The sequence below is a fragment of the Pistacia vera genome, unplaced genomic scaffold, assembly GCF_008641045.1.
Source record: "Pistacia vera cultivar Batoury unplaced genomic scaffold, PisVer_v2 Contig341, whole genome shotgun sequence".
Taxonomy (NCBI): domain Eukaryota; kingdom Viridiplantae; phylum Streptophyta; class Magnoliopsida; order Sapindales; family Anacardiaceae; genus Pistacia; species Pistacia vera.
The window spans coordinates 915,736-1,059,914 of NW_022196159.1; the positions used below are offsets into that span (position 1 = coordinate 915,736).

The 144,179-nt window shown below is 37.8% G+C and overlaps 8 protein-coding genes and 2 pseudogenes across 17 annotated transcripts; 8 read left to right on the plus strand and 2 right to left on the minus strand.

Annotated features, from left to right (window-relative positions):
- The first annotated feature begins 3,942 nt into the window (after positions 1–3,942).
- Positions 3,943–7,662, plus strand: LOC116138441 (transcription factor bHLH145). 2 transcript variants are annotated; one of them, XM_031424154.1, is made up of 4 exons: positions 3,944–4,110; positions 4,807–5,440; positions 5,523–5,672; positions 5,773–7,662. In XM_031424154.1, exon 4 carries the CDS (start codon positions 5,790–5,792, stop codon positions 6,873–6,875), a length of 1,086 nt encoding a protein of 361 aa, XP_031280014.1. In that variant the 5' UTR covers positions 3,944–4,110; positions 4,807–5,440; positions 5,523–5,672; positions 5,773–5,789; the 3' UTR covers positions 6,876–7,662. The 2 variants fall into 2 exon arrangements, with proteins under 2 accessions (XP_031280015.1, XP_031280014.1); XM_031424155.1 differs by lacking the exon at positions 5,523–5,672 and having other exon boundaries at positions 3,943–4,110; positions 5,733–7,662.
- A 32,289-nt stretch (positions 7,663–39,951) lies between these two features.
- LOC116138511 (WD and tetratricopeptide repeats protein 1) lies at positions 39,952–50,154 on the plus strand. Of its 4 annotated transcripts, XR_004129297.1 has the most exons (21): positions 39,952–40,168; positions 41,603–41,671; positions 42,273–42,350; positions 42,540–42,674; positions 42,799–42,906; positions 42,987–43,115; positions 43,206–43,321; positions 43,425–43,542; positions 44,341–44,446; positions 45,048–45,175; positions 45,318–45,488; positions 45,583–45,693; positions 46,273–46,384; positions 47,171–47,520; positions 47,987–48,077; positions 48,160–48,255; positions 48,347–48,417; positions 48,483–48,610; positions 49,128–49,240; positions 49,314–49,361; positions 49,977–50,154. XR_004129297.1 is itself a non-coding variant. In XM_031424220.1 (20 exons), the coding sequence occupies exons 1-19, from the start codon at positions 40,097–40,099 to the stop codon at positions 49,207–49,209; spliced, it is 2,271 nt and encodes a 756-aa protein (XP_031280080.1). In that variant the 5' UTR covers positions 39,952–40,096; the 3' UTR covers positions 49,210–49,240; positions 49,977–50,154. The 4 variants fall into 4 exon arrangements, 2 of the variants coding, with proteins under 2 accessions (XP_031280080.1, XP_031280081.1); XR_004129296.1 differs by having other exon boundaries at positions 49,128–49,361; XM_031424220.1 differs by lacking the exon at positions 49,314–49,361.
- Positions 50,155–52,378: 2,224 nt separating this feature from the next.
- LOC116138500 lies at positions 52,379–53,601 on the plus strand. The gene is made up of 2 exons (XM_031424206.1): positions 52,379–52,804; positions 52,950–53,601. Exons 1-2 carry the CDS (start codon positions 52,665–52,667, stop codon positions 53,356–53,358), a joined length of 549 nt encoding a protein of 182 aa, XP_031280066.1. The 5' UTR covers positions 52,379–52,664; the 3' UTR covers positions 53,359–53,601.
- A 6,238-nt stretch (positions 53,602–59,839) lies between these two features.
- Positions 59,840–72,624, plus strand: LOC116138533 (serine/threonine-protein kinase-like protein At1g28390). Of its 4 annotated transcripts, XM_031424243.1 has the most exons (3): positions 59,840–61,626; positions 64,954–64,956; positions 72,491–72,624. In XM_031424243.1, the coding sequence occupies exon 1, from the start codon at positions 60,121–60,123 to the stop codon at positions 61,606–61,608; it is 1,488 nt and encodes a 495-aa protein (XP_031280103.1). In that variant the 5' UTR covers positions 59,840–60,120; the 3' UTR covers positions 61,609–61,626; positions 64,954–64,956; positions 72,491–72,624. The 4 variants fall into 4 exon arrangements, 3 of the variants coding, with proteins under 3 accessions (XP_031280103.1, XP_031280101.1, XP_031280102.1); XR_004129308.1 differs by lacking the exons at positions 64,954–64,956; positions 72,491–72,624 and adding an exon at positions 61,832–62,175 and having other exon boundaries at positions 59,840–61,718; XM_031424241.1 differs by lacking the exons at positions 64,954–64,956; positions 72,491–72,624 and adding an exon at positions 61,752–62,175.
- Positions 66,358–71,846, plus strand: LOC116138494 (annotated as a pseudogene).
- An 8,781-nt stretch (positions 72,625–81,405) lies between the features above and the next one.
- On the plus strand, positions 81,406–83,865 carry LOC116138535 (serine/threonine-protein kinase-like protein At1g28390). 3 transcript variants are annotated; one of them, XM_031424245.1, is made up of 2 exons: positions 81,406–83,316; positions 83,442–83,865. In XM_031424245.1, exon 1 carries the CDS (start codon positions 81,811–81,813, stop codon positions 83,296–83,298), a length of 1,488 nt encoding a protein of 495 aa, XP_031280105.1. In that variant the 5' UTR covers positions 81,406–81,810; the 3' UTR covers positions 83,299–83,316; positions 83,442–83,865. The 3 variants fall into 3 exon arrangements, 2 of the variants coding, with proteins under 2 accessions (XP_031280105.1, XP_031280106.1); XM_031424246.1 differs by having other exon boundaries at positions 83,522–83,865; XR_004129309.1 differs by having other exon boundaries at positions 81,407–83,408; positions 83,522–83,865.
- A 4,090-nt stretch (positions 83,866–87,955) lies between these two features.
- Positions 87,956–91,316, plus strand: LOC116138504 (zinc-finger homeodomain protein 2). Its single transcript, XM_031424209.1, has 2 exons — positions 87,956–88,226; positions 89,727–91,316. Exon 2 carries the CDS (start codon positions 89,754–89,756, stop codon positions 90,465–90,467), a length of 714 nt encoding a protein of 237 aa, XP_031280069.1. The 5' UTR covers positions 87,956–88,226; positions 89,727–89,753; the 3' UTR covers positions 90,468–91,316.
- A 2,867-nt stretch (positions 91,317–94,183) lies between these two features.
- On the minus strand, positions 94,184–97,687 carry LOC116138534 (GEM-like protein 1). Its single transcript, XM_031424244.1, has 4 exons — positions 97,286–97,687; positions 97,100–97,201; positions 96,344–96,615; positions 94,184–94,603 (listed from the first exon to the last, which is right to left on the minus strand). Exons 1-4 carry the CDS (start codon positions 97,527–97,529, stop codon positions 94,427–94,429), a joined length of 795 nt encoding a protein of 264 aa, XP_031280104.1. The 5' UTR covers positions 97,530–97,687; the 3' UTR covers positions 94,184–94,426.
- A 1,511-nt stretch (positions 97,688–99,198) lies between these two features.
- On the plus strand, positions 99,199–103,035 carry LOC116138440 (transport inhibitor response 1-like protein). Its single transcript, XM_031424153.1, has 3 exons — positions 99,199–100,121; positions 100,810–101,299; positions 101,382–103,035. Exons 1-3 carry the CDS (start codon positions 99,463–99,465, stop codon positions 102,150–102,152), a joined length of 1,920 nt encoding a protein of 639 aa, XP_031280013.1. The 5' UTR covers positions 99,199–99,462; the 3' UTR covers positions 102,153–103,035.
- A 4,762-nt stretch (positions 103,036–107,797) lies between these two features.
- LOC116138520 lies at positions 107,798–114,041 on the minus strand (annotated as a pseudogene).
- Between the last annotated feature and the right edge of the window lie 30,138 nt (positions 114,042–144,179).

Sequence of the window (144,179 nt, forward strand, 5' to 3'; positions counted from 1 at the left end):
CGATTCAAATATGTCAAAAACCATATTATTCTGTTTCAACTTAAAAAAAAAAGGGAACTCCTCCTCGCGCCATTTTACTATTTCATGGTGGGGAGAATTTAGGTGCCAAGTACTTAAACTTCAACATCACATCACACCTACACTACAAGATTATGATGATAAGAGATTCTGTTTTCTTCTCAATAAAGGGACATAAACGTGCAACAAGCTATCCAAATTCATCTCCCATCACTCCTAACATCATGCTTATTTAGACATTCCTTTAATTAATGTCTGAAAATTAGTCTTAATTAAAAACACCCATGAAAAATAATTATATGGAGATTGGAAATCTTTTAAATAAAGAAAAGAGAGTCTTTTTTTTTTTTTTTTTTTTACAGGAGCAATCCGTATAATCCCTTAAAACCTGCCCATCCATGATGGTAGGATGAAGATGAGCCTGAGGGTGGCATGGAAATGATAAGAGTAGAGGCAATGCACGTGTTTGATGATGGTACAAGAAATTGAAAGCTAATTACCCTACTCAAATCTTGCAATCTTGAGCCACTAAACTAACTTCCAAACATTGAGAGTTGACACTTTTGAATGGGTGAATTCTTTTGGATAAAAATAAGAGTAGAGTGATATAAAAGTCTTTAACAAAGTTTGTGGTATGCAGCATTTAATAGTTTTGTTGTGGATGGGCATGGATTCCTTCCTTTTCTTTTCTTTTGGTTTGTGTATTTTCTTTTTAAAAAAACAAAAGCAAATACATATGATCTCTTTGAGTGCGGCCTGGAGTGGTGGAGACGAAAGGGTATTGTTTTTATAGCTTTACAAGCGTGGATGTTTTTGTTGGAGAATCCACAACCAAATGGCTCCATGGTTTCATATCCCACGCCCCTCCACCATAACTCTTATTTATATTTCTTAAACCCTTTTATACTTTCTATTTTCCTTTTTATCTCCATATTATCTTATCATATCTTCACACGTGTTCCAATTCGCTGGATCAGCGTTATGCGCCCTTCTCTATGTTTTATTTGGAACCTTTTTTTTTTTTTTTTTTTTTTTTCTTAACGCAATAAATAATTCTTTTAGTGGCATAAAACATGGACTAATGTTTATTATTATTCCACAAGTTGACTTATTTCTTCCCTTTGCAGTTTAATAATGTGATTTAAAAAAACCTGCAGTCCTTTTTAATTAATTGTTTTGGTTTTATTTATATGCTAAACAGTGTTTTTTTATTTATACACATTTTCCCAAATCAAATTTATCATACATTCGTATCTTTAGCTTTATAATATTTGACGCATACGACATCCAAATTAACTACACTGCATCAATAAAAAGACAAGAGAAAAAAGAATCACGTATGTACATGACTAGATCCATAGAATATGGACGGTCCACTACAAAAATGAACGTGCAAGTGCAACTCTAATAGTGAATATCATGTGCTGGTGCGTTACACAGAATCATCCATTTTTTCTCCTTTGGTGTGGTGGGCTACTAAACCTCAAATTCGAATACATGTAAAATAAAAATAAATAAAGTAGTAGTCAAGCGGTCATGTCATTTGTCAAGGTTTATTGGATCATTTGACACCACAATTAAAGATAAAGGCATTAAAAGTTAAAACAAGTAATAAAATGAAGGGAGGTTTGGCCACACAACATTTTCCCACCCTTTCAAAATGGCGCTTTTCAACCTTTGATAAGTTCGGTTATATTTTATGTTAATATTTTATTAAAAAACGAAAATATTTTTTAATATTTAACTTTATAAAAATTTTATTATTTTTAATTAGCAAAAAATTCAAATATTGAAAAGTAAAAAAATAAAATAAAAAATTAACTCCACCTCAAAAGTTAGGATTAATATTATGAAATTGCTTAAAATTAAATGACATTAATATTTATTTATTTATAATGTCATCAATATCCCATCACTATTATTCAATAATTTTTATAATATAATGATTTTCATTTTTACTAATTAACATAGAAAATCAATATTTCTAATTAATTAAATAAATAAAGGAAAAAATATTTGTACACTTGAATTAATAAATAATTGAGTAAAGACTTTGACTTAACTAAATTTTAATTTTAATAAACTATTTAAGGATATTTTCATCGTTTCCGTTAAATATTAACAAAAAATACTATTAGAATCTGACGAATGGTGGGAAAGTGTCATTTTGAAACTTGATGGGTGGAAAAGTGTCGTTTCGCCAAATCTTGGGTGGGAAAAGTCGCTCTCCCTAAAATGAAATAATAAAGTAAAAACAATGGGTTAAGTAAAGTGAGGATATGTATGATGATTAAAATACAAATAATAATAAAAGAGGGTGTGTGGAGGAATCGTTTGCTTTACATCTCATATTTGTATATGAAGAGTAGTTTTTAGTGCTACCAAAAGTGTAGACCCAATGGGATTGGAAAGACTCAATTGGGCGTGGCTATTGTTCCCTCCACTCCAAACAAGAGGGCATGAAAGTATGCTTATTATTATCATTTCTTTATTACTCTTAAATTCATTTATAATTTTACCAATAGATCTTCTTACCTGTGCATAAGATCTCTTTCAGGTGATTAAATCATGGGTTTCCTTTTATATTATTCTTTCTTTAGAGTGGAGCCATACCCTCACTCTGCTTTTTTTTTTTTTATTTTTTTTTTTAAGGTTCTGTTTGGTCTGCTTGTTTTAAGACACTAATACTATACAAAAACCCTTTAGATTCTAATCTTACTCTTATGCTTAATTAATTATCGTCTACTCCAGTATTATTTTTTTATTCGGTACTACAAGTATGGAGAATAATAATACCATTACTTCCAAGTTTGACAATGCTTAATTAATTATAAAATGTGTAATATTTATGGTAACACATCCACAATGATTTAAGATTAATGAATGATAAATAAGTAAAGTAATTGAGATGAAAAATGGAAGTTTATTATGTATGGAAGAAATGGGGCATCCAGTTCATTGATGATTTAGGCACATCCATATATCACATCAATGAAAAGTATTATTGTACCTCTATGAAGTGTAGGGACCTGGTGGTTGCCTATATCTATTGCTTTTTTAATCATTTTTACTATTTAGGCCATAGATGGAGATAATAACAGGAACAGGATATATACTTTGTTTCAGGTGGGGAGTGTGAGAGCTTAAATGATGTATCCAATGGTGATCAGTGGGGCCACTTTCGTCTTTGTATAATTCTTTCTTCCTTTGAATGGTCAATCAACAAATTATTGGTATTCATGTATAACATTGGATGCCTTCTCCCCCCCCCCTTTTTTTTTTTTAATCTAATGATTTTTAATTTTATTTATTAAACTCTCATTCTTCCATCCCGAAACTACATCTTCAACCAATTATATATTTTGAGATGACATGTATAAAAATAACGACTCATTGTTGTTAATTTAAAGATGATTTAAATTTTAGATAATTGAATACACCCATCAAAAGATGAGACTGCTTTGGTATAATTTCTAAAGCAATGTGATGAATCATGATGACAATTGACACATCACAAAGAGATAAACTGAAGAAGAAGATTCTCCCGTGGAAAAATAACATTGCATAAGTGAACTCGGTAGCACTGGATACTATCTCAGTCCAGGACATTTTGCACCCAAACCTTAACCACAGACTCTGGTTTAGTTAGGACCAAAATCAACAGTTAACAATCAACATGACATTGACCCAACCCGACTCCAACTCCAACTCCAACTCCAGGTCATTATACAACCACCCCACACGGAGAGAGAAATGTTCCTGTGTTTCATCATTTTACACTTATACCTTGCGTGCACTCTTCACACGCGCACATATCAAACTCCTCACTTTTTTTTTTTTTTTTGGGTTCTGTTTGTTTGATCCCACCAGCACAAGCAGGGACATTTCTGTCAATTTGTTCTTTATATAATCTCAGCTTCCGTGCACTCCCCAAATTTCGACTTTGACTGCACTCTTTTTATCTCTCTGTAACCTTTTCGAGTTCTTTGTGTGTCTGTGTTTTCGATCTGGGTCTTGAGTTTGAGGATTGAGCAGTTTGAGGTTGTCTTGTTTCATTGCTGGAACTGGGTTCTTTTCTCCTTTAATATCTCTGTAAGTTTTAAAGTTATTTCTTGGTTATTTATCTGTTTAGTGGTTAGTATTGTTTGATCTTTTAGCTCTTTGAATTTGATATGGTTTTGTGACTCTTTTCTGGTTACTTCTCTTGGTCTACTTGTGGTTTCTGAGGCTCTGAAGATTTGTTTGCTGCTTGTTTTGTCTCAGCTAAAATATTTTTCATTTCAGTTACTGAAAAGCTTTATGTGTTCCTTGTTTTTGGCAACTGCAATTACTACCTATTTATCTTGAAATTCACAGAATTAACAACTCTATTTCATAAGCCATGGCTAGGCCCTTGATTATTCCTTTGATATCTACTAATTTATCTGATTAAATTTAGGTTCTTTATATGTTAACTTTGATTGGTTGGTGTAAAATCTATGTTTAACAGTGCGTAGTGTTAAGGTTGCATACATCCAATTTTTCGGTATGTGATCTGGTTCCGAATTACATTTTACATAATAATATGAGCTCTCCGTATCTGAAGCCGGAAAGCTATGATAGTCAAAGTTAAGCTGAATATTTTAATAGGTCCCCTAATACTATTGTGGAAAAACAGTCTTTAAGTTTGTTTTGTATTTTATTTTATTTTGTTGAGCTTAGCTTTTATATTTACAGAGCAATAATTGCATTACTCTAAATCACCCTATACATACAAGATTTTGTTTCTAATATAATAATACGTTGCAGGATTGTTGAATTGATTGCGGTGTGTGTAACAGCCGTGGCGATCGGATTGTGGTCAAGAGAACAGCATGCGGTGGTGGCTGACTCTTTCTGTTGATGTGTTTCGAAAAGTCATCTCTTTGAACCTCTATTGTAGAGTTATTCTGTAACTTCATCTTCAAATCCAGACCCTTGATTTTCTCAGTTTTGTTTCTTCTCTAGTTTCCATGGGATCCTCTTTTTTTGTCATCGTCCCCTGTTATGTACGCCAGATTAGCTGAATATTAGCAAAACCGCTTCCTAAAATTATTTTCGTTTAGCTCTTATTTCCTTCGCTTGTAGTGTTGTATTTGGTGCCGGGTTGTGTTTTATTGGTCTATTGATCTCTCTAGTTAGATATTTTCAGTATTCCTGTATCGGTGGATAATTTTGCTTACTTTTCTTTGGGAATCATCGTGGTTTGCCGATTACTGTTGTTGAAGTTTTTCCTGTGGAAGATTGTATTTATTGTATATTGAAGGGTTGGGAAGTAGTTATGGTGTGCCAAGCAGCTAGCCAAACAAGATTTCGGGCATTGAAATACGAACATGGGATTGCAGGGAGGGCCACTATAATAGTTAGAATCATAGCATGCTTTCAACCACTCAAGTTTTGCCAGGTTAGTAACAACATATTTGTTCTTCAAACAACTTATTATTAGGATGCTTTTTATTAATGTTGTTTTCTTGCGTGTTTTCCAGGCTGAATATTTCCGTCATTTGCTTAAACCTGTCACGTAGATTAGTTTTGCACTTTTCGTTTTCAAGTTAAGCTGGAATTTTTATTTTTTCGATTATTATTGAGAGACACAGCAAGTAACAGCAATTCCTAATACGGACATCCTTCTTTTGGTAAGTTCGCAATATCTGGTTTTGTTAAGATTTGATTTTATTATTGGAATTATTTTGAAGTTATTAATTTCATTGTGGTTTTTCTATCTTAAAAATTCAGGTGATTGTTTTGGTTGGATGGGAGAAGACTGTGGATCCTGGTTTCCTCAGCAGCAATTTGGTTGGCGATTGCCCGATTTGACTTATTCGAGTGCTCCAGTTGGTTTGGGGCTACAAAGTTCCATTCCTACAATCATGAACCATGGCTCTAATATGGTTTTGACAAATGGAACAATGCCTATTAACATGTATCCTGAGCTACCTCACTCGCAGGTTGTCCAAGCTAATGAACCTCATGGTTGGTTTTATTGTTTGCCCCACGTTCGACAGGCCTGTATGCCTGCTTCAAACCCTGTTTTGAAAGAGCAACTACCTGCTTGCCCTCATGAGAATAGTGGGGAGGCTATCAAACCGAAGGCAGGGTTTGGGTGTTCGCACAAGAGATTTCTTGTTTTTGATCAATCGGGGGACCGAACAACCATGATACTGAGTTCTGGGATTGGGACTCCTGTTCAGTGCCTGACTTCTTGGGGTCCAAGACAAGTTGATGCTTATAATGTGAGTGGGGATGATCCCAGAGGGAAAGGAGATGCAAATCTTCAAGCTGGACCAAATTCATTTGATGAATTGGATGAGACTAAGGGGACTGATATGCATAGTGAAATGCATGAGGACACTGAAGAACTCAATGCATTGCTGTACTCTGATGATGATAGTGATCAAAGTGATGATGATGAAGTCACTAGCACAGATCATTCTCCTAGTACAATGACAGCTCACGAGAAGCAAGATTGGTTTGAGGGAAGCACAGAAGAGGTTGCTAGCTCGGCTGGACCTACCAAAAAGCGGAAACTTTTTTGTGGAGATTATTATGATGTACCCTGGCCAATGGTCACTGGCAATTCTATGAAATTTAGCTCACACCTTGAGACCGAGGATGATGCGGAATCCAGTTCTGGCAAGAATCCATGGTCTGGTGAAGTGGGCTCTTTATCAGGCGACCATAGGATTAGAAAGGATAAAATACGAGAGACAGTCAGTGTTCTCCGAAGCATACTTCCTGATGGAACGGGCAAGGATGCAATGGTAGTTCTCGATGAAGCCATTGATTACTTGAAATCCTTGAAGCTCAAAGCCAAAGCTTTTGGACTGGACAATCTATGAATTGTTAAGTTTTGCTGTTAGGTTTAGTATAGTACTTGTCATTATCAATTCTCTTAGATTAGAAGTTGCTATTGGAGTGTCCAGAATAAGGTAATGGTACATATTAGATGAGCTTTGATTTGCCGAGGATGTGGAATTTTCAGCAAAGGAGGAATTTGGAAGTAATGGTAATTAAAGCTTGAATTTTACCTCTTGATGAAGTCGGAAATTAGATGGTAATATTTCTGTCTCTAGTCTCTGGAGAGCGGTTATATTACCTTGAACTTGAAATAAAGGGAAATGAATGATTAGACTGTGTCTTAGGGTTCAGAGAAAGTAACTCTCACACCTGGCTTGAGCGTGGGGGTTGGCTAGCTGTGTGAATGAGAAGACTAGTTATTGCAGCGGGACCCCAAGAAAGAGGACGAGTGCACGCCCCTTAAGTGTTTTGGGGCCCAACTTTCACTTTCTCCTGCCTTTTGTGTTTAATAGCCCTTGATGTAAATTCTTTGAAAGAGCCAAGGGCCGGCCGGCCAGCCTTCTCTATTTTTATCATGCAACTTGTGAAAAGGGACCCAAATCACCATTAAACACATGTTCAATTGGTCCAGCCATTGTTGTCGCGTGCCACTCTTAAAACTGTAACAAAACTCTTGTTTGGTATGATGGGCTAGGGCTAAATTTCCCTTTTTGTGCATGTTATTGTAATTTGATGGAGGAAAGACTTATATGTACGTTTGCTTGCTGTTATCATGTTTTTATTTTATTTATTATTAGTAGTTGTGCGTGATGATATATTTTGGTTGGACGTGAAGGTGATTTAATATTTCGTTGGTGTTATTGTTGTCTGTATGCCTATGTATTTACGTCGCATGCACGCATTTATGATATAAGATAGCGATGTGTTAGTATGATTCCATTGCCCTTTCCAGTGCTGCAAAATTACCTTCTCTAAGAAGATGGTGGTGTGGAGGGACCACTGGCTTGCATTATTTGACGCACACAATACATGTCCATGTGCATGAGGCTGAGGCACGGGTGTCTTCCTCGTTATTATTGGTACAGAGAACTGGGGATGGAAAAGAAATTTGTAGTGTCCAACTCCTTTTTGACTAATCACACAAAAATAATAATAACAATAATCAAATAGACTTAACTGGATGGTTTCTTCATTCTTATTTGTAATTGTACTACATACGTAGTCGGTGTTGAGGGTTGCGTGCTTCAACCCACTTGATCGTTGGGACGTGGCTTTCTTCTTTCAATCAATGCAAATAGCTTCATCCATGCATCTGAAACACGAACAATCTTTAAGAGGGTTTCAAAAAGGTTTTATTTTAATGAAATTTCATAGGAAGGTTTCATTTTACCATGTCCAAGTATCTATGGATCTAGCAGCACTTTACTTTGATCATGCCACTCTTTTGAACTTGAGCTAGATTCATCACATTATTTGGATGCAGATCTTTACCAGACTGTCAACAGAAAAAAAAAATATATATATATTAGAGCGCGAGCACTCATTCATTTGTTTCATCAGCATCAACTCTTTTATCATAAAAAGTTGTTGTGGGGGGAATATATTCCCTGTTACATCCGTTGGGCCGGACCATCTTCAAAATCCCAATTCACACCATGTTTTTCACGTTCTACTCTTAAAAGCGAATTGTTTTTTTAATCCTAATTTCTAAATTTATTGCGAAGAAGAAGACAGTACGCTTTCACATGAACAGATTCCATATTGTTTTAATCACATCTTCAGCTATAATTGCTCCTCCAAATAAACTCGCTTATTTGAGGATAAGTACCAAATTTTGTAGATTGATGTTATTCAAGTCTCATTTTTAATAAATAAATCTTTAAATTGAAACAACTGAAAAATATGATTCTTTTTTCTCTAGTTATTGAATTATACTTTTGTGGGGTTGATATTAGATGGTTCGTATGACAATACCATAAAAACTCCTAAACCTAACTCATATATACATATATAATAATAATAATATAATAATGGTGTTTTCCTTTAAAAAATGTTTCTACCTTCTAATTGATTATTTATAAAGTTTTGAAAATGACAATCTCCAGGCACTTCAAATTCTTGATCTATTTTAGTAATCTTATTTTATAATGTAATTTTAATTTTAAATATTTGATTATGTGGGATTCAAATAACAAATTAATCAGTGTAATGGATTGTCATTTTGGATCCAATGTATGGGCCGCTGGTTCTGTTCTCCTCTTTACTCAAAGGCAGTGTCCTTCTGAGCCCAGACACGTATAAAATTTGTTTAAATTTAAATAATAAAACTAATGACCACATAGAAATAAAGAATGAAATTAAGGATTAAATTGAAATAAAGTATAAGATCAAATTGAAATAAATCAAGCATAGTGATAATTTGATAAAACAATTCTTCATTCACGGTTAGATCCCGGCTAAATTTTGCATCTATCGCAAAAAAATAAAATCTATATATAGATAAAACATTTAGAGAGGATCATTTTGATACTAACATTTTTACCTAATTTTGCCAAATTTTTTTTCCAGCCAATGGAATTCGACGGCCAGGAAGTTGTTTAATTAATTAACTTAATTTAGTTTAAAATTATTTTAAATAAAATAAATTATAAGTTTACCTTTTATTTAAATTTAAATTTATTATGTTTAGGAATATTTTATACAATTAAATTTATGTGTTTATAATTTTTTTCTCTCAGATTTTAGATTTAAGTAATGAATTTTTATTTTTTCTAATGGTAAGTGACAATTTAAAATAAAAAAACAACCTATATGAATCTAATTAGATTCAAGATAAAAGTGCTCAAATCAAACACACCATGAGTGAATGTTTGTTGCATGAATCAATAATACCGAGGGAAAATGATAAGTTTTAGTTTGGTTAGAATTATGAATAATACTACACATACAACATTATGCGGTAAAAGATGATTGGGTGTAAGTTTAATTTTAATTTAAAATGAACTAATCATATTTTACCACATAATGTTGTGCGAGAAATATTGTATAAAAATATTGTATGTGTAGAATTACTCTAAAATTATTGATTTATCACTTTTAACTCTGGAATGAATAGTTTAATACTTTTGAGTCTTTGACAGATGTCTTTCTATTATTATTTTGTGGCCACAGGATAATGTAGTTTTTCTCCTACAAGACACTCTTACGGGTGGCAACCGAGTCGGGTCGCGAGCGAGCGGCTCAAGCTCGGCTTGACAAATGCTTGGAATTAGCTCGAATTTTGTTGAGCCGAGTCGAGCTCGAGTCAACTTGACTACAGGGTTGAGCCGAGTTTGAACAGAAGATTGCTTGGCTCGTGAGAGCTCCACGAGCTTGGGGTTCCATGTGATATTTTTGAAACTAAAGGGGGTTGTAAAATTTTACAGTAGTCAGAATTGACAAATCCTCTCATATGGGAAAATCATAAAAATCAGATTGGGGATTAAGTAAAAATCAAATTGAAACCTCTTTAAACATCACTTTTAATCAAAAAGCAAAATTGGGTTCCACACCAAAATTATTGTTAATTATAATTAAAAATCAATAATCACCACTAATCATTCCACGTGCCATGCAATTAGCAATACTTGATTATTTATTAGTATCACAAAGTAATGAATTACATTTAATACATGATTATTTATTAGTATCACAATTTTAAGTAAAAAAAAAAAAAAAAAACGATATTAAATTTAAACGTATTTATTGTATTTTATAAATAGTATTGCTAACACATGACTTGACTAAGTGGTTTATTCAATGCAAGAATATCAATCTCATATTTTCATTTCTCAAATTTCTACGCATTGAATTAATGTTGGTAATATCAACTTGGTATTATAAAGTTTGGTTTAGACCTATATAATCATAATTAATTTTCAATATAATTTAATAAGAAAATTAATTTTCTTCGAGCTTGAGCTCGATTAGCGTTTGACAGTTGCACTTATCTAGCATCGACCAAGCTCGAGGAATAAATTTAATTTGATGAGAAAATTAATTTTCTTCAAGCTCCAACTCGATTAGCGTTTGATAGTTGCACTTATTGAGCATCGACTGAGCTTGAGCTCAATTAGACGAGAGCTCGAGCTCGAGTACCCGTTTATAGTCTTGAGCTCAAGCTCGGTATTATAACTGTTGAGCCGAGCTGGAGTAGCCAGATATTTGGCCCGACTTGGCTCGATTGCACCCTAGGAAGCATATTTATGTATTACAAGTTTACAACCATATTACTATTCGGAAAAAAAAAAAAAAATCAAAATTCATCATATAACAATCACACAATAAAATATAGTATATAACTATATATTATAATTCGAAATGCATGTGAACGAGAAGAATATAATTATACGAATCGTGTATCGAAATTTTCATGCACCAACTAGCAAACTCACACATGGGCTTGAGAAAATGAGTGCAACTAGGATGCCATCACTATCGTCTATCAGTTTTGTGTCCGGTGCTCTCCTTTCTACTAGGAACCGTTGATGATCCTCAATGTGGAAGGCAAGCTAATGGTAAACCATGTCCAAACCAGCTATGTTGGTTTTGACCAAGGGTATTGTGGTGATACAGAACCATATTGTTGCATAGGTTGCCGTAAGCACAAGATCATTAAATCTGTGTCGCAATTTGAATTTGTTGATGAGATTAAGAAATACTTGACCTCTAGGAAAGTTGAGAAAAAGGCCATTCACATTAAACCTGTGTTGCAATTAGAAGCTTTATGAAGCTTATCATGAGACTCATAATTGAAGTCATATATGCTGTTACAGTTAATTGGTGCATCGAGATTGTATTGTTAAGAATTAGGATGAAATTCTATGATTCTATTTCTTAATGATATTTAATGTTTTAACTATATATATATATATATATATAGAGTAGATCATAAATTTAATAACTAGCGCCCCAAATATTATAAACTATATATCAAGAAAAATGACATAACAATTGTTTTACTTATAATAGAGATTATATTAATGAATAAAGAGCAACAAGTTAATATTGACACAAAGCTTATACATGTAAGATTTGATAAAAATATAAAAATAAAACCTATGGATTCTTCAACTTTGTTTTTACCATATACAACACATTTGAAAATCTGGTAAATGCTTGAAACTTGGGAAAGTGCACAATATTTTTTTATCTTTAAAGTTAAAAATACCCGATTCGCGAGAGGGGTGTGATTCACAAAATAGAAGATCTTCTTCCGGATCATAATCTTCATTGTGAACATGACTGTTCTCATCCAAAAAGAAAATGCAATTCTCTTCCAAGTTGTTGAGATTTCTGTCTAGAATGTATGAACTGTGTTGAGACAAATAATATTTGGTCATCCAAGCTATTTAACCTAGTTGTCTCGATGGATGCGATAGTAGGATAACCAATCTTCAACATATAAAATCCACAAGTTGAGTTATACATAAATAGACAACTACTATTAAGATTGTAGTCTATTTGAGTAATTGTATGTTCAAACATCTTTTGAACAAGCAAAATTTCACCTTTGGACTCCACCAAATATGACACAAGCCCTCCACTAACCTATGTCAATCCTAGTTTAAATTCATCAATTTCATTATATTGTTGGCTATCAGGACAAGGGATTGATAATATTTTTGAGAATGACATCCCCATACCCTCAATGGATGTGTTTCAAGAAAAGGTAATTCTGTGCAGATCAAAGCATGCAATATTCCATTAGAAAATAGGATGTCTCGTAAATAAGTATCATAATCCTAGATGGTCTAACTCTTGTCTTTTGGCCTGCAAATTGCCAACTTATCATATGGAAAAATAATTCCAGCAACTATAAGGTTTGTAAAATCTATCAATGATAATTCGATTTTAATAAAAAAGTGATTAATATCTAGTGAAACTTTCAATTCAGATTAGTGAGTTAGGTAAGTTTGAAAAGATGGAATTGTCATGAAAGGAGGTAGTTGAATTTGGACACCTGAGATTGGATTGAAGAGAATACTTCGGGGATTGTGTTGAGGGTCATTAGCAATTATAAGCGAACCTTTGGAAGATCCACAAAACCAATTGACTCTTCCTAATTTCTTGGGGAGGTTGAATTTATAAAGAAAGCCTCCACACAAATCAAAGAATCTCACACAATTGGTTTCCCTTTCATAAGGTAACATCATCCACGGGAAGATAACGATGTTTTGTAGTTTTGATCTTTCGGACATGCAAGTCCTACTCATACTAAGAACCTCACATAAACTTAATTTGCGGATAATTTTGCCTAATATATCTTCTGAAAGTGACTCCCAAATCCTCTTCTCCTCCTCATCATCTCTATGGTTTTTTTCCTCCCCTTTTTCAAATTTGCTCTATAACAAAGTTAACATCTTTTTCAAAAGGTTTGCCATGGAATTGAATGGGAAATTACAAGAAAATTGATACATGGAGGGAATTATGGTTTCTTGTGTTGTGTCAAAGAAGCATACTCGTATATATATAACAAGTTTGTGATATGCCTTTACGAGTAGGAATAGAAATTTGAATAAGAGTTAATTTATTAATTTCCAATACCAGTAGGATATTGATTCTACTGATTTAAGATATTTTACAACTTCACTCAAGAGTAGGAGTAAGAATTTGAATAAGAATTAATGTATTGATTTTTTAAAATACAAAATTACCCTTTTAATTTTTTTTTATTTAAATTTATGAATTCATAATTGTTCTAAAACTAGTGTTTCACAATACTACTATATATATAATTAGAAATTATTGTGGGTCTTTTTTTATTTGTTTTTGGCAAGGATTTAAATAGGTTTAAGTATAAACAAAGAAAATCCATTAACTTTGTTATGCCTGAGAAAGTAGGGCTGACACCGAGCCTTGTCAGCATGGGTGGTTGGAGCTTAAGAAGGTCCTACATCCACTCAGATGCAGCCACATCATGTGATGACGTGAGTAGCATGCTCATGCCAGTACAGTGGGTATGCGCCAGGTTGGCGAAAGGCTAGAAAAGGTCCACGTGTCCAATATCTGCATAAGTCGAGGAAATCACTCAGGCATGTGAGTAATGAGACGCAGATAAGGATTTGCACGGCATCTGCCCTACTTACATATTTAGTAATCATTACCTTTATTCATCCCACTATAAATAGAAGGCTCCTCTCCCGTTTGTGGGATTAGCTAATTTTTCTCTGAAATAGAATACACACTCTCTCTCTTCCCTATTGTATTTCTTAAGCTATAAATCAGCTCGTTGAACGTGACCTAACTTCACTCATTAATACAATATTAGTGGACATAGGATTCGCTTGTGCGAGCATCCGAACCACTTTAAACGTTGTTCTTCATCCCTTAATCAAACACCCCAATAACCACGTGTGACTTCTGAGTCAGCTCCGCATTTCCCACGTGTGAATAGCTGGTGTCAAAATCACTCATCAACAGTTTGGTGCTAAAAGGAGGGCTTGATTTAGTACTTGTTCTTCATCAGGAGAATCTCTAACTAATTGGTCCCACTACAGCAAATGGTTTGCAGATTTGAGTATGAGCGAACCAATTATGGTGACGAAGAGATCCCCCAGGTGCAAGAGGACACTTCTCTAGAGGTGCCCTCAGCCCCGCAAAATATCATGGGGGATATCCCTTCGAGCTCACGGCTTGATCCAACCATCATAAGTTACCTGGAGAGGTTCAACAATACTCTTCAAACGGTCAACTAAAGGCTGGACTGGGTTGTACCACCCGAATCAAATAAGGCGGTACCACCGCAAAAAAGCCTGCAAGTCGCATAAAAGCACGGAAAAGGGCAAAGGCTCATAATGCGTGCACTGCAACGCGTCAAAGAAAGGGAAAGCAAGTGGCACACAGCAGACCTAGAGGCTTCGAAGGACCAGCAAACACCGATCGTACCCCAGGTAGAATACCCGTTGCATTGAGACTCGGTGACATGTTGCGGCCCAAGTCATCCCGTGCCACGTCGCATGAGCGCTCCTACAAAAGTTCAAGGTGGGGAGATTCCCCTTATCGCCAAAATGACGACTTCGATTGTTGTCGCGTGGGAAGTTCCCACCATTCGCGGGTCGGTTCGTACCACCGTGGAGGTCAGGAAGGTTCCCTGGACCATTCAGAGCCATCACACGACTCTAGCCAGCGTGTGTCAAGATTGGTCGGGACTGCCGACCGAGGCGAGGAGGAATCCGGCCTACGATCTTTCCTCAACCGCAGCCATGAGGGTCGAACCCACGTTGAGGAAAGAGATCCTCAGATGGCTCCGCTGCCTCAGATTGAGGAACTACAGCGAGCCCTGGATCAGTTAAAGACTCATCAAAATAAGCAAGGGCAGGTTCGGCAGTGTTAGCTGCCCCTCTCCCGTCAAGATTCAGAATGTCTGACATGCGAGCATTCGATGGGAATTTCGATCTGTAGGATCATTTGTACGAGTTCAATGACCCCATAGAACTCCACAAAGTCTCTGACTTGACAAAATGTCGTTGCTTGGCAGTAACTCTTACTTCTCATGCCAAGCGATGATTCAAGTCACTCCCAGCAGGATCAGTCAGCTCGTGGCCTCAGATGAGCTCGACATTTCTGAGACACTTCCAGGGAAACAGGAAGTTCTCGATGCCTCTAAGCTATCTCAGCAACATAAGGAAAGAGAGGGACGAGCCCCTCCAATCTTATATTGACAGATTCCATAGAGATCTCCATAAGGTAGCTCACACTCCTAAAGAGTCCGTTCGGACTCTCATCATAGCGGGAGTTCGTCCACAGACAGATCTGTGGAAAGAGCTGTAATCTGAGGATGATATTTTCCTCACCTGCTTCTACAGTCTTACGGAGAAGTGCCTCCTTATTGAAAACTTTGTGGTAGCACTCAACCGCCACAACCCCAGTCCTTTGGGCAGTGTGCCTGGTCGGGGGGAAAGTAGAAGGGCTGATCACATATAGGCTAATGACGATCAGCAAAAAGGAAAGAAGCAGCAGTATGAGCCCAAGAAATCTTACGCCCCAGTTCCTCGTCACGATCGTGACAAGAGTCAGTACACTCCTTTGAATGTATCGGTTTCTGCTATTCTTGATAAGTCAGAAGAAACCGGCCTGCTCGGGGAGCCTGAGCTTATGAAAAATCCCCCTTCAGCCAGAAACACTAGGAAGTACTGTCGTTATCATAGGGATAACGGGCATCACATCGATGAGCGTCGAGCCCTTAAGTAAGCAATTGAAGACCTCATCAAGCAGGGACACTTAAAAGAGTACGTTGATGACTCTACTCCCGTAAGGGAGAAAAATTAGGAGGAACTAGGCAAGAAGCGTCGTGGTCGCAAGGGTATCTACAGCGTAGGAGTCATCTTTGGGGGACCACACCTCGCAGGAAATTCGCGAGGTGCCCAAGAAAGGTATGCTCGCGTAACTCATTACGACCCCATCAGTGTAATGAACACGACGCCGCGACCATCTAAGGTTCGCAGAAATGAGGAAATCACCTCCTCCGAAAAAGACACAGTTCGATTACATCATCCCGATAACGATGCTCTCGTCATCACGCTCCAAATAGGGCGTTGCAACGTCCATCGAATGCTAGTGGACAATGGAAGCACCGTGAACATCTTGTTCCTGCGAGCTTTCGAAAGAATGAATCTAGATGAGGCCGATTTGAAGCTTGCCTCCATTCTGCTATATGGTTTCACCGGGAATCATTTGATCCCCAAAGGGACGATCTCGCTCCCGGTCACATTGGGTGACTCCAACGAGGTGACCAAAATTACTGAGTTCCTAGTAGTGGACTGTTTGTCCACTTTTAATGGCATCTTGGGACGACCTCTACTAAGAAACTTCAAAGCAGTCACTTCGATCTACCATCTGAGATGAAGTTCCCCAGCCCGATGGGGATAGGGGAAGTTAGCGGATCTTAACGCGCATCTCACGACTGCTATGTAAGGGCAGTGCAGATGGTGTGCAAGGGAAAAGGCAATCCACTGGGCATTCCTGAACAGGTAATAGCGATCAACCGGATCAAACCGCAGCCTGGTCCAGTTGAAGATAACATGGATCCTCGTATTCATGAATGCCCTTCCAGTGGGCTGGTTGAGGACCTGTCTGAAGTGTCAGTCGATCAGTGCGAGTTGAGCCGGTGCTAAGAATTGGAAGTAATCTCAATCCCTAGCTCGCCCATGACCTAACCAACTTCCTTAGGGAATATATCGAAGTGCTTGCATTGACTCATGCCGACATGGTCGGGATTAACTCGAATATCATTTGCCATGCCCTGAACATCGATAGTGAGGCCAGGCCGGTCCACCAGAAGAGATGAGCAATGGATCCGGAGCAATATGCTACCTTGAAACTTGAGGTAGATAATCTCCTTTTGAATGGATCAATCCGGGAGGCGCTCTACCCAAGCTGGGTTGCCAACCCAGTTTTGGTAAAGAAGCCCAACGACAAGTGGCGGACCTGCGTAGATTTCACTGACCTCAACAAAGCCTGTCCGAAAGTCAGCTTTCCCTTGCCAAGAATTGATCAGCTCGTTGATGCCACCTTCAGGCACGAGCTGCTGATTTTTATGGATGCCTACTCGAGATACAATCAAATTTTGATGTACGAGCCGGATGAAGAGCATACCTTATTTGTTACAGATCGGGGGCTGTATTGTTACAGGGTTATGCCCTTTGGCCTGAAAAATGCGGGAGCAACTTACTAGCGGCTGGTTAACCGGATGTTTTCCGAACAAATCGAAAAGTCGATGGAAGTCTATGTCGATGACATGCTGGTGAAATCGCATGTCGCTTCTAATCACATAACACATCTCACTGAGATGTTTGGCATACTCCGGAGATATAGAATGAAACTCGGTCCTCTCAAATGTTCGTTTGGAGTTTCCTCGGGAAAATTCCTAGGGTACATGGTTAACCAGAGAGGAATAGAGATCAACCCCGAAAAAATCCAAGCTCTCCTCGATATGAAAAGCCCGACCAACTGAAAATAGGTTTAAAGTCTGAATGGGTGAATAGCGGCACTTAGTCACTTCATATCGAAGGTAACATATCGTTGCTTGCCATTATTTAATATACTGAGGGCCAACAAGAAATTTAAATGGACTCCTGAGTGCGAACAAGTATTCCAGAGCATTAAAGAGCATCTCGGAAAGCCACCTCTCCTGTCTAAGCCTCTCTCGGAAGAAATTCTTCTTCTGTATCTGTCCGTCTCTTAGTACGCGGTCAGTGTAGCTTTAGTCCGAGAGGATAATAGAGTCCAATAGCCAGTATATTATGCAAGCAAGCATCTGTTGGACGCCGAGATGCGGTATCTGAAAATGGAGCGATTGGCTTATGCCCTGCTGATCACTTCTAGAAAGTTGCGACCTTACTTCCGTGCCCACACAATCCATGTATTGACCAATTACCCACTTAAGCAAGTCCTTCAGAAACTAGAGGCTTTGGGTAAGTTGCTCAAATGGGCCATGGAACTAATTCAGTTCGATTTGCAGTACATACCAAAAGCAACCATCAAAAGGCAGGCTGTTGTCGATTTCATCTCGAGGTTCTCATATCAATCGGTTAAGGAATCCAAGCAATAGGCCAGCGAAGTCACCTAGGAAACCGTCCAAAATCTATCGACCTAGAGCCTTTACGTCGATGGATCGTCGAACAGGAAAAGGGTCAGAGCATGCCTCCTTCTCCTCAGTCCCGAGGGGATTTGTATTCACGGCATTCTTCGGTTTAGGTTCAAAGCAATCAATAACGAAGCTGAGTATGAAGCTCTGCTCATTGGACTGCGGTTGGCAAAAGAAATGGGATCAATCGCGATCAGTATCCATAGTGACTCCATGCTGGTTGTCAACCAGATTTTGGGGGAGTATCAGGCCAAGGAAGAAAACATGATCGGCTATCTAAAGAAAGCTAAGGCTGCACTCGAGCCATTTAAGCACTTCACGATCATGCATATTCCCAGAGATAGTAATTTTGTCGCGAATGCCTTGGCAAAGATAGCCTCGTCGCTAGACTCAGATACACCAAAGAGTATTCCTGTTCGGTTCATAGAGGCCCCCAGGCCGTGAATGTGATCGAGTCAGTTTCCTAGATAACCCCGATTATCTAGTATCTCTGAGACGGGACCTTTCCCAATGACAACATCGAGGCAAGAACCTTGCGAACCAAAGCTACTCGTTACACACTTATAGGAGATCAATTGTACAAGCGAGGGTTTGACGCCCCTCTCCTCCAATGTGTAATCGATGAGGAAGTAGACTATATCATAAGGGAGATACATGAAGAGATCTGTGGTAACCACACGACCGCACGATCTCTCTCCAACAAAGTTGTTCGTCAAGGGTACTACTGACCCTTGCTCTAAGAAAACACCTATAGCTTTGTTAAAAAAATGTGACAAGTGCCAGCGGTTTGCGAACATACCGCAAGCTTCTTCCCATCAGCTGATAACTATGTCCAGTCGCTGGCCATTCTCCATGTGGGGAATCGATCTCATCGGACCTATGCTAGTTAGTAAATGAGGAGTCAAGTATGCGGTGGTCGCGGTAGACTACTTCACTAAGTGGGTCGAAACCGAACCTTTGGCCGCGATCACCACAAAAAACTCAAGGATTTCGTCTTCAAGAACATTGTGTGTCGCTACGGAATTCCTCATACCCTTATCTCTAACAATGGAAAGCAGTTCAATAACAAAGAATTCAAACAGTTCTGCGATAAGCTGGGTATCCACAAAAAGTTTGCCTCGATCGCGAGACCGCAAGAAAATGGTCAGGTTGAAGCTGTCAGCAAGACCAACAAGCACACTCTTAAAACCAAACTTGGCACTGCCAAGGGTAATTGGGCTGACGACCTCTCTGAAGTCTTGTGGGCATATAGGACAACTCCGAGAACCTCTTCCTCAGAAACACCCTTCTCGCTAGCCTATGGCTGCGAGGCAATGATCCCTGTGGAGGTAGGAACTGGTTCACTACGGAGAGACCTGTTCGACAAAGCAGACAATGAAGCGCTTATTCGTGCAAGTCTGGATTTAGTTGAAGAACATCGCAGCAAGGCTCAGCTAAGGATAGCAGCCTACCAGTAGCGCACGAAAAGGTTCTTCAACTCTAAAGTTAGAAAAAGAGACTTCCAGGTCGGTGACCTTGTTCTAAAGGAAGTCCTTCTCGGTACGCGGGAACCGAGTGCGAGAGTATTAGGGCCGAATTGGGAAGGCACATACTGCATCACCAAAGTAATAAGACCGGGGACTTGTCACCTCAAAAGGCTGAACGGTTCCGAAATACCACGAGCTTAGAATGCCGAACATCTCCGCCTATATTATCAGTAATTTCGAACTCACCTTTATTCTCTTTTAAAGACTTTACTTTTCTCGAGACTTGTAAATAACATAAGTTCTTTTGTAATATCTTTTCCCACAAGTATATAGTTTTGTTCGCAAAAATGTTATTCGTACAAATAATATTGTAAACAGTTAGAAAGCGACCTTGTGTCCACATGTGTAATGTTTATGGGGTACGAAAAGTTATAAGTACTCACAGATGATTAAGGAAACGATCTCTTTATTTATTAAAATGAAAAATAAATAAGTACATATTAAGCGAGCACAGGAAAAGCAGTACAATCACTGGCTGTCATCCCCAGCGCCGAGAGGTGCGACTCAACATCCCCAGGCTGGTCGCCAACCACCTGGGCTGCTGCAAGCTCCTCTGGGACATACTACTCTGGATGCTCCTCTTCTGGATCAGGTCCCTGAGCTGCTTCCTCATCCTTGGCCCATGCCATGTAGTTGAGGATATCCTGGTAATCTTTCGGGAGGTCGGTCAGATCGATGGTGGGATTCTCCGGCCGAAGGGCATAGATGAACTAAATCATCCAGTCAGCAGCCCTACTCTCAATCTCCAATTCTTGTCGCTGCATCTCTTTGGTCAACGAAGCGACACGACCCTGGGCGAATTGGAGTTCGGCCTCAAGCGCCCACCTTTGCTTCTATATGGTCTCCCATAGCTGCGCCCTTTCCTGTTCTGCTCGGAAGGCCCGCTCGGAGGTCGTTCATAGCTCCAACTCTTTCTCGCCAACCTCTTTGGTAAGCCTGGCCACTGTCCTTTGGAGCTCTTTAACTTCCTCTCCTCGCTTCTCCAGCTCAGCCTTTTGAAAATCCATCGAGCGAAGTGTAGCACTCCTCTCAGACAGGTATTGATTCGCCTGAGCGGTAGATAGGTCTTTCTCAGCTTGTGCAGCTTCTAAGTCTTGTTTAAGTCGTGCGTTCTCTTCTCTTAACTTGACCAGCCCCCTAACAACCCCTAACTGAATCTTCTGTAGAGACAAATGCATGGTGAGCAAGGCCTGCGTAACGAAGAGAGTAAAGAGTTAATTTCTTTTCTATCGAAAAAAGCAAGGAAATATAAAAAAGTCCTCGCTGGGGACGGTTCGTTTTACCTGGTTTAGGTGTTGAAGGACGTGGATATCAGATCCATGGGGTTGGAGGTCACGAACTGCTCAGACGCTTCCACGAGCTGGCACTCCAGCAGGGTAAACACCACCGGTTGTAAATGTTCTGGAAGTTGCCCCATAGAGTTCAGCACGGGCGTGCCCGTACTCTCGACGGGTAGCGTCTCGCCCGCTGGTTCCTTGCCTGGCTTTCTCCTAGGATCCGTGGCCTCCCTTTGCCTTGTTTGCAGACTCTCTGGGGTAATGGTAATACCAGTCGCACCCCCAGGAGGCCATCCTGAGCGGAATGCCTGATAAGGCTGCGACCTCTCGAGCTGAACGCCTAGATCCTCCAGCTCAGATTCAGACCCCTCGGCCCGAAGCTGCTTCCTCTTTTTAGACTTTTAGGCCAGTGTCTTCTGCTTGGGGCGACTAGCCGTAGGTTGAGAAGCACCTGTAGGTCGAATCGGTGCACCCGCCGGAGTCCCTTCGATGGGGGGACCGCTGGAAGCCGTCCCGATTGGTCTGGTGACGCGAACTCAGTGGAAGTTAAACTTCCTTGGTTGCGGTTACCTAGGCACTTTAGGATGCATGGTCGCTACATGTGAACATCGTTAGTTAAACAGGTCGATGCATGCAAATAACAAAACTGGCTAAGGTTGTGACACTTACTCGGTAAGGTTTCTAAGGTCGATTCGGGATTGAAGAAACCGTATTTCTGCAAGTTCGCGGTTGTCACGAGCAGCCTCACGTCGCGACTTTGTTCAAGCAAAAGGTCGAAAGCAGTGATTCTATCATGATCAACAAGAGCCAATAACCTGGTCGTTTTGTTGACTGCGAAGAAACAAAAAATTCATTAGCGAAGATTAAACGAAAATTCGCCAAGTCAAAAAAAGGAAAACCTACTCTGCTCCCTAAACTGGCAAATGCCATCATAGTGAAGAAAGAAAAACTTCGTCTTGTACGCCCTGACGTTGCTGGGGTAACCGTGTATTCCTTCCTCGATCGTAGATCGCTTCGAGAGGTAGAAAGAGTCCTTGTCTTTATTCTTCTTCAGATAATACGAGCAACCGAGCTCTAACGTAGTTAGCTTGCCTAAACCATTCTTGCCGCATGCGATATACATAGCCACGACTATCATATACGCATTTGACATAAACTGCAATGGTGCGACCCCGAAATGATCAAGGGCCGATGTAATAAAAGGGTGGAAAAGGATTAACGCTCCATTCTTAAAAATGTTCTTGGAGATCGCAACCATTCTTTCTGGCAGATTTCGAGTTGTGTATGTCCTATGTTGGTAGACCTCTATGCTGAGAGCGTATTGGTCTACCACTTTCTGAATATCTCTGCGGTGGCTACTGCTAGAATCTCCTGAGAGGGACCCACTGAGGCATCCTGCACCGGTGAGCTCGCTCCCTCATCTGTCCTAGTCGCTGAGGGGTCTATTTCTCCTACAGTATGAAAAAAGCGATATGCAGGAATTACTCAGTCGTCGTACACTATTTCGTACGATGACGTGGAGGAAAAAGTGAACACTATCTTCCTCAAACCCTAGAAAAACCCTAAAGAGTCCTTGGGGGCCACCTCCAAAGACTCAAACCTTAGGAGAAAGCTTATTCTCCAATCAACCACCAGCAGCAAACATTCACCATTTTCGCATAACCATCTCCAAAAAATAGAAAAAGGAAAGTGATAAGAGAATCATCCTTACCTCTTGAGTATGAAGATTGATCCTCTTGCTCTGAACATCAAGTGCGCACCTGTAATGACTCCATTCTACTCATATTGTTTTAAAATATACATAGTAAAAATACATGTAAAATAACATAAAAAGTTGGGCCCAAATTTTTCTTTCATTAAACATATACATTCTTTATACAAATTTCGTATCATGTACAAAAACTATTAAAAACAAGGTGGATAGTGTAGCCATTTCCCTTCGCTTGCCGACGCCCATCTGACCGTATCGTCACCTAGATCCTGCAAAACATAGGAAACAACGGGGTGAGTACTAAAATAATGCTCAGTAAGCAAATCCTCTATTCATCTAACCCCGTAACTCTCTCTCTAATTCTTTTCTTGCAATGCTCATTTACTCTTTCTCTTATACTTCTCTCTATTTTCTCTTTCTCATAACCCAAGTCACGGCCTCATCTTACCGGAGGCACAGCCTGGACTCGCTCCCGCTCTACGTGACTTCTACTCATTCTAGCCAATCGGACTCGGTTATGCATGGATTCAGAACCCTTGGCCATGTGAGTATATAATCTCTCTCTCTCAGGTACTCTCGGGTATAGCCTCATTTGCATGCACTCTCACGGGCTACACCACTTCTCTCTCTCATACTCATGCTGCTCTCTCAATGCGGCGTACATGCGGGAATACTCTACCCATTACATCATTTCCTGTTTTGCCCTCGCTTTTCCTTGTAAATTTCATCTACATTCTTTGAGTCATTACACTCACACCCACACACTAACCTATTCTCCATGAAATTTTTTTACATTTCACTCCCCACTTTCCTGCTAATTAGGGGTAGAATGGTCATTTTGCCCCTATGGAGAATTCTCTAGAAACCTCACTAAACTTTTCAACTGACCCTTCACCCCGGCAAAAAGTTACAGAGTCGACACCGCCTTACTCAAAGCCAACGTTGCCTAAGACTGTTCTTCCAAAATTTCTCAAATCTCAACCAAATTCAAGGCAAACACTCAACCAACTCAACATACAAACTCAATTAAAGCTGAATCAAAGAACATTTAAACAATACAGCAAATCTTAAGTACGTACCTCAAGTGGGGCGTTACAGCAGCCGTCTGAAGGATGGAAAACCAGGGCTCACAAAAGTTTCTTGTTCTTTTTGAAGAGGTGAGTATTGTGACATTGCTTGAAGTGAGCGAGGGGTTTTATAGTGAAGGAAGCAGCGTTTGGTTTCCCCGAAGTCAAACGACATTTGAACGGAAATCATCTCTCACTGTTGAATGCGTTCACATCTGCATTTAATGTTCTGATAGGGAATGTCGTTTCAGCATGGCTGTCACTTATTGTGCATAGGACACGTTTTTCAGAGCAAAAGGTGTTTCATTAATGTATTCGCTGCCAAAGCGCAACGAATAACATCTGAAGAGGTCGTTAGATAAAACACTCTTCATCGCGTGTCAGTTGCGGAGTGATGTGACTCTTTGCCTTCAACGAAAAATACGCCAAGTATAATCAGGTCGTGAAACTCGGTCAAGACCGGAATCATCGCTGTGGCACTGAACAAGGTCTAGTATAGGTCGCAGACCTTATGAAAAAAAAAAGACCATTTCAGGTTGCCTATATGGAAATATTTTGCGACCTCCGCACAACCAGGTCAGATTGACCAGCGGTCACTCAGCACATCAAATCAATGCATGATTGTGTAGTTTTCAAGGTTTGATCCTCAAACCTTAAAAACTAGAGGACTTCTGTTTTGCCTAAGAAAGTAGGGCTAACGCCGAGCCTTGTCTGCATGGGTGGTTGGAGCTTAAAAAGGTCCTACATCTACTCAGATGCAGCCACGTCGCATGATGACGTGAGCAGCATGCTCCTACCAGTGCAGTGGGTATACGCCAGATTGGAAAAAGGCTAGAAAAGGTCCACGTGTCCAATCCTTGTATAAGTCGAGGAAATCACTCGAGCAAGTGAGTAATGGGACGCAAAGAAGGATTTGCACGGCATCTGCCCTACTCACAAATTTAGTAATCATTACCTTTATTCATCCCACTATAAATAGAGGGCTCCTCTCCCGTTTGTGGGATTAGCTAATTTTTCTCTGAAATAGAATACATACTCTCTCTCTCCCTATTGTATTTCTTAAACTATAAATCAGCTCGCTGAATGCGACCTGACTTCACTCATTAATACAATATCAGTGGACGTAGGATTCACTTGTGCGAGCATTCGAACCACTTTAAACGTTGTTCTTCATCCCTTAATCAAACACTCCCATAACCGCGTGTGACTTCCGAGTCCGCTCAGCATTTCCCACGTGTGAATAGTTTGTGTCAGATTCACGCATCAACAAACTTCAACAAAGAAAAGGAAAAAAAAAAAAAAAAAAAACCTTACAATTGCAGTTTATAAATGAAGGATAAACTTAAGGAATAAGCATGCTATAATAGAGAATTGCTAACAGGGACAACACTGATCAAATTACACTGGAATTGAAACCATGGCTAACACAAAGAGATCTAGTATTCTTAATTAAGTAAAACAAGTTGATTCTATGTCCCCCTTCTACTATCAATTATATTAAGCATAATGAATTATTTAAGAGGGATGAGACAAAACTGCAATGCTAAAATGGCAACAATAGAGAATTGCAAAGCTGCTCGTGGTACCATTTTAATATGTCATTCATATCAAGAATAGGTAGAGTAGATCCCACATTCATGTTGGGCAAGACAGTACGATAGACAAAACTATAGGGCCACTCGTGCAAACTTTGTATTTGGCAAATAAAAATTGAAAAACATAATTAATTATCTTAAAATAACTTAATTAACACATTATTTCATGAAATAATACTTGTGCATGCTGCAAAATTAATAAAGAGGACTACTTGATCTATGTCCAATATAAAAATGATCATAAATGAAGCTTACTGTTGATTGATTATTTGGTGGTTCCGAAATGATGCTGCATGTCAAAGCTAGGATAGGCCTTTTAAGGCAGACAAAATTTCATAACCAAAATGACAACATTAGAAAATTGCAGAACCATTCATGCAAGGAGTGGGATAATCCAATTAACCGAACCAGATGAGATAAACATGAAACTGAACCGGTTATTTGGTTTAGACAAAAAGGTAAACCAAACTGGACCAGCTTATGGGATAAACCGAATTTAAACCAAACTGAATATTTGGTTCGGTTATCCGGTTTTCGAATTCAATCCTAAATTCTACATTTTTTACATTTAAGTCCCTAAATTCAGATATTTATTATTTTATATATAATTTCATGTTGTATTTTTATTTTATTTTGGTATTGTTGTTGTATTCTTTGTGTGAAAAACACATTAAATTACCTATTTGCAAATGTTGAATCCAGAATATGAAATAAAAACATAAAGTATTCAATTATACATTACTCAATACTCATCAATAAAAACATTGGCATAATTAAAAAGTGAAAACAATTGCAAATAAAAAAAGTCTTCTTCAACCATCTTAAAAGTTAAAACACCTTGCTTCAAAATTTAGATCTCCAATCCAAAGTCCAAACTTCTTCAATCTGCTACAGTGCTACCAAATAAGCATAACAATTTAGGCATGCATCTGCATCTGCATGTGCAATAAACTTGTAGTTAGCAACTCTCCAAAAAATAGAAATTCAAAGCAAAAGATGGTCCACCGAAAAATATCAATGTTGTGGAAAATTGAAATTTAGCATGGTGCTGCAAAATAGGTGGAGCTTGTCTCCCTTCTAAATTCCCTTTTAACTACATACAGTAGTTCAAAAAATTTAAAACGATAATCATTTCCCCTGCCTATATGTTTGTACTTAGACCAAATATTAACCTTAACATAGGCAAATGCAATATATCTTAATTGAAAATCAGTTCACAACAAATAAACATAACAATAGTTCAAAAAATTTAATAAACATAACCAAGTAAACCCTAAACCATTTAATCATCAATGACAATGTAACTCATATATTGGAAATTTGGAATACCCTGCAATCATCAAGGTGAGTTAGACTACTTTCCAATCCCAAAGACGAAAACTCTACACAAAGTGGGACAAACAAGTTAGCTAAAATCATAAATAATGATGGAAAAGATATAATTATAATTGAAAGTTAACAAAAAAAGTTACCCGACTCAATTTTAGATAATTCCTCTAAGCTTTCCTCAATGGTCAATAGTCCACACGTATTCCTAATCCAATTTTGTATACAAATAAGAGCCTCCACCATCTTAATAGTAAGGGAGCTACGAAATGGATCTAAGACATGAGCCTTCGTACTAAAAGCCGACTCAAATGCAATCGTTGAAAAAACCATAGCCAATACATCTCGTGCTATCATAGACAAAACAACATATTTTGTTGAAAATTAGCCTTCCACCATTTCAAGATATCAAAAGTTTTGTCTTTGTCATCCTCACAATCGTCTGCTAAATACGTATCCAACTTTGTTTTATGCTTAACAGCTTTGCAGCCTTTTTCTCATTATACATAACCCTCATGAAGTCCTCATTATCAACAGTTGCACCATGCACATCAATATCAATTGGAACTTGCAATTTCTCACTTGACTGCTCATTGTCATCCACCATAAGCAAATTGTATTGCTCAAATAAAGACAACAAAGCTTGTTTCACTTTTCTCATCAACTTATCAGTTACAACAACATCATAGGACTCATTAATTACCCAGTCCACTTATTCTAACTTGTGCCTAGGATCCAGTACCTCTGCAATGAATAACATCAACATTTGACCAATATCATATTTTACTTTCATCCGTGCATCCATATTATGTGAGCCAAGATCATGACTTTTACACCATGTTGAAATCTTCAACCCAACACCGAAAATCTCTCGCATGTATGCATTACCAGTAACATAAAGAGACTCAGAGACACTTAGAGTATCATCATAAAATACTTTTAAGAAAGGTAACAAGTAGCGAGCATACTCCCAATCAGTACTCAAAGGCAAACCCCATGACCTATCACCACTAGTAAGCTCATCTGCATACTTACTATCTTCCATTGCCAACAACTCAAAAGCTTTCTGAAATTTTAATGCCACTTCCAACATCGAGTATGTAGAGTTCCATATCCTTTAACCCTTCTTTCATAATTAAACTCAAAATATATGCACAACATCTCATGTGTAATCACCATCCAATACACTTCCCTTCCAACTTGCTAGTCGAGTCTTGAGATAGCTTATCCCAACATCATTAGAATTAGCATTATCTACTATGATTGTGAATACCTTATAAATACCCTAATCAAGGAAACACCTCTCAATTGCCTGCCAATCATTATTCCTTTATGATTAGTGATTGGACAAAAATTTAAAATTCTTTTCTGTAGCTGCCAATGATCATCGATGAAATGTATAGTAAGACATATATAATTAAGGTTCTGACAACTTGTCCATTTATTAGTGATGAGACAAACTCTGTGTGAAAACTTATTGAAAAACTTCTTCAACTTTTGGCATTCTCCAATTTTGAAGCAATCTTTAGTCACAGTTTTCTGGCAAGGTACTTGAAACCTAGGTTATGTGACATTCATCACGTTGCGGAACCCCTCACGCTCCAAAGCACTAAAAGGTAACTCATCAACAATGACCATTTTTGCTATAGCCTCTCTAATCAGATATGGATCATATTTCCATAACACCAATGAAGATTGTGTGGAGAGGGCAGTGCCATTTGAGAGATCACATGATCCTTGTAGAAAAATTAGGGTCTTCTGTCTCTTGTCCGCCACATTTGAAAGATACTTTTTGCATCTATTTAAGTGGTTACATAGACAAATCATACCACTCTTACTCGGACACGCTAGAACACTCCCATAATAACTCCATGTCGCAGTCAAATCATCCTTATTCTCACAATTGTTGTTAAGAAAGTGATCTCACATTTGAGAAGTATTCTTCCTATTACTTGTATCCCTTGCACGTTTGAGGGCTAAAAGTGCTAGTGGTGGCATGGAATTTGGAGTTACAGTTGGAGTTGAACTTGTCGGTGTCAAACAGAGAGTTCGCATGTCACTTAAAGTCTCATGAGTATTGTTAGCAGTCGAGGACATTTACAATTCCGTCAAATAAAAATATGCATTAAGTAAGACATCCATATAAATCATATTCTTTTATTTATTAACAACGACTACAAATAAAAAAGAAAATTTTGTTATGTAAATTATAAAGACGTTGCTTAAAATTTCATAAATGGAAGAATATGAATATATATATATAATCTTCAAATTAAAGAGACCAATTATAGTAAAACCTCTCTATAGTGATACTCTATATAAGAATAAACTCTACATAGTCATAAAAAATTCTAGTCCCAATTTGGGATAGTTATAAATAAGAATAAACTCCACATTATAATAAGTTATAATTTTGTTAATTCTCACCTTAATGAAAGTTGCCTCCACATAGTAATAATTATATGTATATTACAAAAATATATATTTTATGTTACATTAAAGGTTTAAGATGAAATAAAATATTTATCTAAAGTTGTTTGAGATAATGATTTATGATTTAGAGTTGTTACCATATCTTTTAATTTGTGAGTATGTAATAACTTGCTAGCATGGACACCTGCTTATTGAAGCCAAAATATTTTTAGCTTCTCAAGCATGTTTAGAGCTTCATGACACGAAACTTTTTATATTTCTATACTATCATCTTTAAGATTATTTCCTTTCTCTTCTTAGTAAATTGCAGCAATGATTTCTTCTTTAGTTAAAACATACATGATTTGTTGCTCCTTTGGATGATCGAGGAAGACATGAATATTCATTCGATTAGTGTAATAAAGTTGTCGAATCTGATGACTCAATCCTGCAATGACTCTTTTATTCTCCTCATCCACTTCATTTGTAACTTGCAATTCATCGACATCAGAGGTCCTAATTTTGCAGTGCTTAAAACCATTGACAATTGTCTGTGGCTTCACATCAATTGACCATGCATCAACTGCATTTACAGTTCTATCAATGACACTTATTTTTGCTAGTTCCAAGACACGATCTTCTATCAGTTTCAAAAGTAAACAATTGAAGCGCTGAATTGAAATCCTAATACTACTAAAACATGAATTGAAATCCTAATATTGTAATACTAAAACATGAATTATAAAATAAGAAATCAAAACAATAATTTTTGCAACTACACCTCCATTAAGTTATAACCTCCTCATAGTAATAAAATTAGTTCATCCCACCATTATGACTATAAAGAGGTTTTACTATAATAATAAAACCAAACCCTGATGCAAAATGGATTTATTTGCAGCAGAGTTAATGGAATTACTTCACTTTCAAGACATGATAACTAATTCTATTCATTGTTTAAGAAGAAATAAATTAACATCTACACTAAACAAGTTTTGGTAGGAAAACTATACAATAAAGCCATCTAAAAGGTTGATTTTGTAAAAGCCAATTTTTTATGCTCATTTCATTGGTTTTCCTTTTCCTCGGTTCAACAATGCCCAGAAACACCAAATAAGTAAACATCATTAACACTAAATGCATATATCCAATTACTGATTTAAGAACTCGGATCACAAAAATCCAATTAACAATTCAGAACCCATATTGAAGGGGACTTGTTAACACCAAATCATATTGAAGGGGACCTTTAACACCAAATGCATATATCCAAGCTTTGTATAAACATAAGCAAGAAATTTCTCAGGCACAAGCGTAAAACTCGAACATAAAGCTTAGAGCTCTTCTATTAACAATAAGTCTATGTAGATTTGTGCTTATATATGTATGTATGTAAAGACAAATCAACAAAATTAGAAGATGCATTACCTTGCTGAATTGGCGGTGGACTATTAGTCATGGAGTAGGCGAGCAACTAAGGATTGAAGATATGAATTGGCGGTGGAAACTGGAGTCGCGCTACCGTGGTCGACTGTCGTCATTGTTTGTGGTTCAAGGAATTGTAGTTGTGGTCGTCGTTGGGTGGTTGTGGTGGTCACTGGAGGTTGTTGCTGTCAGTGATGAGAAATGTGATGAGACAGATGGATGGGTTTGCAGTTTGCGTTTGGTGGTGGGTGGCGCTAACAAAGATGGAGTCTGGAGAGTGGAGGGGGAGATATTGCAAAAAGGCCAAAAAATTAAAACAAATTTTCTTTATATACCTATTATAATTAGTATTACATAGGGTAAAACCCGTTTGGGAAACCTCTCAAACCGAAAATCACACCGATTTTCTGGTTTTTAAATTTTCACAAACTGAAAACCGAACCTGTTTGCAAAAAAATCAAAATTTCGGTTCGGTTTCAATTCGATTTTCGGACCCCCCTAATTTGTGTTGCCATTTTTATACGTTAGTCATATCAAAAACTGATATAGTAGATCTCAAGTTTTCACCAAAGAGAAAGAAGATAAGACTAGTCTTTGATTATTTGTTGTTCTCAACTCAATGTATTTACATGCACATCTAAAAGCCTATAAAAATCATCCAGCGGAAAAATGTCACATGCACTACAAGTGTCTCTCACTACATGTCACTTTTAGTTGAGAAGATAGTTATAGTTTCCACCTCAGACGTTATACAAACTTGGGGAAGCCTCAACATGGTGGGTAATGGTGTGTTGACTTATTATGGTAACTGAAGAAAATAAAGAATGAAAGTATGAAAGAACACAAACTCAGTTTCTTCTGTAATTTCTCTTTATTATTGAATAAATAAGATAAAAATAAATAGGTTACAATGGTGAGACAATTCCATAAATGAATATTTCTTAAAGGAAATTATAAAAATAAATCAAGATGATTTGGCAATTAAGAATTCAATTTTCTTGTAAAAGGAAAAGAATAATTAAGAAATAAAAAACTCCTAAAATAACAAAAACTCTTAAAAAACAAGATACACGAGCTAATACATAACAAGGAAACAAAACAACCAAATAAACACAATCAACAACTTGATTTTCAACACTCCTTCTCAAGCCGATGTATAGATGTTGCTCATATTAAGTTTCTCTACAAAGTCTTCAAAGTTGGCTCGAGCAAGAGCTTTTATGAGAATATCTGCAGTTTGACTGGTTGTCGGAGTGTAGCTAACCTTAAAAATTCTTGTTTTTTTTCAATCATTTCTTTGATAAAATGTCAGTCTATCTCCACATGCTTAGTTCGATCATGATGAACTAGATTCTTGACTATACTGATGGTGGCTTGATTGTCACAATATAATTCCATAGGATGCTCCAAGGGAACCTTTAATTTTGACAATAATATTTGTAATCAAATTCCTTCACAAATTCCTTGTGCCATGGCTCGAAATTCTGCTTTTACACTATTACGGGCTACAATAGATTGCTTCTTGCTTCTCCAAGTCACCAAGTTTCCCCACACATAGGAACAATATCCTAATGTTGATCTACAATCTATCATTAAACCTGCCTAGTCTGCATATGAAAATATCTCAATATTCCTCTTGATCGTTCTTTGGAAGTAAAGACCCTTACTTGTCATTTTGAGGTATTTCAATATTCTATAGACAACTATCATGTGACTCTCAGTAGGATTGTTCATGAATTTACTTACCATACTTACAGAGAAACCTATGTCTGGCCTTGTATGAGATAGATATATGAGCTTCCCTACAAGGTGTTGATACCTTCCTTTATCAACTGGTGCATTATTATCATTGTTAACAAGTTTGACAGTTGAGTCCATAAGAGTTTCTGCAGGCTTGCATCCTAGCATTCCCATTTTATTTAGTAAATCCAGAACATATTTACGTTGTGAGATTGCTATACCTTTCTTTGACCGTGCAATCTCCATTCCGATAATATATTTGAGGTTCCCGAGATCCTTGATTTCAAACTCTTTTGCAAGGAATTGTTTAATCTTATAGAGTTCCTCCTCATGATCACATGTTAAAATAATATCGTCCACATATACAATGATAACAATCAATTTCCTATCAGAGGAGTGTTTCACAAATAATGCGTGGTCTGACTGACACTGAGAGTACCCATACATTTTTTTGTTTCTTTTCCTTTGGTGCAACTCCTTCATTCAACATGTCAGTGACATCCGTGTGCATGTTCAATTTGGCAATTATAACTGACTGCATGTAGAAGGTTGTTGGCCAATTTGGATAAACACATTGTGCTTCCATTGCATCTAAAAGGACAGCATCTGGTTGATAAAAAAAAAAAAAAGATACCATAGAATATGTTGTGCATAAACAGTTAGGGAGACCATGGTTCCTACATCTATAAACTGCAAAGAAACAAGGGGACATGAATGATGATGGTGAATTACAACATAAGTAGTTGATGATAGCCCACTTCTAGATTTTATTTGTGTTTAAAAAAAAAAATCACATACAAGGAAAGCTTATGAGAACCAAATGTTCAACATTAAATATATGCCATGATTATTGCCATCATATCAAATATCACTTCAACCAAAAAGTGGCTACTTAGTACAAAACAGAACAGAGAAAGTAGAACAGGATGAATTAGAACAAAATATTTGCAACAATTATATAAACTTTCAGTAAAAAGAATACTTCAAAAAGAAAAGAAAATGTGCATAAGAAATAAGACAGGACAAATGTGAAACAACGATTAATAGTTGCTAAGCAAAAAAATCCAATTTTTATAACCTTTTGTTTTGAAAGTCTGTTAATAAATCTTGTTCATATGAAAATCATTTCATAATCCATACTTGGACCAAGAACATATGAATGAGAAATTCAAGATTATACCCGAGAGTAAAAGTCAATGGCAATTTTAAAATCTTTTCTCGGTTTTAATATCGTGTTCATGAAACTATAGTGAATTTCTCTCATTTGTGGATGTAGACGGGTTATTTCGAACCACGCAAATATCGTGTTTCTTCGTCTGATGTGATTTTATTCTTATGTTATTAATCTCGAATGTATGTTTTTCATTGTGTGATCTCTTAACAAGTGGTTTCAGAGCAAGGTTCTTGAAGCCAAAATGTCAGCATAAAATTTGATGTAGATAAATTCAATGGGAGAATCAACTTTGGCTTGTGGCAAGTACAAGTCAAGGATGTAATGATTCAATCTAGGTTACACAAAGCGTTGAAGGGGCAACCAACCTCAGATACTAGCAAAGAAGGTTAAAAATATAGTATGAGCGATGACAATTGTGAAGAATTTGATTTGAAAGCTATAAGTGTGATCTGCTTGTCTTTATCAAAGAAAGTTCTTGCTAATGTGCAAGGAATTTCAACCGCCAAGGAACTTTGGGAGAAGCTTGAAGGAATGTACCAAGCAAAAGGTGTCTCTAATCGGGTGTATCTCAAGGAATAGTTTCATACTCTACGTATGAATGAAGACACAACCATCTCTAACCATCTGAGTGTCTTAAATGGTATCGTCCCATTGGAGTGAAGATAAATGACAAGGTTATAGCATTAAGGCTTATCTGGTCTCTTCCACCTTCTTACGAACACATGAAACGCATTTTGATTCATGGGAAGGGGAAGATTGCGTTCTCGAAAGTCACCGGCAAACTTTTCTCTAAAGAAAAGAGGCTAAGTGGTGGATATAGTGTTCCACCTGAAAACTCGACATTGGTGGTAGCCAAAAATTGGAAGAAGAAGAACTTCATGAACAAGAAAAACTTCATGAACAAGAAATTGGTTTGCTGGGGATGTGGACAATCAGGACACCTTAAAAGAAATATTTCAAAAGGTGAAGCTAATTCGGCAAGCAACTCAAGGTCGAAAACTGATGGTGAAGCTAATAGTGTGTCTGCCTTTAGTGAGGTAGACAACTTTCTCTAAAAAACATATACATCCTCATGGCATGCCACTAGTCTCCAAAGTTGCCATGGAAGAGGATGTGTCAGTACTAGAGGGTTTTGCACATGGGCATTGGTTGGCATTGATGCAAGGTGTGTGGTGAAATTGGTGTCAATGGCTAATGAACTTTTCCTGGAAAGCCAACATGGAAGTTGCACCATAATTTTTTAACAAGTTTGTTCGGCATGTGCCAAGGTAAAATCTTAGATTGGTTGATTCTAAGTGTGTGTACTTTTTTATGGTGGAGTATGATAATTTTTTACAATGAGAATTATGACTATTTGTGAAGACGATGTTGTGTAGCGAAAACTATGACAATTAGTTTTGTTTAGCCAAGGTGGAGATTGTTGTGCAAATTGCACATGTTGGGTAATTAAAATATTGTTGGATTAGAGCCATTATCAAAGCCCAAGTATGGCCCAAGAAGTGAGTTGACCCAAATACTTTAAATAAGTGGTGAAAATTTAATCAAGTGAAATGTATGGCTATAATAGAGAATTTGTGTGAGAAATTCTCTTGCGTGTAATTATTTTTTTGTGTGAAATTATTCTTTTTGTCTTTGGGTGAGAGAAAGTTTACTGAGAGTATAAGTAATTGTAATCTTTCTCACATAGTGAATTTTCTCGGGTTGTCTTTGGCAACGAGAGTGGTTTTTCTCCAATTTTAGAATTTTCACTTAATTCTTGTGTTGTAAGATTGTGTTCTTAATTCTCTAATTTCTATTTCTCTATATTGTGTGACATTTTTTTTCCTAACATTAATATCCCTACGCAAAACACTTTGATCCCTTTCTTCGTGTAGACACAGCAATGATGAAGCCAAAACCTTGTATAATTTTGTATCTCTTCGTCCATGTCAATAAGCTTTTCCCTTTGAAAAGATGCGAATCCAGGCTTCCATTAGACATGAACTTATAAACCAGTATTAGTTCTTTCTTGTAGGACCAACCGATAAGCTTGACTGTATTTTTGGGCCTCAATCTACCAAAGATTTTAGTTTCTGTTGCATATTCCTCTGTTCCTTGTTTAGAGCGCCTTGAAATCTTCTTCACCACAACATAGATATTCAAGTTTCTCAAGAAGCCTATATAAACTGCTCCAAATCCACTCTCGTCAAGCTTTTCTTCCTCCCCAAAGTTATTTGTTGCACTAGCCAATTCACCATAAGAAAACTTTCTTGGTCCGATTTCATTTTAGGATAATTCATTTCGAAATAACTCATCAAGAACATGATCGTTCTCATACTTTTGCTTCTTCTTCCATCTTAAAATGAACCAAATAAAACATAAGACCACGATAATCACAATGAATGCTCCAATAATTAGACCTACCGTTAGTCCTATCTTCTTTCTTCTGTCCTTTAAGAAAGTAGGAGAAATAAGTGGAGATATACCAAAGTTAATGAAATTTTACACAGCATTCTCTCTTCTTTAGAAAGAAGAAGAAGCATTTCCCCCTAACTAATACAATCCGTCTGGAGCGACAGAGGAGACTACGAAAAGTTGGTCTAGACTATAGCCTCACTCTTGAAAATATAAAGTTTCTTTTTACTTTGTAAATACTGTGTCGATGCTAATAGTCAAAGTTGGAAGAAGTTAATGAAATAAATAAAACGGTTAATTTAATATTTCCCAATTGAACAAATTGAGTGTGCAATAGCCTACTATCAATAGCCATGAAATTAATAACCTGTCTCCTCGCGTTTTAGCTGCACATAAGATCTAAACAAAACAGTTTTAGCTTTTCTAAGCATTTGAATAAAATGATTATGAAGTTTATTAACCACTACAAACAAAATGTATTTAAATAATAATAAAAGATTTAAACAATTGATACTGTTTTTATAATTGGAGTACGAAAAATCTCTTAAACAAAATATTTTGGTATTTTTATACAATTGAAATGCATTTAACTAATAAATTTTATAAAAACTGTATGAAATAAACTCGTCCGACCAGACAAGAGCTTACTTGTCAACATGACAACTGTAATTCATACAAGGGCAAACGAAATGTTTCCACCCAAAGATTAGCGAATGACAAGTTTTTACCACTCGTTTTATTTATTCTAGATTCTCGCTTTTAAATTAATATTGTTGGTGAATCTTAGCTTGGTTTTATTTATTCCAGATTTACACTTTGAATTAATACTGTTAATGAATTTTAGCTTCTAACACAAATGCATAGGGTGTTATCACAATAATGTCATTGACTCTTGATCTCATCGCCACCAAGCCACTATCATCGTCACCATCCAGCCACCGCCACCTTTCAACACCATCCAGCTGCTTCAGAGTCTATTCCGAGAAGGGAGAAGAGGGAAGAAGAAAGGAAAGAGGAAAAGAGGAGGACAAGAAGAAGAATGGGTAGAAGAAAAAGAAGAGGCAACAGTGGTAGGAGGAAGAGGGAAGAAGAACGAAAGGAGTAAAAAAAGAAGAAAAAGAAGAATGAGATGGGACGGTTGTGGTGGTGGTTTGGGATTGGGATTGGTGGGTTCAACGATTATTTTACCTTTTTTACTATAATATAAATAATTTTTTGTTAATTTAAGCGTGATAATTTAGAATAAATGAAACAAGTGCCACTTCACTAATCTTTGGGTGAAAACATGTCGCTCTTTATATAAAGGGAGAACGATTTACACATACCCAAGGTTTGTCGTAACGATAAATTGATATTTAAAAGGTTTTAAAACGATAAATAGGTACCTTCCGTCATGTTCTGTTAGTGATTTCTATTTATTAATAGTAAAAAGATTAAAATACCCTTAAAAGTTTGAATTTTAGTTTTTTATAAATTTAAAAATTTCTAAAAAACCCCCTAGGTTTACAAATTTAACTAAATACCCCAATATATAAAATTTTTGTAAAATAACAAAAACACCCCCACCACCCGCAGTGTCAAATTCTGGCCACCACCGCCGGAATCTGGCCGAAAAGTTTCGTTACGACACAGACCCGTCGGATCTGTGTCATAACGCGTCGATCTGGCTTTTTTCGGCCAGATCCGTGGCTACGGCTAGATCTGGCCGTCGACGTCGCAAAACTCCATCTGCGGTGTCGACGGCTAGATCTGGCCGTAGATCTGACCTTTTCCGGTCAAATCAGCCACGGATCTGGCCGGAAAAGGCTAGATCTGGCTGCTGCTTTAACGACCAGATCTGGCCTTTTCTTGTCAGATCCGTGGCAGATCTGGTCGGAAAAGGCAAGATCGGCACGTTACGACACAAATCCGACGGGTCTGTGTCGTAACGCAACTTTCTGGCCAGATTCCGGCGGTGGTGGCCAGAATCTGGCACTGCGGGTGGCGGGAGTGTTTTTATTATTTTATAAAAATTTTATATATTAGGGTATTTAGTTAAATTTGTAAACTTATAGGGTTTTTAAGAAATTTTTAAATCTATAAAAAATTAAAATTCAAACTTTCAAGGGTATTTTAGTTTTTTCACTATTAATAAACAAAAATCACTAACATGATCGAAGTTATCTATTTATCATTTCAAAACCTTTTGGGTACTATCTTATCGCTATAAGAAACCTCGGTAAAGAAAAGGACGGTTGCGCTAATGAAGCTGCTTAGTCCTATGATACTCTATTTTGCAAAGACGTCGTGACTCGTGATAGTCAAAGGCCGTCAATAAATAAATTGGAAAAATCAATTTGATAGTCAAAGATTGTCAATAAATAAACTGCTTAGTGCATTTAGGAATGTTGTAGTTTAAGACTTAATCACTTAATTTTTAAGCCACTGTAACAAAATTGTTTGATAAACATCTTTTAAAACTGATTACGTTTCAAGCTGTTTAGAAAATAATTAGTTTTATAAAAGGATTTCAAAAGCTAAAATGAGTAACTTTTAAAAATCTAATTATTTCTAAAACTGATTTTGCATGATTTTATTAGTCAAAATAAATGTTAAAATCTAATGGAATCACCAGATTCCAGTAGATTGATAGTTTCCAGTCACTATGGAACTGATTGTGGCTTCAATACGTACTATTGATCGGTGTTGATCACTAGTCAATCACCCCTACCAAATGCATATAAANACGACTTTATTAGTCAAAATAAATGTCAAAATCCAATGGAATCACCAGATTCCAGTAGATCGATAGTTTCCAGTCGCTATGGAACCGGCTGTGGCTTCAATGCATACTATTGACCAGTGTTGATCACTAGTCAACCACCCCTACCAAATATATATATATATATATATATATATTAGTCATTGTACATATAACAATAATTTCAAAATCTAATTTAGCAAACGCATAATTATAAAATTTCAAAAGTCACAACAATTATAAAAGTATCATTTACCAAACACATTCAAAATTATTTTCCAAATTGGGGAAAAAATAATTAAAACTTAAATCTATAGTAATCCTAACTAGCCCTCAAGTCTCATTAGCTTAAATGGGTGATTATGAGTACGAGTATGAGAAAGAGTCATGTTAATATGCCCCTATAATTCTCGAAAAGAGTAATTCACTCCTACAAATTTGTAAACAAAGTTGAATATATAAAGTGACGTAATATTACTTTTAAAGCTTTAATTGATATATAATTTTTCTTTATTTAATGAATAATTTTATATTTTCACTTTTTCAATCATAGTGTGTCACGTCACTTTTATATTAGATTTTGTATATAAATTTTATAAGACTAGTCTTACACAATAGGAATAAGGTTGTAGAAATATAATGATTTTTGAATTTAGTCAATACAGTGGGAATGGATCGATTTCTATTTTTTGTTTTGTTGAATTAATAACGGATTACAAATTTTGATGTTGGGCTAAAGCCGCACCTCTCTATTCATTTGTGGCCCGGTTTGGTCCAAAGCTATCAAACTGCACCTGGTGCTCCACAGAGTCACGGACCACCGTAATAAATAATCACGCCGCAGGAATACCCGTATGTTGGACTGTCGGTACTCCATTGAACTCATCAAAAACCGCATGTCATCAAATCAAGCGGTGCTTAAATCTGACGCAACATGCAAACACCTACACGTCAATCGACAAAGTTACAACTCCCATTTATTTTAAAATTGTTGTGGACATATATCGCGTAGAGAAGTGTAGAAATTGAGGACTAGAGCACACGAGGCAAGCAACATAGCACATCATTGCGTCGTCGTATCAATATAAAGGGTAACACAGCTGTTTCCTTTACCGTGGCATCGAAAGTGCCAAGCGGAGCGACTACGCGTATCATTCAGAGGCATTCTCAGCAAGTTAGCATCACTCCAGTTTAGTTTTGGTGCCTTTTGATTTGACGTGGTGCCTTTTGATCTGAGGTCATTTCAACAATGGAGAGTTTTCCGTTTCACGATGGCAATATCTATAATTCTCTCGATAGCAGACTCACTGACACTCGCCACGTAATTTTTTTCCGCTCTGATCATTTTGATTGTAGTAGTTTCAATCGTTGAATAATTTGGCTCTTTCTTTAATATTTTTTCTGAGTGTGTGTAAGCTTTGATTTAATTTGCACTGTTTTTTATGTTGTTTGGTTTTGTTTGTGCTAAATTTGGATAGTTATTATTATTATTATTTGTGCTGTTCAATCAATTTTTATTTTAGTTAATCGATTGTTTAGATGACGATTTGCTGGAATTATGGTGAAAATGCGTGTGGTTTTGGGTGCTTGAGTTGAACACCTGTTAATTAGCATATATTGATTGTCTCGAAGTGTGAATTGAACATGGACATTCTATTAGGAGTCTAAATTTTGTTGAATTCAGAACCAGAGATTAGGTCATTACACAAAGAAGAAATCGTCTGCGACAATTTTATGTAAATGAAATTGAAAATCGGGTATGGTATGCTATTTGTGAGTTGGCCTGTGATGGCTGTGCTCGAACAAGTGTCTAAACACTTGCAAATGCGTCTAGTACAGTGATTCCATGGTGAGAAGCTCGCTTGGTGTCTTGGTGCCACAGGTACAGATTAATGCCTCCAGCAGCCTCTGTGGTTTTCTCCTTCCTTTTGTTGTGGTACCTTGTAAAGAACTGGTACTTCTCTAGGTGATTAGGTATCTGATTAAGATTTGAGTATTTTGTTATAAATAGAATCATGTATCTCCTTTTAAAATTAGTCTAATAAATAGATCAATGAATTAGGTAAATGTTAAGCACGAACGAGGCCATAATTTGCTATGGTTATCCTGTTTAACTTTCTTGGTATATGAACCTTTAAAATATGGCGTGAAATTAGATAATGATAAACTGTTTTCTATTATGAATATAATTATGCAATTCATTTTGAGTCATAATGGACCTGATAGAGATTCATTTGATGATATTAGAGAGCCTAAGGACAATTTTGTTGATATAATAGTAGGTCTATTAAGTGAATCAGAAGACATTACAGTACTTATTAGTAGAATAGATAAGCTATGAAGAGAATGAAACATAAAAAGAAAAATGATGAATTCATACTTTTTAAAAGTTTTTCGGATAAGCTCTAATGATAAAATTTACCCTTCAACAACTTTACTTTGTTCAGATACTTTTAGACTGAATGTAAGCTCACCCTTCTTTTATCTGCTTCCATATTATTCTCTGTTGCCTTCAATAATGCTTACAATCTTCACTTGTTCGAATAATGGTGAAATTCTTGGCGTTAAACTTATATTTTTATCCGAATTTATTTACTTTTGGCTAGGCTCAAATTAGATTTGTCCAACATATTACTTGTATGGATGAGTGTTTTCCATTCTCATATATCTCTAATGTGTTTCATTGGAGGTTATATTTCACTTTATGCTAGATCTAATAGATTTTTGTTAATTTTTTTTTTTTTTTTTTATGTAGGATGTTAATCATAGTATGCAAATGCACTCGTCAATGCTACGGAGGCTTTCGCAGGAAAGAGAATTGGAGGTTATTCCAGTTATAGTTGTTTAAAATTATCATCTGATGATGGAAAGTTTTTGTTAAATGTATCCATTTTTTGCATTCTTTATTTCCTCCGTTTTCAATAGTCCTTTCCTGTATGTCATCCATGTCATGTTTTGTCGATCATCTTTTCTTTCCCCATCTAGTTATCCAAATTTATAGATATGGGAGGTCCATTAAATCTGGGGATAGCTCTTTATGTAAATTCATCCATATGTGATTATTCTTATAGTTAGTCGTCTTTGAGAATCTATGGCAATCACAACTAGTGGGAGTTAAATTATTCCTATAGTTATTCATCTTTTTGTGCTGAAGAATCACATGATATCTTCTCAAATTTTAGTCTGTATTTAGTAGCTAACTTTGTGACTGCTTATATTTTGTGCCGTTGCTACACATGACAATACTATCTATCCTAGTGAATAATCTTTCATATGCCTCTGGCATCCGTGTCTGGATTATATGGAATGCCTTGTTTAAGAGAGTTTCTTGATCCAGTAACAGTCCTCTTTTTTTACTTCCTACTTCTTGTTTTTCATTTGTTTCAATTAATGACTTAAGTTTATTTTCCCTCCTCTCTGAACAGGGGCATCAGGGTTGTGTGAATGCCATTTCTTGGAATTCCACAGGTTCACTTCTGATATCTGGGTCAGATGACACACGGGTAAGGATGTCCTCTTTTGGCCTTTTTGATTTAATGTCAAATGACATAATGTTGGTAGCATGAAAAGAGCTGAAGTGTAGGTATAAATATAGTTTTACTTTTTTATTACATATTCCACACACAAGGGCACAAGCACATGCATAATTCATATGTTTTGGCATTTAATTATTGATGCTTCAATTTCCTCAGATCAACATTTGGAGCTATTCTAGTCGAAAGCTTTTGCATTCCATAGAGACTGGGCATTCTGCAAACATATTCTGTACAAAATTTGTCCCTGAAACTTCTGATGAACTTGTGGTTTCTGGGGCTGGAGATGCAGAAGTAATGTGTTGATTTATAAAACTTTGTGGTGGTTGCAACTAGTGCTTTTGTTAGGGGAGGGAGAAAAAGAAAGAAAAAAAAAAAGAAAAATGTTGTTAAGTTGCACTTACTGATATTCTTGCAGGTTCGGCTGTTCAATCTTTCTCGATTTAGTGGGAGAGGCCCTGATGAAAATGCTATTCCTCCATCAGCTCTGTATCATTGTCACACCAGAAGAGTAAAAAAAATAGCAGTAAGATACAAAATATGTATATAGATCAGTATGTCTTCTTTCTTTTGCTTCTCTCAAATTCTACATGCCTTTCGTTGCAGGTTGAAGTTGGAAACCCACATGTGGTTTGGAGTGCAAGTGAAGATGGGACTTTGAGACAGCATGATTTTCGGGAGGGTGCTTCTTGTCCTCCTGCTGGATCTTCTCATCAAGAATGTCGTAATGTTCTGGTTCGTACTATATTATGGTTGTAATTTTTCATGCATGTTCATTATGTTTTTCTCAACATGTTTGTAAAATCTTGAACATCTTTTTGCCAGCTTGATTTACGTTGTGGGGCAAAGAGGTCTCTAGTTGATCCCCCTAAACAAACTCTCGCTTTGAAGTCTTGTGATATTAGTTCCACTAGGCCTCATTTACTCCTGGTTGGTGGGAGGTATGTGGCTGGTAACCCGTGTTCCTTGATTTAGTTTTTATTTTTTAGAAAGATTGATAACAACTTCTTTTCACAACTAACTTCTTACCTGTGAATGTTGCAGCGATGCATTTGCTCGTTTATATGATAGAAGGATGCTTACTCCATTGACTTCTTGTCGAAAAAGAATGTCACCACCACCTTGCATTAACTATTTCTGCCCAATGCATCTTTCTGAACATGTTAGTTCATAACTTCTTGTTACCTTCATTATTGTTTATTGTTTTTTAATCAGTCATTATCTTTTATGCAGTTTTTTGTTGAAAATTTAAAAGCGGGATGCATGTTTTGAGATTTTCCATTGAAGCAGTACGATATATATTTTTGAACTTTTGTAATTTTATGTACATATGCTATAAGAGAGTACTGGATATGCACAGCAGCTGATAATCTCTTCTATTTCACTGTTGCTGCTTCTTTTTCTAAACTTTGCTTCATTCTGTCATGCTCATCATCAGCTTATGTATATTTTAGATTTTCCTTAAAACTGTCTTTGCCATCAACTGGAAGAAATGATTGTCCAACTTGATCATTGGATGTTTATAACTGTGTTCTGGATGTATTAGTTGCCACAGACAAGTTAGGTGTTTTATTTCTTTATTTAAATTTATGATTTATAAATATCTTGTTAATAGCCTAGTTCTATTAATTATAATTTGTCATTATTATTTTTCATGAGTTTTAGATGAAAATTATAGACACCGTTGGATGAAAATGTTGTCAGAAGTTTAAACATTGCATCCTTTCATGCTTATGACATTTGAAGCTCCACCCTAAGTCATGTTACATTCATTACCATAGAGAAAACATTTTTGCAAGTATATTTAGTAACTTAAAGAAAACAATTGGTTAGATTTTTTGTCGTTATTGTTTGCTTTGTAAACAAGAATGTTCCTGTCTTTTTGTGGTTTGGTTTTCTTAGACTATCTTCTAATGATATTTTTATTATATTGGTCCCAATGTTGTTTCTTCTTTTTCAGGGTCGTTCTAACTTGCACCTGACACATGTTACTTTTAGTCCAAATGGAGAAGAGGTTCTCCTCAGTTATAGCGGAGAGCATGTATATCTTATGGATGTAAACCAGGGTATGTTTAATCTTGCTGGGACATTGCTTTTCAGGACAAAAATGATCCAATTCAGATGCTCATTCCTTTTATCTTCTTTTAAGAGATACTTAACTTGGCTTTATGTTATGCAATTTGAAATTCTTTCATTGTGTATGAGTTGAAACATTGCAATGGTGGGGGAACAGAAGTAGAAATTTGATAAACAGTTCTCGATGCTACTCCACTTCATTGCAGGAGTGTAACATAGGTGTTAGGCTGAGAGCCTGAAATCATTTGATAAGTCAATTCTGGCTTTTCTATTAGAGCATATCTATGATTTTTACAAAAGCATTTATAAATCTATAATTCTTTTGGAGAAGCTTCGAAAAACATAAACGCGATTTAGGATGGTAGGATCGGAAAGGATTCTCTGTTGTTATTATTCTGTAGGTTGAGAATGCGATCCTATATTATAATTTTACATAAGCATGATGCTTGTAAAGATTACCATTAATGAACCTTTTTGCCGAGAAGGTTTCCTTTTTTTTTTTTTTTTTTAAGTTTACATGCTTGGGCGATTTCTTGATTCGGTGAAAGCTTCATCAGATGATAGTCTTTAACTTTCTATATAACATCACAGCTTGTGGGAGTGCTATGCGATATACTGCAGGAGATGCTTCAAAAATGATGAGTTTCATGCCTGTACTTGACAGGGTTGAATTGCATCCATCAGTATCTGATGTTCCCTGCAATGGTCTTGCTGCCAGGGTATACTTCTGTGCTTATCCTGTTATTTCTTTAATATCATTGTTTCTCAGATTTGAGTAATTTGATAACTAATGGGAATAAATCATGGATGTTATTATTTCTTTGTGTGTATGCGTTGGCTAGTCTAATGCAGTTGTTACAGCTTGAAAAGTGCAGGATGTTAATTGAAATTGCTGGAAATTACTTAGAGGAAGGGGCTAATCCTTTCTATGGAGTTGAGGCATGCAATGAAGTTTTGGAAGGGCATGGTAGTGAAATTGGATCCATACTGAGGCATGAATGTCTTTGCACGCGTGCTGCCTTATTGCTTAAGGTCCTTTAAATATTGTTTTTAAGTTAAATGTATGTAATCTCTTTCTTTTGATTGAAATGTGTTTTTTAACAAGTCATTAGCTACTTCTTTGCAGCGAAAGTGGAAAAATGATGCCTATATTGCCATAAGAGATTGCTACAACGCTCGAAGAATTGATAATGCTTCCTTTGGAGCTCATTACTATATGTCTGAAGCTCTAGAGCAGGTAATCCATAGTTCTAATTGCTGTTGAGTTTATATCTGTTATTGACCTGCAATGCTATTTGTTACCTTGATGAATCTGACTGATTGAGTTGCCACGTGCCTAAGATGTGGTCTCGGCATTCCAGATTACCCACAGCATATTAAGTTGTCATTATGGACCACAGTTCCTGTAATTGCTTTTTTACCGGTTATATAAGCTATAACTTTTAAGGTTGATTGTCTGGTTAAATACCATGGTGCACTTAGTGTATCAAGAATGGGGTATGGACCAAACAGTCAATTGGTTTTACTTAGATTTGGATCACTGATTGACATTGCATGTGCATTTTTTTTTCCTGGAGAAACATTATGTATTAGGAGTATTGTGGATTTAATATGTCAGTTGCGGTTTGAGTTAAGCTCAGCAAAACACTCATCCAATGATCAAATGTTTCAGATATCACTCACAAAACCCTTTCATTTTTATGAAGGTGTAATAATATCTTGTTATCTTGTATTGGAATTTGATGCAATTGAAGCTGTCACTGTCTTTCTTTTACTTATGTTGCCGCTTCCTAATTGTTAGTTTAGTTTTTTGCAGTTGTCCAAATATAAACAAGCTTTAGAATTTGCTCTTGCCGCCCAATGTCTGGATCCATCCAATTCCAGTGTGGCAGAAAAGGTGGAGAACTTAAAGAAGCAAATTGCTGCAGGTATGTGGCCATTCAATGTCATGTTAATTCTTGTTTTGTCCAATCTATTAATTTATAGCCTATCTTGTTACATAAGATAGTCTCATTCAATTTTCCAGAGAGAAACATAAAAATAAAGGGAACAGCTTATCAATATTCTTGTGTTGCTTCATCCTCCTCTTTCTTCGGTGGCATGAATAGAATATAATGCGAATGGCTTAATATTCAAGTAATCTGTTGCGAACCTACCCAGATTTCTTACTCAATCACACACACAAACACTAACACTAGATGTATTCCACAGTTCAATATAATCACCCAGTAACATTCAGAATCACAGAGTATGTATTGTATTGAGAAGTTCAGAATTACACTCAACTATGGACTATATCTCAACCTCAGATCTACAAGAATTCAAATAACAAAACAATGGAAACAATGGAAACTGATATGCTGGACTTCGAGGGCCAGCTACCTCCCCTTTTACTAACTTCTTTCTCGATTCCCTTTTTCATCCTCTGCTGCTCCTTTTATTCATTTCTTCCCTTAACAGAATTTAACCCTCCACCACTTATCTTTTGCCACCTGTCCACTCTACCTTTTTCTTCACTTCACACTCTTCACACTTTAGTTGCTTCCTTTATCACGGTTGATCCCCTGGTGCTTCTTCCCACGCTTCCTGTTATACACCAGCACTTCGCGTGTTGTATCATAATCATACTTGTCAAATGCTAGGTTACTGGTTGATGATTTATTTTGTAGAGTTTTAGCTCTTTTATGTATCTAATTGTATTGTTTGATGACTAGCTGAATCGGCAAAAAATAAAAAGGCAAATGATGGCGCGGCAAGGCCTGAACCTCGATCTGGAAGAGTACTCTCATTGAGTGATATACTCTACCGGTCAGAGGTTAATAGTGATGCTTCTCAAGATGGTCCAAGGTCTGAAAGAGAAGATTCTGATTATGATGAAGAATTGGAGGTGGACTTTGAAACATCAATATCAGGTGATGAAGGTCGTGATGTTGAATCCAATGTTCTACATGGAAGTTTGAATCTGAGAATCCATCGAAGAGGTGATGCCTCTAAAGAAATTGGTGGAAATGGTTCCTGTGGTTCACCTGCCTCATCATCTCAAAATGATTGGACGCCTTACGAGGTGCTTATTCAATGTTTTGAAGTATTGAAATATTTGCACATGTCATTACTTCAGATATTTTAGGAATAGCACTTTTTCCTTGATCAATATAAAACCACTTTCGGCGTTCAATACTACATTTAGGTCTCCATTGTATTAACTAACTAATAATCCATAATTAACTGGCATGCATTTAGATACTTATGTGTGTTTATGGGTTTCCTGATTTATGTGTTAGTATGTTTGTATTAGATGCAAATGATAAATCCTTAAACTAAAATTCAGCTTCACATGGACACTATTGGAGATTAATGCTGCTTCAATTATTCCTTATATTGAAGTTTTTGTTATTGTTTTTTGGTCATGCTACTTGCTACTTTAATTATAGAAACTTGATTATAACTTCAACCAGGACTCCTTTATTTCTGTTTGTTCATATTGAGTACACCTTTTCTTTTGCTTATCCATCCTTTTGTTTCCAATGCAGCCTGAGGCAGTTATTGATATGAAACGTAGATTTGTTGGCCACTGTAATGTTGGAACTGACATTAAGCAAGCCAGTTTTCTTGGTCAACGAGGTAATTTCTTTTAGTTCTTGTTACTTGATGTTGGGATTTTACTCATAGATCCACTTAGGTGATATGTCATATTGGTCCACAGGTGACTATGTTGCAAGCGGGAGTGATGATGGTAGATGGTTTATTTGGGAAAAGCGAACTGGCAGATTGATTAAAATGCTTGTTGGAGATGATGCTGGTAATATTTTACCTGTATGGCAGAGTGGTTTCCAGGTTATAATTTGGATAATCTTCTTCAGTTTCTAAGATCTCTTCTTGTCTATCCACAGTTGTGAACTGCGTGCAGTGCCATCCCTTTGATTCTGTTGTGGCAACCAGTGGAATTGATAGCACAATAAAGGTGAGTGTGATCTTGAATTGAGTGCTGCATTGGATTTTTATTAACTCTTTCTGTGTTGGGTTTAGATATGGACTCCTACTGCTTCTGTTCCCTCAATTGTTGCTGGAGGAGCGGCGGGACCTGAAACGGCTGATGTATTGGAAGCCATGGAGAGCAATCAACGAAAATTATGTCGTAGTCGTGAAGCTATCCTGTAAGACTTGTGAAATTCTTAGTTCTAGAAGAATATGGACTATATGCAAATCATTGTGTAACAGGACTATACTGAGCCTTGACCCATTGATATTATTTGTGTTTATGAAATGAATCCAGTTAAGTGATTAGATCAAGTTTTCTGAGAATTTCATCTGAAAATTATTTTTCTTGCGGATCTTGTGGGATCTAGAATATTCTTTTGAAAAATTTTCTGTGGTTCTCAATCAACTTGATTTCCCAAATTCAGTGCACTCGGAGGCTGACTTTATCAATGGCACTAAATCTAGAGACTTGAGCTTATTTAGTGAATGTTGCTGATTGGTAGTAGTGTTGACATGATCAATATATTAGTGGAACTAAAAAGTTTTACTGGTTTAGAAGTTCGATATAATCAAATTAATACTGAGGAAAGTGAACATTTGACAGATCTCTTTTTCCAGTGTTATGCTAATTAAATCACATTTTTTATCTTTTAAACTAATTTATTTACAAGGATCAATGATGCTATTTTTCAGGCCCTATGAACTTCTTGAACGGTTTCGAATGCATGAATTTTCTGAAGGATCCCTGCATCCATTTGAGTGTGCTCAGAGCTAATCAATCAAGTGCATAGTCCAGTGGCCGGCAGGTAAGTAAACTGTATATGTGAAGGAATTCTTTTGATTCATGCTCTGTTGACAATTTGCCAGTTATGCTTACAGTTCCTGAAAAGAGACTACTTTATGTTATATGAGAAGTTGACATTCAAGGTTTGACTTGTTTCCTTGCACTTGTAAGGTTTTAATGCAAAATTTATATTCCAAGACTAAATGTTGCAATAGAGATGAGTGTACAGATAGAAACCATCGAAGTAATACATTGTTATGATAAGCACAAAGAGGATCTACTTTGTTATATTCATGATGTCGTTTCCCAGCTTTCTTTTCCTGTATTCCCTTGTCTTTCATTGTTATAACTTATCCAGTTGGTACATGAATTTAATTTTGCCATATCAGACCTGAAGGATGCTGGATTTACTAGAAGAAACTTATTTTCTTTAGATAACCAACTAAGGGCAAACTTTGGAATTAGATGATGTGCTCTAGTTCAGCCTTTAATTCTAGACTGTGCCCAGTGTCTTCTTAAATTTGGGGAATTCTGCGATCTTGATCACTTTATATAGAGTCTAGTGTAGTAAAGTTTTGTGGCTGCAGCATTGCATTTGACTGTTGGAAACTGAAGCCTTCCCTTTGTCAAGATGATTTAAGTTGTTAGTTTCGCACATCAAATTGTTGATAGCTGCTTTTGGATGACTACAGCCATAAAAGCATCTGAATAAGAAATTTGATTTCTATGAATATCTGATCCCTCTTGTCGCATTACAGGTCTCATAGTTTGAGCCATAACTGAAGCTATGGATCACTGGCTATGTGAATTTCAGCGAAGGAGGTACAGGCAAATAATTAGTCATGGCTGTAAGATGCTACCCTGTAAAGGCATTTGGGTTCTAAAAAAATTGTTGTAAATTGAATAAAGCACAGCCTGAGCCCCTAAGTTTACTATAAATCTTCTTGATTAATTTTGTGATATATTTGTCTTTCATTTGTTTTTTCCTGTCTTCTTTTTCTTTTTGGGTGATTTGTTATGTATACTGTATAGTTGAAAATATCACTGTATATTTTAGGATTGATTTCATTCGAGTGTACGTGTTAATATTTTCACTTGTTGCGCTGTTACCTGCATCGTACTGTCTTATTACTGGCATATCATCTTGTTGGATTCATCTCTGAGTCATTTTGAATATATATTAATGTTTCAGATACCTGAAATCCCGTCGGCTTTAATAAATTCGTGGCTGTTTAGTGTTTGGAAGACTGAATTGAATATATGCCATATATATTACTGGCCATCATTGTTAGAGCATAGTTGTTTTTCCTCTTCTTTGGGTTGTAGTTTTATAATTTGATAGTGGTCAGATTATTTGAATCTTATGAACTGCTGTAAAGGCGTTCCTCCCCGAGAATATGCAGTCGCAAGAATCGCGATTGGTTTGCTTTCCTTTCTGCGCAACGTGCTTTTTCTGTAACCTTTTATATTAAATTAACCGAGTGGAGATAACCTATTCATGTTATTGATACACAAGATTATTATTATTATATATATATATATATGTGCAGTGCCAGTGAGTAGAAAATACCAAGTGGATCATGATGTTGTGGTGTTGACTAGTAACGTTAGTCAATTTGGAAAGGGCCTTATTTAGAGGGGTTTTAGTGTTTTTAAATGGAAAATATTCATTTGTATAAATGACGCTGTCGGCCAAACCTGAATATTATAATGTGGAAATTGAAACTTGTTTAATAATAAGATGGCCTGCATTCCTGGACTATATTAAAGAAAATAGATATATACATTTATCTTGAAAAATGAATTCATCTTTGGCAAGCTGGCAGATACATTAATGATAAATTGTGCACTCTAATGGGCTGAAGAAAGATTGGACGGCAGAAACTTAAATTAGATTAGAAAGTAGAATAGTAGATAAACCATTGCTGTAGTGTTTACTATAAGCATTTATATTAGGAAAGTCATTTCTACAGAGTTTCTTGTTTGCGCCACGTGACCTACAAGTGCCGTTGTTGAGTTGTATGTTACTTATCAGAGAGGAAAGGGAAGGAGGCAGTGGCAAGTCCAGGTGAGGTAAGGGGTGTGATTTGAGTTTGCAAACACGTTATGCACGCACGTATATCCTGTTAAAGTCCGTGTGGTCCAGTTGATGTGACTAGGAATAATAACCCTGTTGCGTGGGAGAAGGTTTGCATCTTCAACGTGGAAGCCGTGTTTTTGTTTCCTTGTTCCATCTTAAATGTTATTTTCTTGACAATTTATTTACGTTTCAGACAGACTTTAATTGTATTGTTGTAGAAGATTGAACGATTTCTATAATAATACAATAGCTATGCATGTGGTTTCGACACAAAATGATCACTTTGATTGAGAATATGGAAACCACGACACGGACCTTTTTAGTGGTAATTCCGTGGCATCTTCTTTTTCTTCCTTTCTTTTCAATTACTTAAATGCTTCTGGAACATTCCTCCTCTTTCGCAATTTCCAAAGTATTATTTTTCAAATATAGGAACCACAAAGCTCAGATTAACCTATGCTCACTATCAGATTAACATATATATGATTTGAAAATTATCAATTCTCTTTCACAAATGAGATTTTCTTCTACAAAGGAAAATAAATTAAAATTAGGCAGTGGATGGATGGTTGAAAATGGTGAGCCCGTGTGTTGGAAGCAAAAACAGTGTGTTTATCACTTTCCATTGCATCCCACCCACGAATATAATTGAGGTTGACTAATCACAGTATATATATATATATATATATATATGCTTTCTTCACTGGCAAAAAAAAGTCCCCCTCTCCCACCATAAATGGTAGCAATCAAAAGACCAAACCCAATAACGCGAGAATGTTGCCCCTAATATTACGATTAGACTTTTAAAAAAAAATCAGCAATTGCCAATTACCACCATGAATCAGTTATAATCTTTATTCATTGATATATCTATGAGATGAAGCATGATTCTTTGCGTGATGTGGCAAGTAACTTGTTTCCAACTTTAGCTAACATCTACACAGAATCTCCAATACGAGTGTGGCCCCTATTCGGCTATTTAATATTTATATATATATTTTGGAAATATTTTCTTCCATCTACCATTCTATGATATGATCCTTTTCTTTTCTTTTTTAAAGAAAAAGAAAATAAAATTGGAACAAACAAATAAAGAAGTATTTATTGCCCCACCGGAGCCACCTCAATTATGTATTCCTTTCTAGGCAAAAACTATATGAAATTATTATATTGTCTTTTCACACACGCGACAATGAAATTGATATCCCCATTATTTTAACCATTTAATTAAATAACCAGCTAATATATATTTGAGCTTCAATTAAATTTTTTCACTTCTGTGGCCGTCGGTCTCGGACTGCTCATTCTATCACCTCTCTCTCGTTCATTCTGTTTCCGTCTCTCTCTTTCTTTCATATGAAAAAATATGACAACAAATAAACAAGTTCATATTATTGCACCATCAACAGATTCACAGCCAGGGCCCGAGTGTTGCATGTGTGGAGATTTTGGTCTCTCTAATGAGCTTTTCCACTGCAAGCTTTGCCAATTCAGATCTCAACACAGGTATATTATTTAATCAACTGCTTCTTCTTCTTGTGTTTCCTTGATCAATATTATCCATTAAATTTCTCCTTTCTCCGTTTCCTGCTTAATCAGGATACTCATGTAGTTTTCTTTTCTCTCTCTTTTTGTCTTTTTTATTTTTCAGATACTGTAGCAATCTGTACCCGAAAGCTGAAACATACGAAATATGCAATTGGTGTTTGAGCCAAAAGGATGACAAAGAAAAGTCACAGAATTCTTCAAATTCTTCATCAAGTAACAAAGCAAACAGCGAAGATAGCAAGAACAAGAGAAGGAATAGCAACAGTGAGAATCATGGAGGTCTAAAAGCAAGCCAAAGAAGCAATTCGCAATTACAAATAAAAAAGCCCATAAATAAACAAATATCACCAGAGAGATCGCCATCGACTCGAAAAAGGATCATAACAAATGGAGCTTTGGAAGAGAAGCTGAGGAGAACAAGGTCAGAGGAGATATCAAATAAAGAAATAACCAAACCAGTGTATAGGAATAAGGTCAGGAGATATAAGCTTTTGGATGAGGTTTCAAGCTAAAATGCATACCTATCTACTTGCATCATCATGCACACATGCTTATGGTTTTTGTTTTGTTGTGAGCATTTTTCATCCCAAAATATTTACATACAGTCAGGTTAAACTTACGCAATAACCTGACTGACACCATCGTGATTGTGACTCCTCCCTTCTAAACATAATGTCGCCACAAATTTGGAACAAAAGTTGAATATATTTGCAGTCTAATAATGTTTATTATGATATATATGGTTCCTAATTACATATTTTTGCGTCGACATGGAATCAGTCACTGGGAAAAGTCCCTTCAATTGACTAGAACGAACTTACCAGGACACATTTGTTGCCTGGTAAATAAATTAATTAATAAGTACTTTACGATGCTAGTTTGGCGCAACATGATTGTGTTAGCTAGGTCAAATCCTATATATATGCTTCTCAATCTGATGAGTGACATATCTGAGATTAGATTCCCGAGCCAGAATATTTAATTCTCGAATTAATATGGATGAAAATTATTTTAAGTTGGAAAATGTTGTATAAATATTCCTAGAGAAAGAGGTCAGAAAGCGGGATTTCTTTTCCAAAAGGTTTAATAAAATGGCAAGTATCAGAATAAGTTGACGAGCAAATGGCACGTTCTCATTCCCACCGAGGTTTATCGAAATCTTAAGTTTACACTCTTAGTTTCGTTTATTCCATATACCTTCTCTTAATCTAAACACTGTTTCTTTTATTTTAAAAGTTAAAAGGCAAAAGCGTTAAAACTCTATTTCTCTCGACTCACCACAATTGATTACCCTCCCATCTTCTTATTCTTTTTGTTCCCGAAAATTAAAGAAAACAAAAAAAAAATACTAAAGACGTGCATCTTAAAATAAAAAAAATGGTGTTAAATTAAGGGTAGTTATCCAAAATAAATGTAACCACGGGTATGAGTTTAGAATTTCGGTAAAACTCGGGTGGGAATATATCGTTTGCTCTAAGTTGACTTGGCAAAACATGTAAGCTGTACTTGACCCATCATCGACCCCTCACCGATTCCAAAACCATTCTTCACGGCATTGCATTTGCATAAAGATATTTTCTATGCAATTGTGGTCTATTTTAATTTGGCCTTTGCTGTTTCAGTACTGTATATAGCGTGTGCAGCTAGCTTTTCATGACTTTGTATTCAAACCAATTCCAATTTAAATATAATTTTAGACACACTCTTTCAACGCACGAGACCTGGTGAAAGGACGTTTTTAATTTAATTAATCGGCTAAATGACTTGAATTAGTTGAAGGGTATGAAGAAGCAGTGAGCTGTTAATTTATAAGATGTTTGTTATCATAATCATGAGCAGATGTAGAAGCTAGCTGTAAAAATAAGATCCAGACTTATTTTGTGGGGCATTCATAATTTAGTTTAATTGCAACTAGGATGCTACCATGTACCAAAAATAATAAAAGGACAAACCATTTTTCATTTTTATTTTTAGAAAAAAAAAATACTAATTAATTCATTCTCCCTTGCACTCCTATCTCCCTATTCTGTGAATTTCTATAAGGCTTATTTTTTGGGCTTCTACAAAATTTGACAGGCCCAAATTAATACTTGAGGCTCCACCATCTTATGTTTTTTTAGCAAATTTACTCTTCATTAAGACGGTTCTCCCTGTTTACGGGAGAAATATTAATATGCTATACAGCTTGCACTAAATCTTGTAAAGTAAAACAATCATATGATCAATAAATAAATAGAAAAATCAATAATAAGCATTAAATCATCCAAATAATATAAAAAAAAAATGATACAAGTTGATCAGCACTCCAAGTAGTAATATTTCAATTGCAAGTGATAATAGAAATTAGATTAGGTGACAACTGTAAACCGTAAAATCTACGGTTGATTCAAAAGGGACGGATCTTATGAAAAGCGAGTCACTTATAATTGGATGGACTTGCACAAAGAGAAAGCACGAACGTAAAGGCTTAGATGACACCAGTGTGGTGTTTGTCATCGGCACTCCGACACTCAAGTCAATACAGGTGAAAGTATTTTAGTGAGGGTTGAGAACAGGAAAAGGTTTACCGTAATGTGGTTAGGGTAAAACTAGCACAAAATGGCCGGTGCACAGCTTTGTGGTGGCTAAGGGTGATAAAGTTAGTCAGAACTAACTTTTATGGTGGGAAAAAAAAAAACAGTGATTCTTGAGAGCAAGAATTTAGGAGCTGTAGCTATGGGTGATTTTTGAATGAATAATGAGAGGCTAGGGAGTTCGAATGAGGAAGAAACTCTTGTTCTTTTCCTTTATCGGTTCAAGGGTACTAATTCATGTAAGATACTGGATCTTGAATGAAGGTGATAGGATTCTGATTTTTATTTTAGGACGCAAGTGGGCTAATAGGTTGACACCTGATTTAATGTATTCTTGTAGAAAGGCCACCTCATGGTGCAACCCATAATGTAAGTTGGCTCAGTTTGCAAGGTGGCCCTGCTTGTGGAGAGGCTCAACTCGTAAAATAGCCCAGCTCATGGAAAGGACTGACTTGTGGTGTGGTTCAACTCGTAGACTGGGTTGGCCCATATAATGTTCCTTCTTACAAATGAGTCATTGATGGTCAATCTACAAGATGGATTTAAGCGTAAATACAACTGAAATTGTGTTAAGAAACTAGGTCGTAGTATATTTATTTCGTTATTAGACCTGACAAACACCAATACGATTTTTGGCTCATACAACAGCCACTTTGAAGTGTTACCTGTTTCAATATCTCAAGTCCTAGATTTGATATAAACTTTACCAGTAAAAAAATAAATAAATAAAGGGATTTTGTTTAAAACCTTAAAATTCAAGCATGCTAAAGGAATATTGTGAATGGGTGAGCACGTGGCATGTGCGAGAGTTGCATCAAAGTAGAAATGACAGATTCTGAGGGCTAAGCTTTTTGTGGGCCAATTTCATTGTTACTTTTTAAATTTTAATCATCAATTAATTCGAGGCAATACATATCTCAATAACATGGGATTCCAAAATGACAATTTCCTTAGGGCCACAATAAACTTTTCTTGAGCATTCCTAATTTATACTCTGCATCATGTGCTTCTTCTAAAATATTCTACATTGCTTTTGTTTATTTCTATCAAACATACACAAGTTCCACATGAAAACACTGTAAATTTTATATTTAAACTTGAATTTAATGTCTTCACATACGCATAAAAATCAAACTAACAAATTAATATATTCAATTAGTTATGATATTTACTATTATTAAATGAAAAAAAAATAAAAAATAACTCCATTGCAATTTGATACTTTTCGTATCTCTCTAAATACATCCATGCATGGTCCAACAACTTTGTTACCCATGTGCCATATCTCCTTCATAATTCTTGCAAAATAAAATATATAAGTAAATATATGATTTATAATTAGCATCCACCATCCAATAAAAGTAGATAAACAAGAATAATGATGGGGCACCTAAGCACCTTTGCATCCCATCATATATAATCTTTTGGCTTTTACTTTTTAAAATGTTTCTCCCGTATCACTTGGTTCATGAACGTAAACACGTCGTTTTATTTGAATCTAATTAGCCATTCAACTGAAATAATCACAACCATGATTGTGTTCCTTTATGCCACCATTTGATGGATCTTATTATTAGAAACATTATATATAAAAAAGGTTTCCAACTTGAAAGCTTGCGAAACTAGATCACATATTCAAAATTATTTTAACATGATGATCTGGGTGAATCCAGTCCAATTTCTTTGATTTCACCCCACCTCAAAATAATATTAACAAATACCCCCTAATAACCATAATCAAACTCACAATTTAATTTATACGTTTTGTCTGCGGAGTTGTGTTATGGGTATCCATATGATTAGCCGGATATCATCATGTTGATACAGAAATTTGCACCAACCAACGAGATCCGATCGACCTTGTCGGGATCGAAACTGATGTGGGTGTGATTAAAGATAATCAGCGATGAAGGTATAAAAATGCAATAAAGTAAAAGACAATGAGAGTTTTTAAAGTGGTTCGGCGAGGTAAACTTTGAAGCCTATGTCCACTGTTTTGTATTTGCGGTGAGAGCTTACAATGCAAATTCTATGAAAATTTTGTAACCCCTTTTTCATAATTTGAGGGGGTTTATATACAAGATTTGTAGGAAGAAAAGAGCAAAAACAAAGGGATTACAATTTATCTGAAATGTAATTCCAATATTCTCGCGATTGGGCGCTGAGATTGCTGTTGATCTAATCTTTTTCGCAATATCTGGGATTTAAAATAATCTGGAAATTGATTGAATGATTACTCAAGTTATTCGTGACTAGCTTTTGCTAGGTCGAGCCACAGCTCGACGAGCTTATGCTCGGTTGATCAAACATCGTTGTCGAGCTGGTTCTAGGTTGAGCTATATCCTCACGATAGCCCGAGCTTGGCAGAAAAATCACACACAACATCTACCCCTAGTGTTCGATACTCATTTCGGGCTTCGAAGACTGTTGCTCGATTTGATGTCAAGTTAGGTCTTATTAGCAGGCCTCCGAGTACAGGTTCAATTGAGCTTTAGGGGTCGACCTTATATCTGGCCGACGTACTCCACACTTGGGTCTTTATTTCCTGCAATGCCTGGCAAAACTCAGAATATAAAAAGTTAGGGCAAACATGTAATTTCCGTGTCGTCGTGTCGCATTAAATGTGGCAGCCTTTGTCAGTCACGTTTTGTCGCGTGTGGGAGACTACAGCTATCCATGAGCGAGGCTGAAGTGACTTGTGACAACGGTTATCAGTGTAACAGTCTGACGGTTCGTTGCCCTTAGCGGATGGTCGACACGTGGCCACGTCTAAAGGCTAAAATTGCTCGACGAATGAAGGGTCGAGATTCAATGTAACTCGACAGCTACGATTAGATCCCGCCTTTTCGTCTCCCATGCAAGCTTTTCCATCTGCATAGGCTTAATAAAGGGCAAGACCAGACGTACTACCTTTCCAAGGCGATAAAGGTATGTTTCAACGGGCTGGTCGACGTCTCCAAGAAGGTCCTGCACTAGAATTCTCAATTTTCCTTCTACGAGACCCGGGAGACCGGCACTTTTGCTTCGAACGTGAGTAAGACATTGATTCCCCGCATGCACAAGGGTTGCTTTCGAGCATTGTATCCGAGCTAACTCAGTTGTTTTGTTTTGCAGTTAACGTCGACCATAACTATCTTCTAGCCAGGAGCTTGCAAAGGCTGCAATGTTTTTGCTACCTTCCCGACAATTAGCATAACGTCAACAAGCTTCTCACGCTTCCTCACCTAAAAACATATGGCTTTTGTCGGGATGAGGCTAGATTCCTTACAATTTTGGAGAAAGGTTTAAGTTGTCATTTGCTCGCGTTTACTTTCCCGCGCAAATAGGTCACTCGTTCATTTGTTTCTTTCTTGTAGAGATGTAGGCCGAGAAACCCAAGGGCCTCAAGAAGAAAATGGCGGCCTCGACGACTGCCAAAAAGGAACTGGCTGCTTTGGTGACAAAGATGCTCGCGGACACCGCTGGCACGAAGCGCACCAGTGGTAAGCTTGGGGAAGGCCTAAGCACGAAAAGGCTCGTGATTGCCTCTAAGGTAGTTGGCGAGAAGAGCGTTCCTGAGCCCCAAAAGGTGCCAGTGAAGAAAATGCTCGAAATGACTAGGAGCTCGAGGAAACAGAAAAAAGCGAAAACAAATGGATTACAATTGATCTGAAATGTAATTCCGATATTTTCGTGATTGGGCGTACAGATTGCTATTGATCTAATTTTTTTTGTAATATCTAAGATCTGATATAATCCAGGAATTGATTAAATGATTGCTTAGATTATTCGCGATTAGCTTCTGTTGGGTCGAGTTATAAGTTCGATGAGCTTATGCTGGGTCGATCAAATATCATTACCAAGCTGATTCTGGATAGAGTTATATTATATCCTTATAATAGCCTGAGTTTAGCGGAAAAATCACACGAAACACATGATATCATATAGGTTATAAATCACAGGTTTTTAATTACAAAAAGTCCCAAAATGAGTGCCGTTAACGCCAACGAGATGCTGCCTCATCACGCTAATGCTTCGTCTAGATTTTGTTTTTCCGAATTCCCAACAGAAGATCTGATAGATACACATAAATCAGAAAAAGAAGACTTAGTGGGTGCATGATTGTAGGAGTTTTGGAAGAAGTGCCTCAAAATTCAATCTGATAGATGTGAGATTCAGTAATATAACTATTGCTATAACTATCACATTAACTTTGAATTAAATAATATAATTCTTTCTCGTTTTTTCCCAAATGACAAACACATAAAATTGGAGTCTAATCAAAAGACGAAATTGATTGAAAAGATGAGGGAGAATGATGAAGGAGATAAAGTCAATAGATTGATGGACCCCTGGAATGCTCTTTTAAGACCAACCCCGAGAAATTCCTTCCAAAGTTACATGCGTTTGCATGTTAAAATCAATAAAATATTACCAACCACCGCTCTCTAGCTTGAAATTTTCAACCAAAGCTGTAAAACAGTTTCCTAAGCACCAGGACTTTACACACCACCACCCACTACCATTACTTTAATGGCTTTTGCCGCTCTCGTTTCCCACCACGACCACCACCTTTACCCCTCTCTTTGACTACTCGCTTTCTTTCTTTTTCACTTTTCACACCATCAATATTTTTTATTATTATTGGTTTCAACTCACTCATCTAGTATATACTACTCTTTTTCCTTCATTTAATTCTTCACTTTCAAAATCAATACCATCATGGGTTATCTATCTTGCAATGCAGAGTCCGCAATCGCCACATGCGATACCTACAACTGGGATCTTAGAAAGAAGAAGAAAACAAGAAACAAACCTGTTATCAAGATCAAAGAGTTCTTCTACCACCAGCTAGCCTCTGCCACAAATGATTTCTCCGCCAACAGTTTTCTCGGCAAAGGCAGCCACGGTAGCGTTTACAAAGCCGTGCTTCAAGACGGGAAGCTCATCGCCGCCGTTAAAAAGACCACTTTTCACAGCCAGCCATGTACAAACTGCACCAGCCCAGCTGAAAACGAGATTGAAATTCTTTCCAGAATACAAAATCCTAGACTTGTAAATCTTATAGGCTTCTGTGTCGATGCAAAACAAAACAAATTTCTCGTTGTTGAGTACATGCCAAACGGTTCGTTATACGATTTGCTTCACTCTTCTTCTAGGCCCCCTAGTTGGACCAGGCGGGTCCGGTTCGCGTTACAGATAGCCAAAGCAATCCAAACGTTGCACTCCTCTAACCCGCCGGTGATTCACAGAGATATAAAGTCCTCCAACATTTTGATCGACGAGAATCGCAATGCAAGATTGAGCGATTTCGGTTTGGCGTTGAGAGGACACGTGGAGGATGTTAAAATAAAGTGCACGCCCCCGGCAGGTACGTTAGGCTACCTCGATCCTGGCTATCTTGCGCCGGGTGATCTGAGCACCAAGAGTGACGTGTTCAGTTTCGGTATTTTATTATTAGAAATCATTAGCGGTAGAAACGCCATTGATTTGAATTACAGTCCGCCGTCGGTGGTGGACTGGGCCGTACCGATGATCAAGCACGGCAACTTCACCGGGATATGTGATGTCAGGGTGGGCCCACCGCCCGACGCAACCGTTATTCGGAAACTCGCCGTGCTTGCCGCGCGGTGCATTAGATCTTCGGTTAAGAAGCGGCCTGAGATTTCGGAGGTCGTTGAGTATTTAAAAGAAGTTAGAAAGCGCATAGAGTCGCCACGTATTTGGAGTCATTTTCAACGGCGCGTGGAGAAATTTCAGCAGGCCGTTGAAGTAAAACATGAAGTATTTGATGGAAGCGAAGAGTTAATTAAGAGTTGTGGTAGAGTAAGTAGGGTTGGGAGTCGGAGGAACAGGAGGGTATCCAGTGTTTCGGGTGCAGAGTATGGAAGTAATGTAGCTACAAGTGGAGGAGATGATTTTGTGACTAGATCGAAATCTATTGGTTCATTTGGGGAGATCAAAATGGGAACTGGGTCACCATTGGTTAGGAGAAGGGCGCCCGGAGTGGCCGTGAAAATGCCAGTGATGATGCTGAGCAAGTCCAGGTCAATGGGAGTGTTGCAAAGTCCAGGGGTTGTGCGTTGTAATAATAAAGGGTATGTGTTTGAGTTTGGGAAGAGACCAAATTCAAGAGAGCTTGAGGTTTCCAAGTTGATGATCAGTTTAGATGAGAAACTAGAGCAGGAGAAACCATTTGTTTCATTCTAAAGGGAGAAGATTGTAACGGTAATGCTACTTTTCAACTGTGAATTTTGTGCTTTCAGGAATCAGGATACTGGTATTTTCGTTTTAAGCAACTCATATTGTTTTAATTGGAGGGAAACATTAACTATAACATGATGTGTTGTTAGATGATGGATTCCAAGTTTAAACTATAATCCGAAGTGGTATGCTCTAAATTTCCGCCTCTGCGATGAAACCATTGTCTCAGTGCATTTCAAATGCTCGAAGTTCTATTTGTTGCTGCTTCAGGACTTCACAATGAAAGGGTGGCGATGAATTATGTAGAGATCTCTACATTTGGCAAAAGCTCGTACAGGTTTTCAAATTAAACAGTAGAAACCTTATGATCGAATTAAACCAAAGAAACCGGGTGATCTCGCCTTTTCTTGATAGGAAACAAGTTTAGAGGGGGCATATTTGGATGAAATCCATCAACTGTCAACACATCATTTAGGGACTTCAGTTGTTTCAATTTCATTTGTATTTTTTGATATTCTAAGTATTTATTTGTTGTACAATATAAATTTTAAGTTTAGAGTGATTTATCCCCATTATTGTTACTTCGAGTTAAGAAAGAATGACTAAGTAGTTTCAAATATGATGATTTATATGCACCTTGCATCAGCCATCTTTTTGCTAGTATGAGGCTGGAGGTGTGGTCAAAATATGCAGAATGCTCTGGTTGATAAGAAAAAAAGAACGATAACAAACCAATGATCTTTACATTCTTTTGAAACTGTTTTAGCATCCTGAGTAGGAGAGATTGAGCATTTCATCAATTCTATGTCAGCTTAAGGAAAATTACCAAAGCAACACATACATCCAAGCAGAGGTGCACATTAAGGATCAGAGGCAGGATACATCTGCAGTGGAAACCGTGGAATGTTTCCTCTATTTTGGCTCATTCCCGGGTATTTCACATTTTATGCGGACGTGTTTAATACGACAATTGTAATTGTAAAGGATGTTGGAGGACCTCATCGTTGTATTGATGTCAAAGATTGAAACACAGTGTCTTGTATAGGTTCCACTCCGCTGAGAAATAGATATCGAGTGGCCACGTACTAAAGGGTAATGTTCTCTTGATAGCCAGCTATAATGAGAGTCCAAAATGTGGTCGTTATTGTCTGTTATTATTAATTTAACTACATTGTCCATACTAGCAGAGTCATTTTATGCTTCTAGCTAAGTTCCGAACTATTTAATGCAGTGATGTTGGATGCCATCACGGATTCTGCCCCCGTTTTGATTGCTGATATTTAGCATACTTACTTGGTTTCAGCCTCATTATATAATAATATTGTCATAGAATCAGCCTCTTCGTGTAGCAAAATGTGGTTCTTATCAATTCTGTAAAGATTGTTTGGTGGGCATCCTGCTAGTTTTCTTCTCGTTTTCTTTATCCGCCATAAAAGAATTCTGCAGATACATGACAGTTGACATGAGATAATGTTACTCACATGGATGATATAAGTGAGGGTAAAAGAAATGCTTAATGTTTTACCAGTAAAAACCTGCAGGTAATGAGAAACCTGCCACAAATGTACAGCTAGCTAGGGTGTTTCTTCGAGCCAATAAAAGCATTGACCTGCCTCCAATATTCATCAAGGTTTAGAACAATTATCCCATTTCACGTTTTATCATTCACGTGGAGATTATTTAATAATTGATTTCTTATCTATCTAGTCTTAGTCAGCAATTATTTAGTAGTTTGTATTTTACAACGGGAGTCTTTGGATGCCATGGAGAGCTCTGGATGTTTTCTTCATATGTGGTGTCCAGAGGCTACTCGCCTTATCAGTGTCCCACTTCTTAAATGATAGTTCATTCCTTTGTATTTTAATGCCTCGCTCCTGCTTGGTATTCAATTTCCTTCCATTCTATCTCAGTGAAAACTTGGGATAAATTATCAAGTAACAGGTTTTGCAATGGTCCGGTAACGTCTGTTTGATTTTCTTAGAGAAGAGGGGAAAAATAAAATTGAATCTCTTCTTGATTTGACAGCATTCGATGGATGGCATTACATAATTACTTACTTCAATTCCTATTACACAATGAAATATAGTGGTTTGTAAAACACATTATGTCAATATGTATTAGTACCAGTGTAGCAGTTTAGCTACCTGGACTTTGAATGAGGTTTGAAGCTCAACCAGCAGTCTTTCATGAATTTTCACTAAAATTACATACATCTGTGTCAGATTTACCCCTGGGTTTAGACATGCATTTATAACATCATTAATTAGACTCACCAATACGCTGCTACTGTATCTTAAACGAGTGTCAGAGCTTGACTTTCTCAGGCTGCTTAAAACTTGATGCTTCAAATGGGTTCAGAATCTCACAGTCCATTGCCTGACCGAAATTAAAATTAATGAAAAGGTAGCACTGCTATTACTATTAGGTTCATCAAAATTTCAGGTTTGCTTCAAACCCTCAAACTTGATTTCCTAATTCCACTGTGGTTGGGGGGTATTGTTGGTAAATAACCAGCTTTATTTGTCTATGAGGTTAAAGTATTGGATTTGGGCAGAGGGTTGGACCCATCAATCACTTGAAAACCTAACCAGGATCTTACTCCCGGGCATCACAGTACTTGTGGTCCAGGGGTTGGCAATGGTAGCTGCACTGCACTCCACTCTTTTTAAACAAATTCAATATGATTATGGGCCTCAACTCATTGGATAGTGATTGCACCCTGACATTTTCCATTTTTCGTATAAACACGGTCCACCTACACTCCGGCCTACTAGGGTCCAATTACTCCAGAAGAAAAACAGGGCTCTGTTACCTCATCTTAGGCTCTAAACAGCTTTATGTCATCTCAAAAGCAGAGATTGTTTATAGGGTCAGGTCCGTGAAGATATTTAACTTAAATGTTTTATTTAAGAATTTGATTTATTTCTAATCATTAAATCATTAGTTGGATCTTGTATTGATGCATATCTTGATCTAATGGGCAACAAGATTTGGCCCAATGATCTTTGTTTCAGTTTTTGGGCTTGGTCTGACCCAATTTTGTATTCTTGAACTTAAAGTTAAAGATACTGGCGTTCACTCAAAGCAAATCGATGATTTGATTACATCAACATGTGGAGGCAAGGTGTGTAATGATGTGTCAAATGATTAGGGTGTGTGTGTGGGATTAACCGACAATTTGAACGGTACGAAGCATAATATTAATTAATGAAACCTTAATCACACTTATTTTTTTACGCATTTATTGGCCACAGAGAGTAACAAAGTAACAATGTTGGGAATGGGTCCCATCCCATTACAATAACTCAATAAGCTAAATGGACCCACAACCAATGTAGGCAGGAAATGGAGATGGTGATGCGTTATTAATAAGGGTAGAATAGGAGGAGCCTTGGATTATTATTATTATTATTATTATGAGAAGAGAAAATTGATATTTAAAAAAAAAAAAAAAAAAAAAAAAAGGCTGCCAAAAGGAATGGAAATGGAAATGGAAATCAAACGGCCAGAACCACTCCACCCCTCAACACCCACGCACTCCTTTTTCTCGTCTAGTCACTATCGTTGTCCCCTCTCTCACACTAAAAAGAATCTTCCGTAGCTCGGTCTTATAGCAGGCCTCCGATTGCAGGTTCGATTGAGCTTTAGGGGGTCGACCTATGTCTGGCCGACATACTCCACATTTGGTCTTATTTCCTGCAATACCTGCAAAACTCAGAATATAAAAAGTTAGGGCAAACATGTATTTTGTGTGGTCGTGTTGCATTAAATGTGGCAGCCTTTGTCGTCAAGTTTCGTCGCGCGTGGAAGACTACAGCTGTCCACCAGCGAGGCCGAAGTGACGGCGACATCTGTTACAGTGTAACAGTCTAACGTTTCGTTGCCCCTAGCGAATGGTCGACACGTGGCCACGTCTAGGCGAAATTGCTCAACCGAATGAAAGGTCGAGATTCCATGTCTCGACAGCTACATTAGACCCCAACCTTTCGTCTCCCATCAAGCTTTTCCATCTACATAGGCTCAATAAAGGGCAGACACATACTTACTTTCCAAGGCGAGAAAGTTACGTTTCAACACGCTGGTTGATGTCCTGAAAAGGTCCTGCACTGTGATTCTCAATTTTTCTTCTACGGACCCGAAGACCAGCACTTTTGCTTCGAACGCTGAGACATTGATTCCCCACATGCACAAGGGTCGCTTTCGAGCATTGTATCGAGCTAATTGAGTTGTTTGTTTTGTTTTGTAGTTACAGTCGACCATAACTATCTTCAACCGGGAGCTTGCAGAGGCTGCAACGTTTTAGCGACCTTCTCGACGATTAGCATAACGTCAACGAGCTTCTCACGCTTCCTTACCTAAAAGCATATGGCTTTTGTTGGGACGAGGCTAGATTCCTTACAATTTTGGAGAAAGGTTTAAGTTGTCACTTGCTCGCTTTTACTTTCCAGCGCAAATGGTCGCTCGTTCATTTGTTTCTTTTCTTGCAGAGATGTGGGCAGAGAAGCCCAAGGGCCTCAGAAGAAAATGGCGCCCCAACGGCTACCAAAAAGGCACTGGCTGCTTTGGTGACGAAGATGCTCGCAGACACTGCCGGCACGAAGCGCACCGTGGTGAGCTTAGGGAAGGCCTAAGCGCAAAGAGGCTTGCGATTGCCTCTAAGGAAGTTGGGGGAAGAGTGTTCCTAAGCCCCAAAGTTTCCATGAATAAAACGCTCAATGACTGGGAGCTCGGGAAACATAGCATCTGAACAGCACGATGGCTCGAGAAAGAAGAAAGCAACTAGGCCTCAGGCAAACAGAAGTGGCCAAGCAGCAAAATGGCTTGGGCAAAGTGGTCACCACGCAGTTGGTTGCCTTCAGAAACAGCGGCAAAAGACTGACCAAGAAGAAATCCTCTCTTGCGGGCGAGGCAGGCGCTGCTGGGGGGAGTAAACCTGACTCTCTCAGTCGAAGAATAAGAAAGCAGGTGAGCGGCTCAAGTTGTGGTTGACGCATTGATCGACCACTCCCCACCATATCGGTGTTGGGGTCGTAAAGCCAAGGATTGCGTCACCCCGTGAACCTTCGTGCCGTCAGGGACTCGCCTCCCACCCAATGTTGGCTTTAACATGCATCTATGCAGCGAAGGTACCGTATGTCGCCCTATTTTATTTACATGATTCTCGCCTTTTGTTGACTTCTCTCTTTTTTAGGTTACCATGGCGGCATACTTTTATACGAGGAGTGCAACACCACTTTGAGGCACTCACAAGGGGTGGATGCTGGCAGACATGAAAGGATGCTCTGGCCAGGGCCGAGGTTGTGGAGAAAGAGAAAAGGCTAAGTAGGTTGACTTGAACGCTCAGGGAAGAATAGCGGCCTTTGGGGTCAAGGAATGGAGTTCCTTGACAAGCTTACGTAGCGAGACTGCTCGAGTGAAGGTTAAAGCTAAGGAGTAGAAACCGAGAAGAATTTGGCACAGTAGCGAAGTGCCAACAACAAGCTAAATTTGAGCTCTCCTTAGCTCAAAATGTTTCCGTGAGCTGGGAGGCCGTTCAAGTAGTCCTCGCTCGACCTTGCCCAAAAGGCGGTTGGTCGCATGAGGCCAAAGCTGAGGCCGAACAACTCAGGTTTCAAATTGAAGAGCTAAACAAGGCCATCACTACTCGGTCCTGGCAGACGTCGTCTTCCTTGTGCAGAACTATGGGAGGCTCACCCCTCGATCGATTTTCTTTCCTTCCGCGAGCTTATCAAAAGGAAGTTGAGAGGATGAAGGTCGAGCCTAAGGAATGGCCTACTGTATTCGGATAACTCCGGGACGATGGCAAGGTTAAAAGAGGTCGAGGAAGGCGAGAGAAGATTGGGCTCATGCTAAAGTTAAAGATCCGGTTCCCCCTAACCACTCTTCCCCTGACGAAGCTCTTAACCTTGACACTGCTACCATCCCTCCTGTCAGAACTGTCTCTTCCTCTTGATGGCGAGCCCCCCTGGATTACTCGAGGATGACCCCCCTGCTCCTCTAACAGCCTGAGAGATTGTTTACTCCTTTTTTTTTTAGTTAAAACAATGTAATTGAACTCAATTAATACAAGAAAAATTTTCACATCTTTCCTTTTCGAGCAATGGCTATTATATTTTTGCGGAGCCATTTCATTTGTCCTAGTTGGACTTTTATATAGATCTGAATTTGCGATAAGTCATGTGTAACTCGCTTCTTGAGAAGCTTTTTCAGATTAATGCGAGGAAATCTTATGCACCGATTAACACTTGATTCGAAGTTATTGTCTTTTTCGAGTTTCTGGTTGTTGGCTTGAGGCCGATTTCCTTCGAAGTGTTTTTTCCTTGAATTTTTTCAAGTTTAACGCCGTCGATTTAGGATTTCCATCCTGATTTATGTGAGGAAATCTTATGCGACGAGTAACTCGATTTTCAAATTTATCGTCCTTTCCGAGTTTTGGTCGCCGGCTTAGGGCTGATTTCCTTCGACGTGTTTTTTCCTTGAATTTTTTCCAAGTTTAACTTTACCGATTTAGATATTTCATCCTTCAAGAGTTGATTTTGGTGTGGCTTTTCTGAGATAAGCTGTCTTTCCTGGACCTTGACTCTGAGTTCTCTTTTGAAATATCATCGCTGAGGTCGCGATTTACAAGTTGGCAAATAAGCGCTAGTGGATTAAGACATTAACTACAACAGGAAAATTTGAATAATACATCTTTTATTGATCAAACGCTTTAGCCGGAGTGACCTTACAACGAATAGACCAGAGAAATAAGTGAAACCCGAGCTACTATTGGGAATACCTTCGCAAGTGCTCGGCATTCCAAGCTCGCATTATTGCTTTGCCGTTGAGGCGTCCAGGTGGAAGATCCTAGCGCGAGCTTCTCAGAGATCCTGAAGGACATTCCTATTTGGGTCCAAGTGCCCCCAATTCAGGTTGTGGGTACCGTAATGACCTTCCTGAGAACCAGAACGTCCACTTCAAAGTCTCTATTTTTTATTGGTATTGAAGTATTGTTTGGATCGCTGTTGACATGAGGCGAGCCTTAGCTGGGCCTTGGCCCGATGTTCTTCGATTAGGTCTAGCTCGGGCGGAAAAGATCTTCGTTTGTTTCCTTGTCGAAAACTTCTCTTCGAAATGAGTTGATCCCCACTTTAATCGACCTGCTTTACACCCGTATGACGAGAGAATCGGGTTTCACCTGTTGAACTCCTAGCGGTTGTCTTATAAGACTACAAAGCTGTGGGCAGTTCATCGGCCCACCTCCTTTCAGGGCGTCAAGCTTTTTCTTAATAGTATGCTTGATGACCTTGTTCACAGCCTCCACTTGTCTTTGGCTTGAGGCTGATAAACAGCGACGAAACTCTTCTTGATGCTGAGCTGCCCGCAGAAGGTCCTGACAGGTATGGTACCTGAACAAGGTATGATCTTATTGACTGGATCAGAATTGATGTAGGCATGATTAAAGATACTCAGCGATGAAGGTATAAAGATGCAATAAAGTAAAAGACACTGAGTTTTTAAAGTGGTTCGGCGAGGTAAACTCTGAAGCCTACGTCCACTGTTTTGTATTTGAATTGAGGTTTACAAGGTAAATTTGCGATGTTGGGGTGTTGGTCGCCCTTTGTACCGACAAAGCGAATCGTCCACCTACAGAATCATACCTATTGGGGTGGCATTGGTGAAGTGTGCTGGTTGATTCTGGCAGTTGTTTTTGGTTCCTCAGCTCAGCCACGTTTTGTTGTACCGCATGTGCAACCATTGTTCTGATCATCTCTACAGTTGGCCGTTTTCGGGTTTGATGTCCCTGCCCCCTATTAGTTGTGACGTGTTGAGTTGGTGGCACGGGTCGACGTCACCGACATCATGTTGCACTTCCTGGTGGTTTTTCCACATTTTCAAGGTTTCTGGTGGTAGTCTTTACCTGGTGTGCACCATTGTGGGTCGGATTGGGTTGGTTGCTGTGACTATTTGCCGAATACCTGAGATGTTACGGAGGCCCCTCCTTCTAGTGCCAAAAGTTGATAAAAATCTGCACCAACCAGCGAGATCCACGACCTTGCCGGGATCAAAACTGATGTGGGCGTTATAAGATGTATATATCAGTGAGAAGTATAAAGTGCATAAAGTAAAAGACAATGAGAGTTTTAAAGTGGTTCGGTGAGGTAAACTATGAAGCTTACGTCCACTATTTTGTATTTGTGTTGAGAGCTTACAATGTAAATTCTATGAAAATTTTGTAACCCATTTTTCATAATTTGAGAGGGTTTATATACAATTTGTAGGAAGAAAAAACGAAAACAAATGGATTACAATTGCTCTGAATATAATTATGATATTTTCGCGATTGGACATTGAGATTGCGCAGAGATTGCTATTGATCTAATTTTTTTTGCAATATCTAGGATTTAAATAATCGGGAATGATTAAATGATTGCTCGAATTATTCGTGACTAGTTTTTACTAGGTCGAGTTATAGCTCGACGAGCTTATGCTAGGTTGATCAAATATCGTTATCGGTTTTCTGAATCGAGTTATATCCCATATAGCCTGAGTTTAGCGAAAAAATCACACGAAACGATTGATATCTATAGGTTATAAATCACAGGTTTTAATTACAGAAAGTCCCAAAATGACTGCCGTTACCACCAACGAATGCTGCCTCATCACGCTATGCTTCATCTAGATTTTGCTTTTCCGAATTCCCAACAGAAGATCTGATTGATACACATAAATCGGAAAAAAAGCTCAGTGGGTGCATGATTGTAGGAGTTTTGGAAGAAGTGCCTCAAAATTCATATGATAGATGTGAGATTCAGTAATATAACTATCCATCATTAACTTTGAATTAAATAATATATCTTTCTCGTTTTGTCCCAAATGACAAACACATAAAATTGGAGCCTAATCAAAAGACGAAATTGATTGAAAAGATGATGGTGAATGATGAGGAGATAAGTCAATAGATTGATGGACCCCTGGAATGCTCTTTTAAGACCAACCCCGAAAATTCCTTCCAAAGTTCATGCGTTTGCATGTTAAAATCAATAAAATATTACAACACCGCTCCTAGCTTGAAATTTTCAACCAAAGCTGAAAACATTTTCCTAAGCACCAGGACTTTACACACCCCACCCACTACCAATACTTTAATGGCTTTTGCCGCTCGTTTCCCACACACACCCCCTTTACCCCTCTCTTGACTACTCGCTTTTTCTTTTCATTTTCACCCCATCAATATTTTTATTATATTGGTTTCACTCACTCATCTATGTATATACTACCTTTTTCCTTCATTTAATTCTTCCACTTTCAAAACAATACCATCATGGGTTTCTATCTTGCAATGCAGAGTCCGCAATCGCCACATGCGATACCTACAACTGGATCTATGAAAAGAAAAAGAAAACAGAAACAAACCTGTTATCAAGATCAAAGAGTTCTTCTACCACCAGCTAGCCTCTGCCACAAATATTTCTCCGCCAAGTTTTCTCGGCAAAGGCAGCCACGGTAGCGTTTACAAAGCCGTGCTTCAAGACGGGAAGCTCATCGCCGCCGTTAAAAAGACCACTTTTCACACCAGCCATGTACAAACTGCACCAGCCCAGCTGAAAACGAGATTGAAATTCTTTCCAGAATACAAAATCCTAGACTTGTAAATCTATAGGCTTCTGTGTCGATGCAAAACAAAACAAATTCCTCGTTTTTGAGTACATGCCAAACGTTCGTTATACGATTTCTTCACTCTTCTTCTAGGCCCCTATTTGGACCAGGCGGGTCCGGTTCGCGTTACAGATAGCCAAAGCAATCCAACGTTGCACTCCTCTAACCCGCCGGTGATTCACGAGATATAAAGTCCTCCAACATTTTGATCGACGAGAATCGCAATGCAAATTGAGCGATTTCGGTTTGGCGTTGAGGACACGTGGAGGATGTTTAAAATAAAGTGCACGCCCCCGGCAGGTACTTTAGGCAACCTCGATCCTGGCTATCTTGCGCCGGGTGATCTGAGCACCAAGAGTGACGTGTTCAGTTTCGGTATTTTATTATTAGAAATCATTAGCGGTAGAAACGCCATTGATTTGAATTACAGTCCGCCGTCGGTGGTGGACTGGGCCGTACCGATGATCAAGCACGGCAACTTCACCGGAATATGTGATCAGGTGGGCCCACCGCCCGACCAACCGTTATTCGGAAACTCGCCGGTGCTTGCCCGCGGTGCATTAGATCTTCGGTTAAGAAGCGGCCTGAGATTTCGGAGGTGTTGAGTATTTAAGAAGTTAGAAAGCGCATAGAGTCGCCACGTATTGGAGTCATTTTCAACGGCGCGTGGAGAAATTTCAGCAGCCGTTGAAGTAAAACATGAAGTATTTGATGGAACGAAGAGTTAATTAGAGTTGTGGTAAGTAAGTAGTTGGGAGTCGGAGGAACAGGAGGGTATCCATGTTTTCGGGTGCAGAGTATGGAAGTATGTGTAGCTACAAGTGGGAGATGATTTTGTGACTAGATCAATCTTTGGTTCATTTGGGGAGATCAAAATGGGAACTGGGTCACCATTGGTTGAGAAGGGCGCGGGAGTGGCCGTGAAAATGCCAGTGAGGATGCTGAGCAAGTCCAGTTCAATGGGAGTGTTGCAAAGCCCAGGGGTTGTGCGTTTAATAATAAAGGGTATGTGTTTGAGTTTGGAAGAGACCAAATTCAAGAGAGCTTGAGGTTTCCAAGTTGTTGATCAGTTTAGATGAGAAACTAGAGCGAGAAACCATTTGTTCATTCTAAAGGAGAAGATTGTAACGGTAATGCTACTTTTCACTGTGAATTTTTTGCTTTCAGGAATCAGGATACTGTATTTTCGTTTTAAGCAACTCAATTTGTTTTAATTGGAGGAACATTAACTATACCATGTGTTTGTGAGATGGATTCCAAGTTTAAACTATAATCCGAATGGTATGCTCTAATTTCCCCTCTGCGTGAAACCATTGTCTCAGTGCATTTCAAATGCTCGAATTTCTATTTGTGCTGCTTCAGGACTTCACAATGAAAGGGTGGCGGTGAATTATGTAGAGATCCCTACATTTGGCAAAAGCTGTACAGTTTTCAAATTAAACAGTAGAAACCTTATGATCGAATTAAACCAAGAAACCGGGTGATCTCGCCTTTTCTTGATAGAACAAGTTAGGGGGGCATATTTGGATGAAATCCATCAACTGTCACACACATCATTTAGGGATTCAGTTGTTTCAATTTCATTTGTATTTTTGATATTCTAAGTATTTATTTGTTGTACAATTAAATTTTAAGTTTAGAGTGATTTATCCCCATTATGTTATCCGAGTTAAGAAGAAGACTAAGTAGTTTCAAATATGATGATTTATATGCACCTTGCATCGCCATCTTTTTGCTAGTAGAGGCTGGAGGTGTGGTCAAAATATCAGAATGCTCTGTTGATAAGAAAAAAGAACGATAACAAACCAATGATCTTTACATTCTTTTGAAACTGTTTAAGCATCCTGAGTAGGAGATGAGCATTTCATCAATTCTATGTAGCTTAAGGAAAATTACCAAGCACACAAACATCCAAGCAGAGGTGCAATTAAGATCAGGGGCAGGATCAATCTGCATGGAAACCGTGGAATGTTTCCTCTATTTTGGCTCATTCCCGGTATTTCACATTTTATGCGGCGTGTTTAATACGACAATTGAATTGTAAAGGATGTTGAGGACCTCATCGTGTATTGATGCCAAAGATTGAAACACAGTGTCTTGTATAGTTCCACTCCGCTGAGGAATAGATATCGAGTGGCCACGTACTAAAGGTACTGTTTCTCTATACAAGTTGATCAGCAATCCAAGTAGTAATATTTCAATTGCAGGTGATAATAGAAATTAGATTAAGCGACTACTGTAAACAGTAAAATCTATAGTTGATTCAGAAAAGATGGATCTTGTAAAAAGCAAGTCACTTATAATTGGATGAACTTGCACAAAGAGAAAGCACGAACGTAAAGGCTTAGGTGACACCAGTGTGGTGTTTGCCATAGGTACTCCGACACTCAAGTCAATATAGGTGAAAGTATTTTAGTAAGGGTTGAGAACAAGAAAATGTTTACCATTATGTGGTTAGGGTAAAACTAGCACAAAATGGCTGGTGCACAGCTTTGTGGTGGCTAAGGGTGATAAAGTTAGTCGGAACTAACTTTTATGGCGAAAAAAAAAAAAAAAAAAAACAGTGATTCTTGAGAGCAAGAATTTAGGAGCTGTAGCTATGGGTGATTTTTGAATGATTAATGAGAGGCTAGGGAGTTCGAATGAGGAAGGAACTCTTGTTCCTTGCCTTTATCGGTTCAATAGCCAAACTCATGGAAAGAGCTGACTTGTAGAATGGGTTGGCCCATATAATGTTCCTTCTTACAAATGAGTCATCCCATAGGATGGTAAATCTATAAGATGGATTTAAGCGTAAATATAATTAGAATTAGGTTAAGAAACTAGGTTGTAATATGTTTATTTTTTGTTATTAGATCTAACAAAGACCAATACGAATTTTGGCTCATACGACAGCCAATTTATAATGTTACCTATTTCATTATCTCGAGTCCTAGATTTGATATAAACTTTACCAGTAAAAAAATAAATAAATAAAGGGATTTTGTTTAAAACCTTAAAATTCAAGCATGCTAAAGGAATATTGTGAATGGGTGAGCATGTGGCATGTGCGAGAGTTGCATCAAAGTAGAAATGACAGATTCCGAGGGCTAAGCTTTTTGTGGGCCAATTTCATTGTTACTTTTTAAATTTTAATCATCAATTAATTCGAGGCAATACATATCTCAATAACATGGGATTCCAAAATGACAATTTCCTTAGGGCCACAATAAACTTTTCTTAAGCATTCCTAATTTATACTCTGCATCATGTGCTTCTTCTAAAATATTCTACATTCCTTTTGTTTATTTCTATCAAACATACACAAGTTCCACATGAAAACACTGTAAATTTTATATTTTAACTTGAATTTAATGTCTTCACATACGCATAAAAATCAAACTAACAAATTAATATATTCAATTAGTTATGATATTTACTATTTTTAAATGAAAAAAAAAAATAACTCCATTGCAATATGATACTTTTCGTATCTCTCTAAATAGATCCATGCATGGTCCAACAACTTTGTTACCCATGTACCATATCTCCTTCATAATTCTTGCAAAATAAAATATATGATTTATAACTAGCATCCACCATCCAATAAAAGTAGATAAACAAGAATAATGATGGGGCACCTAAGCACCTTTGCATCCTATCATATATAATCTTTTTGGCTTTTACTTTTTAAAATGTTTCTCCCATATCACTTGGTTCATGAATGTAAACACGTCGTTTCATTTGAATCTAATTAGCCATTCAACTGAAATAATCACAACCATGATTGCGTTCCTTTATGCCACCATTTGATGGATCTTATTATTAGAAACATTACATATAAAAGAGGTTTCCAACTTGAAAGCTTGCGAAACTAGATCACATATTCAAAATTATTTTAACATGATGATCTGGGTGAATCCAGTCCAATTTCTTTGATTTCACCCCACCTCAAAATAATATTAGCAAATACCCACCTAATAACCATAATCAAACTCACAATTTAATTTATACGTTTTGCCTGCGGAGTTGTGTTATGGGTATCCATATGATTAGCTGGATATCATCATGTTGATACAAAAATCTGCACCAATCAGCGAAATTCGATCGACCTTGCCAGGATCGGAACTGATGTGGACGTGATTAAAGATAATCAGCAATAAAGGTATAAAGATGCAATAAAGTAAAAGAGAATGAGAGTTTTTAAAGTGGTTTGGCGAGGTAAACTTTAAAGCATACGTCTACTGTTTTGTATTTGCGGTGAGTGATTACAATGTAAATTCTATGAAAATCTTGTAACCACTTTTTCATAATTTGAGGGGGTTTATATACAAGATTTGTAGGAAGAAAAAAGCAAAAACAAAAGGATTACAATTGATCTGAAATGTAATTATGATATTCTCGTGATTGGGTGCAGAGATTGTTGTTGATCTAATCTTTTTCGCAATATCTACGATAAGAAATAATCCGGGAATTGATTAAATGATTGCTCGGGTTATTCGCGACTAGCTTCTTTTGGGTCGAGCTACAGCTTGATGAGCTTATGCTGGGTTGATCAAACATTGTTGTCGAGCTGGTTCTGGGTTGAGCTATATCCTCACGATAGTCCGAGCTTGGCAACATCTACCCCTAGTGTTCGATGCTCGTTTCGGGCTTCGAAGACTATTGTTCGATTTGATGTCAAGCTCGGTCTTATTAGCAGGCCTCCGATTGCAGGTTCGATTGAGCTTTAGGGGTCGACCTTATGTCTGGCCGACATACTCCACATTTGGGTCTTTATTTCCTGCAATACCTGACAAAACTCAGAATATAAAAAGTTAGGGCAAACATGTAATTTTTGTGTGGTCGTGTTGCATTAAATGTGGCAGCCTTTGTCAGTCAAGTTTCGTCGCGCGTGGAAGACTACAGCTGTCCACGAGCGAGGCCGAAGTGACGTGCGACATCTGTTATCAGTGTAACAGTCTAACGGTTCGTTGCCCCTAGCGAATGGTCGACACGTGGCCACGTCTAAAGGCTGAAATTGCTCAACGAATGAAAGGTCGAGATTCCATGTAACTCGACAGCTACGATTAGACCCCAACCTTTCGTCTCCCATGCAAGCTTTTCCATCTACATAGGCTCAATAAAGGGCAAGACCAGACATACTTACTTTCCAAGGCGAGAAAGGTACGTTTCAACGAGCTGGTTGATGTCCTGAAAAAGGTCCTGCACTGTGATTCTCAATTTTTCTTCTACGAGACCCGGAAGACCAGCACTTTTGCTTCGAACGCGAGTAAGACATTGATTCCCCACATGCACAAGGGTCGCTTTCGAGCATTGTATCTGAGCTAATTGAGTTGTTTTGTTTTGTTTTGTAGTTAACGTCGACCATAACTATCTTCCAACCGGGAGCTTGCAGAGGCTGCAACGTTTTAGCGACCTTCTCGACGATTAGCATAACGTCAACGAGCTTCTCACGCTTCCTTACCTAAAAGCATATGGCTTTTGTTGGGACGAGGCTAGATTCCTTACAATTTTGGAGAAAGGTTTAAGTTGTCACTTGCTCGCTTTTACTTTCCAGCGCAAATAGGTCGCTCGTTCATTTGTTTCTTTTCTTGCAGAGATGTGGGCAGAGAAGCCCAAGGGCCTCAAGAAGAAAATGGCGGCCCCAACGGCTACCAAAAAGGCACTGGCTGCTTTGGTGACGAAGATGCTCGCAGACACTGCCGGCACGAAGCGCACCGGTGGTGAGCTTAGGGAAGGCCTAAGCGCAAAGAGGCTTGCGATTGCCTCTAAGGAAGTTGGTGGGAAGAGTGTTCCTAAGCCCCAAAAGTTTCCAATGAATAAAACGCTCGAAATGACTGGGAGCTCGAGGAAACATAAAGCATCTGAACAGCACGATGGCTCGAGAAAGAAGAAAGCAACTAGGCCTCAGGCAAACAGAAGGTGGCCAAGCAGCAAAATGGCTTGGGCAAAGTGGTCACCACGCAGTTGGTTGCCTTCAGAAAACAGCGGCAAAAGACTTGACCAAGAAGAAATCCTCTCTTGCGGGCGAGGCAGGCGCTGCTGGGGGGAGTAAACCTGACTCATCTCAGTCGAAGAATAAGAAAGCAGGTGAAGCGGCTCAAGTTGTGGTTGACGCATTGATCGACCAACTCCCCGACCATATCGGTGTTGGGGTCGTAATAGCCAAGGATTGCGTCACCCCGTGAACCTTCGTGGCCGTCAGGGACTCGCCTCCCACCCAAATGTTGGCTTTAACATGCATCTATGCAGCGAAGGTACCGATAGTTCGCCCCTATTTTATTTACATGATATCCTCGCCTTTTGTTGACTTCTCATCTTCTATTTTTAGGTTACCATGGCGGGCATACTTTTATACGAGGAGTGCAACACCACTTTAGAGGGCACTCACAAGGGGTGGATGCTGGCAAAGACAGTGAAGGAGGATGCTCTGGCCAGGGCCGAGGTTGTGGAGAAAGAGAAAAAGGCTAAGTAGGTTGAGCTTGAACGGCTCAGGGAAGAAGTAGCGGCCTTTGGGGTCAAGGAAATGGAGTTCCTTGACAAGCTTAACGTAAGCGAGACTGCTCGAGTGAAGGTTAAAGCTAAGGAGTAGAAACCGAGAAGAATTTGGCACAGTAGCGAAGTGCCAACAACAAGCTAAATTTTGAGCTCTCCTTAGCTCAAAATGTTTCCGTGAGCTGGGAGGCCAAGTTCAAGTAGTCCTCGCTCGACCTTGCCCAAAAGGCGGTTGGTCGGCATGAGGCCAAAGCTGAGGCCGAACAACTCAGGTTTCAAATTGAAGAGCTAAACAAGGCCATCACTACTCGGTCCTGGCAGACGTCGGTCTTCCTTGTGCAGAAGCTATGGGAGGCTCACCCCTCGATCGAATTTTCTTTCCTTCCGCGAGCTTATCAAAAGGAAGTTGAGAGGATGAAGGTCGAAGCCTAAGGAATGGCCTACGTGTATTCGGATAACTCCGAGGACGATGGCAAGGGTTAAGAAGAGGTCGAGGAAGGCGGAGAGAAGATTGGGCTCATGCTAAAAGTTAAAGATCCGGTTCCCCCTAACCACTCTTCCCCTGAGCGAAGCTCTTAACCTTGGAGACACTGCTACCATCCCTCCTGTCGAGGAACTGTCTCTTCCTCTTGATGGCGAGCCCCCCTGGATTACTCGAGGATGACCCCCCTGCTCCTCTAACAGCCTGAGAGATTGTTTACTCCTATTTTTTTTAGTTAAAACAATGTAATTGAACTCAATTAATACAAGAAAAATTTTCATCATTTCCTTTTCGAGCAATGGCTATTATATTTTTGCGGAGCCATTTCATTTGTCCTAGTTGGACTTTTAATATAAGATCTGAATTTGCGATAAGTCATGTGTAACTCGCTTCTTGAGAAGCTTTTTCAGATTAATGCGAGGAAATCTTATGCACCGATTAACTTTGATTTCGAAGTTATTGTTCTTTTCGAGTTTCTGGTTGTTGGCTTGAGGCCGATTTCCTTCGAAGTGTTTTTTCCTTGAATTTTTTCAAGTTTAACGCCGTCGATTTAGGATTTTCCATCCTGATTTATGTGAGGAAATCTTATGCGACGAGTAACTTCGATTTTCAAATTTATCGTCCTTTCCGAGTTTTGGTCGCCGGCTTAGGGCTGATTTCCTTCGACGTGTTTTTTCCTTGAATTTTTTCCAAGTTTAACTTTACCGATTTAGGATATTTCATCCTTCAAGAGTTGGATTTTGGTGTGGCTTTTCTGAGATAAGCTGTCTTTCCTGGACTCTTGACTCTGAGTTCTCTTTTGAAATATCATCGCTGAGGTCGCGATTTACAAGTTGGCAAATAAGCGCTAGTGGATTAAAGACATTAACTACAAACAAGGAAAATTATGAATAATACATCTTTTATTGATCAAACGCTTTAGCCGCGAGTGACCTTACAACGAATAAAGACCAGAGAAATAAGTGAAACCCGAGCTACTGATTGGGAATACCTTCGCAAGTGCTCGGCATTCCAAGCTCGCATTATTGCTTTGCCGTTGAGGCGTTCCAGGTGGAAAGATCCTAGCGCGAGCTTCTCAGAGATCCTGAAAGGACATTCCTATTTGGGTCCAAGTGCCCCCAAATTCAGGTTGTGGGTACCGTAGATGACCTTCCTGAGAACCAGAACGTCCACTTCAAAGTCTCTATTTTTTATTTTGGTATTGAAGTATTGTTTGGATCGCTGTTGACATGAGGCGAGCCTTAGCTGGGACTTGGCCCGATGTTCTTCGATTAGGTCTAGCCTCGGGCGGAAAAGATCTTCGTTTGTTTCCTTGTCGAAAACTTCTCTTCGAAATGAGTTGATCCCCACTTTAATCGAGGCCATTGCTTTACACCCGTATGACAGAGAGAATCGGGTTTCACCTGTTGAACTCCTAGCGGTTGTCTTATAAGACTACAAAGCTGTGGGCAGTTCATCGGCCCACCTCCCTTTCAGGGCGTCAAGCTTTTTCTTAATAGTATGCTTGATGACCTTGTTCACAGCCTCCACTTGTCTGTTGGCTTGAGGCTGATAAACAGCGACGAAACTCTTCTTGATGCTGAGCTGCTCGCAGAAGGTCCTGAACAAGGTATGGTACCTGAACAAGGTATGATACTTATTTGACTGGATCAGAATTGATGTAGGCATGATTAAAGATACTCAGCGATGAAGGTATAAAGATGCAATAAAGTAAAAGACACTGAGAGTTTTTAAAGTGGTTCGGCGAGGTAAACTCTGAAGCCTACGTCCACTGTTTTGTATTTGAATTGAGAGGTTACAAGGTAAATTTGCGATGTTGGGGGTGTTGGTCGCCCTTTGTACCGACAAAGCGAATCGTCCACCTACAGAATTCATACCTATTGGGGTGGCATTGGTGAAGTGTGACTGGTTAAGATTCTGGGCAGTTGGTTGTTGGTTCCTCAGCTCAGCCACGTTTTGTTGTACCGCATGTGCAACCATTGTTCTGATCATCTCTACCAGTTGGCCGTTTTCGGGGTTTGATGTCCCTGCCCCCTAGTAGTTTGTGACGTGTTGAGTTGGTGGCACGGGTGGTCGACGTCCAACGACATCATGTTGCACTTCCTGGTGGGTGGTTTCCACATTTTCAAGGTTTCTGGTGGTAGTCTTTGACCTGGTGTGCACCATTGTGGGTCTGGATTGGGTTGGTTGCTGTGACTATTTGCCGAAATACCTGAGATGTTGACGGAGGCCCCTCCTTCTAGTGCCAAAATGTTGATATAGAAATCTGCACCAACCAGCGAGATCCGATCGACCTTGCCGGGATCAAAACTGATGTGGGCGTGATTAAAGATATATAATCAGTGATGAAGGTATAAAGATGCAATAAAGTAAAAGACAATGAGAGTTTTTAAAGTGGTTCGGTGAGGTAAACTATGAAGCTTACGTCCACTATTTTGTATTTGTGTTGAGAGCTTACAATGTAAATTCTATGAAAATTTTGTAACCCATTTTTCATAATTTGAGAGGGTTTATATACAAGATTTGTAGGAAGAAAAAAACGAAAACAAATGGATTACAATTGCTCTGAAATATAATTATGATATTTTCGCGATTGGACATTGAGATTGCGCAGAGATTGCTATTGATCTAATTTTTTTTGCAATATCTAGGATTTGAAATAATTCGGGAATTGATTAAATGATTGCTCGAATTATTCGTGACTAGTTTTTACTAGGTCGAGTTATAGCTCGACGAGCTTATGCTAGGTTGATCAAATATCGTTATCGAGTTGATTCTGAATCGAGTTATATCCCCATAATAGCCTGAGTTTAGCGAAAAAATCACACGAAACGATTGATATCATATAGGTTATAAATCACAGGTTTTTAATTACAGAAAGTCCCAAAATGACTGCCGTTAACACCAACGAGATGCTGCCTCATCACGCTAATGCTTCATCTAGATTTTGCTTTTCCGAATTCCCAACAGAAGATCTGATTGATACACATAAATCGGAAAAAGAAGGCTCAGTGGGTGCATGATTGTAGGAGTTTTGGAAGAAGTGCCTCAAAATTCAATATGATAGATGTGAGATTCAGTAATATAACTATCACATTAACTTTGAATTAAATAATATAATTCTTTCTCGTTTTGTCCCAAATGACAAACACATAAAATTGGAGCCTAATCAAAAGACGAAATTGATTGAAAAGATGATGGTGAATGATGAAGGAGATAAAGTCAATAGATTGATGGACCCCTGGAATGCTCTTTTAAGACCAACCCCGAGAAATTCCTTCCAAAGTTGCATGCGTTTGCATGTTAAAATCAATAAAATATTACCAACCACCGCTCTCTAGCTTGAAATTTTCAACCAAAGCTGTAAAACAGTTTCCTAAGCACCAGGACTTTACACACCACCACCCACTACCATTACTTTAATGGCTTTTGCCGCTCTCGTTTCCCACCACGACCACCACCTTTACCCCTCTCTTTGACTACTCGCTTTCTTTCTTTTTCACTTTTCACACCATCAATATTTTTTATTATTATTGGTTTCAACTCACTCATCTAGTATATACTACTCTTTTTCCTTCATTTAATTCTTCACTTTCAAAATCAATACCATCATGGGTTATCTATCTTGCAATGCAGAGTCCGCAATCGCCACATGCGATACCTACAACTGGGATCTTAGAAAGAAGAAGAAAACAAGAAACAAACCTGTTATCAAGATCAAAGAGTTCTTCTACCACCAGCTAGCCTCTGCCACAAATGATTTCTCCGCCAACAGTTTTCTCGGCAAAGGCAGCCACGGTAGCGTTTACAAAGCCGTGCTTCAAGACGGGAAGCTCATCGCCGCCGTTAAAAAGACCACTTTTCACAGCCAGCCATGTACAAACTGCACCAGCCCAGCTGAAAACGAGATTGAAATTCTTTCCAGAATACAAAATCCTAGACTTGTAAATCTTATAGGCTTCTGTGTCGATGCAAAACAAAACAAATTTCTCGTTGTTGAGTACATGCCAAACGGTTCGTTATACGATTTGCTTCACTCTTCTTCTAGGCCCCCTAGTTGGACCAGGCGGGTCCGGTTCGCGTTACAGATAGCCAAAGCAATCCAAACGTTGCACTCCTCTAACCCGCCGGTGATTCACAGAGATATAAAGTCCTCCAACATTTTGATCGACGAGAATCGCAATGCAAGATTGAGCGATTTCGGTTTGGCGTTGAGAGGACACGTGGAGGATGTTAAAATAAAGTGCACGCCCCCGGCAGGTACGTTAGGCTACCTCGATCCTGGCTATCTTGCGCCGGGTGATCTGAGCACCAAGAGTGACGTGTTCAGTTTCGGTATTTTATTATTAGAAATCATTAGCGGTAGAAACGCCATTGATTTGAATTACAGTCCGCCGTCGGTGGTGGACTGGGCCGTACCGATGATCAAGCACGGCAACTTCACCGGGATATGTGATGTCAGGGTGGGCCCACCGCCCGACGCAACCGTTATTCGGAAACTCGCCGTGCTTGCCGCGCGGTGCATTAGATCTTCGGTTAAGAAGCGGCCTGAGATTTCGGAGGTCGTTGAGTATTTAAAAGAAGTTAGAAAGCGCATAGAGTCGCCACGTATTTGGAGTCATTTTCAACGGCGCGTGGAGAAATTTCAGCAGGCCGTTGAAGTAAAACATGAAGTATTTGATGGAAGCGAAGAGTTAATTAAGAGTTGTGGTAGAGTAAGTAGGGTTGGGAGTCGGAGGAACAGGAGGGTATCCAGTGTTTCGGGTGCAGAGTATGGAAGTAATGTAGCTACAAGTGGAGGAGATGATTTTGTGACTAGATCGAAATCTATTGGTTCATTTGGGGAGATCAAAATGGGAACTGGGTCACCATTGGTTAGGAGAAGGGCGCCCGGAGTGGCCGTGAAAATGCCAGTGATGATGCTGAGCAAGTCCAGGTCAATGGGAGTGTTGCAAAGTCCAGGGGTTGTGCGTTGTAATAATAAAGGGTATGTGTTTGAGTTTGGGAAGAGACCAAATTCAAGAGAGCTTGAGGTTTCCAAGTTGATGATCAGTTTAGATGAGAAACTAGAGCAGGAGAAACCATTTGTTTCATTCTAAAGGGAGAAGATTGTAACGGTAATGCTACTTTTCAACTGTGAATTTTGTGCTTTCAGGAATCAGGATACTGGTATTTTCGTTTTAAGCAACTCATATTGTTTTAATTGGAGGGAAACATTAACTATAACATGATGTGTTGTTAGATGATGGATTCCAAGTTTAAACTATAATCCGAAGTGGTATGCTCTAAATTTCCGCCTCTGCGATGAAACCATTGTCTCAGTGCATTTCAAATGCTCGAAGTTCTATTTGTTGCTGCTTCAGGACTTCACAATGAAAGGGTGGCGATGAATTATGTAGAGATCTCTACATTTGGCAAAAGCTCGTACAGGTTTTCAAATTAAACAGTAGAAACCTTATGATCGAATTAAACCAAAGAAACCGGGTGATCTCGCCTTTTCTTGATAGGAAACAAGTTTAGAGGGGGCATATTTGGATGAAATCCATCAACTGTCAACACATCATTTAGGGACTTCAGTTGTTTCAATTTCATTTGTATTTTTTGATATTCTAAGTATTTATTTGTTGTACAATATAAATTTTAAGTTTAGAGTGATTTATCCCCATTATTGTTACTTCGAGTTAAGAAAGAATGACTAAGTAGTTTCAAATATGATGATTTATATGCACCTTGCATCAGCCATCTTTTTGCTAGTATGAGGCTGGAGGTGTGGTCAAAATATGCAGAATGCTCTGGTTGATAAGAAAAAAAGAACGATAACAAACCAATGATCTTTACATTCTTTTGAAACTGTTTTAGCATCCTGAGTAGGAGAGATTGAGCATTTCATCAATTCTATGTCAGCTTAAGGAAAATTACCAAAGCAACACATACATCCAAGCAGAGGTGCACATTAAGGATCAGAGGCAGGATACATCTGCAGTGGAAACCGTGGAATGTTTCCTCTATTTTGGCTCATTCCCGGGTATTTCACATTTTATGCGGACGTGTTTAATACGACAATTGTAATTGTAAAGGATGTTGGAGGACCTCATCGTTGTATTGATGTCAAAGATTGAAACACAGTGTCTTGTATAGGTTCCACTCCGCTGAGAAATAGATATCGAGTGGCCACGTACTAAAGGGTAATGTTCTCTTGATAGCCAGCTATAATGAGAGTCCAAAATGTGGTCGTTATTGTCTGTTATTATTAATTTAACTACATTGTCCATACTAGCAGAGTCATTTTATGCTTCTAGCTAAGTTCCGAACTATTTAATGCAGTGATGTTGGATGCCATCACGGATTCTGCCCCCGTTTTGATTGCTGATATTTAGCATACTTACTTGGTTTCAGCCTCATTATATAATAATATTGTCATAGAATCAGCCTCTTCGTGTAGCAAAATGTGGTTCTTATCAATTCTGTAAAGATTGTTTGGTGGGCATCCTGCTAGTTTTCTTCTCGTTTTCTTTATCCGCCATAAAAGAATTCTGCAGATACATGACAGTTGACATGAGATAATGTTACTCACATGGATGATATAAGTGAGGGTAAAAGAAATGCTTAATGTTTTACCAGTAAAAACCTGCAGGTAATGAGAAACCTGCCACAAATGTACAGCTAGCTAGGGTGTTTCTTCGAGCCAATAAAAGCATTGACCTGCCTCCAATATTCATCAAGGTTTAGAACAATTATCCCATTTCACGTTTTATCATTCACGTGGAGATTATTTAATAATTGATTTCTTATCTATCTAGTCTTAGTCAGCAATTATTTAGTAGTTTGTATTTTACAACGGGAGTCTTTGGATGCCATGGAGAGCTCTGGATGTTTTCTTCATATGTGGTGTCCAGAGGCTACTCGCCTTATCAGTGTCCCACTTCTTAAATGATAGTTCATTCCTTTGTATTTTAATGCCTCGCTCCTGCTTGGTATTCAATTTCCTTCCATTCTATCTCAGTGAAAACTTGGGATAAATTATCAAGTAACAGGTTTTGCAATGGTCCGGTAACGTCTGTTTGATTTTCTTAGAGAAGAGGGGAAAAATAAAATTGAATCTCTTCTTGATTTGACAGCATTCGATGGATGGCATTACATAATTACTTACTTCAATTCCTATTACACAATGAAATATAGTGGTTTGTAAAACACATTATGTCAATATGTATTAGTACCAGTGTAGCAGTTTAGCTACCTGGACTTTGAATGAGGTTTGAAGCTCAACCAGCAGTCTTTCATGAATTTTCACTAAAATTACATACATCTGTGTCAGATTTACCCCTGGGTTTAGACATGCATTTATAACATCATTAATTAGACTCACCAATACGCTGCTACTGTATCTTAAACGAGTGTCAGAGCTTGACTTTCTCAGGCTGCTTAAAACTTGATGCTTCAAATGGGTTCAGAATCTCACAGTCCATTGCCTGACCGAAATTAAAATTAATGAAAAGGTAGCACTGCTATTACTATTAGGTTCATCAAAATTTCAGGTTTGCTTCAAACCCTCAAACTTGATTTCCTAATTCCACTGTGGTTGGGGGGTATTGTTGGTAAATAACCAGCTTTATTTGTCTATGAGGTTAAAGTATTGGATTTGGGCAGAGGGTTGGACCCATCAATCACTTGAAAACCTAACCAGGATCTTACTCCCGGGCATCACAGTACTTGTGGTCCAGGGGTTGGCAATGGTAGCTGCACTGCACTCCACTCTTTTTAAACAAATTCAATATGATTATGGGCCTCAACTCATTGGATAGTGATTGCACCCTGACATTTTCCATTTTTCGTATAAACACGGTCCACCTACACTCCGGCCTACTAGGGTCCAATTACTCCAGAAGAAAAACAGGGCTCTGTTACCTCATCTTAGGCTCTAAACAGCTTTATGTCATCTCAAAAGCAGAGATTGTTTATAGGGTCAGGTCCGTGAAGATATTTAACTTAAATGTTTTATTTAAGAATTTGATTTATTTCTAATCATTAAATCATTAGTTGGATCTTGTATTGATGCATATCTTGATCTAATGGGCAACAAGATTTGGCCCAATGATCTTTGTTTCAGTTTTTGGGCTTGGTCTGACCCAATTTTGTATTCTTGAACTTAAAGTTAAAGATACTGGCGTTCACTCAAAGCAAATCGATGATTTGATTACATCAACATGTGGAGGCAAGGTGTGTAATGATGTGTCAAATGATTAGGGTGTGTGTGTGGGATTAACCGACAATTTGAACGGTACGAAGCATAATATTAATTAATGAAACCTTAATCACACTTATTTTTTTACGCATTTATTGGCCACAGAGAGTAACAAAGTAACAATGTTGGGAATGGGTCCCATCCCATTACAATAACTCAATAAGCTAAATGGACCCACAACCAATGTAGGCAGGAAATGGAGATGGTGATGCGTTATTAATAAGGGTAGAATAGGAGGAGCCTTGGATTATTATTATTATTATTATTATGAGAAGAGAAAATTGATATTTAAAAAAAAAAAAAAAAAGGCTGCCAAAAGGAATGGAAATGGAAATGGAAATCAAACGGCCAGAACCACTCCACCCCTCAACACCCACGCACTCCTTTTCCTCGTCTAGTCACTATCGTTGTCCCCTCTCTCACACTAAAAAGAATCTTCCGTAATCTAGAAAGCTTTTAACACCTCAAAACGGAACGGAATCGCTCTCTCTCTCTCTCTCAACATGCTATATATATATATATAAATATATGTATATTATTTGTTCTATCATAATCAACTCGTTAATTTATCTCTTAAAATAACACTCCAATGAAAGTGAAAAATATATTGTTAGGGGAAGTGGTAAAAGAGGTTTGTTTCCCGCCAGCTGACATGAGAGTGACACGATTACACAGGTTGAGGCGTCTGCGTCAGTTTCAGTTATACCGGGATTGGCTTTTGGGTGGGGCTACTGGGTGCCTTCATGAAGCTCCCACTATTTCTTCTGTAGCTGCGGTGTTTTCTTTTATTTTAATTTTTAATTTTACTGCTTACGTTAGTGATATCATCCCGCTTAAGTTTTGGAGTCTTCTTCTCTTCCAGTTCCTAGGCGTAACGTCCCCTCCTCACAAGTCTACCAATTCTACTCATAACTTTGCTTTTGACCAGTACAAATACGTCACTATCCGTCTCGAATTTTGGTTAAATTCAAATCTCTTTCCTTGCCTTGAGTTAAGCTCATAGTAATTAACATGGACGTGCAGTCACCAAAACCGATCTGAATGCGTCGGAGATGGAGAGCACGTATGATTATGAATGCCGACAAATCCAAATATTCGTAGTAGTTCCCTCTCTCTCTCTCTCCTTCAATTTTGCTTGAAGGAAGTGATTTGGAGACCAACTGCATCTCCTTTCTTGGATATATATATATAGGATGCTTCCGTACATTGATTTTATTCATTAATTAAATTATTAAATAGAAAATTGGATGATTAAAGAGAAGTTAGTTAATATTTAGGAATGTAAGATTTAAGGCAGCTGAGAGAGTAAACTAAACAGACATTTGTGTTTCCAAACAGCAACTCTTTCTTTTCTTACGTCACTTTTGCCACACCCCACACGCTATCTCTATCTTCCCATTTTCACCATAATAACTCTCCAGTTGAGTAACACGTTAAACATAAGGTGAAAGTGAAACCCTCCATGTAAATAATAAGTTAAAAAGTAATTCACAAATTACAAAGCATAAGAAAGGGAAGGGTTTGGAGTAAGACATCTCTCTTTTGCAGTCCAACAACAATTGATGGCCACACTCTCCTCCAATTCTTATCTTCTCTTCTGAGCTAATTTTACACTTTTTCACTTGTTTCCACAAACACTTTTTTATGTTCTACAATTACTTATTACAAATCCTTTTTCTTTCTTTTTTTTTTTCTTTTTTTTTTTTTTCTTTTTCATCGCTGGTGCTACTGCTACCTGCTGCTGATCTATCGGCGATGTAGATCTTCTTCATCAACACAAGTCCTNAAAAAAAAAAAAAAAAAAAAAAAAGGCTGCCAAAAGGAATGGAAATGGAAATCAAAGGGCCAGAACCACTCCACCCCTCAACACCCACGCACTCCTTTTTCTCGTCTAGTCACTATCGTTGTCCCCTCTCTCACACTAAAAAGAATCTTCCGTAATCTAGAAAGCTTTTAACACCTCAAAACGGAACGGAATCGCTCTCTCTCTCTCTCTCAACATGCTATATATATATATATAAATATATGTATATTATTTGTTCTATCATAATCAACCCGTTAATTTATCTCTTAAAATAACACTCCAATGAAAGTGAAAAATATATTGTTAGGGGAAGTGGTAAAAGAGGTTTGTTTCCCGCCAGCTGACATGAGAGTGACACGATTACACAGGTTGAGGCGTCTGCGTCAGTTTCAGTTATACCGCACCGGGATTGGCTTTTGGGTGGGGCTACTGTGTGCCTTCATGAAGCTCCCACTATTTCTTCTGTAGTTGCGGTGTTTTCTTTTATTTTAATTTTTAATTTTACTGCTTACGTTAATGATATCATCCCGCTTAAGTTTTGGAGTCTTCTTCTCTTCCAGTTCCTAGGCGTAACGTCCCCTCCTCACAAGTCTACCAATTCTACTCATAACTTTGCTTTTGACCAGTACAAATACGTCACTATCCGTCTCGAATTTTGGTTAAATTCAAATCTCTTTCCTTGCCTTGAGTTAAGCTCATAGTAATTAACATGGACGTGCAGTCACCAAAACCGATCTGAATGTCTCGGAGATGGAGAGCACGTATGATTATGAATGCCGACAAATCCAAATATTCGTAGTAGTTCCCTCTCTCTCTCTCTCCTTCAATTTTGCTTGAAGGAAGTGATTTGGAGACCAACTGCATCTCCTTTCTTGGATATATATATATAGGATGCTTCCGTACATTGATTTTATTCATTAATTAAATTATTAAATAGAAAATTGGATGATTAAAGAGAAGTTAGTTAATATTTAGGAATGTAAGATTTAAGGCAGCTGAGAGAGTAAACTAAACAGACATTTGTGTTTCCAAACAGCAACTCTTTCTTTTCTTACGTCACTTTTGCCACACCCCACACGCTATCTCTATCTTCCCATTTTCACCATAATAACTCTCCAGTTGAGTAACACGTTAAACATAAGGTGAAAGTGAAACCCTCCATGTAAATAATAAGTTAAAAAGTAATTCACAAATTACAAAGCATAAGAAAGGGAAGGGTTTGGAGTAAGACATCTCTCTTTTGCAGTCCAACAACAATTGATGGCCACACTCTCCTCCAATTCTTATCTTCTCTTCTGAGCTAATTTTACACTTTTTCACTTGTTTCCACAAACACTTTTTTATGTTCTACAATTACTTATTACAAATCCTTTTTCTTTCTTTTTTTTTTTCTTTTTTTTTTCTTTTTCATCGCTGGTGCTACCTGCTGCTGCTGCTGATCTATCGGCCATGTAGATCTTCTTCATCAACACAAGTCCTAGAGAGAGAGAGAGAAAACGGCGCATAATATGGAATTTGAGGAGCACGAAGAGCAAGAAGAAGAAATGGGCATGCCGGTTCCACCGGCTTACGACTCCCTTACCAACTCAGTTCGTCCCAACACGGACCCCACGGCAAGCGGAGAAGGCGCATCAACAACCAGAAAAACGGGAATCTCAATCAGATATCGAGAGTGTCAAAAGAACCACGCGGTGAACATCGGTGGCCACGCGGTTGATGGTTGTTGTGAGTTCATGGCAGCTGGCGAGGATGGCACTATCGACGCTCTAAAATGTGCCGCGTGTAACTGCCATCGCAATTTCCACCGAAAAGAAACTGACGGTGAAAATACTGGAGTCTTATATCACCACCCACACCATCCCCAATTCTCCCCCTACTATCGTGCGCCTCCACCACCCGCTGGATATTTGCATCTAACGGCACCAAGACCGTTAGCTTTACCATCAGCCTCAGGCGGTGGTGGTTACAATAGGGAGGATGAAGATGTGTCAAATCCAAGTAGCAGTGGTGGGGGCAGTGGTGGACTAAAAAAGAGGTTTAGAACAAAGTTTACACCTGAACAGAAGGAAAAGATGCTAGGGTTTGCGGAGCGGCTCGGCTGGCGAATTCAAAAGCACGATGAGGCTTCTGTGGAACAATTCTGTGCTGAGACTGGTGTGAGGAGGCATGTGCTTAAGGTTTGGATGCATAACAAAAAGCACACACTTGGTAAGAAACCCTAATTTCTAGAGGGAGAAAAACTATGGGGATGAAGAAAATTGTATTGTTAATTTATTAGTGATATATGATTAGGTTTCTTACCCTCTTTCTTTTTCTTTCAATTTCAATTTCAATTTCAATTTCAATTTGGTTTCAATTTATTTTGTTTTAGTTTCTTTTCGAATGGTGAGTGTAGGATGGATCATTATAACATGGTGTTGCTTAGTACATTGTTGCTGACAATGGCCACCATTGCTCAAATCGTAGCTTTCTTTTTTTCTTGTCTTTGATTTGAAAAACCTAATCTAATTCTCCAGGTAGTAGTGTTTTGATATAACTCTGCACAACTGCAAAGAGACGATAAAAAATGAAGAGATGGAATTAGATGAATAATTTAGAATGGGGTTGAAATTTGTATGATGTTCATGTGATGGTGATGAAAGAACAAAGATCGAGAGAGTTCGAAATCAAACGTGGTTAGCATGCAAAGTTGAAATCTTTAGTGTCCATCCACATCTGTCATATTCTCCTTCTTTCTCTCCTCCATCTCGCCGCTTAAGGTTTATTAAGTCATTATATTTTGTTCTCTCTCATATTAACTTCTTTCAACTAATTCCATTTTGGATTCTGAAACTCTAGAGAGTTCGAGTTGAATAAAGCTCGAAAAAAACCCACCGAAAAGAGTTTTGACAACTGTTTAAGAAAGAGGTGATGAGATGAGGTGGAGATAGATATGCAAATGGCTGGAACTCAATTATGGTATTCACACTCATTCTTCCTCCTCCATTAATTGCCTTCTTTCTGCAATATCTATCTCTCTATCTTAATTTCTGTGTGACTCTTATGTACTCATCTGTCACAATTACTGAATTACATCCTTTTATTATTTATCTTAATTATTTTATGCGTCATCTCCTTCCTCTCCTTATTTTTGTTTGGCTACTAGTGAAAACAAAACCAACACACCTGATAATGCCGTTTTGTAAGCGCATGCATTAGAGGTGTTAAATAAATATAAATTAAATTTAAGTTTCTGGGCAGAGAATTAATTTGTTAAAATTAAATTTAAGCAGTAGTTAGTTCGTGATAGGGAAAGAGGTGGTGTGGGAGAAAAACTCAACATGTTCATGTTGGGGAAAGTGGTAATAGAATAATAGTGGAGGTGGCGTCTTGAAGCTGTCGGAAAAATGATCTAAAGATCGGTCTCATGTTGCCTACTTTAAAATTCTGTTTCCCTTTAGGAACATGTGGGCTCGACTCCACAATAATATTTAAACAATATTGACATTACACCCGTGACACTTTGCCTCTCAACCCAACACTTGAATTACTTTTCAATTCCCAGTTACTTTTATTAGTTAGCTTCTTGCCATGAGTTCACTAAATTACATTAACAGCTCTAATCATTCGAAGCTACGTTCTCAAGAGTTTAATGGGGGTTTTTAATAGTATCAGAAAAAAAAAAAAAGGAACTAAATAAGATTTACGTATACTACTCATCAACTTATTTTGCCTCCAAAGGTTGGGTACATTCATTACCGGATCTAGCACTTGCATGGCCCACCCTCATTTAAAAAAATAAAAAAAATACTAAAATGTACAATTTCTGGATTTTTATCCACCTTAACAGAAATATTAATAGATAAAAATATTAATGTGCAATTAATTTTTATGTTGGCCCACTCTAACTGAAATTTCTGGATCCGTTACTTATATGTGTGAAATGTATAAATATTTAAAATATTTTTTCATGAATTCAACAATCATATGCTAATTGTGAAGCACAATTATTTTCTTTGGAAAAATATAAAATATTTGTACTAAATTTTTTAGTTTTGATATTGCATCCAAAACGTTGGGATCTGAATTTGTTCCTTTTACTTAAATAATTTAATTACTTGCACTTTTTTTTTTTAAATTCAGTAAACCATATTTGTTTATAGTAAGAATGTTAAAGGAGAAGTAGATAAGTTGTGTGGGGTTGTAGCAATTCGTAACAGCAAGGAAATTATTTTAGGTGATGTTTTTGTTTAAAACATAATGGCTAGCTAGTTATTATGACGGGTGATTTGTGAAGACTTTACGGATGCAGGCTAGTTGTTGGGAAAATAAATTAAAGCCCTTATTGGAAGTAAGGGGATATTTTGGGAGTCTGCAGATATATCGCAATCACTTGTTTAGGCTGACATTTCAACATGATTCCTCTGCATGACTGTCAACACATTACACATTTCACTTATCTGGGTGGGTTCAAGAGCAAATTATATTTTTAACTATCATATTGACCAAGGTTAATCAAAGTAGATAGACGATAACTTTGTTTTGAGGCTGTTATATTTGAGGTTTGTTTCAATGGCGCTTGCGTTTTTTATTTTTTGAACCCCAAGATGAAGACCAAACATATATGACTCTTCAAGTGGATGATTGCCTATCTGTTTTCAGTAGCAGAGAGTCAGAGACCTTAACTTTCTTTTCTTTCGAGGTAAAAAATTCATTATGACAATACCAGAACATGACTACCCTATTTATGAAGACGCAAAAATAGTAATATTAGGGTATTTGATTATCGAAGAAAACGACACAGCTGTTGAGGGAAGAGCAAAAGAAAGGAGGTCCAGTAATGTTATTCTACAATGAAATGAATTCAAAATTGACCTTATGAAAGTATTACTTTAAAGTTTAAACCCAAGGTTAGGTATGGCCCAGGCTATGAATGATTCTGAGTGTCATTCTGACTTGGTTATTTGTTTTGTATAATGTAATGGTCCCCTCTTATTGGTCTGCNGAAGAAAAAGACACAGCTGTTGAGGGAAGAGCAAAAGAAAGGAGGTCCAGTAATGTTATTCTACAATGAAATGAATTCAAAATTGACATTATGAAAGTATTACTTTAAAGTTTAAACCCAAGGTATGGCCCAGGCTATGAATGATTCTGAGTGTCATTCTGACTTGGTTATTTGTTTTGTATAATGTAATGGTCCCCTTTTATTGGTCTGCCAGTTGGAATGAAGACAGGCAAGTATTAGTTGCACACAGTTTTCAGTCTGGGCTAATAGATCGGACCCTACATGGTAGATCAAGATTACTAGATCTTTTTTGTTGGGGTTGGACACTTACTTGGGCCACTCCAATTTTGGGCACCACAAATTAGATGGTGGGACTGGGCCTAGACGTGTACACACCCCTTGGGTCTGGACTGTCTTGTATCTTCTACATACTTTACCAGACCTCATCTCAGTCGTTGGGTTTTTTCATTTAACCTCATGTAAAAAGATCCAGCCGTGTCTCATTGCCTGTCTCCACTCTCTATCCAGTGCGTCTCAGCAGATTAACGGCATATACTAAGTTCTTGTCAAAGATTGTTTTAAAATAACTTAAGAAGCGATTCTTAACCTCATTTGAGGTTAGTTGTCTGTCGGCTAATCATATATTCATGGACAACTATAGATCCACAATCGCGATTCCAGAATTGATATGCTGATTTGGATGCAAGACCAACTTACCACGCTAACACCTTTTTTATAGAATTCAAACAAACGCTCGGTGGGCCTAAAATACTAAAGAAATTGCATCAATGTTTTGTTGATTTGAAACGCGAAATTTACAAATTTTATAGCGTCTTTTTGGGCCCAACAACGGTTTTCAGAATTTTCTTTTTCCTTTTAACTGGAATGCTTTGCCTGCTATTTACACTGCAAACACTACTGGTTCACACGGCGACATTGGCACTAGGTAAAATGTAAAATGAAGCAAAGGGCACAATCTATAGTTTTTCACCAATCCAAATACATTAAAAAGGTACATGATTACAATGAATGAATTTCATTTCAACACGCAGCATATATCAAAGTGACTTCACAAACAAATGCAACATACACTATATATCTAAGCAGAGTCTGAATGGCATGTTTTATCTACATTAATGGCTGGCCACATGATGGACTAAATAATGCATGGTAAAAAGTTTTGGCCTCAGCAAGTCGTTAGCCACGAGACTCCAATGCTCCCTGAAGATTTTTCACAGCACTATCGTAGTTCACAAAACCCATGAACCAAAACTCGTGGTTGTCAATAGAGATAACCTGGATGTACTTCTCACCAGGTTTGACTTTGCTTGTTGAGGGATTGATTGCCTTCAGCTGATTTAAGGGAAGAACTACCTACGTATACATGAAGGAAAAAAATTGAATAATATTGTCAATAAATATTATAAAAAAAAAAGGGCATATAGTATGAAAAGTAAACAGAGAGAGAGTAGTCATCAACTTCCAAATATGAAAAGTAAAAGATATCCTAAAACATGACTCATACTAAAATTATTCATTAACCAGATGAAGGTCCATGAGTATAGGAAATAGTGGCAGAAAAAAGTAATTACATGCTAGTATAGCGCATAGATTGCAGAAAGGCTATATATTTACTGAGATGATCTCAGGCCACCTGATTCCAAATATGGCAACACAACAATTCAACATCTCAAGAAAATACCATACTGCCACAATTTACAGACACTTAAGCATACAAGCTTCATTGAAGTACATTTTTCTATTTTTAATTTAACCGTGAACAAGAACACTACACTGTGGAAAGACCTTGATCTTGCATTAATCATCACAAAGTTGGAGTTAATATCACTTAATTGACAAAACGAAGGTGGTATGGGTGAATAAATGCTCCAAAACATATTATGTAACCATAAGAATACTGAGGAAATCCTAAGTAAATGACATTTTTAATAGTGATGATTCAAGTAAAAGTCCTACAAAGAAGCATGTTGTGAGGTGGAACTGCACATTTTGAGCAGGTAGAGCATAACAAGCAAGTTTTCTAGAAAAGAGTTTGTTCTTGGCACCTGCTTTTTATTTAGATGTTGGTAAAAGCAAAGCCCCAAGAAAGTATAGGTTGGTGCTGACATTTGATATAAAAAAAATCAGTTCCAACTATCTAGGTCATATATATATATATATAAACATGACCAGCAAATTATCAATGATTTGATCATGACTAAAATACCAAATCAAAATCTCAATTCCTCTTCACTCATTTAAAAGGTCCCACATCAAATAGGCACTAAGATTCAGTAAATTCATAAACCACTTCTGTTATTTATTTCAAATAGAATAGAAGTGCACATACAATTACCAGANTAATTTAACCGTGAACAAGAACACTACACTGTGGAAAGACCTTGATCTTGCATTAATCATCACAAAGTTGGAGTTAATATCACTTAATTGACAAAACGAAGGTGGTATGGGTGAATAAATGCTCCAAAACATATTATGTAACCATAAGAATACTGAGGAAATCCTAAGTAAATGACATTTTTAATAGTGATGATTCAAGTAAAAGTCCTACAAAGAAGCATGTTGTGAGGTGGAACTGCACATTTTGAGCAGGTAGAGCATAACAAGCAAGTTTTCTAGAAAAGAGTTTGTTCTTGGCACCTGCTTTTTATTTAGATGTTGGTAAAAGCAAAGCCCAAAGAAAGTATAGGTTGGTGCTGACATTTGATATAAAAAAAATCAGTTCCAACTATCTAGGTCATATATATATATATATAAACATGACCAGCAAATTATCAATGATTTGATCATGACTAAAATACCAAATCAAAATCTCAATTCCTCTTCACTCATTTAAAAGGTCCCACATCAAATAGGCACTAAGATTCAGTAAATTGATAAACCACTTCTGTTATTTATTTCAAATAGAATAGAAGTGCACATACAATTACCAGAGCAGTAGTGCATAGAAATTCATAACGTATGATAGCATGAGGAGGGTAAAAAAAAATTGCATTGCCAAGCATTACTCTATGCAAAAAGGGTCCTAACCCAGACAAGGAAAACAAAAGAAAATAAGTATTGAAAGCTAAAGGCAGGTACTAGCTAGAATACCTTATAATAGCTCCATTGAGTCTGCTCACCAACTTTATAAGACAAAGGATTGTCACTACAGAATGCAAGCTTTGCAGTGGACAAATATAAAACTCCCATTACTGGACCAGAAGATGTTGATAGGTAGCATGCATATGTCTTTAGAAGTTGTTCCTCAGGAACAGTCTCAAAACTTTGACGAAAAATCTTCTCATATCCACCTTCTGCAAGAACTTTTGTTCCCTGTGCAATTCTTCCCACAGCAGCATCAGCAAAACTTGGACCTGTTTTCACTGATGAAAACAGACACTAGTTCAGCTTCAGCATGGTAATTTCATGTACTACATACTAATTGGTCAATGATCGGCAAATATAAAATTAGTGGATCAGTTTTGAATTTAGAAAGTCAATATCATTGAGTCAGCCAAGTATGCTACATCTACAAATGAAATTCCACTTTTATTGCAGTTAAAACAAATAATAAAGATATATGAACAACTACATACATGAACTTAGTTTAGTTAATATAAATGCATTGGCAATTATCAAAAGCCTTAACAGTTAACACGAAGAGCCAGATCAAAACACTTGATTTCAACACGTTTCTTTAAACATTCCTAAGTGTGAAGACAATTTCTGAAACTAAATGCACCTTACTCTAATAGAGAACAACAAAATGAACTCGAATTCTGTAAAATAATTAAAAAAAAGTATGTTCACAATGACAATTAGCAAAGAAACAACACTTATAATTAAAACAATTAGAGAAAGACTTACAGTGTTGCCACATATTCCCAGCAAGATCCTCAGCCTTCTTCGTGGCCTCCACAGCCTTCTTCCCAAATTTTCCTAACGCATCCTTCACCGAATCCATCTTATCTACGAATTTATAAAATAGTAAACACATAAACAAACAATCTCAATTATTATTGCACATAATGTTTAATTACTGACTGTACTCACTCTTGGTGGAGGACGCAGGAACCGGAGAGGGAGACACGTAGGGATTGGACTCCGGCGGCATAGCGGTGGCGGCAGTCTCGTTGATAGGTGCTGGGCCAACGGAAACGTTCGTCCAATTGTGTGGAGGTGGAGCGACGTCGTTTGGATCAAGTTTAGGGTAGGGAGCGTAATCCGATGAGTGAAGCGGTTGTTGGTTTGAGTCTGATGAGGGAGCTTTAGTTTGATCGCCTTGGTGCTGATTCATTCTCAATTCCTTTCTTTTGTTATAGATTTGCAGTATAAACGTTCCTCGGTAGTGCCAAATTGAAGACCCTTTTTTTGTTGTTTAGTTTCGGAGAATTTCGAAAATTTTGGGGATGAGTGTTGATGTGTACCTGTACCAGTACTAGATAGTTTTTTGTGAAGGATTTAATTCGTGCCAGATCAAATTCAATTCATCCAATTCTCTTGTTGGGCTGGGCCTAACTGGATCTGGGATGGATTGGACTAACAACGATATTATTAACACTTGAATCAATCAATCAACTGAGAATTTAGAACAAGACATGAAAGTTTCTTCCAAATATTTCCCCAATTTCAGCAGCTATCATTCAATTGTCTGATTGTGCATATAACTAGCGGCATACCTAAAAAGGCTACTCCCAAAAGCAATGCTTTTTGCGTTCAACTTTTTTTTTTATTTTTTAAACACAATCTAGATGCAGTGCACTTCCTCTGTAAATTGAAGCAGGATTTCAGACCACAATAAAGAGAAAGGTCTTTATTACTATTTGGAATCAATGAATCAAAGAAAGCTTCAAGAATATGTGGACAAAGGTAATTTGAAAGGCCACCCACATATTGATTTCTTGTTTGAATTGTATTGTCACGCTCCTTGTCCATGGTGAATTCATATTGTTCATATTTCGGAAGGTCCCAAGGAGGAAATTAATTTGATTATGAAAAGTCATGGATGTATCATATCGTTTTCATATTACATAATCATTCATTTGGATTTTAACTTCACTTGTTTTAATCTAAATGAAACTGCATCGTTAGATTCCCAAAGCAATGGGAAACCACCCGAATACATCCATTTTCAATCTCAGTAATCAAAGGTTAATAAAAATGAAGATGAAAAAATATATATATATATATGTTAATTATTGATGGGGTTTGTATTTTTTTGTTGTTTGAACAAACACAACCCAACCGTAGATGGCCCATCATAACAAAATCATTTCATCTATCATCTATCTACTCCACTCACTCAAACTTTTACTCCTTACTTGTTGACTATACGTACTTGTTTTTTTAATCTCATATTTCACGTGCTCACGCTCTCTTCAAGCTCAATCAATTTTGTGTTTGACAAAAGGGTCTATGGTTAAATCTAATTTTGTTTTAAACTTTTTTTGGGGCTTTTTGATGGGCCTGATTTGGAGTAAAAGGAAAGATTTGAGTAACATTTACATAACAAGTTAAAAAAAAAACATCCAATTACATCCTTTATTTCTTTATAATTATTAACATTATCATTCTTCAACAAGAGGCTGCCACCAATATCATCCTCACGCGGATCTACAACGCGTCCATCAATATCAATTCTAATCACTACTGTGCTTTTCTCAGGTTTACTCCTTTTTAATTGGACCGTGCCTTTTACTTTCCTTTCAAAAGTGTAGAAATGAAGCTCCATGTGTTGATTGAAAATATGGTTCATTGCTATATGAGCCTTATTTTCCTATTTATTTACGGAACAACCCTCAATATGTTTTGTGAATTAAACTTTGAAACCATAAACATAGAAGAAGAAGTAGGAAGAGGAGAGGGGGCTGTTATTGTAATTAGCAATTTAGTACTAGTAGTTTAGTTTCCAATGCAGAAAAAAATAAAAAATAAAGGAAAAATAAAAAGACAAAAGCTTGTAAAAGAAAACCCCAAATAATGGAGGAGAAGTGTGGAGAGGCATTGGATAGTGCAGTAGCAGCAGCAGCAGATGAAGTTGAAAGAGAGAGAAATAAGTTTACACAAATACAAAGAATCCCAATCTTCTCCTTCTCCTTCTCCTTCTCCTTTTCTCCAGTTTTTCTATTAATCTTCTTCACTCACTTCACTCTCTGTCTCTTACACTCTCTCTTCATCTAAATCAATCATTTTTTCTATTTTGAATCCCTTTTTTTTTAACTACACATCTTATGCATCACGATCTTGCCCTTCAACAAATGTCCGAAGACGACGATCGATCTCCACCCTTGGATCTCCGGTGCGCCTCAATCAACAAAACCCGTAATTGTTCTGGAGGTATTTCCGCCTCTGGATCCTCCACATCATCTTCATCTTCATCATCATCATCCATACCCGTACCCGTACCCATACCCATCACTGAGTACCAGTCACCTTACCCGGACCAAGTTCTCGAGAACGTCCTCGAAAACGTGCTTCACTTCCTGACATCTCGGCGCGACCGAAACGCTGCGTCATTGGTGTGTAAGTCATGGTGGCGTGCGGAGGCGATGACCCGATCCGAGCTGTTTATCGGGAACTGCTACGCGGTGTCTCCGCACCGGGCTACTCGGCGGTTTAGGCGGGTTCGGGCCCTGGTGTTGAAAGGGAAGCCGAGGTTTGCGGACTTTAATCTGATGCCGCCTGACTGGGGGGCCCACTTCACGCCGTGGCTTTCGGTGATGGCTACGGCTTACCCTTTGCTGGAAAAGGTTTGCCTGAAGCGCATGTCCGTGACGGATGAGGATCTGCAGCTGCTTGCCGAGTCGTTTTCGGGGTTTAAGGAGTTGATGCTTGTTTGTTGTGAAGGGTTTGGTACCAATGGCCTCGCTTTTATTGCCAGCAAGTGCAGGTATTTTTCTTTTTCTTTTTATTTCTAATATACTTCAGTTTTCGTGTTTTAGATTGGATCTGTTTACGATGGTTGGTTATGTGAATGGTGGTAAAAAGTTTGAATGTTTAACGGGCTTTTTGTTTGATCTGATTTGTCATTTTTGTGGAAGAAATGTTTAGATCTGTTACTAGTTGAACACGGTTTGTGTTTGTTGCTGCCTTTGTGATCTTCACTGTGCTAGTTTAGAACAAAGTATGTGAATCTAAAAGATGCCTTTTGGTATTGCTTAGTAACACGTAAATGGGGTTTATCAAATGATAATATCTGAACTTGCTGTGTGAAAAATGTGGTAAGCTTATATGTACTGGATTGGTGTTTATGTTTCAGACAACTGAGAGTGCTTGATCTGATTGAAACGGAGGTCACAGATGATGAAGTAGACTGGATATCTTGTTTTCCAGAGGGCGAAACGTGTCTTGAATCGCTGATTTTTGATTGTGTTGAATGTGCAATAAATTTTGAGGCATTAGAGAAGCTTGTGGCCAGGTCCCCTTCCCTAAAGAAACTTAGGTTGAACCGTAATGTTTCAATTGGGCAGTTGTACCGTNGTAACACGTAAATGGGGTTTATCAAATGATAATATCTGAACTTGCTGTGTGAAAAATGTGGTAAGCTTATATGTACTGGATTGGTGTTTATGTTTCAGACAACTGAGAGTGCTTGATCTGATTGAAACGGAGGTCACAGAAGATGAAGTAGACTGGATATCTTGTTTTCCAGAGGGCGAAACGTGTCTTGAATCGCTGATTTTTGATTGTGTTGAATGTGCAATAAATTCTGAGGCGTTAGAGAAGCTTGTGGCCAGGTCCCCTTCCCTAAAGAAACTTAGGTTGAACCGTAATGTTTCAATTGGGCAGTTGTACCGTCTGATGATTAAAGCTCCACAGCTTACACATCTTGGGACAGGCTCATTCAGCTCATTGGAGGGTGATCCAGAACTGGACTATGTGTCTGCTTTTGCTGCTTGCAAATCCTTAGTTTGTCTCTCAGGGTTCAGGGAAATCATACCAGATTACTTGCCTGCAATTTATCCAGTTTGTGCAAATCTAACCTCCCTGAATTTCAGCTATGCCAATATCACTGCTGAACAGCTCAAACCAATCATAAGCAACTGCTACAAACTTCAAATTTTTTGGGTATGTGTCCTGTGTGGTGTTGGTTATTGACATTATGGGCGAAGTTGGGTTTTGAAGTTCATTTTGCCTTTTCATTATGCAGGTCCTTGATTCGATATGTGATGAAGGACTTCAGGCTGTGGCTGCAACATGCAAGGAACTTCGCGAGCTTCGAGTTTTCCCTATTAATGCTCAGGAGGACGTTGAGGGGCCTGTTTCCGAAATCGGTCTCCAAGCAATTTCTGAGGGTTGTCGGAAACTACAGTCTATTCTATATTTTTGTCAGCGGATGACAAATGCAGCTGTCATAGCAATGTCTAAGAACTGTCCAGATCTTGAGGTATTTCGGCTATGCATAATGGGGCGCCACAGGCGTGACCATGTGACTGGAGAACCAATGGATGAAGGATTTGGAGCCATTGTCATGAACTGCAAGAAGCTCACTCGGCTTGCTGTTTCTGGTTTATTAACTGATAGAGCTTTCAGTTACATTGGAAAATATGGTAAATTGGTACGAACTCTGTCTGTTGCCTTTGCTGGAGACAGTGATACGGGTCTGAAATATGTGCTTGAAGGTTGCCCCAGATTACAGAAGCTTGAGATTAGAGATAGCCCATTTGGGGATGCTGCTCTACAATCGGGATTGCACCACTATTACAACATGAGATTCCTTTGGATGTCTTCTTGTAGATTAACTCACCGAGGTTGCCATGAGATTGCTCGAGCAATGCCCCGCATGGTTGTGGAAGTGATTAGGTTTGAAGGTGAGGAGGTGATAGATGAATATGTTGAGACATTATACATGTATCGTTCACTTGAAGGGCCTAGGCATGATGCACCAGAATTTGTTACTATCTTAAGGGCTGATGGATGATGCACCAAAATTGGGTACGATATTGTAGGCATTTGCGGTGGAGGGCAAAAGTTGTTTCAGCTGTTCTTGCTGTGCTATTAATCAAGTAACAAGTTATTTTTTGTGGGAAAAATTGATGCAGCGGGTGCCTTTTATATAGCCCGCAAACAAGGTCCTGCATACTTGTCAAACAAAGTCAAGTAGAGAGCTTCTGTTCTCAGTGTGGACCGTTGCAATGGCAATCAAGGCAGAAGCAACACAAAGGACCGCATTTCTTCTTTGCTCGGGTTCTTTCAATGAACTTAGAGGATTGGAGGCTAATGCTCAAGGTGGATGTTTTTGTTAAGGTATTGGACCATTTCATATTCTTGTATCGGTACGCTTCTAAATTTTATGTTACTTTTTGTTTTCATATTCATTTTATCATAAAGAAGGCTACCAGAGAAGGGAGGGGGTTGTAGATCAACATCAAGAAGTGATTGTATATCTTTGTTTTCACCGGAACAAATTGCTTATCCTTTGATGAAGAAGTAATAGAGATGGATGTTGAAGTATTGGTGATGTGGAAAGGTGAATTTGATAAAATTATTCTTCGACGCCAGCAGTAGAGAATCAGAAGCAAAAGCAAGCATTCACTCTGAATGATTTTAGTCTGTTATATTGATTCAAATTGTAGTTAGAGATAAGGTGTAGCTGGTGAAAACTAAATGCCCAAGACTGATACATCTCTCTCACTTTTTCTGTTTTTCGACGTTTGTTTTTTTTTTTTTTTTCTTTTTTCCAGATGTGTTGTTGTAGCACCTGACTTTTCAATTTATTATTGTTGTTGTTAGCAATGTGAGATGGGTAATAAATGTCAAATATGCATATTCATGGACCATATAGTATAGTAGAATTGTGTCTTTGCCTTTCTCTTTCTGTATGGAATGATCAATTGACAGTGAGGCCCATTAATTATGTGTGGAAAGTGTTGTACAAGTACACGTTGCAGGATCCTCTCTCCACCGTGTGGGGTTCCTTTACATGAGAAGAGAATCGCAATTCTCAAGGGATGGATGGTCGTGATCATTTCTGGTGTCCTTGGGTTTTGATATAGAAGTAAAATTGAGCTAGGTGATTGAAGTTCATGGAAGGGCTTACGTTTGATTTTAGATTAGTTAAAAGTTGTTGTATCAGTTGTTAAGTTGCATTCTTTAGTGTCTCTGACTTGATAAAACTTTATATCATGGATTTTTCTGTAGTTGAGGTGGGTCCAATAATTTGATGATTTGTCACACCCCCTGCGTTTGCGTTATAAAGCAGCCAAGTCCACCAGTTCTCTCTCTCTCCCTCTCTCTCTTATAATTAGGATAGAAATCTATTATCTATATCTGCCTTCTTTGTTGGTATTCTTTCTGGCAGGATGGTAAAAGCAAACTTATCGTCAAGGTGGGATCTGACTGTACAATCGAATAAGTGATGGGAAGCAAAGCTTGGTTTTCTTTCTTGTGTTGTGCCCACCAAGTGGCCCTGATCCATATGTCTATTTATGTGTTTGTGTTTTTCTACCCACTCAACATGAACATGAACACGAACACGAAGATGAAGATGAAGATGAAGATGCCCCCCTCCCCCCCTCTTTGTGTCATTCAGTGTTATTTTCATTTGAGTGGGAAATCTTGGTAACAACATTACATTCATGTTTTCAGTACTTGGATCCTAAACTTATCCATTTTGCTTACTGTGTTAAATAGTAAATAACTGTTGGAGCTGAGTGACCAACTCACCATTGCCTCTGCTTTTTGATTATATCCATACAGTTTGCTTTTTTTTTAAAAATTTCTTTCTTTTTGAGCTACTATCCTATCCTTGTCCCAAAAAAAAAGAAAAGAAAAGTGAAAGAAACAAATTGATAATGACCTTTCAGAAGAACCAGGAAGATTGAGAAATCTTAGCCTTTGAATACGTGAAATTGGCCCTTTAGATGGACCTATCTTACCTACTGGGGTTTACAGGACTTATCATTATTCATATCTAACCATCATTTGATAGAGAGACTTTCATTTAATTGAATGGTCCTGATTGATTGAGTTTAGTTTATCACATGCATCAGTATAATAATACTGTTCCTGAACAATAAGTACATAAAAAATATATATATATATATGTCTCCATACAAAGTTAAGTTGCTTTGGGGTGAGGGTGGGATACCCAGGTCAGGTCCCACCATCAGATCAATGAATATGTGGGCCACGTGTACGGTACGGAAGTTGGGATACATTAATGACTCTGTTGATTTTTAAATATTATCATTCTCTTATTATAATCATGCATTTAATCATAACATAATTGTTATTAAAGAAATGGTGAATAAGGCAGCAGAGAGCAGAAGCTAACGTACAAATAACAAACGACGAAACCGACTGTGGGGGGGTGCATTGGCAGGTTCAACTGTTCCAGTCCAGTGGCAGTGGGTAGTGTGGTGGGAAAGAAAGTCGGTGAAGCTAAGCCAAACAAATCAGAGATAATTAATTAAATTAATGGGTTTTTGCGTAGCTTTTGTCTGTTAAGCACATTCATGGCTGAACTAAGCACGAGGTCAACCACTAAAAAGTATCTCTCCTCTCTCTCTCTCTCTCGTGCTGAACCACTTAATTAAGTTTTCCTCCATATTCTCAACTTATTATTATAAATTGCACTCTTTTCCCAGCACTACTTCCAGGATTGATCTTGCATTTTGCAAGTGAAGTGAACTTGTGTCATGTTTTATTCAGAAAATTGCAGAATACATAACATGCAGACAAGATGAAACCTTCACTGCGAGTAGTAAGAAAATTCACAAGGCAATAATTTATTATATGTCTACATAACAAAATAAAAAATCACAAGTTACAGACAATGAGGCGTGGTAAGAGGTTATGTCTCAGATCACATGTGAAGAAAAAGATATTCAACTGATTCTTCAGTGGTGTAAGAAAGCAATTGTTTTTGACACTAACCTAATTTTTAGGACTTCACATGGAAAATTTTCTATTTAATTTTGTGGGAAAAATACCTTTGGACTTGTATCCAACTAGTAGGAGCTTTCTTCTATCACGTCCGCTGAAGTAATTATATGATCCCAGTAACATAATTTTGCTCAAGAAGATGCCAGAAACTTCGACCTTGATATTACTTGTAGATACGTATCAAAAAAACTTTCACCAAAACCACGATAGAAAAGCACATAGGAGGAATTTGGGTTCAGCGGGTTGATCATTAAGAGGATATTGTTAGTCCCTTAATCAGTCTTAAGGTATAATGAATGATAAGAAAAGCAGACACGTCAACACAGGTCCCCTTTGATTTGAAGCAGATAAAACACATGCCTCTTAACAAGGACTATTATTCATTACAAACTGACAATAATTCACAGTTCTGTCAATCTGATAACCACTTAATCGTTAGGCTTTCTAAAGAATCTAAACTTTACGCATATGGGACCATCACAATTCACAACCTCAGTAGTAAAAGAGGAATATCTTCACTGTTTCTTATTCTCAACCTGTTATCTTTTTTTCTTTTTTCTTTTGAAATCTCATCTCCTAACCATCTTTCTACAGGGTCCCTCCCCATACGTATATCCTTAGATTAAGACACCAACCAAATCAAAATTGCAGGTCATCATTTGAAATTATGCTGATTTTAAGCTCATTGAAAAGGGAAACAGTAAGGGTCAATTACTAGCTCTACAAAACCAATTAGGGAGTGTGCGTGCCGTTTGCATATGAAGGAAAGGAGGAGGGTCCTCGGCCTTTCTCCAGTTCCACATGTTGGTTGGCCTTGAAGAGAGATCCAAACCCCACTTTGAATTTTTTTTTGTACATTCAAAAGGGTATTCATATTATCCAAGGCTCAGGATTGCGTTTGTACAATCCTTAATGATGATACAAGCTATTGGGCACATCTGATTCCAATTATCCCAACTAACCAGTTTCTCTTACCATTTTAACTAAACTAAATGGAACTGTTCCTATATGGGCAGATTTACAACAAAAAGATACTATTTTCTGACGAGTCCCTGTCTGTCAATTGGTTCCACTGGGTACCCTCATGATAATTTCACTGCCAAATTATGATAAAATTATAAAATTCAGGCAACAGTATGATTAAAGCAATTGATTAGATAGAAGATTCTTCTCGTTTCTTTCTTTTCTTTTAGATTTTTAATTTTTTGGTTTAATTGTAGTCAGAGCTAAATTGTTGAACAATTATATTAGTGGGGACAGTTATATTGCATAAAAAACAAGCACATTCTTAGGGAATACTATCCTTTCATTGGAGAAAATTCCTCTTCTTGTTCGGCTATGGTCACGGTCACTGACCACTTGGCTCGCGAATTGAGAGGAGCTCCATCAAATGGTTGTTTATGGGCTATTCAAACAGTGACGCCTCTCAGACTAAAGAGGTCAATGGTCCTCAAAGAGATTCTTTGATTTAAGCACTGACTGAAAATGTTTAGAATTCATGAATTTGAGCAACTACTATACCCACTAGAGGTATACTTAAAAATACAAGTTCGTCGCAGGCATATAGATGCACAAACTTGAAAGAGAGAGAGGAATCTTCTAATCATTTTTACTTTAGAACTAAAAAAAAAAAATTCCCCCACCTTAAGTTCTTGGATCTTTTGGGTGCTGTGTAACAACACAGAGTGTCTTTAAATTTCTCCATAACCCCCCGAGATTTTGATCGTCCACTCATTGAGAAGGGAAAAGAAAGTGGTGTGGTCACTTTGCACTAAATTGGCCTTTCAAAAAAAGCAGTGTCAGGATGTAGCTTAAGCTGGTCAAAAGAAGCTTGGAAAGGAATTCCTGATTTTCTTTAATGGTGGAACCCAGTTTGGTCAGAATCGACATTACAATACAATAATCCCATTCAACTATTAACATCAACAAACATCCACCAAGTAAACCACCAAACTTCAGGACAAGTTTACTATTTACACCAATCTGAAAAGAAAGAGACACACCGACGACTCCATCTCAATTAAACAGCAGTCGCTATCTCTTTTCTTTTTTCTAATATATATATATATTCACACCAATAATATTATAGTTACAAAGAAATCTTACAGAGATTTTCATACAAAGTAATGTGACAAAAAATAAATAAATAAATGAAACAAAAAATCAAACTTATTATATTCACTCTACAATTTATATTTGTAAGATTTATTTGTAAGTGTAGCATTACTAGTATTCATACACTGATTTTTGTGATTTCAGAAAACCATAAATACTGATTTTTGTGATTTCAGAAAACCATAAATTATGACAACGGCATTCATTTATAGCCATTAAGGGAAAAGACCTGGGTGCCAATCATGAAATTGGAATGTTACAAGGAAAGTTGAGATCCACTAATAAAGTGACTTACCATCACAACTGCCAAAAATTCATTGTGTCAACTGTTCACAAGCCCACAGAAAAAAGGCGTGTGTGTTGAATGGACATACAACCAATTGAGCTTCAGGTCAAAACTTTTATGAACAGGAATCTAGAAAATCTGTAATTTTGTGCAAAACCAGACAATTCCCCATCGAATACAGTAACTCAAGAATAAGAGGAAGATCCAGGAGGAATTTGACTTCACTGACAATGGTGATTTGCAAAGCAACTAAGCAAGTATGAAAACACAAGGTCCTAATCAGTTCACTTCCAATATAATGGCAATCATATACTGTTAACAGAAATTTATGACCACTGATTCTTTCCCAGTGAACAAAGAGAATTAAAAATTAGAATTCACCTATAATGACTATAGTAGTATTTGAATGATTTGAGTAACTATTGTAGCTATAATCTGTAGGAACATCAACAAAGTAATTATGACCACTGATTCCTTTCCCATTGAATTTGTATATATATATATATATATATATTCAGTTAAGTTATACCTTACAGGTTACCAACACTCTGAAAAGAGCACCAACACATTACTGTGCCTCTCCTTATATCATTTATTGTTTCATTACCGTATATGGCTACTAAAATATAAATTAAATGACTCATCGCTAGAAATTTCACAATACCATGAATGATGAAATTCACAATGAAGAAGTTGGAAATGCTAGTCAGGGAGCCAAGCGGTTGATTTTCCATAATAGCTTTCCATTTACTTCTTGAGGAGAATATTGCAATCTGGTCAAAAAAACATTCATTACCAATGAATAAGGCATCCGTCCTTTAAAATAAGCACATTTATTCAACACTGTCTTATTGGCTACAATACTACTTAAGTTTTATTCCATTTCACAAATGAATGGCACATTCTCATTCAGATATTGCAGAAAACATTTCAGTTTTAGAGAACTTCTCCAATATGGAAAATAGAATATTTTTTCTTCTAATTGAAAGTTTAATTAAAATAAGTTATCCAGTGTCGTGTCTCCATAACAATAGCAAGTGATCATTCAGTAGAGACTGGAAAGAATAAGATAATAAGTAATTCTATGTGAATTTGGATCCAAGACCATATTATTCTGCATAAAGCAGCACCTTCTCTCTCCACCTTTGAATGTGCGGGGATTGAGACCCAAAATTAATTTAGAGCTTGAATTTGCTTCATTAGAACAAGTAGTTTAAAATCAGAGAGCAACTAAATGCACCCTCCACTTTGAAAGCACACCTAATTCCATGGGTTGAGAAGAGTGTGCATGTGAAAAATCAGAGTGGTGGATTTAGCCACACTCTATAATCACAAGTTAATTGCAACAATTGTTAACAAAACCAAAGCAATAAGGAATTAAAAGATCCACCAAAAATAATTTAGTTTGGAGGTGTTTCTTGCAGTATAGGATTGGAAAACCATAGGGAGTTCAATTTACTCCCATTCCAAAGAAACTAATTCATCCAATACGTTGTGCTAAACACACCATTACAGTCTTAATATTATGGTTCATATATGACAATTCTATTGAACCCAAACTGGAAGAGACTTGACCCAAAGCCATTCTACTCATTCTTACACATTTATTTAGTATAAGGAGAGAATATATAAAACCACCTGTCATGCAAACGAGATTTTTGTCCTTGCCAAAACTCGAAAACCTGGTTGAAGCCTGTATCCTCCCAGTGTTTGGTTTTGGAATAAACTTCTGCCAACAGGAAATAATAATTAAAAAATAAAAATAAAACAAAAGGTTAATATGAAATTTCTCCCATGGAATACTTCCTCTTTCTCTTCTTTGCCCTCGTAATTAGAAGGGTAGTCAGGAAGAACTTCATATGATTGCCATTGGATATGGTCAACAATTTGACCTAAGTTTTGAATTTTAATGTTAAATTAAAGCAAAACAGCACTTCTGGTTTACAGGAAATATTTTGTGAAAATGTGACAATGGAAAACATGGCTTGGAATCAGTGGAGCATACTGATGTAAATTAAATTTCATGGTTAGAAAATAATTGTCCAGCACAATATAAAAAAAAAAGTGGGATGCAAAGTAATAAACACTTTTACACGCTAATGCTTACCCATCAGAGAATTTTTCCTCTATCTTTGTATTGCTGATGTAGAACATGCCTCCAGGAATCACAGAACTCTGAATGAAGCAAAAGTGATATCTTATTTATGTTAACATATCATGTAGTTTTTAATATCTAGCAGAATGGATGACCAAGTGTATACCTGTTTGCTAACTATTGCTCCGATCTGACTTCCTCCGGGACGGCTATGGAAGGACTGCTCAGATTCCTCTTCAGAAACTTTGGTCACACATCCTTCCTCTTACCTGCACATCAAAGTGAAACATTAAAAATGGTCTTAAGACAGGGAGATTGTCCATATGAAGTGCTGCTGTAGCACATTATGAACAAACTCTGTTCTGATAGCAACGCACCTTCAATTTCATGTAAAATTTTTGTAGATCCGTAAACACCTAATTAAATTGTCTAGAGGTCAAGGCATCAAGCACTATATTCCATATATGTCCACAATAATATTTAATACCGAAAAGAATTTTTTTGCTTGCTCCTGGTTTACATGTCTACAATGCTAATTAGCATGACAACCACTCCATGGCAATTTCACATACCAAGCATTAGAATTAGATGTGACAGAGTTTGTCAATTAACGAGGCATGAACTCCTAAGACCTAAATCACAAGTCTGAACTCAAGAACCCAACTAACTTTCTTTAACCAACTTTTGTGCACTGTTACACATGATTCAGATTAAGTGCCTTAAAATTACTTTTCACCTTTTAATTTTACTTTTCATCAAGTGAAATGACTACCTTGCATAAGGATTGTGAAGTAAAATGACCCTTCTTTCGAAAGCTTCTTAATGACCATGGTGAGGATAAAGCTAATATGCCAAACTCGGATTACCTGCCGGTTTAGACCTTCCCAGTAGAAAGAGAGATGCATGGGGATTTTCAGATAAATCATGTGCCTTTTGACTTTCATAATTGGTGTACCTGCATTAGTAAGGAGTAGGAAGAGGGTTGGTAAAACATTTGAATGGAGGGAAAAAAAGAACAAATGTGGAGTGCAGCACAATCAATGCAGTAATGGAACATCACTGACAGACAAAGCCATCCTTATCAACTCCTTCAGTAAGACCATTCTGAAGAGCTGCAGAAAAGTAACATAAAGAAGAGTGAATTAAAAGGGGTCAATAAAAACCACATAGCATGTCAAGAACATTAAGTTAATTATTTTTTCAATCATTTTACAGAGACCTGATGGTATTGAAAAATTAATACATTCACAAGGCAGCACAGTGACAACATTATTGATCAACTGACAAGGGGATACAAAGTTATAGTAAATTGTTGTCTATGTCTGTAAAGCCGGGACAGCTAAGTGTAGAACTGTTTGCAGGTTTTTACCCAATACCCTTTAAAAGTCAAAAGCAATATTGTAACCCAGTTGGTTAGTGAAGCACATTCAACACCATAGATCATCTCTTGATAGATGCTAGTTTATTGCATGGCAGACAAACCAGTGTTCCAATTCACATTATCAACTCCAAAGAGCAACAAATTCAGCTACGCAATTGTAGGTGTGAAGGTATGATTACTTCAACTTCAACATTATGTCTTACGTATTATGCACTGTTTAAAGAAAATAAATATTTAGATGTCAAAGATGTAGCTAATTCACTGGTATATGAGCTTTAAACATTGTCCACATCATATTGAATCCTCTTTATAGATGCTCGAGATTTTATCATAGAATGCATAAAGAGATCATGGTTAGCATGTCAATTCACTCATTTAGGTTAATCTTATGAACAGAGTTACTATTTATGGATAAAAAAAACCATGAAAGAAGAGAAAGTTACAGTTTTCCATCCTTGCTAGCAGTTGACAAGGCCATAGCATTTGGTTCCTTCAAGCCGGCAGCCATTGCATCATCAAACCACTTCTGAAACTGCAAAATGAAAGATTGACTTTATGACTTATGATGAGTAGATTTGAAAGTTATTATAACAATGGCTAAGAAAAATTTTCTCAACCTCAAGGCAGCAGTAAGTATTGAATTAATGTGCGAGGTTTAAGATATTGTATGAAATGAATGACATGCTCCACTATTTTACTTGAACTCATACCTGATCAATGGGGTCAGATTCCACTGCTCCTCAAGGAACTCGGAAGAAATATAATTTTCTCTCAGAGGTGATATACAATTCGGGGAGGCTTTCCAATTCGCACAACATAGAAGTTCCAGGATATGGTGGAAGCTGAAGCTTATATTTATCTGAATAGCTGGAGGGACAAATCTACCACCTAGAAAGTGGTGTGGGCCACTAAATTTCTTTGCACACAACTTTGGGGCAGTTAAAGAAACCTAGAAAACGCAAAAGCTGCATTAATAAGACAGCTTATGAAAAATAAAAAGTACAATTATGGGTATACCCTAAAATTAAAACTGCATCTTCTAAAAGAGGCTAGTTTATAAATTAAAACTGCATTCTTCCAAAATTTTGTGGCTAGCTGATGAATTTAAACTGCATTCTTCTAAATATTGAGGCTACAAAATCAACTAAGGCTCCATTGCAGACATACCACATGTCAGGTTTAATGCCTTCACCACCAGTATCTCCTTCTTCAACATGCCACCCAGACGGAAATCTATAGAAACAATAACTGGGTGCTTTTGTGGTGTTTGATCATGACTATGTAAACAAACCAGTCTCTGAATTAGATCATTGAAAGGTGGCCTTGGGGTGCCTGAAGGATTTTAACAAGTTGAAGTTAGATAAACACTAAGATCATACAAGGTGTTTCTAGATAAGAAAAATGGCCCTAACCAATATAGCCATTAAATCCTTCTTAATTTGATGCAATTCATATATTGGTACTCTATATTGACTTTTTTTTTCTTTACATGAAACTGAGAAGATATATAATAAACTTGCAACATGTATAAAGTAGACCAGTTGCCACAAAGATATGAAAAACAATGGGGGAGAAAATACTACAAAACCAGATCATTCGCATCCAAAACACTGCTATGATCCTGTAAAATCAAAACCCAGGTATATAATTAAGTTGTGCTCTATTGAACTTAAACTTTAAAAGAATTCAAGTAGTTGTACTTTATAGGTTGAGTTTTCCTGGTGGTACTATAATTTCATACCATATAATACATGTGTGCACATAGCAAGGATGCATGTTGAGAGAGATAACCATAAAATGAAATACTACTTGGTTATTTAAAGGGACTCGAGTAAAAGGTTAAGTCAGTCTTCAAAACCACCTTAACGTGTACTCTTACCAATACTATTACATCTTCTCACCTGCCTATCTCATCTACCTCTCATATTCTGCTATCAGATATCTATGTGGATAACCTCAATGAAAAGGGCAATAGACTAATGGTATCATTAATTTTAGATAAATGCTGTTCATCAATAAGAACAGAGACTTAGAAAAACTACCATGAAAAGAGAAGCCGAACAATGCATCTACAAGAATATCATAGTCCTTGGACAAGTCCAAAGGCAAATCTTCCACTGACACGAAAGGTATTGACAGTGATTCAAGCTACAATTCACTACATCAAATCAGAATCCATACAAATTATATTAACCAACCTGTCAAAAAACTTCACTCCAGTATCACACCATACCTGTGTAACCAGACCAGTATAAAGTGGCTTTGGCGTACGCTTCGGATAACAAACAAAAGGTTTGAATCCAAAGTGATGCAAATGACGAGCAGCTACCAAACCATCACCTCCATTGTTCCCTGGACCGCAAATTGCAAGAACGCGATTAAACTCACTTGTTATAAACCTGTCAAAAAAATTGTCCACATAAACATGACGTCATAAGCAAAATCAGCTAATATACATATATATATATATATATATAGTTACCTCAGCTATGGATGTTGCGACACTCAAACCGGCCAATTCCTACAATTACAAGAATGATTCTTATAATCATATAATTGAAGTTATTCAGCAAGCTATAGAAAGGAAAATTAATGAGGCACCAAAATAGTGAAAATAAATTAAGTGTCACCATAAGTTGATCAACGCTAAAGCCGAGAGGGCCCATGAGAGTCTCATCAACCTCGGCAGCTTCTCGTTGCGTGAGGTAAGATATAGAGTGAGAATTTTGGAGGCTTGGAAGCGATGACATTGCACCGGATTTTGAGCAAAACGTACGAATTGCAGGAGATGAAACCGGACGGAGATAAACCTAGATGAAGAGTTAGTTGGTGAGTTAGTGATGTCAATGATAACAAAAGAAAAGGAATGAGATGAAGAAGATAAAACAGTGTTACCGAGAAGAGATTGGAGAGAGAAGGCGAGGAATTGAGAATGGAAGAGTTATAGTAAGCGAGAGTGAGAGGGAGTGCTTGGCTAAAAAGCAAGCATGTCATTCTCCGGCTTTTGCGTATAACAGAGGCTACAGACCACATTATTTTCTTCAAGTGTTTAGTGCTTTTGGGCTTGGGGTTTATTTCCACGCCATTGATTTTAATTATTGGAAAATCTTAGAAAAATTAAAAAAATTTGATTATTCTAGATAATGTTTTGTGTTAGTATTTGTCAGATGTAAGAATAGATGAATCCAGAAAGGATCCATTAATTAATTTGAGAGAAATTCAAATACAATAATTTAACTACATAATTAACTTCTCAACGTCTATTAATATATATATACTGAATATCCATATAGGTGGATCGCCACGTGACATATTTTGAAAACTCTAAAATTGTTCTATTTTGATACATTAAATTGACAAACCAATCAAATTGCTCTATCTTGACACGTTGGGGTGATATTTATTGTTCAATCTATAATTATTAATTAATTAAAAAAATAGAATTTGTATTAATAATAATAATAATACAGTACATTGCATTGCATCAGTATTCTAAAGGTCTAACCATAATGACATCTATTGTGATTGTCATGTAATTGATTTTTATTGGTGATGATATAGACAATATTAATTGATGCATTGATATTCCAAAGTCTAAATAAATATATATAAAGATTGGAGCATGTAAGTGCATTGCATTGGTTGTATTAATAATTAATAATTAATAATAATACTAATGATATAGGTGCATTGTATTGACATTCTAATGGTCTAACCATAATAACACATTGGATTTGTGATTGTCATGTGATTGAATTTTATTGGTGATGATGTAGACTATTAATTGCCGCATTGGTATTCCAAAGTCTAAATAAATACACATAAAAATTGGATTACGTAGATGCATTGCATTGGTAGTAAAATCATACATGTTTATTAATAAAAGTAATACTACTCTTACAAAGAAATTTTACAAATATCTTCATACAAAGTGATGTGGCAAAAAATGAATGGAAGAGTTAATTTAATGAGTTTGACTTTTTGTTTCACTCTTCCATTCATTTTTTGTCACCTCACTTTGTATGAAAATCTTTGTAACTATAGTATTATTGTATTAATAATTATATAGGTGCGTTGTATTGAAATTGCAAACCTTTTTTCGTATTCAATTTGTATTTAATTGTGTTGGCATTTGAAAGGTCTAAATAAGGGGTTATAAAAGGGACGTGTGTTTAGTTGTGTATTATCGCAATATGTTAGTTGGTGTCAACAATACGTCTAGTCTTTTGCTAATTGTTTATAGGTCATGTTAGTTTATGTCAATAATACGTATGTTCTTCATGATTTTGTTAATTGATGATTTTTATTTATTTATGTTTTTATTGTTGTTTACAGGTCAAAGATTCATGAATTGGCATAGAATAAAGGAAGGGTGTCTGATTGACATTGTCAAATGAGTTGTTATTTTAATTCGTTCTTTTGAACTGTAAGTATATCTTCTAACTATTTTAATACGAAATTATAAGTATATCTCCTAACTATTTTAACGATATTATTTGGTTGATTGATTGTTTTTGTTTGGTCAATCTATTTGAATGATTGATTGTGTTAGTCCAGCCGAACGGTAAGTGTATTCATTAACAATTTTAATATGAAGATTAATTAACTTTTGTTGATTTCGTTTTCAGGTAACAGTTGTTATACGAATGAATAACTGTTCCTTAACAATCTTTACATGAAATTCGATTAAGTTTTGTTATGTTTATTTTCAAGGAAATGTTTGTATACTTTACTAAGATAAAATCAAAGATGATCCTATTGTCAGCCGAACTGTGAGTATGTATCATATCTATATTAGTGGAAACAGTTCATTTGTGTTGAATATGTTTTCTATAAAAATATTCGTGTATTTTAATTTGTTATATGAATGATTAATTGTTTATGTCTTACTGATGTACGAGTATATATGTTAAATGAATTAATTTTGGCTAATTCCGTTTTCCAATTAGTAGGTGTTATTTGAAATATTTCTTATCAATTATAATAATAAACCCTTAAATTTGGGTCAAGTGTAAACCATTCATTTTATCATCACATGCATTTCGGTTTCCACTGAACAATTAGTAGTAAACTGATCATAACTTGCTCAATAAAATCCAATTGATTGGAGGATTTAATCTTTAAAAACTAGACAGACAATGCTTTAATTTGATATATTATACACTTAATTTGGATAACTGCAGCTCCACTGTCAAACCAGTCCTTTCATCATCACACACATTTCAGCTTTCATTGAACAATCAATAGTAAATTGACCATAACTTGCTCAATAAAAATCTAATTAATGAGAGATTTGCATCTTTAGAAACTAGATAGACAGTGATTTAAATTGATATATTATATGCTTAATTTGGATAACTGTAGCCCCGCTTCCAAACCATTCTTTTTATCATTACACATATTTCGGTTTCCCTTGTTTCTCGATTTCCACTGAACGGTCAATAGTAAATTAGTCATTACTTGCTTAATAAAAATCCAATTGATGAGCAGTTTGAATATTTGAAAACTAAACAGATAGGTTTTTAATTTGATATATTATACGCTTAATTTTGATAACCGTAGCCCCACTTCTGAACCATTTATTTTATCATCACACACATTTCGATTTTCACTAAATAGTCAGTAGTAAATTAACCATAACTTGCTAAAAAAACTCCAATTGATGAGAGGTTTGCATCTTTAGAAAATAGACAAATAGAGCTTTAATTTTGCATAAATGCTTAATTTGGATACTGTAGTCCCACTGCTGAACCATTCCTTTTATCATCACACACATTTTGATTTCCATGTTTCTCGATTTCTACTGACCAATTAGTAGTAAATTGGTCATAACTTACTCAATAAAAATTCAATTAATGAACGGTTTGAAACTTTGGAAACTAGAAAGATAGAGATTTAATTTGATATATTATACGATGAATTTGGATAACTATAGACATGCGACCGAACCATTCATTTTATCATCACACACATAAAACTAATTCAAATTTAATGATGACAAAGAAAACAAATATTGATATGTAGTTTTAATTGTATTTGTTCTATCTCTTTTTATTGATATTTTTTATGTTACATACATATATCAAAAACATGTTATTGCTGGATATAACAAATTTTATTTCTATCAAAAATATCATCTGATGTTTGTTGTCGAACCATGTAGCTTTAGTAAACCATTTATAATATGTCAAACCATTATTATTATCCTTAAAGGAAAACACACATTGATATGTAATTTTAATTGTAATTGTTCTATCGTTTTTTGTTGATATATTTTTATGTTACATACATATTTCATGAAAAGAGGTTATTGTTGAATATAACTAATTTCATTTATTTAACATACGCATTTCGGTTTCTACTGAACAATTAGTAGTAAATTGACCATAACTTGCTCAATAAAAATTCAATTGATAAGAGAATTAAAGAAACTAGATAGATAGTGCTTTAATTTGATATATTATACACTTAATTTGGATAACTATAGCACCATTGCAAAATCATTTCTTTCATCATTACACACATTTTGACTTCCATTGAACAGTCAATAGTGAATTGATCATAACTTGCTCAATAAATATCCAATTGATGAGAGATTTGAATCTTTAGAGACTAGACAGACATGGCTTTAAATTTATATATTATACGCTTAATTTGGATAACTGTAGCCCCACTTTTGAACCATTCCTTTTATCATCACACATTTCGGTTTCCCCTGTTTCTTGATTTCCACTTAACAGTTAGTAGTAAATTAGTCATAACCTGCTCAATAAAAATTCAATTGATGAGCGGTTTGAATTTTTGAAAACTAGATAGATATAGATTTAATTGGATATATTATATGTTTAATTTGGTGTAACGCCCCACTTGAGGTACGTTGCTAATGTTTCTTATTTCGCTCTTAATTGAGTCAGTTTTTGTGAATAGTGGTTGGTTGGTCTTAGGTTGTATTGAAATATTGAGTTTTTGCCTTGGATTTAGTCAAAGTTAGAAGGGTTTTGATGTTACAGGGCTCGTCGGGGCGAAGGATATTTGTCGCCGCGGCGAAGAGGTGTTGAGCCACGGGTGGAAGCTGTTGGACAGTTTCGCCACGACGAAGAAAGATTCGTCGCCTCGACGACGTGTCGGTTGACAAGTTTACTAAGTTTTAGATATTTTTTCCCCTTGGGTACTATTTGACCATTTTACCACTAATTAGCAGGAAAAGTGGGGAGTAAAATGTAAGGAAATTTCAAGGAGAACATGTTAGTATGGGGGTGTGTTTGTAAGGAATCAAAGGATATAGATGGAATTTCCATGAAAGAGCAAGGGCAAAATGGGAAGAATGAGTTGTTAAGAGATATTTAAAGGGGTTTAGTCTTTGAGAACTCTTCATTTTCCCATTCCACCGCCTCCTTCATTTATCCAAACTCTGTCAAATTTCCTTCAATCTTGTAAGGATTTCCAAGAGCCTTTTTGAGTAACTTTTAGTAGGGTTTTAATCTAAAGCATCCTAAGGTAAGGATTCTTGCTTAAGTTGAGAGTTTTATTATGTTTTGATTAGAGTCTCATGTTGTGGTTGTTGGTTAAGTTGTAGAGAAAAGGCAAGCTCCCAAAGGAAAGGAGAAGTGTTAAAGAAGCTATTTTCTCATAAGGTAAGTAAACTCAACCTAAGTTGGGATTTAAGAACTCTTTTGAGTAGAGTTATATACCTATATGTGTATTCATTTAATTATTGAATAAGATTAGTAGTTATGATTGAGTTATGAGAAGTGTTTTATTTGCTTGATGTTGGAGGAAGTTTTGAGCAAGCTTATGGAAGTGTTTTTCTTTTGACAGGAAATTTAGAGCTTATGAGGGAGTTTTCTCCCATTTGGTTGATTAAAGAAAAGAGAAAAGTTAGAGTTAGAGTAGAGTTGTTTATACACATGAGTTGTATGATGAAATGCTCAAGAGAAGCATAAGTAAGAGTAGAAAGCCTTAATTGTTGCTACATGTCATAGTTGCTTTTCATAAATGCATTAATGAGTACGAGTCATTTATGTACATTGACTATGCTTTACTTATGCGCTAGAAAAGAGAGTAGAGAAAGAGTAGAGACTTTTGAGTTTAGACTACTCTAAGAGTAAAGAGAAAGAGAGAATGAGCACTATAGAGTAAAAGCTAGGTAGTGCTTAATAAGAGAATAGAGTAGGTTGTGCGATGGGGAACCTGTGAGTACGGGTAGAGTATTCCCGCATGTACGCCGCATAGAGAAAGCGGCAAGAGTATCAGAGAGAGAAGTGGTGTAGCCCGAGATGAGGGCTATACCCGAGTTTACCCGAGAGATTCTATGAACTCACATGGCCAAAGGTTCCGAATCCATGCATAACCAAGTCCGATCGGCTAAATTGAGTAGAAGTCACAGGGAGTGGGAGCGAGTCCCAGCCGTGCCTCCAGTCAGATGGGGCCGTGACTTACTAGAAAGAAAGTTAGTATAAAGGAGTTATGAGAAAGAGAAAATAGATAGTTATATTAAAGAAAGAGTTACGGAGATATTTGAGTTAATGGGTTTACTTACTGAGCATTGTTTGTGCTCATCCAATTGTTCCCTATGTTTTTGCAGGTTCTAGATGAGGACACAGTCGGATGGACATCGGCACACGAAGAGAAATGGCTACACTGTCCACCCTATTTTTATAGTTTTGCATATGTTACAAATCATGTATATATTAGTATAAAGAATACATATGTTTAATAAAAGAAAAATTTTGGGCCCAACTTTTTATGTTATTTTTACATGTACTTTTACTATGCATGTTTTTATAAGAATGGAGTCGTTACATTTGGATAACTGTAGTCCCACTGTCGAACCATTCTTTTTATCATTATACATGTTTTGGTTTCCACTGAACAACTAGTAGTACATTGACCATAACTTGCTCAATAAAAGTCCAATTGATGAAAAGTTTAAATATTTAGAAACTAGACATACAGAGCTTTAATTTGGTACATTATACACTTAATTTGGATAACTTTAGCCTCACTACCAAACCATTCCTTTTATCATCACACATTTCTGTTTCCACTGAACAGTCAGTAGTAAATTGACCATAACTTGCTCAATAAAACTCCAATTGATGAGAGGTTTGAATATTTGGAAACTAGACAGATAGCTCTTTAATTTTGTATATCATACGCTTAATTTGGATAAATGTAGCCCTACTTTCAAACCATTCTTTTTATCATCATGCACATTTTGATTTCCCATGTTTCTCGATTTCCATTGAGCAATCAGTAGTAAATTTGCTATAACTTACTCAATAAAAATCCAAATACAATGAATCTAGATAACTATAGACTTGCGGTCAAACCATTCATTTTATCATCACATACATAAAACCAATTCAATTTTAGTGATGACAAAGAAAAACAAATATTGATTTGCAGTTTTAATTGTATTTGTTCTATCTCTTTTTGTTGATATTTTTTTACATTACATACATATATTGAAAACAGGTTGTTGCTGAATATAAAAAATTTTATTTGTATCACAAATATCATCTGATATTTGTTGTCGATCCATATAGCTTTAGTAAACCATTATAATATGTCGAACCATTATTATTATCCTTAAAGGAAAGAAATATTGATATGTAGTTTTAATTGTAATTGTTTTATCTCTTTTTGTTGATATATGTTTATGTTACATACATATATCATGAAAAGAGGTTGTTGCTGAATATAACTAATTTCATTTATTTAACAAATATCAACTGATGTTTGATGCTGAACCATGTAGCTTTAGTAAACCATTCATTTTATGATCATACACATTTAAGTTTCCACTGAACAATCAGTAGTAAATTGATCATAACTTGCTCAATAAAACTCCGATTGATGAGAGGTGTGAATCTTTAGAAACTTTAAATCTGATATATTATGTGCTTAATTTGGATAACTATAGCCCCACTATCGACAATTCCTTTTATCATCACACACATTTCGGTTTCCACTGAACAATTAGTAGTAAATTGACTATAACTTTCTTAATAAAAATCCAATTGATTAGGGGTTTGAATCTTTAGAAACTAGACCGATAGGGCTTTAATTTGATATATTATACGCTTAATTTAGATAACTGTAGCCCCACTTCGGAACCATTCATTTTATCATTAAGCACATTTTGGTTTCCACTAAACAGTCAGTAGTAAATTGACTATAACTTGCTCAATAAAAATCCAATTGATGAGAGGTTTGAATCTTTAGAAACTAGACAAATAGAATTAATTTGGATAACTATAGCCCCACTATCGAACCATTCTTTTTATATCACATACATTTCAGTTTCCCCTATTTTTCAATTTCTTAATAAAAGCCCAATTGATGAGCGGTTTGAATCTTTGGAAACTAGAAAGATAGGGCTTTAATTTGATATATTATTTGATGAATTAGGATAACTATAGACCTGCTACCAAACCATTCATTTTATCATCACACACATAAAACAAATTCAATTTTAGTGATGACAAGGGAAAACAAATATTGATATGTAGTTTTAATTGTATTTGTTCTATATCTTTTTGTTGATTTTTGGATTGATTTTGTTGTTTGATTTGTGGGTTTTTTGGGTTTTACAATTATCGTCTTTCTTTAGGATGCTATCATCAAATGCTTTTTTTGCTATAGGTGGTGGTCAATTCTAATTGCAGCAAATAGATTTGTGTCCCAAGACCTTTATCTTCATGGCTTCTTCAATGCTTCAATTAAGTTGCCTTCATATTATACTGTTAGAGTTGTTGCTTTCTATGTGAGTTTTCTTCTCAACGTTCTTAATTTTTTTTTTAATTTCTAAAATAATAATAATAAAAATAATTCATTTTATCTTCTCAACAATCAAAATCAGTTTTCCTTTGGCTCTGTAAGTCTCTTGATTAAAAGTTCACATTTTTCAACAAGGTTTCTCTTTCTCTAATTGATTTATGACTTATCAATAATACCCAGTGGGTTATCTTGCAATTTTTTTTGCTTTTCTTGACAAAGTTTTAAACTTTGGTTGCAGATTTCAAATGGTGACATCTTTGAGAAGAACCATGATAATATAGACTTTGAGTTTAATTTGTGGATATTTTAGTTTAATTTGTGGATATTTTAGGGTGCATTTGTTTTAGTATTTAGAATAGTATTTTTGAAAAAGTAAGAGTTGGGTGGTAATAACAAGGTAGGATTTGAAAATTAAGAAAAACACCCCCTAGGTTTTTTAATTTACTAAACACCCATGTAATAAAAACATTAAAAATTACAAAAACATCCCCATCCACCCATTAAATACTGACAGTCGGCCACCACCTTTGGAGGGTGGTCGAAGTCACTGTATTGGCACATGACCGGTTGGAATTGTCCAATCGTGCACCGAGATGACATTGTCCAACCAAATCCACCATGGATCTAGCCGGAAAAGGCCAGATCTATGGCCAAAGATCTGGCCATTGACAGCCAGATCTAACTGCGTTTGGTCGTCAATGACGACTCTTGGCCGTCGTTGATGATTAGCTACGGCCAAAGATCTGGCCATTAATGGCCGGATCTAGCCGAAAAAAATCTAGCCATAGATCTGGCCTTTTCCAGCTAGATCCACGGTGGATCTGGATAGTAGTGGGCCATTATACTAGATTCCAGCCACCTTCTGGTGGTGGTGGCCAGAATCTTGCAAATGTGGGTGGGTATGGGTGTTTTTGTCAATTTCTAAACTTTTTTTGGGGTGTTTAGTTAAATTAACAAACTTATGGTGTTTAAAAATAATTGAGTAAAATATAATAGTATTTTCAGAATAGGGAAACAAATGTGTATTTTGGAAATAATAGGAATAGGATAGGGCAAAAATAGAGAAACAAATGCACCCTTATTAATTGATTTTTTAATTATCAATTCAATATAAAATGAACTTCAACATAAAAAATATATATTTAAAACATAAAAAAACCAATAATAATGTAAAAAATAATAATAATAAACATACCCGCGCAACGCAACTTGAAAATGAATATAAGTTACAGAAATTGTGGAAGGTCAATATAAATTTTAAGTTTAAATAGTTGATCTTGATAATATTCATGTGATCTTAAATATCACACATGATTCACTATAAAATATTTACATCAAATATCAAAGACATGTCTGCAAAAATAATATCAATTCTACAAGGTGATGATCCTAAAAATATAATTAGACCATATAATATTTAAGTGATCTTCTCAAGTTGGATTAATGATTTAATGGCATCTACCTATAATTAATATTAATAATTATACAGGTACAATTATTAATTTTATCTTAACACAACTTTGTATATATATAAAATTTATATTTACTTTAAAATTTGTATAATTTAACAATTATTATGTCTTAATCTAATTAGTTTATTTTGTTAGAACAAATTTGTTTGCAATCTATTTTAAAAACATTAAATAAACATACCCACGCAAGGCGGGGGCCCCATGTCTAGTTAACTAATTAATGTGGATTTTGTATGCCAAAAACTTAGAACGAAACATGTCGTGTGTAATTTTTCCATCAAGCTTGGAGAGTTGCGAGGTAATAGCTCAATCCATAATCAGTCTAACTCAATTGACTGTTCAACCCAGCATAAGCTCGTCGAGTTGTAGCTCGACCTAGTACAGGCTAGTCGTGACCAATCCTTACGGTTGTTCAACCAACTCATAGATAACCCCAAATCCCGGATATCTCGAAAGGGATCAGATCGATAGCAATCCTGGCGCAATCTCAGCTCTCAATTGTGAGAATATCGGAGTTGCATTTCAAACTTAATTGTAATCCCTTTATTTTTGCTCTTTCCTTTGTACAAAATATGTATATAAACCCCCTCCAATGAGAGAAAGGGGTTAGAAAACATTTCTAGGATTGTCATTGTAAGCTCTCATAGCAAATACAATAACAGTAGACGTAGGCTCAAAAGTTCAACTCGCCGAACCACTTTAAAAATCTTTTTGCCATTACTTTACTACAATTATTATTTGTTCATTGCTGGTTACCCGTAACCATGCACACATCAGTTCCGATCTTGACTAGGTTAATCGGATCACTCTAGTTTGTATAATTCCTGCATCAATATTTTAGCGCTAGAAGGAGGGCCTTTGCCAAAATATCAGAAATTCCGTCAAACAACCTCAGTGATTTAATTAGTCTAGGCCACAATAGTGCGTACAAGATCGAAAACCACCACCATAAACTACGACAATGTGGAGACCACCCACCAGGAGGTGCAACAGGACGTCGTTAGGCATCGACCACTGGTGTCGCTAACTCAACAGATTGCGAATAACTAGGGAGCAAGGACGACAAACCCCGAGAACGGCCAACTGGTGGAAATGATCAAAACAATGGTTGCATAGGCGGTGTAATAGAACGTGGCTGAGCTGAGAAATCAGCACCTAACCACACAAAACCTTGACCAGCCACGCTTCACCGATGTCATGCCAAAAGGTTAAAATTCAGCCGACGACTAGTCTGGCTCATCGGCACCGAGAGGCGACTGGCACCCCCGATGTCACAAAGCACACTCCGCTCAAGAGCATAAATCCCACGGGCAAACAAACCCCGAAAAACAACTAGGGAAACAACCAATGAGGGAAAGAAAAGGTAATGGTCGCCCACGAGGCGCTTGACCTGATCAACGATATCTCCAGCGTCAGCGTGCCAGTTTTAAACCACTCCCAAGGCAAGCTCGATCCTTACAAGCTCGCGAGACGAGTCATGTGCGCCAATCTGGCAATGATCGACATTCTGATTATAACTAATGTCGCGAGTAACGCATCGATGAGCATGATAGCACCTACCAGCCTAGCTGTCATGACTCAACTTCGTGCATCAATGCGCATAACAGAGGGGGCTCACAAGCAATAGATTTAAGAACTTGCCTACTTGAGGTAAGGTTGAACAAAGCTAGCCAGGGCAATCACAACAAAGACCTAGGTTAGGTGTAGAAAATGCTCGACGATCTAAGAGCCCACCAGAACAATGCGGCAGAAGAAGTAATGAGCTCTCCCTTCACAGAGGAAGTTTGCCAGGCCCTTCTTCCCGAGGGATTCAGGGTACCAAAAAATAAGTTCGACTTGAAAGGAGATCCCAGAGACCACCTCGATACTTTCAGTGACCTGATGGAGCTGCACGAGGTCTGTGACTTGGTAAAGTGTCACTGCTTCGCGGTCACATTGGTAGGGGATGCCAAGAGGTGGTACAAAAGACTCAAGGCAAACTCCATCAGTTATTCGCAACAATTCTCACTATTGTACTTGCAGTAATTCCAAACAAGGAGATAATTCACAATACCACTCAGTTACTTGAGCAACATTATTTAGGAAACAGACGAAACACTGACCTCGTATTTAACGAGTTTCCAGAACAAGCAAGCAAAAGTCACAGATGCATCAAAAGAGCCAATCCGGACTTTGTTAATTGCAGGCATCAGGCTGCAAACGGAGTTATGGAAAGAGCTCCAAAGTGAGATCACGTAAGCCTGACAAAGTTTTACCAGATAGCTATAAAATACTAACGGGTAGAAAACTCGCTAGTAGCCCTAGCCAGAAGCCCACCGCGAAAAGCCCCGAACAGGTGACAAGATCGCCCATTAGACAAGCGGAAGGGCCAAGACCGTAATGATAGGGACCGAAACAAGTCTAAAAAAAGACAAAGAATAGATACCCACGGGGACAAGCAGTCATTCCTGCGATATGCAGAATACACATCTCTTACGCAAGACATAGGCCACATATACAAAGTCTCCCATGAGGCGAAGTAATTACCCACTCCAAAAAGAATGAGGGGGGCTCCGAGCAAAAGAGATCAACAAAAATATTGTCGATACCACCAAGACATCGGGCATGATTCCAACGAGTGTCAGGCCTTAAAGGATGCCATTGAAGACCTAATACAAAGGGACCACCTAAAAGAGTTTGTTAAGTAGGCACCAGCTCGCGAAAATGCCAGTGAGCAAAATAATCAGGTCCAATAAGCCTCGACCAACGCCAACAATAAAGTCTTGATAGGCATGATCTATAGAGGGCCTAACATAGTAGGGAGCTCAAGGCGTGCTTACAAGCAATATGCTTGAGAGGCCAGAACAGACTCAGTCCCCCGAGTAATGAGCTGTGAATAGAGGCCGCCGAAGCGGCCTAAACAAGAAAGCAAAGTTGTAGGATTCACAGTCGAAGAATGTGAAGAATCCCCTCGCCATAATCATGATGCGATCATAATCGCAACCAGAATTGGCAATGTCAGGGTACTAAGGGTGATGGTCGATAATGGAAGTGCAGCGAACATCATTTTCTTGGGAGCTTTTCAAGAAATGTGGTTCATGGAGAGAAACTTAAGGGCATGCCCATCGTTGCTCTATGGGTTCACCGGGGATAGCCTGGTCCGCAAAGGAACGATCAACCTTCCCGTGACCTTAAGAGTAGAACCCAAAATCAGGACGGTGATGGCAGAATTCTTAGTGGTAGATTTCCCAATCACATATAATGTCATCCTCGGAAGACCGATCCTGGATGATGTGAGCGTAATCACTTTAGTATACTGCCAAGCAATGAGGTTCTTGACTCCCAAGGGAGTCGCGATGATCAGAAGTTGCAGAAAAGAATCTCAGGAATGTTACAATTGGGCTATCAATGCTGCACTAAAATGGCTGCTCTTGAGGACAATGGTCATTACAGAATCTGAGCCGCACCTCGGACCTCTTGAGGATACCATCGATTCTCACATCCATAGAGAAGAGCGTGTAACAGGGCTGACGGAAGAGTTGGGAGAAGTATCCATTAGCGAGGAAGATCCAACTCGCATACTAAAGGTCGGCAGTAGTCTAAGCAAAGAAATGGCTGATAATTTGGTGGGGTTTCTAATGAAAAACCTAGACGTGTTTGCGTGGATGCATGCGAATATGGTAGGGATTAGCCTCGAGGTAATGTGCCACAAATTGAACATTGACTCAACAACTCGACCAATAAGACATAAGAGAAGGTCTATGGATGCAAAACGCTCTAAAGCACTCAAGGATGAAGTTGACAAACTCTTGAACATCAACTTCATTAGAGAAGTGAAGTACCCGAATTGGCTCGCCAACCCAATCCTAGTTAAGAAGTCAAATGGCAAGTGGCAAACTTGCATCGACTTCACGGATTTAAATAAAACTTATTGTAAAGACAACTTTTCACTACCCCGGATCGACCAGTTAGTAGATGCGACAGCTAGAAATGCATTATCCAGCTTCATGGATACATACTTAGGATATAACTAGATACCGATGTATCAACCTAATGAAGAACATACCTCCTTTATTACTAATCGGGGAATTCATTGTTACAGGGTTATGCCGTTAGGCCTGAAGAATGCTGGGGTGACCTACCAACGCTTGGTGAATAAGATGTTTGTCGACCAAATTGGCAAAACTATGGAGGTGTACATCGACAGCATGCTCATCTAGTCAAAGGTCACTGAAAGTCACATTGAGCACCTGGGGGAAATGTTTGACATCCTTAGAACATACATAATGAAACTCAACCCTCGAAAGTGTGCTTTTGGAGTAAGTTTGGGAAAGTTCTTGGGATTCCTTATAAACCAGCGAGGTGTTGAAGCCAACCCAGAAAAGATTCAAGCTCTTCTAGACATTAAAAGCCCGACCAATATAAGGCAAGTACAGAACTTGACAGGACGTGTGGCCGCACTTAGGAGGTTTGTTTCCCAAGCCACGGACATGTGCTTAACATTCTTTGAGATCTTGAAGGGAAAGAAGGGTTTCAAGTGGACAAAGGAGTGTGAGAGAGCCTTCTAGGAACTGAAGAAACATTTGGGACAACCTCTTTTATTATCAAAGCTCGTCCAAGGCAAGCCACTGTTGTTATATTTATCGATATCAAAGTCCGCCATCAGCACGACGTTGGTATGCAAAGAAGGGGGAATGCAGTGGCCAGTGTATTATATGAGCAAAAGGCTACTCAATGCCGAGACAAGATACCCCGAAATGGATAAGCTTGCCTATACCCTTTTCATTGTCGCCAGGAAGCTGCTGCCTTATTTCCAGGCACACTCCATTCATGTGCTGACAAACTTTCCGTTGAGGAAGATAATGCAGAAGCCTGAGACATCGGACAGATTGATCTAATGGACGATCGAAATGAGTCAGCATGATATCAAGTACATCCCAAAAACAACAATCAAAGGTTAGGCTTTGGCGGACTTCATATCAGAATTCTCTTATTAGCTAAAAGAGGAAATAAGCCCGCCAAGGACAAGCACCTCAAGGGAAAGCGAACAGCAGAAGCCAAAGCTCGACGACCTCTGGCAATGGATTCTGTATGTAGATGGGTCCTTAAATAAGAAGAGGGCAAGAGTGAGGCTTTTACTTGAAAGTCCTGAAGGAAATCCAGTCAGAGTCGTAGTTAGGTTCTGGTTCGCTGCCTCCAACAACGAAGCTGAGTACAAGGCATTACTCATAGGGATCCACCTCGCCAAAGAAATGAGGGCAGAATCCATCAAGATTTATAGTGACTCCCAACTCGTAGTCCACCAGATTATCGGGGAGCATTAGGCGAAGGAGGACAGAATGGCATCCTACCTACAGCTGGTAAAGTCCAAGCTTGAGCACTTCAGATCCTTTACAGTTCTTCAGATCCTAAGGGAGAGGAATTTAGTAGTCGATACTCTTACCCACCTAGCCTTTACAATGAGCCAAGAGAAAATTGATTTGATACCGGTTAAGTTCCTCCCAAGTCCTAGCATCTCTACTCCACCAGAACCAATCTAAGCGATAAGTTAGAGATGCAATTGAATGGACACAATTATTGCCTACCTAAGGGATGGAACATTGCTTGAAGGAAGAAATGAAGTTAGAACACTCCTCACAAAATCAGCTCGATACACACTCATCAATGACAAGTTGTATAAGCGTGGGTTCAATTTACCACTATTGCGATGTATTGACCATGAGTATGCGAACTATGTTCTGAGAGAGATCCATGAGGGCATTTATAGGAATCATGCAGGAGGCAGATCTCTAGCATACAAAGTGCTTCATCAGGGTTATTACTAGCCAACAATTTTTGACGACGCTGCAAACTATATGCGCAGATGCAACAGATGCTAGAGGTTTGCAAATGTTTTGCGAGCTCCACCCCAAGAGTTAACTACTTTGACAAGCCCCTGGCTGTTCGCAATTTGGGGTATCGACCTAATAGACTCTTTGCCTCAAGGAAACGGAGGCGTTAAGTTCACAATGGTTGTTGTGGACTACTTCACCAAATGGGCAAAAGCCGAGCCTTTAGCCACAATCACATCGAATAAGCTGAAGGATTTCGTTTACAAAAACATCATTTGTAGGTTTGGAATCCCCCACACTATAATAACCAACAATGGACAACAGTTTGATAGTGAAGACTTCAGATCTTTTTGCGAACGACTTGGTATTAAGAAGAGCTTCACTGCTGTTTATCAGCCTCAAACCAATGGTCAAGTAAAGGCTGTAAACAAATTTATTATGCACACCATAAAGAAGAAGCTTGACACCCTGAAAGGAAGATGAGTCGAAGAATTGCCCCAGGCCTTGTGGTTTTACAGAACAATAGCCAGAAGCTCGACAAGAGAAACCTCGTTCTCTCTATCATACGGGTGTGAAGCAATGGCCCCAGTTGAAGTGCGGATTAGTTCGTTCTGAAGGGAAGTTTTCAACAAAGAAGCAAACGAAGATCTTCTCCACCTAAGGGTAAACCTAATCGAAGAACATCGGGCCAAGTCTCAGTTAAGGCTCGCTTCGTATCAGTAGCAAGTCAAACGATACTTTAACACCAAAGTCAAGAACTGGGACTTTGAAGTGGGTGACCTAGTCTTCAGAAAGGTTGTCCCGGGTACTTAAAACCCAGACTTGGGGGCATTTGGGCCCAAATGAGAGGTTCCATTCAAGATCTTCGAAAAGCTTGCACCAAGAACCTTCCACTTGGAACGCCTCAACGGCGAAGCAAGACTGCAAGCCTAGAATGCTGAGCATCTGTGAAGGTATTACCAATGAGCAGCTCAGGTTTAGGACTGTAAACGAGCCGAGCCGAGCCGAGCTTTTGGCTTATCAAGCTCAACTTATTTACAACAGTGCCAAGCTCGAGTTCGAGCTCGAGCCTGGCGAGCCTCAGAATTGAGACTCGAACTCGAGCTCGATCGAGTTCGAGTCGAGCTCAAGCCGGCTCATGATCCCTTATCGAGCTCGAGCTCGATAAGGCTTGATCAAACCACCATTTCTCCGGGTTTGATCTAGCCAAGTTCCCCTTTTTTGCAGCAATCTTCCTGCGTACAACATTTCATATTTACATCCAATGTTGAATTAACCATGACAGTTTCGAACATTCCAAAATGCCTATTACTTTACAAAATAAAAAAACAGTTCTGAATATATATAAATAACATTCCAAGGTATGAAAATACAGTTCATCAATCAAAATCACTATCTACCAGTAGTCTGCAGTAGGCTTGTCTTCGATGAAAACCACAATTTCCCTCTGCCTATAGAAAATGTTCAATTTAGTAAGTATTTTTTAAGGTAACTATGACAAGAGAAAAACATGTATAATCATGAAACAAAAGCAAAAGGAATAAAAGTTTACCTATGCATGCCTCCTACCACAGCCAAACCATGCACTGAATCCCAGGAACTTACAGGATAGGAAGGTTTATCTCCAACGGTTGTTGCTCTTCCTGAAAATGACAAAGGAGAAGTAATTGAAGTTTAATTAGTATGAATATAAAGTAATAACTAGATTTAATAAAAAACAATATTCAATATAAGTATATAATCTACTTTGCATCCTTTCTTCACCTCATTCAATGTCCTGCTCCAATCACATCCACATAAGAGCATCTCCACTAGAGGTGGAAAATATGGGCCGGGTTAGGCGGGCCAACCCTAACCCGGCCCATTAAAAAGAGGGCTCAAACCGGCCTGTCTTCATGGCGGGCTGGGTTGAGCCCAACCCGCCAGCCACCCCCGGGCGGGCCGGGTTACACAATGGTAACCCGCGGCCCGCCGGGTTGCTATTTTGGCCTCTTTGGAAGAGGCCCGCAACCCGGCGGGTTGCTGGCGGGTTGGCTGTTGCCAACGGCCAACCCGCGGGTTGGCCCAAAAAAAAAAAAATTATTAATATTTTTTATTTTTTTCAATTACATTTTTACCCTTGAAATCTAGCCGTTTTATAGCCGTTGGAGGGGTCTTTTTCGTCATTTTCTTTCCCTATTTTTTTTCTATAAATTGGACCTAAACTCTCATATTTTTCTCACAACTCAAATTCTCTCATTTTCTCATATTCTCTATTCTCTCAACTCTCAAGTCTCAATTATTCATTTATTCTCTTAATATTTTTGTTATCAATTTGCTCTTATTTTAATTTTTATTAGGTTTTGCAATTTTCAATTCATATTTCCAATTTCCATATTCCAAATCTCTTTCTTTAATTTTTATTTCTTCTACATCATTTTTTTTTTCAACTACAAGTCTACAATGGATAGATATTTCTCTCCCATCAATTTCAATGAGGAAGAAAACTATTATCCTAGTCCTAGTCCCGCTGATTTTACTATGAATGCAGGAGATTCAAATAGTCCCGCTGTCCCAATCCCAGTCTCAGAATCCGATACACCTCAAAATATGCCGTCGATTCCAACAGCGCCCGGTGGTTCTAGAAGTCGTCCTCGTAATCGTCGTCCTCGTCCAACTTCATCTCAAGCTGAGGCGGGATCATCAACTGCCGTCGAAAGCGAAAACAGACACACATCAGACGTTTGGGCGCATTTCGACAAGTTTTACGAGACAGAAAATGGCGTTCAAGTCAAGAAAGCAAGATGCAAATATTGTGCAAATGTTTATAAAGCTGATTCAGGTAATGGTACTAGTACTTTAAAAAGGCATGCTAATAAACATATTAATCAACATGGAAATAGAGAAAGCAATCAAACTCAAATAACTAATATGGGTACTACTTGGCGTTATAATTCTGATGTATATAGGGAACAGTTAGCTTTATATATTGCTGCATCTGATCAACCTATTAATATGGCAGAAGATAAATATTTTGAAAGATTTGTTCAAAATTCATTTTTTCCAGGATTTAAAAGTTATTCTAAAACTGCAACTAGAAATGATTTAATAAAATTGTTTAAAAAAATGAAATTAGAATTAAAAAATAAATTTCATACTTGTCATATTAGTGTGGCTTTAACTGCTGATATTTGGAGTGGTAGAGCTAAACAAGATTATATTTGTGTGACTAGTCATTATTTTGATAATGAATTTAAATTAAATAAATCTTTATTAGGATTTAGATTAATGGATGTGGATCATAGTGGTTTAGAAATCTATAATAAAATTATTGAAGTTTTAGAAGATTATGATATTATTGATAAAGTGATAAGTTTAACTTTAGATAATGCAAGTTCTAATAGTAAAGCTATAGAATTTTTTCAAAATAATTATCTTTTATATAATAATTTGAAGTTTTTTCACCAACGTTGTGCATGTCATGTTATTAATTTAATTGTGAAAAGTGGTATGAAAACAATTAAAAAAAATATTGATAGAATTAGGGAATCTTTAGCTTGGATTACTAGTAGTAATAAAAGAAATGCTGAATTTCAAGAAGCTTGTATAAAATCAAATATGTCTCCTAGAACTTTTGCATTAGATATGCCTGTTAGATGGAATAGTACTTATTTAATGCTTGATTCATGTTTACCTTATGCTAATATAATTAGTTATTTTGTAGCAAATAATAGAGGTCCTCATCATTTGGTAGAAAATGATTGGAAGATAGCTAAAGTATTTCATTCTTTTCTCAAATGTTTTTACCAAGCCACTTTACAACTTTCTGGTGTGTATTATCCTACTAGTCCATTGGTAATACATGCAATTATAAAAATTTCCGAGTTATTTACAAAAAACAAAGACAATGAAATTTTACATGCACCAATAAAGGCAATGGAAAATTTTTTTTTGAAATATTGGAAACCCGTTCCTTTTCTTTATTGTTTAGGTGCTATATTTGATCCTAGAATTAAATTAGCACGTTTAGAAAATGGTTTTGACAATTTAAGTGAAAATTTACAAACCGAATCATATGTCAATCAAATAGGAGAGGTAAAAAATAGTCTTTTCAAAGTATATTTCCAATATGAAAACAGGTATGGGAACCCGCAGTCGCAAAGAGGCGAAATATCCAGAGAAGCTGTAGCAGAAGAAACAAATGAAGACTTATTCTCTTGGAATGCACTGAATAGGCCGAAGAGGACCCGAGTCCGAAGCACAGCCTCCTCTTCAGACGCACCACCACCAACAACAACAACAACTAATATGCTGTCCTCCATGGAGTCGCAGAGTAATGAACTTCAACAATATTTGGCAACCCCCGAAATGTTTTCAACAGGTCACTTTGATCTCTTAGAGTATTGGAGAGCCAGAAAATGTATTTTTCCGGTATTATCAAGACTTGCCTTGGATGTTTTCGCTGTTCCTGTCTCAACCGTCTCATCCGAACAAACATTTAGTGCAAGTGGAAGGATTTTAAATGAAAGGAGGACTAAACTTGCTCCAAAAATGATTGAAGTCCTCACATGTCTTCGAGATTGGGAACGATCGCGCCATCAAGATCAATACGAGGTTATCGACAATGCTTTAATAGAATCATTTCAATTTTGTAATATAGATGATACAGATGAGGGAGGTCCTAGTGAACCACCCCCAATTTAGTTGTTTTGTAAAATGTAATTTGTAAATTAATTGTCAATTATTGCACTCTTTTTTCTTTACCAAGTTTTTCTCCCATTGGGTTTTTCTTGGTGAGGTTTTTAACGAGGCAATAATTGTTGTAATTTCTTATTTTATTTTTTGATAAATGAATAAGTCTAATTTTTCTTATATTACAATTTTATTGTATTAAAATTGAATTAATATTTGAAATGTTAACAAAAAAAAAAAATTAATTGAATTGAATTATTGATATTTGAAAAGTTAACTAAAAACAATTATATTTATAATTATTTATTTGAAAAGTTAAATTAAAAAAACAAAAAAAAAATAATAAAATCGGGCTAACCCGGCCCGGACCGTGCCTAACCCGGCGGGTTAGGGCTGGCGGGCCGGGCTGGGCCAGCATCTTTCCCTTAATTGGCGGGCCTAACCCGGCCCGCCTTTGTTGACGGGCGGGTTGAGCCCAGCCCGCCAAAACATGTAACCCGCCGCGGGCCGGGCCGGGCGGGTTACTTTTCCACCACTAATCTCCACCGTGTTAGGAGTCAACGACGATCGGTACGTGTCAATAACCCTACTGGCGGCGCTGAAAGTAGACTCAGAAGCAACCGTAGTAATAGGGATGGCTAATATGTCACGAGCCATGGTAGACAAGATATGGAACTTTGTTGAATTAGCCTTCCACCAGGTCAAAACATCAAATGTCGTAGCGTCCCCAACACATTTATGGCATCCCTCTCCCAGGTAACAGTCTAACTCTGATTTCGTTGGCTCAACCGTCTCAACCACATCCAGAAACTCACTAAAATCATCCCAATCATCTGCCCTCTCTGCCGCTGCCCTTGACCCCTCACCAACCTCCTAAACTCCACCCCCTGCAGATGCATAAGCACGGGCAGCTGTCAATGCTTTACTGGCATCAATATACTCCCTATATACCTCATACAAGGCATCTCGAACAACATCCATATTTGCCCGTGATTTAGGCTCAGGAAACATCTTAGGGAACGCCCATTGAATTACTCTCATCTTTAGTCTAGGGTCCAAAATAGCAGCCATACCCATCAATAGATTATATTCTCCCCAATATTTGTCAAACTTTTCTTTCATTTTCCAAATCATGGTCTATATAAACTCATCTCCATCCTAACTCTTACTATCCAACATAATTTTTATTGTACAAACTTGTTTTAGAAACAAGTTTGATGTCGGATAATCACTCCCTGATATCAAATTCGACGCACCACTAAGAACTTTCAAAATTGAACAAATTTTCTCAACTTTGTCTCAATCCTCCTCCTTGGGACAGTAATGATAACTCAAATCTTTCTGCTTCAAACAAGGGAAAACATGCCTAAATTTCATGGCCGTTGTCAACATATCATAAGTTGAATTCCCCCACATTTTGCAATCAAGAATAAGCTTGCGAAATGGCAATCGGCGCTGCTGAACAATCTCTGCAAAGACCTTTAGTCTACTCTTCGATGAATTGATATACATCACGGTATCACGGATATCCTCAATAATGTGTCTAATCTGATAAAGACCATCTTGAACAACCAGGTTCAAGATGTGTGCACAATACCTCACATGAAACATCTTGCCCCCATATATGAGCTTCCCCGTACCTTGGAAATTATCTTTCAACACTTTTAATGCAACATCATTGCTTGAAGCATTATCCACCGATATCGTGTGGACCTTAGCTTCAATTCCCCAGTCCATCAAACACTTAAAAATTGCATCAGCAATGGCAACACCAGAATGGGGAGGAGGGAAATGAATAAAGTTCAACACCCATCTATTAAACTTCCAATTATCATCAATCCAATGCCCAGTCAAAACCATATATTCCATCCTCTGGTTGCCTGAATGCCATAGATCTGTGGTCAGACTTATCTTCCTAACACCATTCAATAGGGTCAGAAACTTCTGCCTCTCACTTTCAAACACTTTCATACAATCATTCTTACAAGTATTACAGGATATCGGAGTCTATTCAGGAATCCCGTACTTCATCATGTTGTTCAACCCCTTTTCCTCCACAATAGAAAATGGATGCTCATGCATCAGCACCCAATGTGCAATAAACTCCCTCATCTTCAGCATACTGAATTGGCCCCGTAGAGCAGGCAGGACAGTAGAGCCACCCTGAGAACTAGAAGGGGGAAAATTTATTTTTGTTGCCTCAAGTGAGTTATTCTCTTCGCACACCTTTTCAAATGTCTATTGAATTTGTTGTGCTTTCACTGGCAGTCATTTTCAACTTTGTTTTACAATGAATGCACTCTCCCTTCCTTATACCACCAGGGAGAACCACCTCTGTAAATTCTAACCACACAACTGATGTCTTTGCTCTCTTCTTCCTCTCTAGTGGATTGCCCTCAACATTTTCAGGGCTACTCACACTTTGCTCAGTACCACCTGTGCTTCCATAAATGTTACGCCGATCGATTGCTCTTACCGTAACACAATCGTCGACGTCATCCAATGTAGGGGTGCTTGAGGAACTGTCTCCCGATGCCATACCTACAATTGAAAAATGAATTAACCACTATCGTTAGACAATATCATAAAGTTAAAATAATATATGTTCATTTTACAAAAACAAAAAAAAAAAAAAAATCTGTTATATTTTTAATGGGTTAGAATTATACTTTGGAGTCCAAACACTTGCTTCTCTATTTATATTCTTAATACAGACCATAAGGCATGAGTGAAACAAAAACTGTCTAGTGTGCAAGAACTTATTTCAGTCACCACAGATAATAAATAGAAATAATGCCTAAATTTTATGTTCTAATTTTCAAATCTCAATTTAAATATGCATCTTCCATAATATGACAGGAATCCAATGGTCTTGACACATCAAACTTGGCCTCATAAGAGTCGTTAACCCAATTGTTGTCCTTTAAAGATTCACAAAATGTCTTCGAAAGACACAATATGAAAACTGAACATGAATTCAAAATTTTACTTTTTAATATCTAAAAACTCTACTCAAAGAACATGATTGACGTGACTCAAAATGCAAACTTTCTCATCACAAATTCCACTGTTCTATGTCTTATTCCATCTCTAATCATAAATATGTTACAAAATTTTGATATCAACGGTAAATGATCGCACATTGAACTTGATTTGCATACTTCATTTAAAAAGACATGCAAAAGGAAACTTATTAATGGTGTGTATAATAACATGAAGGGCAGCACTAAAAGATGTTTTACTTAAGCAAGAAACTTTGAACTATCTACTTTCAAGGAAAAAACCTGAGAACACATTAAAGTTTGAAATCCATGATAGGTTCCTTCACGGTTGAGAGTAAGAAAAACAAAATCTAAAATTCAAAAGCACAAAAATAATAAACAATATCCTTGTAGTGATCGCATCTGATAAGTTGAACATCAATATCTCCTTCCTAATCCAATCTTTCTTACACCTTAATGGCATAAAAACGCATTTGTTGGTTTTGCATGGAAACAAGGCAAAAAAACGGATGAAATAAAGAGAACTTTTTGAGAAAATAAATGCTCTGTTTTTTATTCAAAAAATAGGGGCAAATACATACCTAGCTTACGGCACTGTTCCAATAAGAAATTACAAAATTAAAATTTAAACTTACTACACGGTGTACACGTACAAGCATGGAGGGAATTACACTTAATCAACCTAATACACCTAAACAAATTATGATAGGATTGGACTGAAATGGAAAAACAAAACCCAAATCAAACATGAGCCGAATCCAAAGCTTCAACTCAACTAAAACAATTTACTCATCACCCAACTCCAACTCTAATAGTTAGACAATCCACTCATCTCATGCTTGCTTTTTTAATATAATTATTTGTCACAAACAAACAACTAACTATCACACACAGGCACAGCAAACTAACCTAGAAGTTTCAGAGTGTCTATGATTTCGGGCCTCCTTTTCTGGTTGCTGAGATCGGAGATGGCGACGGAGATTACCGATTTCAGAGTGTCTGGTTCGCGATTTGGGATTTAGGGGTCTTTGTTTGCGATTTGGGATTTAAGGCAAGTGGGATTGGGAACTGAAATTGATTTGGTATTTTGGTGTATCATGTTATAAGAATTTGCACTTTTGGGGGAAACTGTCATTTTTTTAAACTTTTTTCACTGGAAAATATCAGTTTAATACCTAATGGTTTAAAAAATACCAAAGCACCCTACATAAATGCATAGTGCTTACGCTAGCCGGACCAGGTTCTCAAGCCCACGAGCCGAGCTTCACTGTGTTCGAACTCGACTCGGTTAACAAACCGAGTTTGAGTCGAGTCGACTTGAGCCTTATCGAGCCGAGCTCTAAACGAGCTTTTATCCGAGCCGACTCGGCTCGTTGACAGTCCTACTCAGGTTCCACTCATGTTTTATTTTCTTTCAATCATTTATTGTAAGGTCGATCATGGCCAAAAGGTTCTATCAATAAAAGAGGTATTATTCATAACTTTTCTTTGTTCGCCATTTTTATTTACTTGTTGTTTAGCATTTATGATTTATTGTTCCAAAATTGCAACCCACGCGATTGCATCCAAAAAACTCAAAGTTAAGAATTCGGAAAAAGGCAGCTTAGCTCGATATGCCACGCTGAAATCCAACTTATTAAGGGTGAAATACCCCAAATCGATGAAGTTACACTTGAAAAAATTCAAGTAAAACACGTCGAAGGAAATCGGTCATAAGCCGGTGACCAAAACTCAAGACGGGCAATAAATCCAAAGTCAGAGTTGTCGCATAAGATTTCCTCACATATATTCAAAAAGTTTCTCAAGAAGTGAGCTATGCATAACTTGGAGCAGATTCAAATTTTTTACGATAATTCCGATAAGGACAATTGAAACGACTTTGCAAAAATTTTAAAAAAAAAAAATTGCTCGACAAAGACATGCAAAAATACCTATCATTGATTATAAGGTTTCATTACAAACTTAACAAAAGAGAGAGAGAGAGAGAGAGAGAGAGAGAGAGATACAAAAACAAATTTCTTAAACAGGTGGAGGAGTAAGGGCATCATCATTGACCAAACCATGAAGCTCGTTGCCAATGGGGACAGATGGTTCCTCGAATGTAGGAGTGACGACGACCTCTTCGGGGTTGGGAGCTGGCACATCTTTTGGGGCCTCACCCAAAGGAAGATCGGCAACAATGGAGGGAAGTGTAGCCAGAGGAACTGGATCCTCAACCTTTTGTTTAAGGTCGGTTTCCTCCTCGCCTTCATCGACTTCCTCTAGGCCCTCACCATCAAACTCGAAATCATCCGAGTACACATAGGTAATTGCCTGAGCTTCGGTCATCATCCTATTGACCTCTTTTTGATAAGCTCATGGAAGAAAGGAGAAGTCGATCGAGAGGTGAGCTTCGAGCAATTTTTGTACAAAGAAGACCGACGTCTCCCAAGCCCGATTGGTGATGGCTTCATTCAGCTCCCCGATTTGAAGCCTGAGCTGCCCAGTCGCAAGCTCGACATTTTGTCGACCTTTTGCTTCATAGGCAAGGTTGAGCGAGGCCTGTTTGAACTTTGCCTCCCAGTCCAAGGCAATGTTTTGAGCCGAGGAGAGCTCAAAGTTCAACTTATTATTGGCACCTCGCTATTGTGCCAAACCATTCTCAACCTCGACCATTTTGGCTTTCGCTTTTGCCTGCGTAGCCTCGCTCGCCTTAATTTTGTCAAGGAACTCCTTTTTCTTGACCTCAAAGGTCGACATCTCTTCCTTAAGCCACTCAAGCTCGGTCTGCTTCACTTTTTTCTCTTTCTCCGCAACCTGGGCCCTAGCCAAGCATCCTCTTTCACCCTCTCCATTAACTGCCATCCCTGATGAGTGCCCTCAACATGGGATAGCACTCATCGAAGAGAAGCTTGCCCACCACAACAACCTAAAAGGGGGAAGGGGGGGGGGGGAGTGAAAGTCAACAAGAAATAGTGATAGCATATATAAAAGGGAGAAGGGGGTGAACTACTAGTACCTTTGTCATATAATTGCACACCCAAGCCAACATCTGGGTGGGAGACGAATCCCTAACACCGGCGAAGGTTCACGGGGTGACGGTATCCTTGACCACTGCGGCCCCAATGTTGATATGATCGAGGAATTGATCGATTAATGCATCGACTGTAGCTCGAGCCACCTCATCCACATTTTTGCCTCCTTGTCGAGACGAGCTGGATTGACTTCCCATGGTAGCGGCAACTTTGCCTGTGGGAATAGACTTCTTTTTTTACTTGAATTTATTTGAGTTGCCAACCTGTTTGGCGACCTCTTTACCCGAGCCAACCTGTTACTCAATCATCTTCTGCTTTCTCGAGCCCCCTTGAAGCTTGGTTGATTTTTTCTTACCCGAGCCATCGTATTGCTCGGGTGCTTTTTGTTTCCTTGAGCCTCCAATTGGCTTGGAACCAGCTTTTTTTAGAGCTCGAGGACACCTTTCCTGCCAATTACCTTCGGGGCAGTTGCAGGCTTCTTCGCACTTGGGTCTTCCCTAAGTTCACCCCTGTTTTGCTTCGTGCCAGCGACATCAGTGGGCTGCTTCGTCACCAAAGTAGCCAAAGGTTTCTTGGTAGCCACAGAAGTTGTCACTTTTTTCTTAAGGCCTTTTGGTTCATCGGCCTATATTTCTGCATTAATAGAAGCAAGTAATAAGTAACCTGCCTACACAAAAGGAAGAAGCACGAGCAAGAGAACACTAACCTTTCTCGCGAATGGTAAGGAATTTAGCATTATCCTTACAGAAGTCGTGTGCTCTCAAGTGAGGAAGTGAGATGATCTCGTTAACGTTACGCTGCCTGTTGGAAATGTCACTGAAGCGTGGAAGCCTCTGTAAGCTCGCAGCAAGGAGAAAATTCTGCTTGACATTAACTGCAAAGCAAAGAAGTTCAGTTAGTCTAACCATCAAGCTTGAAAAAGATCTTCGCACATACTAGGGGTTAAATTCTTACTAGCTTTCAAATAAAAAATGTCGGTCTCCCCAGCCTTATAAAGGAAAAACTGAAAGTCCCAATGCAGGACCTTTTTTGAAACATCGACCAGGTCATTGACCCTTCCTCGCCTTGGAAAGGTAGTACGTCTGGTCTTGACCCTTCATTAATCTATACAAATGGACAAGCTCCTCAATAGTTGGCTCACCCAGCTCGACAATCATGTACGTTATGTACAAATCTATATTATGACGTATAAGTTCACAGACAGTTGGAGAAAGACAATGTCGAATCATCTCAAAACGCTGTCGATGAAATGGTGAGGAGGAATATACACCCCATATCTCGAAAGGGTCTCAGAGATTGCCACCCATCCTATTGGGGGATTCTTCCAAGAAAAGTCCCCTAGAACCTCAAATTGAGTTAAGGACTTATGCACCTAAGATCCTCGACACTAATCGAGGATTATGGTTCCTTCTACAGCCTATGAACCGAAGACCGCCTTGACTGAGCCAACTCCATAGAAGCGTGATTGGACAAACCCGCTGCATTAGGATCCGAGCTCCGTGCGACAACCTCCTTGGAAACCTCATGGATTATGCCCCCAAGGACTGCCGAGCCCGCAGGGGAATCGAACATACGATCAATCGTGTTGCTACTAGATAAAGACATGACTATAGCTCGCCTCTAGGTACCTGAAATAGAAGCAAACATGCATCAGAGCTTGAAAAACTTGGTGACCTATCCACACTTTGCTTTCAGTTCAAACACCCGAGATAGCTTATGCCAAACAATAGATGCACGTGACTTACTAAGGATTCCGACGACTGCCATGATAAACCCTCCTTAAACCCAAGACTGTCGGAGACACACTTAAAAACCCTAGTAAAGCCCTAAAAGAATCAATGTAGCCACGACAATGGCCATCCTCAGCTGTGAAAATCAAGAAAACAACTAGAGGAAGGGAAAAGAAACTTTACTAGAACAAGAGAATAGGATGAACTCGTCGAAAAAAGCACCGTGAAGATAAAGAAATAGAGACGAAATGAGCAAGAACATCTGAGAGTTTTAGAAAGATGGGTAAGCTTTCTGACGAGTTTGACCACTTTTATAATGGTTTGCATGAGAGACGAAAAGGCGGGGCTCGATCATAGCCGTCGATCTATAGTGAATCTCGACCCTCCATTCATCGAGCAATCTTGGCCCTTGGACATGGCCATGTGTCAACCATCCATGAGGGGCGATGAACTGTTATACTACCATAATCATAATCATAATCGTCGCCGCACGTCACCTCAACTCCACGCCTGGACAGCTATAATTGCTCATGCGCGACGAAAAGTAACTGCCAAAGGCTGCCGCATTTAATGGGACATGACCACGTGGAATTTACACAACTATCCTTTCTTTTCAAACTCCAAGTTTGTCAAAAGTGTCGTAGAAGAGAAAAGTCCAAGTATAGAGTAAGTCGAATGGGCATGAGTCCGACTCTCAAAGCTAGACTGCATTTGCATCCAATGTCCTACCAATAATGCTGAACTTGATATCAAATCGAGCAATAGTCTTCAAAGCTCGAAACAAGCATCAAATACTAGGGGGCAGATGTTGTGTGTGATTTTTCCATGAAGCTCGGAGAGTTGAGAGGTAATAGCTCGATCCAAAATCAGTCCGACTCAATTGACTATTCGACCCAGCATAAGTTCGTCGAGTTATAGCTCGACCTAGCGCAAGTTAGTCGCGACCAATCCTTACGGTTGTTCAACCAACTCACAGATAACTCCAAATCCCGGATATCTCAAAAAGGATCAGATTGACAACAATCCTAGCGCAATCTCAGCGCTCAATCGCGAAAATATCAGAGTTGCATTTCAAATTTAATTGTAATCCATTTATTTTCGCTCTTTCCTTTGTACAAAATCTATATATAAACCCTTTTCAATGATCAAAAAGGGGTTAGAAAACATTTCTAGGATTGTCACTGTAAGCTCTCGCAGCAAATACAATAACAGTAGACGTAGGCTCAAGAGTTCAACTCGCCGAATCACTTCAAAAATCTCTTTGCCATTTACTTTACTGTTATGATTATTTATTCACTGCTAGTTACCCATAATCACGCATACATCAGTTTCGATCCCGACTAGGTTGATCAGATCACTCTAGTTGGTGTAATTCTTGCATCAACAAAACAGTTTGCCAATACGTAAAAATATCAAGAGTAAACGAGTTTTTCCCACCCAAGGTTTGGCCTAATGACACTTTCCCACGCAAAAAGTTTCAAAATATAATTTTACTACATAAACGTTATGTTTCATTAATAATTTCTATTATATACAGTGATATGCATTACAAAGACGAAAATATCTTTTACTATTTGACTTAATTTTTATTATTATTATTATCTAGACCAAAACGGACGGTAGGCGGCAATGTCGTTTGAATGATGAACAGACAACGACGTGGTGGGGATTTTGTAGAGTAGGGGTCGGTGAAGCAAGGGGTGGTGACGGCTTGGATTTTTGCCATCGAATTCGGCCGAAATTCGCCTGGAAGAAGCGAAACTTTAATCCAAACGGCATTGGAAAATGGTGGAGCAATCAAGCAATGGTCAAGGGGGTTTTGGAGTATGAAGGTCGGGGAATTTGGTGGTGGTGATGTCTTGGATTTTTGCTACCGAAATAGATCGAAATTCGGCTAGAAATGGCAAAACACTTATCCAAATGGTGTTGATGAATGGTGGGAGCAATCAGGCAATAGTCAAGGGGGTTTTGGAGTATGGAGGTCGGGGAATCTGGTGGTGGCAAAGGGGCAGGCCAACGCTATCAGTTTCAGTGGTGCTGGGCGCTCGCTCGTGTTGTCTTGTGCATAGTTGCTTTGTGTGCACGTTGCCTTGCTAATGACTGGGGCTTTTAGTTAGGGTAATAGGTCGAACATGTGGTGGGCTTGGATGGAGCAGCAAGGTTGGAGAGATGGGGGAACAACCGGCGACCAGAAAAATCAACACAATAGCAACACAAACACTTCATACAACAAACCACAATTCAACACCAAAAAAATACAAACGTTCTGTAGGGGATTGGGGTCGCAAAACGTGATTGTCTCGCGATGTTGGTACAAGTCAAAATGGCAACACGGCAAGTGGGGAAGGCCATTAAAGGGTAGGGTTTTGAAGAGGTAGGGAAAGGGATTTGTAGGGTGGTGACAGTGGTGATTTCTGGTGTCTCAAACGGCTGGAATCGAGTTGTGAAATAGTGAGTTTGTGCGAAGATGTAGTGGTCGGTTCGACCGATGATTGGAGACGGAAATATGGTCGATTTTTATTTGTATCCTATTTCAATTTTCAGAAATATTGAAATGTTAATTGACCATTCTGCCCTTACTTATAACAAACTTTTAACCATCCTGTCCTTCTTCACAACGAAATTTACTGACATAAGTTAACTATGTGGTGGGTAGTAAAGCTGTATTTTGAAACTTTTTGGGTGGGCAAGTGTCATTAGACC

Bases quoted from the DNA above. Each gene is read 5' to 3' on its own strand.
- LOC116138441 (XM_031424155.1), top strand. From the start codon at position 5,318: ATGGTGTGCCAAGCAGCTAGCCAAACAAGATTTCGGGCATTGAAATAC. The intron at 5,441-5,732 runs GTTAGTAACAAC...ATTATTTTGAAG, and splicing joins AACCACTCAAGTTTTGCCAG to TTATTAATTTCATTGTGGTT.
- LOC116138511 (XM_031424220.1), top strand. From the start codon at position 40,097: ATGGAGAGTTTTCCGTTTCACGATGGCAATATCTATAATTCTCTCGAT. The intron at 43,543-44,340 runs GTTAGTTCATAA...CTTCTTTTTCAG, and splicing joins CAATGCATCTTTCTGAACAT to GGTCGTTCTAACTTGCACCT. The intron at 46,385-47,170 runs GTATGTGGCCAT...TTTGATGACTAG, and splicing joins AAAGAAGCAAATTGCTGCAG to CTGAATCGGCAAAAAATAAA.
- LOC116138500 (XM_031424206.1), top strand. From the start codon at position 52,665: ATGACAACAAATAAACAAGTTCATATTATTGCACCATCAACAGATTCA. The intron at 52,805-52,949 runs GTATATTATTTA...TTTATTTTTCAG, and splicing joins CAATTCAGATCTCAACACAG to ATACTGTAGCAATCTGTACC.
- LOC116138533 (XM_031424243.1), top strand. From the start codon at position 60,121: ATGGGTTATCTATCTTGCAATGCAGAGTCCGCAATCGCCACATGCGAT.
- LOC116138535 (XM_031424245.1), top strand. From the start codon at position 81,811: ATGGGTTATCTATCTTGCAATGCAGAGTCCGCAATCGCCACATGCGAT.
- LOC116138504 (XM_031424209.1), top strand. From the start codon at position 89,754: ATGGAATTTGAGGAGCACGAAGAGCAAGAAGAAGAAATGGGCATGCCG.
- LOC116138534 (XM_031424244.1), bottom strand. From the start codon at position 97,529: ATGAATCAGCACCAAGGCGATCAAACTAAAGCTCCCTCATCAGACTCA. The intron at 97,202-97,285 runs GTGAGTACAGTC...ATAAATTCGTAG, and splicing joins TCCTGCGTCCTCCACCAAGA to ATAAGATGGATTCGGTGAAG. The intron at 96,616-97,099 runs GTAAGTCTTTCT...TGTTTTCATCAG, and splicing joins TGGGAATATGTGGCAACACT to TGAAAACAGGTCCAAGTTTT.
- LOC116138440 (XM_031424153.1), top strand. From the start codon at position 99,463: ATGCATCACGATCTTGCCCTTCAACAAATGTCCGAAGACGACGATCGA. The intron at 100,122-100,809 runs GTATTTTTCTTT...TTTATGTTTCAG, and splicing joins TTTATTGCCAGCAAGTGCAG to ACAACTGAGAGTGCTTGATC. The intron at 101,300-101,381 runs GTATGTGTCCTG...TTCATTATGCAG, and splicing joins ACAAACTTCAAATTTTTTGG to GTCCTTGATTCGATATGTGA.